We start from the raw sequence: 144,179 nt of genomic DNA, 5'->3' as shown, positions 1-144,179 counted from the left end.
ATACACACTTAAAGCTGAAAGCCCAAGCTATTACCGTGAATAGCCTGTAGACACTGCAACACAAGTGGAAAAGTGTGTTTGTGTACGCACCTCTGTGCTTTGTGTGTGTGTGTGTGTGTGTGTGTGTGTGTGAGTGTGAGTGTGTGTGTGTGTGTGACTTGACTGTACTGTAAGCGTATGCTTGCATTTGTTTGTGCCTTTGTGTGTCTCTGGGCAAGAGTGTGTGAAACACAGGGGCAGTGAGGGTGAAGGCATGCATACTGAATGCTAAGTGATTATGCTGCCCATCTCATTGGCATTGGAGAGCTTGTACAGCTCTGATAAGTGCATTTATGGAAAAGTCAGCACAGCTTTATCTCGTCATTGCAGGTTAGATCACACAGATAAAAAAGGATTGGACTGCAAAAAGTAAATAAAAAAAATTCAAACCTGAGATAAGACTCAGGCTTCTAAGCTATAGCAGCCAGTTCCAGACTCACGCTGCTTTGTGACTGCTCATCAGTATAGTGCCTATCACTAACCTAGGGCTGTGTATGGGGCCTCACTAAGACCTCCGGGGATAGCTCAGATAACGTTCCCCTGAAGAAACTACTGATGTTAGATTGTGCTGCTTATAGTTGTCTTGGGCTGATTTCTGGCGTCTCGTGCTGATGAGTTTTCCACCCAAGGCTACAGCAGAGCAATCATCCCGGGTAACTTTTGATGTATGTAAATTTAGACAGCTTTACCTTCAAAGCATTTAATCACAGCTGATTTTTATTCTTACTGTTTCCGTTCTCTCGGGTCTCTATTTACCATCCTCGCCAAGCTCTATATCTGCCTTCTTTATCTTTTTAATACTCTGCTTCTCATTCACCTAACACATCCCCCTGAAAACCTAATTTTTTCCCCTAATATCACCATCCCTTTGTATGTCCTCAAACCTTTCCGTACCTTCTCTTCTCTATGTGTCGAAATAAGGCTCCAACAGTGAACCCTTAGGGTGATGGTGATGGAATGCATTTGGGGGGCCAGCAGCTTTCTCTCTCCAACCTGCATGCAAAATCATCCCAATGGGGAATCACTGGCTCCTGTTTACAACACAGAGAGGGGTGCGAGTACCATGGTAACACCATTGCTCTCCCCAGAACCCTTGGCAGATAGGTCTGCACAATCACTCCCAGTTAAAATGTTTCACTGTTGGATAAAGAAAAAGAAAAAAAAAAAAAAGCTGAGGAGAAGAAAATTGGCTGAAAGTATGCTGGCTCACATCCAGTCACAGTGGAAGTCTTTTTTTTAATTCCTTTTTCATGTTTCTTGACTTAGAAATTAAATTTATGAGCATGACAGAATGAAAGATGCCTTTATAGTCGCGTAAACACGTACTGTATACATAAATCCTACTCAGAACAAGTCATGCACTGTAAACACAGGCAGCCCAAAAAGTCCAATCAGTACTGCAAAATGCACACCAACTTGCTCACAACAACAACAACTACAAAAATCAAGAATACACACATTCAACCATGCATAAAAAGAAAAGTCTCTCACACACACTCAGTGCTGGCAGAAATTGCTATTTTTTTCACTCTGGCAGAGTGCTCAAGAGATTAAGCTCAGGGTAATTTATAGTATTTTTGGTGAAAATAAATGCTTTAGCCAGGTTTCCATTTAAAAAAACAATTTATTGATTTCCACTGTGGATTTTTGCTAAGTGACCCTGGCAGTTAAATATTCATAAGCCATTAAAAATAAAAGATGCACATTTTGTACATTTGACCTGCTGTTATGTACAGCACAGCCTATAATCTGTTCAATCCGGTATACTGTCCCACTCAGAGGTGAAGCGAGCACTGTTTTGCAAACAGAAAAACACCATTAGTTTCCCACATGTTCAGCGTTGATTAGAACTGGATGAAAGAGACTGCAATCTCCTCATTTGGTAGACAGAGAGGCCCACAAATATCTCCATAACATTATTCTGTTGCTGTTGTTGTTCCAAAAAATGCTGCTTTTCTTTTTCTTAAGATTTTGAAAAGTGCCCGCCGTTGCAGCATTTAGACTGAAAAACTGAAGGGAAACAATGAAAAGAAACTTGGAAAACCCATAAAACCTTTAATATGTTTGAGAAGAGAGTGCATTCATGTGAATCCCTTTATGTAAAATGAGGGTGATGGTGAGGGGAGAAGGATGTACAACAAATGAGGGATAGAAAAGCCCCAGCTCTTTAGCCAATAATACACAATAACTTAAAAACGTGTTCCATCTGAGTGTAAGAGGAAAAAGGTCAAATTTTTTTCTTCTTCTTCTCATCTGCTCAATATTGTCTTATTTAGCTCTTCAATAAGCTTCTCACATGTCTGCCATTGCAGGATTGGGATTCACTTGCTCAGTGTGAGTCCCCCCATCTTGAGAAATTATGCATTGGCTGCGATGCTCCCTGCTGAATCCCTGCTGGGGCTGAGCGGTGTTCTGGGATGCAACCCAAGTCTAATCATCCGCTACAAGTTTAAAAGTAGCCATGGGTAGTTTTTCAGTGGCGGGGAGGAGGGACCACCGTGAGGGGACCCTGCAGAGATGCTCTGCAGAGGCCGCGGCTCTATCCAACTGTCCTCAGATGAAGCAGGCCAGGTAATGAAAAGCAGAGAGAGAGACAGACGAGGGAACTGAGTGAGGTATTTGTTTCCGCAGTTAATAAAAGCTCTCATTCCACATCACATTCATCGCATTTTCTCAGAATGTCCCTATCCTGTGTCCATTTAGAAACACTTTGTCCATGTCAAGTGTCTCCTACGCAGGATGTGACCACTTGTGCATCCTGTGTGACCATGCAAATGTGTACACGTTTGCATATCCAGGAAACTGCTTTGGATCTTCTTTGAATCAAGCCTCTCTCCACCATTTACAATGTCATTTTAAGTAGGGTTTGCATACTTATTCCTTTAAACATCCATTCGTCCATTTTCTTAACCACTTAGGTCTAATTCAGGGTTGCTGGATTGGGGTAGGGGGTTTTGTGGGAGTGGTTGTTTTCCCAACTGTCATAAAGTGAGGAGGTGTGGTACAAGTCTTTCTTCTTGTTATTGTAGCTGTTTGCCATGTTTTGTACTATGTTGTCTTCCTAATGCTGCTTTGATGGCAGATTAATGAGCTTGAAATGTGTTGCTAAACCCTGAGAAAGGTTTGACACCAGGGTCAACTCTGATTGCTTTAGATGTTCGGAGCTCACCCAACTGCTACACTTCATAGTGGTGATTCTGCCCCTATCCACGGTCCAGTGTTTATACTAGCGGTTTCATGCATTCCTGTGCGCGAAGGTCAGGGTTTCACTCAGAGAAAATAAGTATTCTAAAATCTACGCCCTCAAGATCTTTCAAGGCTCTTTGCCATCAAAACATCCAACTAGCCCCTGCACTGCCTGCAGTAAAGCAAGACAAGAAGACAACACCCTTCCCCATTACTCCCCAATCTCCTATCCCTTTATCCTCTTGTCATTTACGCCTGATCCCTGATTTCTTCTGTAAGCCGACTTCAGCTGGATAACCCCGTAAATGCTTTGAAATTCAATGAGGTTATCACTTCAGAATATGCTTAATTACAGTAACAGTTGTGGCTAACATGTAGGTGTTTACATGAAATTGGCAGATGAAAAAACACAAAAGAATAGAGGAAGAAGGAAGTTACAGAGCACGACTTGATGAGAGATCCCTCACACGTTTTTAGCAGATCTAATAAATGAAGAGAACTTTGGACAAAACCCTTTCTTGACCACGAATGCAAATGATTCTATACAACTGTGAAGTAATAACCTTAGTACTGATGCTAGGTTGTGTTTGTTGGGAAATACAGCCTGTGTTTTGGGGTTGCTGTGATTAGAAACTGGAGATGACTGCTTATTCCCTCCGAGCTGGAAATTCAGTTGTAATAAAGCAACACGCAGCACTGCTTCCTTCTGCTGTCCACTCACCTCTAAGCTGCAAACACAAGCTTTTAAGGCTGAAGGATGTTTTAGCATTGAGGTGTTGGGGTACCCACATCCTGTTGTGTGCACTTCCTCAGAAATGCAATTATAGCACACATCAGGGCGAGAGGAATATGTTTGTGGGGCCGAAAGAATTGTGACTGACCTTCGTGAACACTTTTCCTCTACAGGTTTGCAGTGCTGCTGGTATTAGTTGATAGGTTGGACAACACAAAGCAGGTGAAGGAAGGGTAAGTAATTTTCTCCTTTGCTGTAACGCTAGACAGATTCCTATTTTCTTATTTAGCTAAGCTATTTCGAGCTCTAACCTTCTTTGTGCTGCATTTGTCATTCTCCATCGAGTGAGTGAGTGACAGTAAACACGATTACTTCAGGTGCATAAGAAGCTCAAAAGCAGGCAGATAATGCACAACATATCAACAATGTTGTGGTGGCACATTCATAACTCTATGCCTCTGAATGCATACGTATAGCTTGGATATTTACACTGTGGCTATTACAACAGCACTGCATAACTTAGCCTTTAGTTTGTTCATGCTGGGGAGGCAGCTGCTCAGTAGAAGTGGGCATGTTAACCCGACAAGTTATTTTGCTGTTTTAGTGACTTTGGTTTCTTTTTCACAGCAGCAGCCCTGACATATGGAGCTTTACTAGGGAGAACTAACAGAAAGTTAATCTGCCCCTGATTCCCATGGCTTGGCCAAACTACCCCCCCCCCCCCCCCCTTTTTTTTTTTATAAACTAGGTCACAACTAAGCACAGCCAATCTAGGAGAAGAAAAAGCCCCACCAACTAAAAATAAACAGCATGGTACAAAGAGGAAAGAAAAAAAAACAACAACAGCATTAAGAAATCAAAATTGGATCTCTTTGTTCTGAATTTGGCTCATTCAAATTTTTTTTTTCTTTTTTCCACTACGCTACAGAGAGGCGGAAGCTGCTCGCAGGCCAACACAATTGTCTTTGGACTAGACAATAAAAAAAGAAGAAAACCCAGCACAGCCTACAAGCACAAGCCAACCCAGAGCCTTACACGTGAACACCGAGCTGGTGTAATCCACTATAGACATAAGCTGCAGAATGTAATTGAAACAGTGCTGACAGCAGTGCAAAAGATGAAAAACAGGCACAACGGAGGGAGGGTGAAAATGGCAGACGGCACTTTTCCTGTGGCTTGTGATGCAGTGAGAAGCTTGTGTTTAGTTTAGGTAATCCTCTGAGCTGGAAATACAGCCTAACTAGTTAGCTCTCATCTCTGATAACGCAATAGTTAGGCTAGAGCCTCTCAGACTGCTGACCACCTCTCTTCTCCACGTCTATCCTTTCCCTCTCCTCTCCCGGGTCTTTTCTGCACTTTGTCGTGGCAACCCTGCAGGCATGTTGTCTCCCCTCCTGAGCTCAAAGATTCTGCAGCACCTAGGATGTGCCTCTCGTGGGAGAGCAGACTAAAAGAGGCCCTAAGAGCAAGAGGAAAAACTGAGTGCAGGAGATGCAGAAGATGGGATAGATAAGGGGAGAATGAGTTATGTTTTCATGTTCACAGCCTGTCCTTTTGATGTGCGCACCAAAACAACCTGAGGCCCACAGCAACCAGTCCCAGTGGCTAACATGACAGTCAGCTTGGCAGCCAGTCCGCACGCTGGAGACTGTACTCCGCCTTTATTCCCGCCCTGTCCTGCCGCGCACACTGCCATCCGCTCCCCATCTTCATGGCGTCCCCCACTTCCCACTTCCCACTTCCCAACCCTCCATCTCACATGCCAACGCACATTTGGCACCCCATAACCAAGCCTCCCATTTCTGCCAACCAGTCTCGCTGTTATGCCAATGATTTTGGAAGCGACCGTGCACCATGAAAATAGCACACCATATGCAACAGGAAATGTTGCCCACTAACACTAAACTTTCTAAATAAAAACGATAGGCGGGCAGAAGCCTGTGTGTGTGTGTGTGTGTCTGTGTGTGTATGTGTGAGATATCACGATTGGACGGATCCCAAAATGAGAAAAGAGAGAATGAGGAACCACGCTGGTGCAGACCCACATTCAGTGTGTAGTGTTGCTTTAGCACCTCTGCACACAACACACACATATAACACACTTTAAGCATTATTCATTTTCATTACAATGATAAGGCCAGTGCCACATAAAAATAATTACAACAAAGGAAGGAATACTAATGAAGATATGGATAATCATTATATGCATACATGGCCAGCAGTGCTGTGATCATGACTGTTGTTGTTTTTTATTGTCTTTCATCTCGCTTAAGAGGCGATGAAAATCAATGGCAGGCTCTCCCTGCGGCTTGGCAACCATCTACAACCCACTGTAGAGGATGGAGATGACTCTCTGTTATAGCTCCCTTCTTTAACCCACACTCACAAAATGTGCGCACACACACACACACATACACACAGAGTCAGGCGCATCCGCATGTGTACACATTATTGTACACACATACACATAGACACGCACAAACTCCCCTCATAGGCTGCAGAAGGAGATTGCTATCGGGGTGAGGCAGGGTTTTAATTGATCTTGGTCACAGTTTAATGTGAGGCAAGGATTAGCTGTTATCGGTGGAAGGGAAGAGGGAGAGGGAAGGGCTTGGGGAGGAGATATCACAGTCCCTGACGTTAAAACCCGCCGCCCTTGATGACAGGAATTCTGTGATGTGACCCACAAAGATGCGAGTGTGCTGCTGGGAAAGTGCTTGTGGAAAGCTGGGCAGAGGAGAGACAGGCGACATCAAGCTGAACTTAATCCAAATTTCCCTGTGACGTTTTGGGCCAGATCTCGGCTATTTCTAGCCCCGTGCGGAACGAGGGATAGAGACGGTGCCAGAGTTGGGCCTGTGCTATTTAGATCCACAACTTGTTCTTAAGCCTTATTGAAGCATACAAGACATGAAAGTGAGCCACGTTTGATTATTGGCAGATGAATCATCAGAGAGCTAAAGGGCATAAGAGAACGGGCCGGCAAGAGGTATGGGACTCCCTTTGCATCATACTCGCACAGTATTGGCATCCAGAGTCAGAGTTTCTGCAGTCCTTGCGATTCCCTATGGTTCAATAAAACAGGAGATAAATAAGGCAAAGGGCAGAAAGGGTCAACATTAATCACCAAATTACACAGGTTCAAAACATAGCGGTGTGTCTTGTGGCCACCACATATCAGCAGGGATGGATATAACTTTTTTTTTTAAGCCACAGATTTCAAAGTGTGCTTTCACTGCAGCTTAAATGCCAGGGCAACATGAAAAAAAGCAGTACAGTGTGCCAGTTGGTGAAGCTTCAAACTGAATGAGGGAGAAAAACATCACAGCTCAATGGCTGCTTCGTTGTTTCTCTGTACAGTTTTTTTTTCTACCAAAGAGAACATTGTAAAATTCCTAATCAGAAAAAAAAAACAGACAACTTAGGAACAGAGCACAAAAAACAGAGAGCATAAAAGCTGCACAAAGCAGCTTCAGCACTCCAATCTCATGACTCTGTGCATGGAAAGGAGCTATGATTGGTTTTGTTCAAGTGTATTTCATTGATAGTGGAGGCTTGTGGCTTCGGGCGGTATAGACAAGCAAAACAAATCATCCTAGCCATGAATCTGTTGCTTCTTGTGCTTCTCTTTTCTTCTCTTTTGGACAGTTTTCTCATTCAGCGCTCTTCACTGACAGTAGACTATAGTTCAAGAGCCTCTTAACAGTCTCCCTCACCCCACTCCACCCCCAGCCGCCTGCTTTTCTCCGAGTTCCCAAGACAACACTTAACCCAAAGGATGGATGAAAAATCAGAGGCAGCAGAATGTCCAATTTCTCCACAGAGGATCCGGTAAATGAGACGAGGTTTGATTTGAGAGTGTTGTCTCGCATCAGAGCCATTTGTAACTTTGTTGTATAAATGGTCAGTTCAGTGTATAGTATTGCCATCCTATGGAAAACAAACTGAGGAATGATATATCATCAGCAATCAACGCCTTTTCTTACACTGAGCTCCTGATTTATGGTGTATAGCATGCTGAACATGATTGACATAATGCTTATTTTTACGTTGTATAAACTAATTAAATTAGCAGTGTTTTATAACCTCAGGTTTAAAGCTTCATACTGTAAGGTCTAACAAACACACACACACACACACACACACACACACACACACACACACACACACACACACACACACACACACACACACACCTTTATGAGCCCCAAACATCTCTGTGCCCCCACTCATTCAGGACCATAAAAACATATTTATGAGAGCATCAGGCCATTGAGCCACAGCAATGTTTGCCATTTTCTCTGCGCTCTATGATTCCATCCAAGCGTCAAGATTGATTCTTAGAGCTCCTACTGTGTCACCCTCCATAAGGAATATGTATAATTCAACAGCCTGTTTTTTTCCCCTTCTGTTTTTTTTTTTTCTTTTTTTATAAACATACACTCATACTATTACCAATCCTCAGCGACGAAGCCGTCCAAGGAAAAAAGAGGATTGTCTGCTTGGGGGACAGAGCGGAGGGGTGGCGGAGGAGTTGCTGGTGGATTGGTGCTGCTTTTTATTCCCCTCAATGCCCAGAGATGCTGCTAACACAAGTCCCATGTTGTTCTTCGTGCAGAGACACTAACAGACTGTCACATGGTAGGACACTGCCAGCTGAACACTCACCAACACCAATCCTGCCTGGCAATTGTCAGCCTGTCTTTCTAATGGCCACAGTGGGCCAGGTGCTCGCAGCCGAGGCAAGGCAGTCAAACACACGCAGCAGCCCGAGCTTTGTACCTGAGCCTAGAAGGGAAGTTACTGTTGTGTCTATGTGGCTCAGTGTGGAGGCACTGGTGTGTACTCTACTCTTTAGGGGAAACAACTAAGTGTGTACAGTACAAGTCGTGTTTCTTTGTTTCTTTTGTATGTGCGTGTGTGCATGCATGGATGTGCATGGGCTCTGTGTGTGTGTTTGTGTGTGTGTTTGCATGACTTTGTGGACTCCAGTATGTGTGCATTTCTGTCAAGCATTTTTTCCCGGCGACGGAGGGCTCGCTGGGCTAGGCAGGACTACAGTCATTACATCCACACTCTCGCACAAGCAGATGGCAAAACAGATGATCCTCGCTCATCTCACTCATGACCATCCATATTTATTTCATGGTTGCTGGCCCACAGACTCCCCATGCCTATCACTTCTCCATGAGTGCCTTGGCAGGGAGAGGGTTGCCGACGCACACAAGTGTTTGGATAACAAAATAGGCATGAAAAAGTAAGCGAGTGAGAGCGAACGCAAGAAAAAGCTGTGAAAACCAGGAAGGAAAACAATGGTACTTGCCAGGGGTTGCCCATCAAAGCCGTTAAATAACTTCACATTGATCAAAGATAGCAGCAAATCCATGTGTTGTTGTGAGCTACTGTTCATGACTAAGACTCTGGTCGATGCTGGTTGACGTGATTTATACCGCTTCTTGGAGTGCCAATAAATGAAAGGTCTGATTGGCTCAGTGTAGAACTGGACAGAATAGCTCTTCACTCACAGCCTTTGATCTTCTGCTACTTACTGGGGAAATGGGGAACCTTGCCTAAGACGAACTCTCAGAAAGCTACATACATTACCATCCTATCCCCTGGAGCTAGGCCAGAGCTAAAAAGCCCAAATTGGTCCGCACCAACGTTGTTTAATGGAACCTAGTCTGATGAGAGGCCATTTTTAAATCCACTTGACCAGCTCAATACAGGCTCTGTGACATCAATGCAGTATAGCTTTTGCTGAGACAGTAAAGTTGGGCCTTTTACCAGGTATCCTAATTATCTCCATTCTCTCCTCTCTGTTTTATCTATAGACGCAAGTATTAATGGGTGGATTTATTCCGGCGTAATCGCCACATCTTACCTTAGCCTCCTCCTCACCCCTTTTCTTTTCCTCTCCTTGCTCATTTATTGTTGATGTCTCAGCGCATACTTCATGGCCTTACCAGATCTGGCAGCAGTCCTGGACGATAGTTGAAATGTAGGTTAATCATAGGAAGTGACACAGAGGTGTCCCCCAGGGCCAGTGGCTGAGTGAGCAACTCAATTAAGAGTAAACAGCCTCAGACAGGGCCACCCATATAGGCTGGATCTCTGTGAGCTTCAGGGGAAAGGGAAGGGAGATCTCAGCGAAAGTCTTTTGCCTTCTCTTTGCTCTCCCTGGGCAGGCCATGGATTCTGCGCTGGCACTGGGAAGGCAGAGCCAAGGGGCACAGTGGCCGTGTGCTCCAGTTGCTCCGTCGCAGATTATTCACCATAACTGCGGGGGGGCTTCGAGCGGGACATGTGACACACAGAGATGAGTGGAGAGCAGCTTTGTTCCATTATCAGTCAGGCATGGGATTCTGAGAATGACGGCTGTAAAGAAGGAAAGGGCAGCAAGAGTGGGAATCATAAACATCATCCAAACCACCGTTTTCCATTTTCCCTCCCCTCCCTTATCCTTGAGCCAGACTCAGAGATGGGGCCATGGTGGGGATAGTGATAAGGACAGATTGTGGCCATACTGTTAGCAGGGGTATAGAAAGAGCCAAGAGGCTCAGAATAGATACCTAGGTCTATCAAGGCTAAGGAAGGGCCCTTGAGTCTAAGTGCTGTCATTTCCAATAGCAACAAGCAGATAAAACAGCTGGTGCCCATGGAAAAGTTCTGCTGCTGATTTGTTTAACCTCAGGACAGGAGACAGGTGAAATACCAAAAAGTTGTGTTGCCAGAGTAACCGGAAATATGTAAAATTTTCATCACTAAAGATGCATTTTTTTATGCTTTGGTGTAATAATGTAGCAAATTTGAGCTTGTGTTAGAAAAAAAATCACGTGTCTCATGAAGCTTTAAAAAATCCTGCTCATGGTTGTATTATTTAAAGTATAAGAATCAAGGAGTTGATTGGGCAGGTAAAGTCCAAGTTACAGGTAAAGTTAGCAACAGTCGTAATTAGTTTACTTGGAAATGCTGATGAGTTTTCTCATCATGACACATAGCATGAAGTGTTTCCAGCGGAGAGAATGAACTCTGACTGCATTGCACAGGAGGCACGTGAACAAAGAGTGCAGGGTGCCCGGGATGAAGGCGCAGCAGGGGGTTTCTCCAGTAGAGGAGGTGCTGTGCTCGCCTGGGCTGATTGTGAAAGCCAGACCTGGAAAGTGCTTTGGCATGTATATTATAGTTTTTGCAGCTGCTTCATTGCATCCTTTTTCATCATCTGTATGGGAATAATATTATATTCTCCAATGCAACACCCTCTGGAGCACAATCAGGCATCTCACATCTATTACAGTAATAAACACACACAGAAGATCTCCAAATGAGCAAGAACTGTGAAGTAAGCTGGGTCCTGTTAGTCTTGGTTTGGGTCCTTTTATGTGCCTCTTGTAAGATATTTGTTTGGGTTCTTTCCTACATACCAAGAGCTTCGGTTATATGAGCTTAGGTTATTGCCCATGCTCCGCCCAGCCGCTAAGTTTCTGAAAGCTTTTGCTTAATCTTGCTGACAAGCAGATGAAACCAGCAAACAAACAGACAAATCATCACGTACATCCAGCTCACCTCGGAGGATGAAAAATAGTGTGACTCTCTGAAGCAATTTCTAATGGTATTTCAGGCATTCTTTGCACTGTCATCCACGTTAAAAATATGAGGAGCAAAAATCCTGGCTTTTGTTTTCCTTCGCATTAATTTCACTGTTGTTACAAAGGATTTTGAAGTCAATAACAATAACAAATCTGTGATACAATGAAAAGGAAATAAGTAAACAAACAATGATAGCAGGTTCCACTGTGGGCTCTTTCAAATAAAATGACTAAATATTGCCTGAGCCGGGCCTTTTATCAGCTCAGTTGTACCTGTCTCAGGCTGAGGCCCACCCAGCCACCTTAAACTTTGGAGTATTGCTGAGTATTTATAATTACAGACACACACAAATAAATTAAATTAATGTCAAATTGCAGTGGAATAAGTTTCCTGTGCTAGTCCCTGTAACCGGGACATTGAACCAAATCAGGACCAAGGGCAAAATCTTTAAAAACAGTAAGAGCGAAGGTGCGGATGACTTCATTACCACCATCAATCACCCACGCTCACAGTGACTGTCAGATGTCACCTATTCTCATCTCATTCTTGTCATCTCCTCCCTGCTTGTCGGCTGACTAGCAAATAAGATAACTGGGAGAAAAAAAAGTAATGTGCCATCTAACGTCACCTTTGAGTTCTGTGGGACGTGTTTTTGTGGCAGTTGTAGAGGGCAGGTTGTGGCGCCCTGACCCGTAGTCTCTCCAAAAGGATAATGAGCCCCATGGCTGCCCAAATGAATGGCGTGGGTGGCCAAGGTTCAGCCTGTTTCCCTATAATGAGCTTCCGTCCTTTCAACAATAAGCCACAAGCCTTTTTTTTCCTGCGCTTTTTAATTCCTTCCATAAGAAATATAGACAAAAAGCAGAGTTCAAATATGTAAATAGCCTTGAGCATGATCATGCACACCATTGCGTGGAAAAGTGAGAGTAAACAATAAGAAATGCAACACCAGCTGACATTTTGAGGTCAGCGTCATTCCTCTCTTCATCTCTGGCTCCTCGGCATTCCTGATTAGTTGTAGTGGCTTTGAGGGGGTACAGTCTCACTGTTTGTCCGTGGAGCTAATTAAGAGCGACGCACAAAGCAACAAACAAAACAACATATCAGCTACATTAAATCTCTTCTGAAGGCGCTGAGCAGTACAAACATGCCACTCGCTCAACCTCCCACCCCCCACTCTCAGGTCGTGGTGTGCTTGGCGCTGAGGAGACAGAGAAAGTAGACAGTGCAATGATTTTGGCCATCAAACACATGTCATCTTCCCCGAGTGGGCAGGGAACAGAGGTGGCCGAGGGAGACAGTTTGTCAGCACACTATTGTGTGATGGGTGAATAAACGTAGTGTGTTTGCGTGCACGTGTGCGCTTGTGTGTGTGGCAGGGGCTGAGGGGACCAGATAAGCAGGAGACAGGAGGGAGAGGACAGTCACTCACAGTACAGGGACTTTTCAAGTGCAAGCCTGTCAAGCATGGATTCCTGTGACAGCCACACTGAACTCCTGGTGAGCTACTATTTCCCCTTCCATGGTCAAGATTACAATGATTGTCCTGACTGCAAAGGCCACCCATAAAGTCACCGAACACAGATGTTTGGCAGTCTGGCTCAAATATCTCTGTCTCTGATGGTATAAGATAAATGTGACCTGAGATCAACACATAGAGCTGCGTGAAGCTCACCTGGCTGTCCTGTGGTAAATTATGCAAGCATGCATTTGTGAAGTAAGAAAGTAACAAATGCTGAATTGGTTAATAGTACAAAGACAGAGAGATATTTCACCTGGTGTATTCTATGTCAGTAAAAGCTACTTCTGTTACTCTACAAGTTTGCACTTCGAGATGCAGCCGCAAAGGGATTTGGGTCCTGCTTTAAATGAACAGCTGACCTTTCAACTTGCCAAGCAAATGTGCAAATCGCTACACTATAGAGCCTCACGCATTTTCCCCACGTGTCTTCCGTGTGAGTAAATGAACAACTAGCAGATTTATTGGAAACGTAGATTTCACTTGTCTTATGTGAGAGAAAATCATTATCAACCACAGAGGAGAGGACATAAAAGTGCTGAAGGCAGTTCCATTTTTGGGACATGAAGACGCATGTAGAACAGTGATTTTCATACCCTCGTGAATTTAAAACACCTCCCGGTTTCACTTTATTGTTCATTAATTAGCAGCAGAAGCAGGTGTGAACTTTGTCCAGTGGAATGAATAGCGAGTGGCGTTTGCTGCTGATGCAGAGGCATCGGTTTCCACCAAGCACTGCGGGGTCGAGGGAAGGTTTGGAACTTGGCCCTGCAGAGTCTCAAACAGCCCTATAATGACAGCTCTCAGCAAGAGTCTAATTTCATTGAGTCTTTGATGCGACCTAATGGCTGCTGATAGAAGCCCCTTTCAGACCTGTACTCGTTTCTGTTAATCCGATGGCATCTCAGTGTGTTGGCTCTCTGAGCACCACGGTGACTTTTTTTTCTGCAAAAGTTGCGATGGTGCTCTTAGTAGGTCGGCCTTGGCCTTGGTAACTTTTTGCATAAAACTTTCAACACGATGTAAGTCTAAACTGACTGCACGAGACTGGCATGGCACACGTCATCTGTTTAACTGTTAACACTTTACAATACAGCCTGCAACTAAGGGCATAATACAGATATTTAAAGGTACTAGAATAAGGGGGTAAAAAGTTGGGTTTTTATAGGAAACAAGGAAATAATTATACTCTAAGTAAATTTAAGAAATACATAAGTACTTCTGTAAGTAAGTTGTGCATAATTTCTCGGTAATTTAACAGAAAAACAAAAAATATTTCCCAATCTTAGATTGTAAGTACATTGTACTTTTCAGGGCACAAGCAGGCTGGAGTCGCCTATCCATCTCCAAGGAGAAATGCACGATACTGTAAGTAATTTTAAGTATAGTGTAAGTAAACAACTGCAGTTGAATAACAGAAAATCAATCATGCACATTAACAGAGTGTACTACCTTGAAATATTTGTAGGAAAAATATAATCACATTGCAATTTGAAATGATGTAATTGTATTTTTCACATTGAAATAGAAGTTATATTTAATTCCAGGGGAATTAAGTCTTTAGTTGCAGGCCATATTATAAAGTGTTACTTTGACCATTTCCGTCTGACGTATTTTGTTATTACTGTATTTTTGCTGTTACTAATCCAGGAGACAGAGCTCTCCGTTTGAGCTGCTACAGAGTGCTACAAACACAGTGACATATACAAACACCCACAGACACTGCCCTTAGTGGCAATGGCACAGCAAACTAAATTTTCAAAATTGTTGCAATGCACTGGAGCTGGTGCAGACATAAATGCAGCAAAAATTTTGCACGTACGGCTGAAATTGGACATTTAACGTCTCTGTTGTGGGAATGTCTGAATGAAGCCTGGACTAACATTAATATAATTGACCTGTGTCTGAATCAGAGGAAAAGAAAAGCTCACACCTGGCTTATGTCGCTTCTTAATCCTTTTACAAACACAGGATATGTGGCTTCATAAGTCTGTTTAAATAATGCTGTTATTCTATTCATTCATTTCATAGGTTAGTTATTATTTAATGTTCCTCTCATCTTCATTGAGTTGGTTTGGAAAAAGCAACGTTTGCGTTATGAGATTGACCCTGTCGAGCGCACAAATTATAATGCAGACAAACTTGAGTGCGTTCCAGGAGAAATTCTTGTTGCTGTTTAGGGCATTCTCCAAAACAAGCTGACTTTGGTGAGTTGCAACTGAATACTTACACAGTCTTGAAAGTGATAAGCAACTATCACTACTTCATAAGATGATCCGGAAAGTGACCAGATTTCTCATCTGGACTTAAATCCAGTCAGATGTAGTCATAATTTCAGGCAGGAGTATTTCCCCATACTTGGCTCTTTCTGTATTAAGAATAAATGTAATCTGACTTCTGATAATTTACTTAGTTCCCGTTAACGTGACTGAAGAAACAGAGCTTATTTGTCAGTGATCCAACAAAGATGACTCAAGCTAACAAAAGTTTTTATGTCACCATGTACTGTCATTGTTTCTTTGCCTTCAAGGTATCCAAAAGATACAGGGCTGTCTGACTTTGTGCTAGACATCTATGTTGTTTAAAAGTTGTGGCATCTGACACATCATGCTGCACGTCAGCCACAGAAAACACAATCCATGTTGGATTGCCTGGATCCATAAAAATGCAAACAGCCACGTGTTTGCATATTCAGACAAATATGGTAGTGGAGTGTTGCACACACCCTGATTCTCAGAGCAGGATGTTTGCTTATATCTTGCCTAGCCTACTTGAGCTGTGACCTGGTCAGCCAAACATAATATTTGCCATGTGGCAGTCAAAACAGGTTTGACTCTTCATTCGGGCCGTTCCATGCACATTGAGTTAACAGGTTTCAGATGTAGTGAGGGCATGTCAACTGAAGAATGCAGTAATCAGTCATATTTCACTCCAGGCACGCTTGGGCTAAACCACAACCTACCGTCATCTTCCCTCTCCTCTACATTTCCTCTTTGCTTTGTCTGTGTCTCTTGAGCACATAGTGCGGGAAACGCTTAATGAATCAGACAAGCTGTTCACATGGACAATAATGAGCAGGTTTTGGTTGAGGGGAACCACAATTTCTGCTTTCCACTAAAGTGCTTGAGTTAGTGTTACAACAATAATGAATGGTACCATGGGGATCTCTGTTTAATATACTCTTATTAATAAGGCAGTACTGCACCAGACTTGCATACTGTACATTGGCAAATACAATCGCTATCTTGCTAAGATTTCCAGGAATACAAAGCTAAATCACTGTTTAGGAATTCCTCCTGACAGCCTAAATTAGATTATTCAATGTAAACAATGAAAAAGAATATATGTAGCAATAAGCCACTTTAGAAGGCTTTGATGTATTCATGGATAATTTGCCATATCCCCCACCCCCCTGCAGTGGCCCTCAGGACAACGTTTAACTGATATAAATCAGCTTTACTGCAACTGGTCAAAATTTCCTTATTCACATCACAGAGCTTTCAAGTGATCATCTATCAGCAAAACTAATCTATTTTCCTCTCAAAAGGGGCCCTTTTTCATTTCAATTCATGGATCCACTTAATTTGAGCACGACCTTTTTTTAATACAACACATATTATGTGGAACAGTTGTACCCTTGAGCAATGTACTTTACCTGCATTTCACTGGTTCAAAGCTGCGCTTTGCAAATGGGTTCCAGAATTTGTGAGTCACTTGGGATGAAAGCCTCTGCCAAGCCATGAAATAATAACACTAATATTTACATAAGGTCTCAATTGCTGCTAATTCTTTTATTTCCCGCCACGTGTAACAATATGTGATTGACAATTCCTCACACTATTCCTTAGCTTTTGACAGACAGTAGAGTACAACCTTTGCCTGTAACCCCCTGCCACCCACCCACTATTGTAAAGTATAGTGTAATTAAGTCGCATTGGTAATTGGGGTGTGTCTTGACTAAGGCCTGGGTGGCAAGGGCATGATAAACTTCCTCTAAGGCCCTTATTTTCTAAAAACAGCTCTAATCATGGTGAGGATGTGGCCTTACGCACAGACTAACAGTGAAAGTACAGAGCACACAAGAGCAGAGGATGTGTTTAAGACAAGGATGAAAAATGCAATCAGGAAATACTGGAAGGAAGGCAACTGCAGAGAGCAAGTGGCCAGCTAATAATAGAGCTGATAAGAGAGCAGTGTAACCCAAACAGTATGCAGACTAACTCCTTTAAATCTGGTCTTGCAGGAAAATGAGTTAATGATTTGCACGACTCTGGCAATCCCCATTAGCTGAAAATGCAGACGCAATGAAATATAACCAATATTTCATACATCTTAGGGGCCGACACCACCACTGCCACCACCCCCACCCCTGCTTTTAAATATGTAGCTTACAACAAGATTAGACGATTCGAATAACAGCTAATTCAGTTTTATATTGTAAAATGATCAAACACATTAAAGTTGTGTGATTTCAACGTGCGCAAATACATTTAGCATTTTGCTGTTTTCTAACCCCAGCAGTCTTCCAATGCAGCCTCCACTGAAAATCATCATTTGTTATTTCCTGCGCTAGGCGAGATCAGGGGACTAACAGGAAGGCTTTGTGGTAAATCAAACCTCCTTTTTTTTTTGTATCAAAACAACCTTTTCTTCATTCTCAAAAACAATCTGCTAGGCTGCTCTATCTCCCAAGCTGTCCCCAGTAACAGATGCTTATTCTTAGCCTATCGAGAAGAAACGAGGGGATCAGGCGAAAGAAACCAGTTCTCCCAGATGTGTCAAATCAAAACAAGGGCCGTGTTTGTAATGGCAGGGGTCTGGTTCTCTTCTTATGTAGTCTTTTCTGAGCGATCCATTCTCTTATTCAATCAGGAAACAAGCAAATTTGATGTGCAGCTATATAGTTAACGTTGCAGTAGACAATCTCACGGAGATGTAGCTGAAATGTGTTTATTTACATGCCATATTTCATCAAGTTGATTTGCAAGTACTGACCTGTCTGTTGAAAACAGTGGGGGTGGTAGGCTCCTTTAGTCAGATGGAAAAGATCTATCGACCCTCAAGGCAGCTGAGGTGCACTGGTAGATCTTTAGCTCCCTTTCTTGGCCAGTCTTTAGGCCTGAACACAAGGGACCTTTGTGTTTCTCTCTCCTTTCGCTGGCAGCTGTGGGCTAAGCACTCATCCATAGATCTACACATTTGCAATTTTGAAGAAGTAGAAGCAACACCCATCATTTTCCCTCTCTTCTTCCTTTTTTCTTACCCTTAATTCTAGAAATGTTGGAACGGTGAGCATAAATGGGGGGGAAGTTAATTACTTTACTGTGTTTTTACTTCTGACACACTGCTTCTCCTTTCCAAGAACAAGGAAAAAGAAATAGAAGAATAGAAACAGTCAAGCAATGATGGACAGTGAGAGTTAATCAAATAATATGCTGAAATCCAATGGATTCACTTTACATTATATCTACTGCGGATGTGAGTGGTTTTTACAATCCAGGGAAACTAAGATACACATTTTTGCTTACAGTGAGCAGAATTTGGTATTGATTTAGAGCATGTGGGCATTAACTTAAAGGCTTTTCAGGCTTAAGTGGAGGATGTATGGATGCCGTGGTATACTTTGTTTATATCTTCCCCATATTTATACCGGACCATGAAAGTACGTTGAACAAGTATGCCAAACCATTCCAGATGTTGTATTTGAAATCCTGTCATCTCTACTTAGTGTAAAAGTTCAGGGACTCCATTTAGAGTAAAAGCCCCCTTAAACAAGGCGGTTTTGCAGAGCATTTGGTGGGATCAGCAGTCTTTGATCCGCTCTTCCTCCTCCCTAGCTGTTGGCTCCCCTGACCTTTTTGCAAACCTGATGTGACGTTCATCTTTTTTGAGCGAAGACAATTTGACAAATAAGTGATGACCATCCACATTTTTAATTTAGGAGTATGATGAAAAATTAACCGTGGCCAACTCAAGACCTTGATTTTTAAACAGGTCCACCTGTCTTTCCTGCATTACCTTTTCCTCCCTCTTCACGAGACCTTCACCAGTCAGACATTTTGGGCCTGATCTGCATTGGACTTATGGAGAATCCATCTGAGTAGACCGAGGATGAATCAGCCCTAACTGCAACGCACTTGATCTAAACAGAGTGACAAGCTGCAGTGTCATCTGTTATTAATTAATTCAATCAATGAAATCAAATAGAATGCTGTTTTAAATGGAAGATACACACTAAGGTGCATATCACATGGCTTCAGGAAGTATTGATACTTAAAGCCCAGGCATGCTGCAATAAAATGAGTCACTACCTGGCTTAAGACATTTTGGATCCAGTCTGACTCAAGCACTGCATTGAGTTCCTCAGTGGCAACGGGACCTCTAGTGAGCTCTGTTCTCTGCCATCAATCTATTTCGCCTTGTCTCAGCTCTTCCTTTGCACCCCGCTTTTGCTCATCTTTTCCTCCAGTATCATTACCCCCACCCCGTCCCCTCCCCCTGCCCCATAACTAATCCTTAAAATGCCTCTCACATAAAATGTGGGTCTGGCATAAGGCTGCTAGGAACGGGGTGAGAGAGAGGAGATTGGAGGAAGATTCTTAAGTTGTAACAACCTCAGTGGCAAAAAGGATGCTCCGCAGACCCTGTTTCCTTTCCTCATTTGGGACTTATTCCATTATATTCCTTTGTCATCCCCTACTCAGCATAATAACTCCTGAAAGGTAGATAACTATTAATAGAGTTCGCACAGCACTGCAGTCATATGGATTGCCCCGCAGCACTGTGACTAAGTAGAACTGATGTCTCCTGTGACAAGCGCTCATGTTGCTGTCATCCAGGACGTGCAGGCACTCTGCATACATTACTGACTGCTGGCTTCCCCCTCTCTGTCCCCCCTTTTTGGATGGCACCACAGCTGTCCCAAAGTGAATCCCAAATGAGAGGATCTGTCAGGGTTTGTTTGCTGCAGGCCCTGATTTGATGCTATTACTCTGCAGATGGAGAGGCTGGCTCGGTCTGCGGGAGCCGAGAGCTGCTGGTGGACACCACTTGCCTCGGGCTTGGCCTGGTGGCACCGAAGCACATTTTGAACAAACAGAGCTGAAACTGATATGGAGAGTAAAACAGTTTTTAAGTCCCCCTAAAATAACAACCTCCTCTGATTCTACAACACACCCTCGTGTTTGTGTTCCATAGGCCAAATGACTAAATCTTTCTCTTATCTTTCTCTCATATTCCCCCTTCAGCCAGATGTTCCTCATTCATTTTTCTCAGACGCAGCTGCATGTGTAAATAATCCATGATTTCTCCTGTTGGATGAGTGGACTGCGGCGTATTGTGTGTCTGGTTAAGTAAGCAGTCTCTTCTTTTTGTACCCAGTGTGTGTGCTTGTTTTTTGACTTTAAAGCAACATTCTTAGCTTTTCATGGGGTCTGAGAGCGACAGACAGTCTGTGTCAAGACGATGAGGTCAATCTCAAGCCCTGGCAGACCTTTAGCTGAAAGTGCTTTGCTACCTGTTCAAGGCAGATTTCCCACTGCCAGACCAGCGGAGGCTTGCCATATCACCCGTTTTTGTATAAGGCCCCCGGAGAATGTTTTTCTTCTCTGTGGCTACCATCAACTGAGAGAAAGACTGACAGCCGACCCGCCGAGGAGGTGTGCAGGCAAGTCGACCAGAACAATAACAAAACTGGAGTCAGAGGCAGAAAGGGGGAGAGGACAGACCCTAATAATGGCCAGGCCGTGGCTTGACATGCTATGAAAAGTGACAGTGGACGAGTCATCCATTATTTATAGCAGTGCAGAGCTTGGTTATTTATTTTTTTTCAGCAGCATGAGCAGCAAGGGATCATGGCACAAAACAAGCAGCCAGTCGTGGCCTATTGATGTGATTGTCAGCAGACAGCGAGGCAAGCCCAGTGGTGAGGGAACTGTGACTGCAGCCGTGGCCTCGTATGGACGGTGCGTCTAGGACGGGATTCACCTTGACTAATGCCAACTCTGTTTCCATCCCTCACGTTGTCATAGATACGTGGAGTCAGTGTCAACAGTAGGCTGCTCAAAACAATCCGGCTGCTTACGTTAAACTTGACATTTTAATTGCGTAACGCAATGTTAAGTGCAGCATTAGAACATAAATGTATATGTTAGATTTTTATTGAGCTAAGTGCATTAATGCTTTGACAGCTTACGATGTATTTACTCCTCCGACCCACTGCACAGCAACTCATTGTGGAATGGTCTCCAAATCATCGTGGGCTGTTGATAGGGCCAACAATCAACTGACACATTTATCAGTGAATGGCAGAATTGCTGATGTCAGTGTGAGACCGGAGTGACTAAATCTATGTGTATGGATTAGCAGACGTGTTCAATAGTTCTGTCCAGGCGACTGAGTCACTATCGTTGTCTCAGCTATTTATCGGAGCTGAGCGGAGAGGAGTGTGCCTGGACTTGGCTTACGACAGTAGAAATGAGGAGAGATGCCACGGACACCATCAGGGCTTTTCTGGCACACAAGAACGCGCCATGACATCAGGAACAGATGTTGCACATGGTGAGGCCCATCAAGGGACAACAACTCTGCATCAGTCTATGAATATTTTAGACAGCTTACTGCTGTACTTATCAGCGAAAACACACTCATGCCGGGCAAGGACCCAGCCGGTCTGATCTTAAATTTGGGCGATGCTGCAACGACTTTAGTGAAGAAGTGGGGGAAAAATGCGCGATAGGTTGACGAAGTGCTGGCTTGCGAAAAGAGGACGAAGAAATTGTGCAAGCACGCATGAGATGGAAACAAAGCCCTCTTCATCCCGGGTCAAACAATGGCGATTTTGTCAAAGCTTTGCTGCTTATTTATCTAGTGTAATGTCAGACCGTAGATCTTTTCAATATATGTGTAGACACTGAGGTCAACATCCACATTCCTGTAATCCACACCCTTTTCTAAGCACAGCATGGGCCAGAAGCCTCAACCTCTCCTTGACCCCTGAGGAAAAGAATCCCTCAACCTGATCCCCGGAGAGACTTTCATTACAGACAAAAACAGAATCCATGGGTGGCCAGAGTCATATTCTGATATTAGGGCAGAGGACATGGATTTGATATGAGCCTGGAAATAGTCCTGTAGACTTCAGAGTGAGCCCCGGGTTACATGTTGAGCTTTAATGGACCTCCTCCTGCTCATCAATCACGCGGAAGGAAAATGCTTAATTGCAGATTTCAGACCGATGCAGTAGCCTGACATCATCCTAGCGGAATGGGAGAGAGGAGACAGGTTTTGAATTGCTTGTGAGCCGTGCAGATGGATACCACTTCCTAGTAAAGGTAAATGTCCTTATGAATTATGAGCTTGTAGCGGCATTTAGAGTTATGGTTGACACAGATCAGCTCAACATTCAATATCACAATTACAGTAAGAGCTGGTGTAATGTTTCTCATATGGATAGTAGCATAAACCTTAGACCAGGAACTGAATCACTGCAATATGGACATACAGCACAGTATATAGAGCAAGATGTTAATCACTCTGTATTTCATGACTCAGGTAGGGGAAAATGATTAGTTTGTGTTTGAACTTTTCATATTTTTATAGAAAACGTTTTTATAGCACCAGCACAATATGTGTTTTCATTGAAAACCACGCAGAGTTTTTCCAGAAGAATAGAAGATTTTGAAACAAAACACAACTCGCATTCCTCGGCTTTCAGCTCGAGCCGCTCAGAGTTCAGTTTTGATAGAGAAATGTCTTCTTTTCCTCTGGTAGCAATGATGAGGATGATTTTTATTCTCCTTAATATTCATTCGAGATAAACAAATGTTTTGTGTCAGTATGAATGCATTTTCCCCCCACTTGAGCGTTAGCCACTCTCCAGCCAGACAAAAGAGAACGCAAGGGATTGTAATTTTAAAGCGCAACTCCATTCGCCATGACTGACATCTCTCTCTCTCTTTTTTTTAATTGACCCCAGGTCAAATAGGGACTGGGATAATATTTTGTTAAATTATTCTCATTTCCCTGTGAATCACATTTCCATATATCTCTACTTCATGCCTTATTTATTACCTCCCTACAATTACCATGCAAACGATGTCTTAACTGTCACCCCTTTCTCCCTCTGAACAGTTTAGTAAATATCAAACCATATTTATTATTAATAAACCCACAGCTGAAAACCCCCTTTTTATTTATAAATTATTCACAGGCTCAAAAGCTCGGGGAGCAAGGGCGCCCTCCATTTGATGCCACGGAGGCCAATATAATTAAGACTATTGGCTCGAACTGATGCTGATGCAAGTATCATCTGTTTTGCCCTCATCTATCTGTCCATCTGTGCGAGCCATAGGAAATCATACATTTCAATCACAGCAGCATGCCTGGTGACAGACTTTGCACAATGGATGTTGATTTTATTATCACAGCACAACTGGTGGAGACACCCTGCTGTTTTACAGCTCACCCTAACCCTGCCTTCAGTCACTCCTTGACGGTTTAACACATGCTCACTATGGCCCGGCAAACACACACTATGTGTTGTGTGTGTGTGTGATTGATGAAGGATTTCCTTTGATTATCCTTCCTATACTCAACATGATTTGCACACTGACACAAGTACAATAAGCAAGTATCTGTCACACACACGCTCATTTACCCATGTGCTCAGTCACTCTAACCTGGGTTGGCTTCCCAGCTGTGCAAGCTGTTTTTTCCATCAACATGTGTTTACTGGCAGGGGACCCTTATGTTTGCATTACAGGGAGGCAATAAACAGGAAGGCCAGCCCCAGGGTTTTAAAACTACTGTTTGGGGAGGGGGGCACCCTCATGAGGCGTGAGCCCTAATCACCACGTGGTTCACTGTTTAATTAAATGCAATGCTAAATGTCAAAAAGAGAGATTCTTATTTTTGCTGTTGATGCTTTTTTATTTCATTATTTATTTTATTTGTTTATTTATTTAGGAACACATCAACACATGCTGAAGTCCTCTGTGTCCAAGTCTACACACTTTGATGAATTTTTCACAGTGTTATGGTGCTTCAACCACCTGGATGTGCTAACAGGGCACATGTATTTGTGTGCGTGTGTGTGTGTGTGTGTGTGTGTGTGTGTGTGTGTGTGTGTGTGTGTGTGTGTGTGTGTGTGTGTGTGTGTGTGCACTCACACATGTGTGTGTCTCTAAAGGGTGGATGTGTTAACATTAAATTCATTCTTTGCATGTGTGAAAGACTGATTAACCAGATGACTCCGAGGCCTATTATTTTGGTTAATCAATAGATCCTTGAATAACTAATGAACAACATCAAAGAACAAGCCTACAAACAGCCACAGGCAAGTGATAGACTGCAGTGTTTTCATCTCTTTATAGAAGCCTTAGCTTTTGTTGAAATATGATAATGATTCTGTTCTCTTTGGTGCCCACTACATGATGCTGAACAATAACTAACTGAAAAAACTTCCATGAACTTATGCTACCTGACTAACTAAAAATCCAGTTATCATTTTAACTGAAATAATAGTGACACATGGCTGGGGTAAAAGTCATCAGTTGTGTGGGAGAAAGTGAGTACATAAAAGACAAAAGGCTCATCAACTAAACTAGTTTACTTTTCTGAAACAGCAGCTGATGGTTTCTGCTATTATTTCATCTGTGTTGGGGTTTATGTGTCAAGTGATCATTATACAGATTGTCCAAACATCTTTAACTGATTCTGTACTTCATACCCATTCTCATTAACTTCTAAATATGTTTCATAATGGAAGGCAGGGATTGATTTGGGTGCTAAATTTGGCCCTTGTCTGACCAAAATAGGAGAGTTGCTGTGTAACTTCACTGAGAGGAAGGAAGATTTTGTGCATATTTAAAATGAAGCCAGTCTTTGGATTTTCCTTCTCACATTGAAATGTTGTCTGTGGCATGTAAAGCATTACCATAGCTAATGAATAAATGACGAAGATACAGTTATTGTTTGAAGAAAAATTACATAAATTTGAGTTTAAATTCATTTACTGTAATTAACCACATTTTTTGGAAAGTTGAGTTCACTTTCACCAGCCAGGTTCGATTACTGCTAGACCTGCTGAATTAAGAAAACCCATAAATAGATCCTGTCTGGCGAGGTGAAGTGGCCAAAAGATGTCAGAAAGCAACACATGATGGCCAGTGAATGATTGTGAGAGTCGTTATCCATAAATGGAGAAAACCTGGAATGGTGGTGAACCTTCCCAGGAGTGACCAACCTACACAAATTACTCAAAGAAGGCCACAACAGAATCTAGAACAACATTTACAGAACTGCAGGCTTCATCTGCCTCAGGTCAGAGTTCATGATTCACCAACAAGAAAGAGACTGAGCAAAAATGGCATCCATGGGAGAGTCCAAGGAGAAAATCACTGCTGACCAAAAAGAGCATAAAGACTCATCTCGTATTTGCAAAACAACATCTTGATCATCCACAAGGCCTTTGGGGAAATATTGTGTGGACTGACGAGACAAAAACTGAACTTTTTGAAAGGTTTGAGTCCCGTTACATCTGGCATAAAATTAAGACAGCATTTCATAAATTTCATACCAACAGTCAAACATGGTGGTGGTAGTGTGATGGTCAGAGACTGCTGAACAACTTGTTATAATTGATGAAACCATGAATTCTGCTCTAAACCAGAAAACCCTGAAGCAGAATGTTTGGCCAGTTTGTACCCTAAGGCTTGAGTTATGGAGCAGGACAATGATCCAAAACACACCAGCAAGCTCACCTTTGAACGGCTCAAACAAAACAAATGAAGGTTTTGGAGTGGCCTAGTCAAAGTCCAGACTTGCATCCAATGGAAATGATTTGGCATGACCTTAAACAGGCTGTTCATGCTTGAAAATCCTCCAACGGGCTGAATAAAAACAATTCTGCAAAGAAGAGTGGGCCAAAATTCCTCCACAGCGGTGTGAAAGACTCATTGCCAGCTTACACGAACACTTGATTGAGGTTCTTGTTGCCAAGTGTGGCAACACCAGTTATTAGGCTTAGGGGGCAATTACATTTTCACACAGAGCCAGGTGGGTTTTAATATTTCTTTTGCTTATGTCATGTAAGCATCATGTTAAAACTGCAGTTTGAATTTGCTAAGATTCGCTTTGTCTAATATCAAAATTTCTTTAACGATCTGAAACATTCAAACGTGACAAATATACAAAAAAACACACACACACACACAAAAACTTTGAAATGAGGAAGGGGCAAGTGCTTTTGTGCTGTGTATGATTTGGAAAAAGAAACTAATGGCAACAGCAAGAATCTGCATTTTCCCCTACAGGACAGGGAGCACATTGTTTTTCCAGCATCCTATTCTGTGGATTCATATTATTCAAGCGTTTTTTCACCCAAAGCTGTTAGAGCAGTCATTTAACTGTGAATAAGTTTTTTAAATGCCCTCCTCGTGATGCCTGCTCAGCCAATCCCAGTCCCCTAGGGGCGGGGGTCCCCCCCCCCCAGCAAGCATCTGAGGAAGAAGGGGCTCCTCAGGCTCAGCTTCTGCCAGATTTGGCTACCCAGTACCACCACCAGATGACTGTCAGTGCGCATTTCCAATTGGCAGGAGGGAGAGTAAACCGAGGAGACCGATCGGGGAAGAGTGTGTATGAGAGAGAGAGAGAGAAGCGGGAGTGAGTGTGTTATAGAGGGAACAGAGTGAGAGACTCCAGCGGAGGGGCGAGAGGTAACTTCACCGAGGTTATCACTGCGCACTGTCGAGGAGGAGTGATCGCTTTTTTTCGCGCAGCATGCTGAAGCAGGTTACAAAGTGGACTCTGGATGAACCTTCTGATTGAAACGCCCGATTCTCTAATGGACTGTTGGAGAGCACAGTGAGGCGAGAGCTGTGCCACAGTGGCAAGGAACGGAGACTGGGAAAGAAGCTGATGCAGAGGGGAAAGTTACCAACTGTGGAGATGTATTGCTAACTGCGAGTTTACTGACTGCTCGGACCATTCTGAGTCATTTCTTTAAACTGGATGCTATTGTAGACGAATCTCCGGTGATCCCGAGCCCGGTGCCGCGGTGGACCATAACCAGCTCAGTCGCATAGACGGAGCGAGACTCTTTCCATAGAATACAATCAGCGGCAAGAGCAACTAAAATGTCTTCGTTATACCTCATATTTTGCGTGATGGTCACAGGTAAGATACTCTTTTGTTTGCTATCATTTAACCACCCGGGTCCTTATTAACGGGGAAGGATGGACCGCGCTCCGTGCTGGCGCGCTGCGTCAAGCCATTCAGTGCGCTGCTGTAGTAGTGTGGGCATCTGATCTGCTGCAATGCTACATTTCACTGCTGTTAATTGCCGGTAAATGTTTAATTAGTTCTGAAAGAGTGATTACATCAGGAGGTTTCTCTGTCTGCGAGCAGTCCTTGATGAGAAATGGCACTGCGTAAGTGAGATTTGCAGTGATTTTTGCCCCCCTGATCTTATTCAAACATTGGAAGCCTGAGCGAAGTGAGCTTTCTTGTTTTGAATGGAAAGGCTCCGAATCATTGTACGAGGGTGCACAGACGGAAAGTTTCACTTATTTGATTTCTTAAATCTGGGGACCGGTTGCGCCTGACCGCAGTGTTTCTCCACACGCGAGTGTCTTTTAAATAAAATGCTTTTTTGTTGTTGTTTTTTTTAACGAGGCTCGTCAAGAATGCGCATTTAAGCAGGTGATAACAGAACAATTAAAGCTGGGTATGAGACAGCTCATTGCAGCTCCCTGCATCTTTTTTTTTTTGCCCTGAAGTTGGCCGGTGTTGCACACGCTGCATTCCCTTAAACAAAAAGAAAAAGAATGGGAAAAACACAAAAGCCAGAGGGGGTTTCTGCTGAGCTGACAGGATTGCGTCTAAAGTTTCTTTTCCTTTCATGTGGTGCGTAAACGGGCAAAAACGGACACGGTGTATCTTCCAACGGGGACTGCACGGTCTCCCGAGGACACGCATTTGAGATGGTAAGAGTGAGAGCGGGGAAGAGGGGGAGGCAGCGAGAAAGCAAAGGGGCAGAGAATGAGGGAGACACAAACTAGAGAGGGAGAGCATTTGTTTTTCTTGAGACGGGCAGACATAATGCACCTGTTTCCCCCCCACCCTCTCTCTCCTACACAAACACCACCACCACCCCCTGTTGCTTTTTTATTGGCAGAACAGAGTTTATGAGTGATTATAACAAAGTCTGCTCATTCTGCCCCAGACCTTCCAGCATCGAGATTTCAAAATGCTTTAATTTTGAAGGAATTGTGAGGAGAAAGAATGTTTTGATGCACGTCTTGTTTTGAAAATGCGACTTGTCAGCTTTTGTTTTACCTCCATACTTCAACGTTGTAACTTATTATTAGTTATCCTGTAATAGAATTAACAGAACGATGCCGAAAACAGATGTGTTTTTAGGCTTAAATGCAATTATTACGAAACAAAAACAAAAAAAAAGCAAGCAGGCTTTCTGAACAGCTGCTACAATTTATTTGACTCGTTTTGTGCTGCTCTTGTTGCAGAAAAGACGCTTTCGGCAATTAACACTGAGCAACTGTTGACTTATCAGCATTTTTCAGCGTCGATAAACTAGAGCGCGGTATTAACACTTTGGGATGAGGAAAAATAATAATTAAATTTGAATGCAAGAGAATAGACAACAACCTCGCACTAAACACAGATGTTCTCCGGGGTGAGTGGAGGAAGAGGATCGTGGGGAGGCAGAAAAGATAGCATAATGAAATTGAAATCCTTTAGGCTTTATTGTATTTTCACCTCAGACAGACTTTCACCAAAAGCCCAAGCATGCCCAATGACCATGTGTTGTGCGTACATCTTTACCTTCAGCGTGGTTTTGTCATCATTCAAGGCTCCGGGGAGGAATGTGAAACGAGTAAACCTCCACTCCCTGATAGACTAGCAACAGCTGGATGAGAAGGAGCAGTAGCCAGACAGTGGCATATTTTCCGGACCCCAACACGCACACACTCACTCTCCCCCCTTTCACACTCAAGCACACAAATAATGAAAATGGTAACAGCTGCCCTAATTAGAACCTAAGAGACCCTAGACCTCATTTATTGTGTCAGTCTTATAAAGAGTCACAGATGCTCAAAATTCTTTGCACTCATAAATGTATTTTGTGGTATCCAAATTTGGCTCCAACACATGGCCTCACTTTGAAATTTATGTATGGCATATTGCATACATTTTGTAAGTATGTAGTCTGTACTACAACACAGATAATTTACTTTCCCGGATAGTCCCCTGGGCTCCCACAGGAATTGGATTCCACACTGAATCAGTATTCCGAGTAATCTTCAGTGAGCTCTTCTTTGGAACCTTTTGCTTTGGGTCGCTTGCATCTCATCGGGCCAAGTTCAAAGGCTGTGAGCTGAGATTACAAGTTTCTCTCCATTCCTCTTAAGTCGTGTCGCCACTCATGTTTCACTATAGTGTGGCAGTGTGGAAATTTTCCACCTTGCTTCTTCTCACAGCATTTTTTTTATTTTTTACTTTTTGCCCGGTCGCAGAATGTGTGACTGTGGAACACGGGGACAGGAGAGCGTATCTGCTTAATGGGCCGCAGGCAGATGAGAGACTTTCACCGACGGTTGAAAGCCTGTTCGCATTCATACCTCATACAGACACAAACATAGAAATAAACTCAAGCAGAGAAAGTGATAAATGCAGCCCCAGCTCCCTCCTCCCCGCATTACCACCCTGGGTTTTCCCATTACCAGATTTGTCTTTAAAATATAGAGTACAACGATGCTTGAGGATGCAGTGACAACATGGCCTGGGAGGTTTTGTTTTAGGGAGCTGCGCATATTTTATGAACTGCTGTTTTGCTGCTCTTTGAATTCTTTCGGAGGGGAGTCAGACTGAAGACAAAGTTGGGGGTGGAAGATGGAAGGAGAGTCTTAAAGGAGGGGTAAGACTTGGATGTGTCACCAGTGTCTTGATGATTAAGCGGACAAGCAGCGGGTAAACACAGAAGAAGACCGCTGAGCATTGTTAACCTTTTCCCTGTCTTGTTAGTCTTGTCTCTGTCGCACAAACACACACACAAACAAACCAATGCGCTCTCTTTCTGCCTCCGTTTTACCTCCTCTCCTTGTTTCATGCGCCTTTCTTTTCTTTTCCTCTGTGATAAAAAAGATCGGAGATAAAGTAAGAGAGACTAAGTGCCAGAAAGTTTGGGGGTAAGAACTGTAGCCAGCCAGGGAGGAGTGTAAGATATGAGGTTCACCAAGTGCAGACACAGCAGAATCTGAATGCAGCTGACTCTTGAACAGAAGTGCCTTGCAAAATTTAGGAGACAAAGTCAGGGCAAAGATAGATAACATGTGGTCAACTCAATGTTCAGTCCGTGTTGCTCGTTTTTAACGCTGTATCTGAAATTTCTAGAAACTAAACACAAAACGAAAGATTCACATATGCTTTTTTTATATTTTAAACTTTATCCCAACATGTGCATTTTAAGAGTTTTGTCAAGATTACTGTAGGTGACTGGACTGGATGAATATTTTTAGAGCAAGGCATCCAGATTTTCTTTTTTACAAATGATGTGGTCATGCAAACACACACACGCACAGGCACACCCGAGCCGGCAGTAATGAATGTCCAAAATCTGCAAGAAAGACCTGTTATTTCCTTTCATCCTGAAGACCCGTCATGCACACGAGGCATTGTCTTTCTGCTCTTCTTCATATCCTCTGAGCCCCCCTTCCTGCACACGCACTTGCAGCATTTTTACGGAAGGAGAAACTGGAATGAGAAAGGAAACAATGGGGCTTCATAATGTTGCTCATCTCTAATCAGCTTTGCCATGTGGGTAAATACAGATAAAGAACTTGGCAGTGTGTCCCGAGGCTTTGTTATCAGCTGTTAGCAACTTAAGTGGATGTGCGCACTGGTATGGCTCAACACAGGAAGCCCAAGAAGCCAGGTAGCAAACTGTTGATGACATTTGGCTTCTTTGTTATTATTTTTACCTCGTCCCACCCATCCTCCTTTTGTCTTCACTCTCTCCTTGTGTCTGTCTCTGCACATCCTCAGCGTGTCTTCCTCTGAGGTGGTTTGAGGAGCCGGAAAGGATATGACAGGGAACAGGACAATGGGAGCTTCCTGCCATTTTCCTAGAGTCTTCTTCCCCAGTTGTGACTCTTCGGGGCTGTGTTGTGAGCATACACACGGGCGGGGGACGGCACAAATTTGTTGACTCTTTCATTCTTCTGTACAAACACAGTAATGGAAAGAATAGAGAGAGGAAGAAAGTGGGATTAATTCTGTGCATGTCATTAGAACAGGCCCCCAAGGGAAAGAGTTGAATTTATACAGTAGCAGCTATTTTAAGAAAGACTTGTATTGCATTTATCTCCTCCCTAAAATGCAAGTGTCACTTCCTTTTGCAGAGATATATCGCCATTTCAAAAGACCTTAAGCCCAGAAACCAGCATACAACAGATGCACTAGACCACCCATTCATTTTTATTTTCCAATCAATTCTTGCCCTGCAAGACAAGAATTTCATATCTCCTGCCGAGACGCAGAAACCAACAGCAAATTGAAATTTATCTTCTGCGTTGCAGCAATATCTGTTCCTGTGTTATCTTCACCAGCCGCTTTCCTTAACCTTGTATTAAAGATAGCTTTATTGGAGTAGAATTCTGGCAGCTGGGAAGAGTTTCAGGAAAAAGAAAAAAGTTCAGTTGGGAATCCCATCAGACAACATTTATTTAGCACTAGATGCAGATTTATTTTACTTCTATTTTTACTCTCTTTGCATAAACTATGATTGGCAGGGGCACTTGATTAGAAGGAGATGTGAAATATTCAGCAGAGTGCACTAGGGCTTATATGGCGTGTGCACATCATCCAGAAATGAATCACAAGGAGCTCACGGAAGCAACACCCTGAACACACTCGCGCACCCACAGAGGTCAAGGGCGCACGCTGGGGCTGTGGATGATGAGCCGAGATGAGTGTTTGGCATCTTCAGGGCTGTGTGCTCTTTCTGGAGCGATTAGTCAAAGTCCAACTGTCTAATTAATGATGCTCCAGCTCTCAGGACATGTCACCTCCTTAACCAGCTAAGGGTGAAAAACACATTCAAGGAAACAAGAAACTGTCTGCCTGCTGCTCATTTTATTAGATATGGAAAGAGTGTGTACCCTTGTGGGAATAAATATTCCTACTACTTGTTCCTTGAAGAAGTCCACGCTCACTCCTTATTCTCCTTTTCATCTCTCCACCCTGTCAGTTGAAACTGCCTGGAACGCCGTGGCTAATATTGTGTTGGTGACTCAACCATTAACCAAAATAGTGGGTTGGTTGTGGCTTGCCCTTGTCTTCCTCTGCACAATGAAAGATTGTCCTGTGCTGCTGCTGCTGTTGTTCTTCCTATTGTTGGAAGAGACTGTGTGAAGGATTGGAGAAAGTGTAGCCATGTCTTTTATTTACATTTCTTCTGCAGAGAATTTCAGACAGGGCTGAGAAACTCTCGCTGGGAGGTCTGCGAGAGAAGGCAACCAATTTGCTATCAACTGAGGGATGTCAGTCAAAGCGTATTGATCAAGCCTTTAACTGCAGCTCCCTCAATGGCAAAACATGTTAATGTTATCGAGCTGTGTTGAGACGTGAGTAGCAGCGAAGTGTGTGTGTGGGTGGGTGGGTGGGAGGGAGGGAGGGTGTTTGGTAGAGGTGGGTGGCAGTTAACTGGTTGAGGGGTGTGTCTCTCCCTTTCTCTCTCCTGAAGTCTGCTTTTGGCGTAAGAAAGCTGATGCAAAAACAACAATGGGCTCAGCATGAGAATAGGGGGAGGAAGAGAAAGGGAGAGGAGGGAGGCAGAGGGGGTCAAAGGGATTTACTGCCAGGAGCCTAGAATTTCAGGTAATGGATATGCTTGTTTCAGTGGAAACCAAACCTGCTGTTTTTCTTTGAGCATGGCAGAGGTGAAAAAACAAAAAAAGAAAAGTTGTAACTGACTGCAAGTCCGAGGGGGATTAATAGCACCTCAGGCTAAACATTAGATCTCAAGTGTACACTTGAATGCAAAGAAAGTGATTGTGTGCATACCTGTGTTTGGGTGTGTGTGTGTGTGTGAGAGAGAGAGCTGGAGGTGGGCTGGGTGGGGGGAAGCAGGTGTGCGAGAGAGAAGTAAGGGAGGCGTATGCTGGAAAGAAGCTTTTCTGCCACATTCCTGCGAAGCAGCATCAGCGAGGAGGGCAAGAACACATGGCTAAGTGCTTCCCAAGCTGGCTGAGGTAAACCTAACACCCCTCCTGGAGGAAGCAGCCCAACCATTGTTCCAGCACATTGCACCCGTCTGACTGAGGCATCCTAGTGCTTTGCAGATCCCAGGGGGCTGGAAAGAGAACGAAGCAGAGGAGGAGGAGGAGAGGGACTGATTGTTCCCTGCTCAGACTATCCACAGATGGGGCTATGGCACAGGATGCTTGCTGTTTGCTTTAGAGTCCCAAGCGTTTGCTTTGCAGTCATGGTGTACAGAATGCTCTTGGGGATAGAGGAGAAGAGAGTTCTTGCGGAGACAACAGCAGGGGAAGGGAAAGAGACGAGGCAAGAGGGAGAGAAAGAAAGGAAGGTACAGGGGAAAAAAGGGAGCCTGCTTAATATGATGTCAGTGTGAATATAGTGTCATTGCCAAGAAGGGAAGACGGATGATACAGCCATACAGTGATCGGGTAGTTGGGCAAAAGAGTGCTCAAGTCCTCCCCTGTATCCAAACAGAGACATATAGAGCCGAAGATAATGGAGAAGGGAGGGAGAGTAAAGGGAGTGATTGAGGAAGAGGAAAAAAGGAAGGGATGAGATGCAGGGAACCCAGGCTGCATCCATCATGTGGTTTGGTGCAGAAGCCATTTGTACCTATTGTTCTCTATAATTTGTTTTCTCAGAGCCTGCAATGGGAGGGGTGAAGGGGAGACACAAAGCTATGGCAGCCATTTATTTTTGCACTAATTGCATAAGTGAGACAGCATAATTAGACATATAGCTAAACAGACAATAGGCCGAGATATTCGCAGACGGAGATAGACAGGGAGGTGTAGATAGATCCGAATAGATGAGAGGCCTGGCCCTCTCCATTTCAAATTCAAGAGTACGAGAGAACATGTTAAACGCAGTAAAGGGGATGGAGAGGGATAAAGGGAAAGGAAAAGGGAGAGTAAAGGAGATCGGCATATAGAAGGGATGAAAGATAAGAGGGAGGGAGGGAGAGAAAAGCCCTCTTCACAGACTGCACTTTGAGGTGCGGCCCAGTGCCGCCGGAATAGTCACCTCATTTAATACACCTGCTCAGCGGGGAGGGGAGGGAAAAGTATAAGGAGATGTTGTAAAGGAAAAGAGAGAAAGGGCACAAGAGAAGAGAGGGAAGAGGAAACAGATCTCATCTCAGATTCTTCAGATCAAAGGCAGAGAGTGGCTACAGAAGGCTGTTTGTTGTGGCTTGTTTGGGAGGGTCTCTGTGGGGTCATGGGTTCACCTGGTCTGCTATTTTGTTCAGGCGGCATTACGCTGCAGCACAGCCACACACCGAACGCCTTGCAGGCTACTTCATCACCTGAACGATTGTTTTTAAGAGACTTTTTTCTGTTCTTTTTTTCACGAAGCGATCAAGCAGGAGGAACACTGATTAGCAGATGGAGGCTGTCGGCTTCAGAGGACAGAGTAGTTAAAAATTTGTTAAAACTATCACAGTTTAGGAAGAAAAATAAAAGTAGCAATGTTTTCAGCTGACTGGATCGTGATTCCAGCAGATTTCACTATGTTAGATTCTCTTTGTGTGCTAATGGAGTCGTGCATCTGCCAGGTCCTTATGTAGGCGGTGCATGGGTGTGCTGAACATGTCATGTAGCCTTTTAGGACTGTAGTACAGGGAAAGATAAATAGGCCCTTAATGAAGCCGCACAATCACAGGCAAGTTTAAAAAGCTAAGCGAAGATTGAGGGGCAGTCAGGCCTGATTGGAGGGCTATTGAAGCCGGTCAAGAGAAGCTCTTGCGTCGTCACACTATAGATTAGCCACTCACTCCACTATAGACCTCAGCCTAACTACCCTTCTTTCTCTAAAGCAGTCCTCTGACACTCTATAGTGGCTCAAGTCAACTCCATGATTGTTCTGGGGGAGTTCTTTAAAAGCCAATTTAAACTCAGTTCTTTGTTTAACTCCCCAGGAACTCAAGCTGGGACATATTGTATTGGCCGTGTGTGTTTGTGTGCGACTGAGTGTGTCTGTGCCCTTTTGTGGCTTAGATTTGGTGGTGTTTTTCTGTTTTTTGTGTGTCTGTGTGCGTGTGTGTGTGTGTGAGCCATCTTTGAGCATGTGATGTTTAGTTAAAAAAGAAATGGGTGTATCTCGGAACTGGCAGAGACTAGTTTTGTGGGTGAAAGAGAGGGTGCATGAGAGAAATCAATGGCCCAATTCAAGCTATTACAGCCATGACTGTTGCTGTAATGGTGTGGAAATGGACAGTAGTCATGTGGATCCCTTTTATATCTCCGGGCTTAGATCACAAGTGAAGCTGTGATTCATTTCCTCCCAGCTTTGATTTAAAAAAAAAAAGTACTCTGAGTATTTCAAAGAGTCCCTCACATGATGGTGAGAAGGAAAAAGAAATATCCCTTCGTTTTTGTGAAATGGTGGAAACCTCTTTTTCTGCCAGGTTTGCCAAAGGACAAACACAACACTGGGCTGCAATTTTTTTCCTCAACAAATAATGGCTCTTCCAAACTTCTCTCCTTCCAGCTGTTGCCTCTTTGATCCCAGGTAGCATGTTAACAAGCAATGCCTTCATGGAGTACCCTTAACATTAGTATGTGTATTCACATTAAGGTGTGAGAGTGTGTGCATGCGTTTGCACATGTATGGCTTCAAAGTTTGTGTGCGGATTTTCACACCAATTAACAAATTGCTTTATATGTTTGCTGAGGTGACGATAGCCTGTCTCCTGTGGGGCGCTGGATTTTTTTTTTTTTTGCCCACTTCAGTGTTAACTCGAGGTGGGCTGAACCTTCTTTCACACTAACTCATTAATGATACCGGTCTAATTAGTGCCTGTGGCTCCAGACAGGGGGCCCCTGGAGGACACATCACCATTGTGAGCTGGCCTAATCAGGAGACCACTCAAAAGACCGAGGACCCACTGCACCAGTGAGAAAGTTCACACATATAGAGAGACCTGCCTGGACTCACACTCAAATTAATGCGCTGGTTCACTGGGGTAGGAGAGTATAAAAAAAAAAAAAAGGTTATATTTTCAGATTTCTGACCATTGAGGATAGGCTATTTGCTCATTCCCATTTAGCGCTCTCTCTCCCTCTGGTAGTGCTCCTCCCGAGGGCGATGCAGAAATATGATTTAGCTCTCCTTCATCTCTTCATCCCTCTTTTTCACTCCAGATAATTCAATCTGTTTAATATCAAATAATCTCTCACAATTTTTCACCTTTTTTTTTTTTCACGTTTTAACCTTATCGCTCAAACAGCTACCTCAGGGAGCTGGGCCTCGTTCCACCGTGTTAAAAAAAAGGGGGGGGGGGGGGGGGGGGTGAGGATGGGGAGCAGAGAGGAAGAGGTAGCCCAGGAAAAGAAGGATGGCAAATAGCTCTCCAAGGAGTGCTTTTAAATGCCTCTGTTTGCCATTCTCATGGGCCATATGTGAAAGATGGGCAAATAGATTCAAAGATAGGAGAATACTAAAAAGGAGACAGCGATACCGGGAACGATAAAGGGAAAGACAGAAACAATCTACAAGAATTTAGTGGAGAGTAGGTGATGTGAGTTGTGGAACTTGAGGTTTGGGTCCCTAACTTGTGTCCCACAGCACTTAACATGCCCCTGGCCATCTCTCCTGGCAGTTAATTAGAATCCAATAAGGTTGCCGCCTGTTGGTCATTGTTCCTCCACTGTGTTTACCCTTTCCAGAGGCTCCATTCGCTGCTTAATCTGCCGAGAAGCTGAATGTCAATAGGTGAGGCCAAGACTCCAGAGCCCTGCGAGAGAGGGAGAGATGAAGCTAAAAGGAGGGGAAGGAGTGAGAATCAGGGGGAGTGAAAGGAAGAGGTCATTATTCTCGTTCCCCTCAATATTGTTCTCTGACGTTCCATTTCTGTTGAAACCCCATCCAGCCTCCCCCCATCTCTCTCTCTTGCATCTCCTCTCTTCTTCTTTTCTTCTCACTTCTAATCCGTCCTCTTGATTGTTCTAAGCTGCTTTCAGCCCCTGGGAGGGTGGGGGGCTTTGGAGTCTGTTTTAATTAAGATTTAAAAGACGACTCCCTCAAGAAGGGAGATTTAAGAGCAGGATGGACTAAGCAAAGTAAATAAGCGAAGGTAGGACAGATTGTAGAGATGTCTCAGCAAATATCAGAAATCAGTAAAAGGAGAATGTGAAAAAGCTATTATTTAACACGCGGGACACGCCCATACATTAATGCAAAAACAGGCAGACACTGAGGCATTTGGATGGATAAGCCAAATTGGATTTTTTATTTTTTGTAATCACACGGCACAATCTATATAGATTGAGCTAAACTTCCTGTGATTCATACCATATCCTGTGAGGGTGATATGGGATCAGTGGTAACCAGCAGGCAAGCCGAGAGAGTTATCTCCACACTCTGTCCAATGATCGATCATCTCACACGATGGGCTTAAGAGCCTGTAACACCTCACTTGTTTATCAGAACCCCGAACTAGAATGTTTTCCATAGATACAATGCATGAAAGGGAGGAGAGAGCTCAGGGGGGCACGTTTTAAAAGCTAAAACTTTTTATTTGCAGCATAATCAGATATGGTTAGAAGCCAAAATAATTTTTCTTTGCATTACATTTGGGTATTAGTGTTGCACCTTGCAAACATAAGAGATACTCCAGATTAGCTTACTGGGTGCAGCCTGCAGGAGGCAGGAGACGAGACACTCGCTTGCCTGCTGTGCGTTCTTCTGACTGTTAACCGCACTATACTCACATCAGCTCAACTGGCCATCAAACAGACTTTACACCATCGATCTGGCGGGACCGTATAATGCTTCAACTTCACAGGACAATTGCGTCCCTCGGATGCAGCGTCATCATCAGTGTCTAGAAAAGTTCTGAGGTGCAGCTGGATGCGTGAAAAGGCCGGGCACTTAACAGTCACATCACACCGTGACAAAAGGAGATTTCTCTCCAGAAGCCTGGCCACCAGAGATACCAGCTTTGCTTTACTTTTACCATGCAAACAGCGTGTTACAAAGTGTTATGCTGAGGAGCGGTGCGTGTCACTGCAGCCCAAGAGCAGGCATGCGTTACATGTTTGGTAAAACAGTCACATAACAGCGCATCTGCCTCAACTGCAAACTGCGCATTCTTAAGGGCGAGTAAAAGCCGCTAAGAAAACACACCCCAAGACAAAACACACAATGAAGTGTTTAACTTCATCAAACCACAGACTTCGGTGCAGCCGGTAAGGTGTTAAAGGCCAGGCTAGGGTCGAGAGCCCGACCCATGGCATTCTCTGCTGTGATACATCCCAACACACAGCCACCATATGTCCGGGTTTCACAGTCAATGAGCCAACCCACCCACTGTGACAAAGGCCCATTCACACCCAGTTGACTCTAAGGAAATCTACAATGCCATGGTATGATTAGGACAGAATGCAGCACTGGTGCAGACCTCGGCCGTTAGAGAAAAACAATAGACTAGAACAAACGCAGAAATAAAAGGACTGTTAGGGAAGAAGGGGTACCTAGACAAAGAACTTTAAAAAGTACTTTGAGCAGATAAACGTAAGTATGATCTTGCCCTCAGCCTGCTACAGCTCCATCGCTTGCCTCCATCAAAGCCCCCTGAGACTCTCCCCGGCACACTCTGCCTCCGTCACTCACAACTCTCTTAATAAGGCCAGCAGTAAACGGCAAGAAAAATATGCAGGGATGAAAGATCCTTCTCTCATGTTCTCGCTTTGAGGATGTGTTTCCGGGTGTCAGGGGAAGGTGGAGAAATGCAGCTTTAGAGTAATGCTGCATTTTAATAGAAACAATAAACTGCTTATAAAATATTATTTTGTGTCCCATATCCTGTTGTGTGTAGCAACAGCTCTGGGAACTTTTTTTTTTTTTGGGGGGGGGGGGTAGACATGAAAAACCCACCTAGGAGAAAACCTCATGCCAAAGAATAAAGAGTGCAGAGCTCCTGGGGGAGAGATATATCTCACATATATTCTTTCACCGCAGCGATTAATATCTAGGAAAAAAAGGTCAAACCCGACTTGAAACGGTCCAGTATATCACAGTTACATTTGGAGGCAGCATTTCATACATCAATCCCTGCTGTGATGTCTCATCAGCCTGGTCACACTGGGGAGACCCACGCTGCAGATTATCAAAGATTGATGGGGTGTCCTAGTTAAAGATAGGGGAGGAGAGATGACTGGTTAGTGGCAGGAACTATACCGTGATCTTTTTCAGAGGTGATAATTGGAGGGCTCGCATGTCAATGCCCAGTGCAAACATCATCACTGCATCTGACTTGTGTAGGGCTTTACCGCCGTAACCCAGAGACCTGACCACGGGGGAAACTTGCAGAGGTAGCAGTTTGGAGGAAGGAGGGGAGGGGGTCGCTGCTCCTATGCGAGGCATTGCTGTCTGACTCGGGAAGCTCAAATGAAGCTCTAAACTTTGCATTTCCTCCCTTCCACTTCCATTCTCATCATCATCCTCCTCTTTATCAGAAGACAAAACAAACTGACAGAACAAACAGGCAGATTATCCCAAATCCTTTTTCTCTCTCTCACTAACACACAGCCTCAAAATCTCTTATCCACTGTTCACTGTCATCCTACCCATTTCTTGTTCCGAGTGCTTGCTTAATAATTAATTGATTAATTAGTTCGCTCATTAATCATTTATTCATTAATCATGGCCTGATTTTTCTAGAGGAAGTGGTGCAATCTGAAAAAAAAAAAACCCCTGACTTCACATTTCACTCTAATTATGCTCCTTTTACTAATCAACGCTTAAGAAATGGAGTTTCAGGAAATTAGTTTTCCCCTTCCCTTCTTTTTCTCAGCACAAAGCAGAATGTATTGAGGTCGGCAGGTAACATCCCCCCCCCCCCGCCACCCTCTCACTTTCTCGTGTTCTGGAAGCTCTTAGTCATCAGGAATTTTAAAGGAATGTTTCAAGTAACGGGCAATCTGATGAACAGAATATAAAATTGATGTTAAATTAAAACTCGCACTTTCATCTCCTCTGGATGAGGAAGAAAAAAAAAAAAAAGAGTAGGAATTCTGGTCGCGGACTATCCTGAGACAGTGATTAATACGCGGCAATTTGAAGGCTGTTTGTAAGAACAGAGAGGTGGCAGCATTGTGAATCACACACTTATTCTCTTCACCGGATCCACGGGTCTCCCGGGAGAGGAGGTAATTTGTTTAATCGCTAAGAGTTATGTTCTCCGGACAGAGAGATGGGAAGATAGGATCGTTCAGAAATATGCTCCGCAACGTGGCGTGAGCGCGAGAGGGAGAGCGCAGAGAAATATTGTGAACAGGTTTAATTAGGAGTGTTTGTGTGCCTTTGTGTTCCTGTTGGATGCAGAGTTCACTACAGAGCTCAGCTGCTTTCTCTGAAGAGGCTCTTGTCAGCTGCTGACAAAAAAGAATTATGCATCAAATTAAAGAGAGCTCCACTGAAATGGAGGCAAGTCGGGCATTAACCTCTAAGCTTTAAAAAGCACACATATTAAGCAACACTAATGAGACTCTCATTGAGCTGCCTGTGTTTTATATTCAAACACACACAAAAGCGCGGCTTTGACTTGCAGTGTGCCATTGCAGCTTCTCAATGAGGTTGCCTTTTTTATTTATCTCACCAGCAGCAAACACTGCGTAAGTGAACAATAGCGTAGATGGCCCCTTTACCGTAATAAGATGCATACATTTACAACATTACCACCCTCATTAAAAAATAATAATAATAAAGGGGAAAAAAAGTATTAATTATGAAACGCACTACTTCCTATCTCGAAGAGCCGAGGGGGTTTCCACTGGGCTCAATTAGGAAGAGCAGGCCGCAAATCCCTTGACTAAATTAATTGATACCCCAGAGCATTAGAGCCAGAGTCCCAGTACCGAATCTGTGCAGAGAATCCCTTTGTTTTCATTTCCACTGCATGTTTTTAAAGCAAGATATCGTGGCAATTTTCACATTATCTCTTCATTGTTTTATGGATTTTAATGTGTCATTTATTGATAGATTTGTTTTGTTTGCTTGTTTTATGGCGGCAGCTGAGATTGAAAAGATTTGCAATTTTTTTTCTACCCCCCCCGACTCCTGTCTCATCTTTGAGCTGCCTCACTGCCACATGTTGTGAACCACTGCTATTTTATCCACCATGTCAGCTGTTATGCACACACTAAACCGCGGCTTTTGCAAGCAGCGCAAGAAGTTAATGATGTAAAAGCACAGTGAATTATATTGAAAGCCCTTCCATCCAAACACTGGCGAAAATTGTGGGTGGGGGGGGAGGCCGGGGGGGTAGACAGAGAGAGAAATTGGGATATAGAGACAGAAAGAGAGAGAGAGCAAAGACCAAAGAGGGAGTTGGTGACGTGGGGGGGGGCGCGGAAGAGGGCTGGAACTGTGACACAGTTCCCGCCAGCAGCTGTCTTGTGTTGGAAACACCAGGGGGTAAGCAGGAGCGCAATGACAAGACTAGCTCAATCAACATCTTGTCAACATTGCTGGCTGATGTGTACAGACAATTTCATACCACTGCCACTGACTCCCTCCCCTTTTTCTCTCCTTTTTATATGCCTTTTTTATTTCCTGTCCTCCTGCCAGCCAGCCAGTCACTTACTATCTGTCTGCATGGAGTCAGCTCTCAGCTCCCCTAGCTCTCGGCTTCAGTGTAGGGGAGCTGTTTAAAAAAGCCGTGTTGGAATTATACTCAGAGAGATGCTTTTGCCCACTAGAAACCCTAAAGATATGGGCCTCTGACACTGAGTGCGCATCAATGTGCTCATGTGAGTGGCAAGTGTGAGAAGACAGTATAAGAATGAGTGTATTTATGGCACATTGTCGGGCACTGCAGCACACTGACTGTGCGAACCATTCACGTGCATTCACACGCTGACTATGTCACATCAGCACTCTTGGGTTCTTACCCAGCCTCCCCTTTTCTTCCCTCACTCCTTCCTCTCCCCGTATGCATACCACTCTATTACACTATCCACTGCATCTGTTAGCAGCTACCCAGGGAGAACCTCGGCTGCTGCTCACCCATGCGATCAGCCTCACTGCTGCCCTGATGTGTGCAGCGCCCTATTCCAGCAGGGGAAAAAACCTCATGGTGACAGCCTCGGAGACAGACTGATTACAGCATTCCATCAATCCCCTATCAGGCTCCCTCCTTTGCAATTGGAAGCTGACAGGAGCCCACTTTTTCCATTTTTACCTTACCTCGGTTTTTTCTGATCTTTCTAAAATATAGTACCTCTTTTTTTTGCTCTTGTTCCCCCCCTACTCTGCTTTCTTGAGTGTTGTGTTGACAAGCTGACACAAACCCCTGTGATTTTCACACCAGGGATGCAGAGAGTGAGAGAAAAGGGACAGGGGAAGGGGATACAGGATAGAGTAGAGGAAGGGATGGGGAGGGAAAGTGCAAGGGAGAGTCTGGTAAGAGATGACAGCTGACACAGAGTCTGGAAAAGCAGAGTGATGGCAGGAAGAGCGACAGAGAAAGCAAATCAACAATTAGTAGCACCTTATAGAACTCGCAAGGTTGGGGGGCTGGTAAGTATTGATTTCAGGTATCATGGTTCACTGAGTGTGGTCGTAAAGGTGATGAGCAGAGGAATGAGGGGATTGGGCTGGATTGTGAATGGATGCAGGAATGGGAGAGAATGCCCGCGGTTGGGGTTTCGGCAGAACACCAGGAGGGGGTTGGGTGGATGAGCGGGTCCACTCTCTAAAAAGGGGCCTAGGTCTGAGCCAAGATTTTCACAATGGAATAAAGGCTGAAAGGGGAGGCTAGGAGGATTAAACTCCAGCAAAACAGCTCTTAAAAAGCTGTTAGGCTGCAATTTGGGCACAAAAAAAGCAAAATGGGAGAGAAGATAGTGAGAGTGGGCGGTTGGGAGTGCAGATGAAATGCAATGTGGGAAAGAAAAGAAGGAAGAGATGCTCGGTTGCATTAAGGTACGCTAGATGCAGACATCTGCAGAGGCACAGGGTGAAGCTGTTTGCAACAGTTAAAGAAAAATACAGAGGTGCTCACCCATATAGTGTGTGTGATGGGGCGGGTGGCCATACTGCCATGGGCTGGTGGGTGGTATCTGTTGTTAGCGTGTTTTAAGCCCCTTAGAAGTTCTGTGAGAGTCACGGAAATGAGCTTAGTAGCCAGATCAAACATAAGATGGGTGCCGTGTCCCCTTTGGGACATACTGTTTGGTTCAGCTACTACTCAGCATTACTCTCTGTTTATATGCACACACACACACACACACACACACACACACACACACACACACACACACACACACACACACACACACACAGGAAAAGGAAGACAAAAGAGGCTGACTCAAAACAAAGGGATAATAATTCCATACAGAGAGAAATGGAGCTCCCATTTTCCAGCCCGATTTAGAAGCCTTATCTAGACAAGGCACAATGGATGGCATTTGGAGAAAGTGGTTGTTTATTCCAAGCTTGACACTTTTTTGCCAATTGCCTTGTTTTGTAATGTTTTTTGTCTGCTTTGCCTCCTCATTTTCTCATCTCTGGCTCTTATTGTGGGAAAACTCACACCAGCTGGGCTGGGGAGTCTTTGCCGTTAGCATAGGGCTGAAATGCAAGTAGATATCGGGTGCCATTTCTTTTTTTCTTTTTTTTTAGCATTTTGAATTATTACTGCACAGAGCAAATTGTCCAGTCAAGTTGAGAGCACTTACATTTATAGACCCCACAGACTGGATGTTGTACTCTTCGTACTGGATGGGAATGAGGACATGGCATAAAATCGGAACTAAAATAGGAACTCTTTGCAAACACTGCCATCAGCAGCTGAGTGTCATCGTAAAACATAGGAAAATGAACAGAGTGGAGTAGCTGATGTTATTTTATTTTTCATTTGAAGGTTCCGACTTATGCACTTAAATTGACTTTTGTGCCCTCAGATGCTCAGATCATTTATTTATTATTAAAGTTTTTTTTATTTTTAAAAAAAATCTTGCTTCTGTAGCCCAGAGGGACTCCCTCATTGATAATGCATTTCTTATCCCCTTGCCTTCACCTTATCCATCACAATAAATGAATGCCTAATCCTAATGGCAGCGTTATACTTTCCACTTTACCAAGTACGTGAGAGTTAGCTTGGGTCCTACTGGTGCAAATTCTGTCATGAGGGCTGAACGCAAGACTCCACAGGGGGTGTCCGAGCGTCCTTGAGTTTGTTGTGACCGCAGCGTGTCCACACAGAAGCTACAGTACAGCAGCAACAACAACGCTTTCGGACCATGACATTGAACGACTACTCGTCTGGGTATTCGCAGTTATCCACGTAACCTTAACTAATGCTATCCCTGACCCTAAAACCAAGTATTAAGCCTCAAAAAGCAGTCCATACCTCTGGGGACCTTGATTTTTGTTCCCACAGGTTTGTGTGCAGTCAGGTTAAAGTCCCCACCGGGATAAATGCACACGAGACACACTCACATACATATGCACGCGCGCTCGCACACGCAGAATGACTGCTTCAATCTATTTCTATCAAGGCAGATGTCCAGTGGAGGACGGATCATTGCCGACATCTGTCCATCCCTTCCTGATCCTTCCTGATGCGAGCGCATCCCCTATCAGTTCAGATGAAGGAGAGAGAGCAAGCAGTTCCAGGGTCAACGCAAAGCTCTTTAATAGGTTTCGCCCAAGTCGGGGAGGCTGTTTTGCACTTAACACCAACCATGTGACAGAAACAGCAAAGTCACTGTGTCAAAGTAACTGCTAAATGTGCCCTCCAGTGCCTGACAAGATGCTTACCCTATTAACGCTGCCCCAACCTCCACACTCATTCACACACTGAGATGAAACGGCAGACATAAACATACATAGCCCATTTTCAGATAGGCAAACACACGCTCAGCGTCAGGCGGAAATGCACGCACACACAGACACACATAAACTTAGCCCCATGTGCATCCAGCAGTGTGAAATGATATTCCATTTTGAGAAATCCGGATTAAAATGTATCTGGCCAAATGTGTTTTTGACCTTGTTACTAGGGGACGGAAAAGCAGTCACGCGCATACATATACGCACAGCAAGGTGAGAAAGAGCGAATATTGCATTTTTGGTGTCAGTGTAACATTTAAGCACGCAACGTGTTGTATAACTAATCTACTCTGCACATATTTACCTGCGTAGCAATCGAGACAACACGATAAATAAACTCACATCCTCTGCAGAAATGTTGGAATTTCAAGGGGATTCAAGTCTTTCTTTGCGAATGCGATTCAACTGCAGCCAATAGACGAGCTCCCCATTTTTAGTCTGCTGAAAATCACCGAAAACTATTTGTGTGTTTTCGTTTGTGTACATGCATGTGTGTACGTGACACTGCAGCACACCAAGAACAAGCCTCCTCACACCCACAGCTCCCTACTTCTTCTGACTGCTTCTCCTCCACTACTTCTTTGTCTGGTTCCGTTCCTCCCGCTCTCCCCGTCAGAAATGTATTCATGTAATTAAGCTGCTAATACACCGTCAAAGAATTGTCTAATTCAGCAAGGAGGAATTAAAGGAATCTGGCATGAGTCATTAGCCAGTCGAGATGTTCTGTTGAGCATTTTCAATAAGGGATCTGGAGAGCAATGAATCACTCATATGGCGTGAAGACATTCTCTACAGCACATGCTCCGTACTCTATGTTTGTACGGCTGCATACGCGTGAGTGTGTGTGCGTATGGTGTTAATTGCCATTTGTGAGCATGAGAAATTGTACGTGGGCGAGGTAAAGAGAAGCAATTCAATGCATGTAATCCATCTAAACAATCAACCAATGCAGTGAACTATTACCCATTGTAAACATTTAGATACTCTGGGCAAGATACTTAATTACAATCAATGTTTGTACTGTTGCAAGTACAAAGAGGAAAATCCCCCAACTCGCTTTGCAATGGGAGGAAAATGAAAACGCTCAATAGCTCATGACGGCAGAATGTAAGGGACAGGCGGGCAGACTGTTAAAACAGCATTTTTTTGAAGGTATGACTGGAAAAAGCCAGCCTTCGGTAAATGCCTAATGGCCTTCACTCGAAGACGTTTCACTTCTTATTGACGCTCTCAAATTGGCCTCTTTTGATCCCCAGTGCGTGACACACATACAGCAGTCTACCTGTTTGCACCCACAGCTCAATCGGCTTTTAAAGCTCTTTCATAAAAATTATGTACAGGGAGACAATACTGGCGAGCCGACATGCATTGTTCTCTGATCTTTCTTTTTTCTTCTTTTTTTACATCTCGACTCGATCTATTAAGACCTCGTTTGGCCCAGATGGAGAGTAACAGACAATGGGAGCATGTGAAAATGGGTTTCGAGGCAGTTGTCGAGAGCCACAACGGTCTAAAGTGTTGAGTGCTCATGTTCCTGATGAGCTCACTGTTTGGCGGCTTTAATCGTGCTGTTGGATGACAGAGGCAGGAGGGTGCAAAGGGGTGAGGGAGGCAAAGGGTAGGGTGCAGTCCTGAGATGAAGTGGTTAATTGAGTGCAGGATAAACAGTGCCAACAACCACGGAAGCCCCTCAACACACCACCCCTTCAGAAATGAAAAACTAGAAAGAATGGGTAAAAGAAGGGGAGGATAACGGGGGGGGGGGGTAGAGAAAATCCCAGCTACCCTCTGGGGGGAAAAGCTGCTATTGAAAAGCTATTAAACTTGCATTTAGCAGGATTGATTAGAAATGAAGAGGCCTATTAAAAGAAAGGGACAAGAGGACAATAGCGTGTCTCTGGCCGCCGTATGTTGCCCTCCTTTCAGTGGCTTTCTTCATGTTGGGAGGGAGGGGGGATCCTGTCTGTTTAAGCGTTCCCACCAAGAGAAGCAGTTCGGGGTGGGGGGAGTGGGGGCTTAGCACTGCCTGAATAGAACCCTCTTTATCTTCCACTGTCCCCCTTCCCTTCCATTCTCCACCGAGCAACAAAGAGAGGAGAATGAGGGAAGGTTTTTTTAAGTCCTCTTCCCAGCTCATACAGACATCCTACTTAGATAACCAACCAACTGCCTTTCTCCCTCTCACCTCCTGCCTTCCCTTACGAATTAGTTCCCTCTGGAGTGCTGCCGTCTTCCCCCCCTGCCAGTGGGGTTTGTAATACACAATCTTAAGCATAGTGGCACAAACTGTAGGAGCTGCGAATCCGTATTCACGGTGTGTTTCTGCATGCGTGTGAAGGCAAGCCAGCCAATCCGGGGAGACTTTGACTTAAACACAGCAGCGAAACGGCGACAGCGGCGGCGGCAGTTGTCTCCGCTGACTTTCAGCAAGCTCGAATGAACGGGTCCCCAGGGAACTTTAATGGAGTTTTGATTGTTTAACATCCATTTTTACAAAAAGCACATTGAAGGAGTGGCTGCGTTTTCTCTCCACAAGAGTGTTTGCTTCATGTCAGTGAGCATGTAACCATATGGTCTTGGGAAAGAGTTAAATAAGTTATGAGTAACAGCTGACTCTTCCTCTTAGAAGACACATTTGTAGTGGGGGAACAAATAATATTTTCACGCATGTCCATTTCTCCCACCAAGTGCTGTGGTAACAGGAAAGTAAGCTGAGCAGTTCGTGTCAGTCTGTTTTTTTTTTTTTTTAAATAGTTGCATTATTTTGTCAAAGCCCTTACAGAGAAAGTTTCACTTTCCTCATCATGCGTCTCTGCTGGCACTGCAGAAATCTACTGTGATTACATTTTCTGAATTTAATACATCGAGATTTTATAGCCATATTGTGACTCCGTATGAATTTGCAGTTTGCCATCAAGGAAAAGGTCAATTTAAAGATTTTAGTTGTTCACGTTGTCTCCTTTTTATTTTTTCTTCCAGCAGCCACCCAAGCAGCCTACTTCTCCCAGCAGCCCCAGGACCAGGTGGTTGTATCCGGTCAGTCGGTGACTTTGCCTTGTGTCATCGTGGGTTACCGTGGAATGGTACAGTGGACCAAAGATGGCCTGGCACTGGGAGGAGAGAGAGATCTACCAGGTATTATCACTGACTTCTTCTCTCCAGCCCCCTCCTTTTTCTTCTCCTGCCCTCTCTGTGTTTAGTGCTCTCTCTGTCTCTGTCTGTCCTGCTGCAATTAATGCCAGGCCTCATTAGAAATCAAGTCTCTCTCTGTCAACCTTTGGGGTTTTACACAAATGAATGGTGAGTGAACAATGTACTGCAGACAGGTCAGCTACTGCTGCACACACCGAACTTTAATTTGTTGTTTAGCATTTTAACTCTTGTAAGAAGGTGGATAATCAATTGGCTTTTGCCACACATTGACATTTAAATGTGTGGCTGACTAGCATAAAGGCGAAGAAGCTTCCTCTTGACCTTAGCCACCCCATCTTCATTGTGCCTGTATTTAAAGGACAGTCTTCCCATGCAGCAGCCTTCTCACGTGTTGCATCTCTAGGCTCACGCTGCTCTGCTAACACAACGGCTCAACGCCTGGCCCTGTGAGGTGCTGCTTGCTTTCATTTGTGTCTTAAAGAGCCTTGCCACATTTCTTTTGGCTTTGTTCGGGGCACAAGTCTGTTCATTTTATAGTCCTTTCATTATGTGTTTGTTGTTGGTTGGTTTGTTTGTCTCTGACTCTATTCTCTGTGCTGGCTTCATGCAGGCTGGACACGCTATTCCTTAATGGGCGACCCGCTATCAGGCGAACACAGCTTGCAGATCGATTCAGCAGAGTTGGCGGATGACGCGGTGTATGAGTGTCAGGCTACACAGGCAGCGCTTCGCTCCCACCGTGCCAAGCTCACTGTACTAGGTAAGATACACAGCTCACGCATGATCCTCACAGTCGGCCCTTGCGCCAAGGCCTGCAGGCTGGCAGTGCATGGGAAAAATCAGGGGAGTGTCTTCATCGCAGAGCATAAAAGCTTGCAGACAACTACCCTAATAATACATGTTCATCCCCTGAAATGAATCACTTTCAAAACACAACATTAAATGTCTTAAACTTCATAGTTTGTTTGTTTGGGGTTTTTTTTTTTTTTTCAATCAGCGCTTATAGATAACGTTATCTGTACAGTTTCCAAGTGGAAAACATGCCTTGAAAGCATAATTCAAACCAAATAAGACTCAACCATGAGAAGAAGAAGAAAAAAAAAAGAAACACCAGCACTCTTAGTCGCGATAATCAAGACTCTCGACATCTAGGGTAATGTGATTGCTGCAGTCACAAATGACTTGCGTAGTCGCTTGAAAGTCTGCATAGTTAGCACATTTTACAGTGAGCCACAACATTTGTCAACCGCACGGCGGTTTTTACATTAACGTGATGTGAGTGATCTACTTCTTCACACAGACCTTCAGAGGTGGGGTGAGGTGGAGCGGAGTGGGGTAGGGATGGGGGAGTACGGGGAGGAGGAGGAGGGGGGCCGGATCTTTTGGGAATTGGAGTTGACATAGTACTGCTGGCATCTGGTGGCATGAAAAGGAATATCACTCTATAAATTAGCCCTGTCAATTGCCCATAAATGGACCTGCAAGGCAAGCATTTTTCATCAAGAAAGGAAAACTCAAAGGGAACAATTATAGAGATCTGTTGCTGCAGCTTATGTGAACATTTCTCCACAAAGACCCTGCTGTCACTGAATCCATCCGTTGCGTGGAGGTGTCTGTTCAAAGTCACTGAGGCAGAGTGACAAGAGGTGCAGATAGCACAACAATGGGAGGGCAAATTGAGTGGTAGGTAGAAACATTTCAGCTAAATGAACAGAATCTGAGGACTCACCCGAGCTCATCTGCCCACCTTTATCTGTCTCGTGTCACTGTCAAAAGCTGCGCAGCGTAGCACGAAGCAGTGCGGTCGCCACATGCCCACACACAACCAGAGAGTGTGTGGAGGCAGTCATGAAAACTTGATAAAACTGCCTCTTCAACATTAAATGCACTCTCGAAAGACCAAGGCCGACACCGTGGCTGGTGCTTCATGAACATTATGTGCATTTCATAAACACATAAATGAAATCAGATGCATTGCTCGTGTTTTTGTGTGGACATGAGGAGGGAGCGTGCGCCTAACTTGTGAGTGTATGTGTGTGTCTGTGTGTGCGTAAATCAATGTGGCCAGATGAGACCAAAGCAATCCTGCACAGTCAAAGGAGTCAACGGTGGGAGTGCAGTCAGGGGAATCGGCATGGAAATTAAAATCACCTAGCACTCGGATTCCATTAGTGTCCGTGCCGCGGCAGCGGAAGGACCTCTGACAATTCAGATACACACAGTGAAATTGGTTCGGTAGAGGGTGCAAGAAAGGCCAGCACAAACCCCATGTTTACGCCTTCCCTTATTGGTTGGGGAGATAGACGCCTTCATCAGGGGTGGCACGCTTGGCTTGACAGTGGTGCGTGCGAAACCATGCAAATAAATGAACAAATAAGCAATTCAGTTGAAACATCACTCTGCAACAGTAAGAGCAAATAGAGCAATAATGCTAGCCCCAAGAAAGGAAATAAATAAGTTTGAGTGTGTGTGTGCTTTTTTTTTCTTTCACCAAATGACAACAGCTCTCGGCCTTTTCTCCTGTCTGAAACTACACCTTGTTAAATAGACACTTGGCAATAAGAAGGTATTGTTATATATTGACGATGGGCTAAGAGCAACAGCAAGCGCAATATCAGTAATGCGTCTTTGCGGTTCTGCGCTCGCCCGGAGCTGCAATGAGTCTTTTTGTTTTGAGCTGTATGTTTGTTTCTACATTACAGTTCCTCCCTCTGACCCTGTGGTGGAAGGCGGCCCCGTTGTACGTCTCAAGGCCCACACACCGCACAACCTCACCTGCAGAGCCTCGGGAGCCAAACCTGCTGCTGAAATCACCTGGTACAGAGATGGAGAAGTCATGGAAACTGCAATTTATTCCAAGGTACAGTGAGAACAGATCCGCGTTTTGCATTATCATTCAATCACCACACACCTACACAATATTACAAACTGTAACAGCGGGCATAAATAAATGCAAAGCTATTCAAAAACAGAAATATTTTCTCTCGGGGTATAATACTATCTTTTTCCTCATTTCTGTTTGGATGCTTTTTTTCTCCATCTATCTTTCACGGTATCTCACACTTTCTTTTTCCATCGCCACCCTTTCCTCACAAGATTTGTTCGCTTACTCTCTGCAGTCCCCCTTCCGCATCCACTCATTCCTGACCCCCCCTACCCACCCCACCCCTTTCACCCTAGCTTCTCTCCCCTCCCCACACCACCTCACCCCACACCACCTCAGCCCTCTTCACTCTCTACTCCCTCCCCTTTTTTGCTCACTAATGCAGCCACACTACAGCATAACTGGAGCATGCCAAAGCTCAGACAGGCATGAGTGTTTCATACAGTAGAGTTTCTGCAAAGAAGAAATCACCCACAACAATTGTAAAAACACAATGGGGATGCGCCAGAGCGTAAGCCAGTCGCGGCTGGGAAAGTGTCACATTTTTCATGCTCTCTGACCACGCTAAACGATGCTAAACGCCACATTTAAGGAGGCGAGAGCCCACAGTGAGGAGGGAAGGAAGCGGGCTACAGGGGGAGAGAGAGGAGATGAGATGAGATGAGATGTGAGGAATGTGGAGGAGAGGAATAGAAAGGGGTGGAGGGGAGTGAAGACAGAGCAAAGTGTTGTTAATAGCTTTGTGAAAATAAAAAAAAGAAAGAACAAGAGAATTTCCAGCGTTTAGGAGTGAAACTGGGGGTAGGCAGTGCTCTGTCCAAGTGAGGGCTGGCGACAGGGAGGGATGTGATTTGATCTAGCATAAAAATGCTTTTTGTGTGTCTGGCTTAGAAAATGGAAGACCTGTTCCATTGATCTGGCTGTCCAGGGAAAAGGTTCGGCTCGCCCCTGCTCTTTTCCAATGATGTGTGACACCCCTCCCTCGCTGTCACCAACCAAAAAAAAAGGACACGCAGGCAGCTCAGCTTTCACTTTCTTTTTTTTGTTGTTTTTTTCTCATGTATGAGGAAGAGAGGAAGAAAGTGAGAGAGCAGTGAGCCATATCCTCAGAATCTACACCTTTCCTCACTTAGGCGTATTGATTTCTGTGAGCAGTAAATAGATTTAAAAGATGATGACAAACAAGGAGCGCTGACTGGGAACACTCTCAGAAATGTGGGAACAGCACAATATCCCCTGCTGCATCATAAAATATATGATTTAAGTGACATGCCAAGGAACAGGATGGCGATTTTTAATGCTTCACACATGAAAAAAAAAAATAATAATACTGGCAGTGTGTAAATGGTGAAGTCGCTAATGACATGCAACTTTGTTGTGTGACGCTGAGCTGATTTTTACTCACCTCTTTGTTTTTGTCCTTCTTCATAGTCCCTAATGGAGGATAGGAAGAGGGAAACAGCTGTCAGTATGCTTCCAATCATTCCAGAGGACAGTGACTCCGGACGCACCTACACCTGCAGGGTTCTTAACCCAGCTGCCCCTGCTGGACGACAGACATCAGTCACTATCAATGTCCAGCGTGAGTCCAGCATCCACCTGCCTACAAACACTCTGAAATTATCAACGTGCAGCATGCAGTCACCAGTGTTCTGTGGAGACGAATGAATGCTTTTGCAAAATCATGCATGTCAGTGACATGAATGTTTCTGCTTCTCACAGACCCCCCTTCAGTGACTCTGTCAGTCCAGCCTCAGACTGTAACAGAAGGAGCCAAGGTTCTCTTCATCTGCTCTGCCTCAGCCAATCCTGAAATCACTGGATACAGGTATCTGTCTTTTCTGTGTCCACTCTAAGCCTCTGCGTTGCACTGAGACATAAAAGCCTAATAAAATGAATTTTATAAGCTGCAAAAATGTTATAAACTGACACAAAAAGATGCCAAGTAGACTCCGTGGATTAAATGGGCTGTTTGATTGGCACAAGCCACAAATCGGCTAACAGCCACTTTGATACGCATCGCACCGTTCCTTACCAGAACTAATGGAGCTGTGATCATTCATTTGTTCCAGGTGGTCGAAAGGAGGAGTCCCCATCTCCGAAGCAAATGGGGATAGCCTTGAGGTGACAGTGGACTACTCCTACTTCACAGACCCCGTCTCCTGTGAGGTGTCCAACTCTGTGGGCAGCACCAATGTCAGCACTCTGGTTGATGTCCAGTGTAAGTTTAACTGAAGGCAAACACTGTACGCAGTGTGGTTTGTGTTTTCAGATATTGAAGGTAGAGCAGCTTTTTAAAAAAAGTCTCTTACTGATTTTAACTGGCCGCCTGCATTGCTTCCCTTCTAGTTGGCCCCAGACTGCTGTCGGAGCCGAAGCCCATGACAGTGGATACAGGCATGGATGCAGCCTTCACTTGTGCGTGGACTGGAAACCCTCCTCTGACCCTGGCTTGGACCAAGCAAGGCTCCAGTGTGGTAAGGCAACAACAACAAAAAAAAAGCCAGTCACCAGCATATTTTCTTGATGCTAAAGCTTCAGCACCACACCTCAGCACCATTCCTCCGGAGAGAAACATTCACACATGGCCTTGAGGCATGAATCCCTCACACTTTTTCCCACACTTCCTTTTTTCAGGCAGAAACTTCAACACCTCCTCTCACCACTCTCCCTGAGGGCTAAAGCCTCTGGCAGAAAACTGCCTGTCCTAATGACAGATTCATAGAGCACCATCAGAGCACACGACACGTTGTCACAATCCCGACTTAATCAATCGGTCAATCAATCACTCATTCAAGGGGAGAATCACTACTTGTACTTGTAACTTTTAGAGCAGCATCTCCCGCCTCTCGACAGCACAAAGGCCCAGCTACGCTTGCGTATCTATCTCCTTAAAGTCAATTTTGCAGGTGGAACAAATGGGACACTTCCACCTTCACGTTACATCATGCTGGTAAAAGTGTTCTAGCGTGCACACCATTAGTGGGGGAGTCCCATAGGAGATCTCTCTTGGCAACTAATGTAATTTCTGAAGCTATGCTGGAAAAAGCACCCCCGGTCAAGAATGCTGTGGGATGGCATAAGCAATGCTGTCATCTTAAAGAGAGAATGCTTTCAGCCACACTCAGGGAATGGTGCAGACATTTTTTCTAATCCACCCACTGCCACTGTCCCTCACACAGCCATGAGTATTAGATTAATTGGGTTACTCCATAAGCGTGGTGAAATTAAAAAAAATGTAGAGTGAGAGGGAGATGTGAAGATGGAGGGAGGGAGGAGGGAGGAGGATGGAGCGGGGGTAAATGGATTAATCACAGCTTGATGGAATGACAGGATCAATGAGCTAAGGAGTGAGTGAGTGTAGCAGCTCCAAAGGCTAGGGCCCACTCACACATGCTTCGTTCTGTCCCCACTGTTTAATTGCAACAATCTCCACAGCAGCACGGTCACTCAGCGGTGGCTGGAGTGCTTAATGCTGTGATTAAAGCTCTTCACAATGAAATTAAACTCAAACCACCAGCATTTGTTACAATGGTCAGCCCACCTCTGTGCTGCCTGCACAGTGAGTGGGCCACTGATAAAGGTCCCACTTTGCTTTCGCCTGCCTCTTCTGCTCACCACGTTGTTCTTTCTGTCTCTTTCTGTCTCTAACATACTTCTCACTTGTCTCCCTGGATTTCTCACTAGGTGCTCAGTAATGGTAACACCTTGCAGCTGAAGGCTGTTACTCAGGAGGATGCTGGCACATACACCTGCAAGGCCATTGTACCCCGTATTGGAGTTGCAGAGAGAGATGTCACTCTAACTGTAAATGGTAAGAAGTTTCTTAAAGAACAAAAGAAAATAATAAATCGCTTAAGTATATGTTTTTTATGTTAAATTTACTCCTCATTACTTTAAAAACCTATATATTTTTTTTTCTTTTTACTCATTCAGTTGACAACTGCTGTGTCTAGTTACTTGTTTAGTTAAAACATTTTTTTTTAGAATTTTCAGTAGTTTCAAACACCAAAGCAGAGTTTTCTCATGAAACATTTCACAAAAAGAGCAAAGATTACAGAAAAGTCATGAGATTAATACATACCAGATTTATCCTTTGTGCCATTGGATGGGCCTGATATAGGAAATGGTTACTTAGTTATTCATCTATAGATATATATTTCTATTTCTAACACCACTTTACTGTCTAGTTTTTTTGTATGCTTGCACTTGTACGTCTTTCTTAAAACTCTCTTTCTTTCCTTCACTTTCTTTCATCTGCCCACAGGTCCACCTATCATCACAGCAGAGGCCACACAGCACGCTGTCAAACACTCCAAGGGCAAGTTGGAGTGCCGGGTGGGAAGCAGCCCCCCACCTGATAAGATTGTAAGTGATCCTCTTATTTGTGTTGTGTGTTGTCATTCACTAATGCTTATTAGCTTACACACTCAGTTTGTACATACTCCCCATTCCTTACCCCGCCCACATAAGCAGCATCACTAACATGAGCTTTACCCCTAACCTCACCTCTACACCTTTGCACCAGCACATCTCCACCTCGCTTGCTAAAACAAAACATATACACAGACACTGACCGGAATGATTGTGGAGTTATCGGAGCTGCTGAAAGAATGGCTTCCTGCAGGTTTCAGCCAGACCACATTCAATTAGCGGCCCAAGAGGCATCAGTCGTCTGACCCTGTTGAACTGCTGAATGTACGTTGGGCTGAGAGAGGATAATTAGGGTGCGAGGAGAAGTGAGAGACAGGTGCCCTGCTGGCCCTGTGCTAGACACGGCAAAAAGTAGCCTTATTTCCCAGTGTAGCTACCTAACCCTCCTTAGGCTTCACCTGCAGGGCAAACGTGGGAGGCAGCTTAAACATGAGTCCGTGAGTTGTGTCAGACACCGAGCACCTCAGAGGTCAGCAGGGAAAAAGCACAAGAGAGAGAGAGAGAGAGAGAGCCGGCGTTCACACAGCAGCAGGCAGGGATCTAAGGATAAACAGCCGTGCCGGCTTCTGCTTTGCTCACAGGTGAAGGATTCTTTATAGAACAATGACTTACCCCCTGTTGTCTATTCTCTCACTCTTCTCCACAGGTGTGGACCTTTGGGGACATGAGCCTGTCCTCCGGCTCCTCCGGTCGTTACTCAGTGCAGACAGTAACCAGTGACCACGGAGTCATGTCGTCTCTGGTGCTATCTGAGACTCTTTCACAAGATTTCCAGCTGCGCTACAACTGCACTGCTTGGAACCGCTTTGGCACAGGCACTGCCCTGGTCACACTGAAGGAGCAAGGTACACACGGGCCAGAGTAATACTCCTGCACAGGAGTTATAGCGATAGTCTCGGTTCTTGCTGTGAATTGGGTAAAAGTAGTGCCTCCGTCTCGTGCTTATCTTAATTATGCTCTTCTAATCGATATGATTTAATCAGCAGATGGCTTCTTTAATGAATATATTTGCCCCATAACATAGATATTGATTAGGGACAAAAGTCAATTAGAGGAAGCCACATGTGTTTGCAGCTGGGATCATAGTCTCTATCACTGTCTTATAGCCAAGCTCAGCATCAGGCTGCAGGCCCCTTAAGTGGTTTTAAAATTAAACAGCGGTGGTACGACTCCACTGATGCTAGGGGAAACCTTTGTTGCAGTAGACACCAAAAATGAGGTCCTCGCCAGTAATTTACATCAACGTAGCAGAGCAGGGTCTCCAGAGAAATGGGCAGCGCTATCTCCTGGAATCTCTAATTAGATTACTGTCTATTGCTTCATTGCATGTCAGGCCTTGTTACCCTTCTTTCAGAGAGATTAGAGACAATAGCCAGGCTGTGAGATGCTGGATTGCCCACATGAGCATATGTTACAGTCACTGTGAGAAGATCAGGGCTTACTGCAGATCAATTTATGGGCACTAGAGCGTTTTTCAGATTAGCTAGGCAAGAAAAAAAAGAGAACAGAATCTCTTCTGTTTCTTTCATTTGCTCCAATATGCACTTTCTTAGACACTTATGTTCTGCTGTCTCTCATTTCATCCCTTCCCCATCTCTTGACAAACCATCGACCCTCACCCTCTTTGCCACGCATTTCTTCTGTTACCATTGTTCTTGCAGAAGCACTGCCGATGTTGATAATTGTAGGTGGGGCAGTAGGTGGCGGCTGTGTCCTGCTCATCTGTGTCATCACTCTGGTCTCCCTCTGCTGCAGGCACACAGGCAAAGGTGAGCTCAACGGTTAGTATGGGCAGGAGGGTCAACAGCCAATTCTTCAAATCGAACATAATAAAGTGCCTGCGAGCTGAAAATTGAAAAGATTATGTTCAATTTTGTGCCGTTTCACCTTGAGTTTGAATAGAAAGCTTCGTGTAAATTGGATTTACAAATCTTCCCGGCAATGTTGAGTGAATCGGTTCTCATTTCCCATAGGCAAAAGATGCACTCGTCTTTCCAAGAGTGACATCAGAGTTCAGATTGTTCACAGCGATCACAATGCTACACGCGGCAACGACGACGAGGAAGATGTCAAAGAACCCATGGTAGGTCTATTTAGTTCAGCTTCTCTGTATGTCAAACATCTCCATGGACTGTGAGAGAGAAATCAGTACTATTATAACATAATGTTCAGGCTTTCTTTTGTTCTTATTCTAGTAAGGTCTTGTTCATCCTAATAATTCTTGGTCTTCCCTCAGGCTCCAAACAGCAGCGAGTCTCCCGGGACATCGCGCACAGAACACAGCGACCTCCTGGAAGAGGAGGAGGACGAAAGATCGGACATCAAGGTAAAACTGAATAACACTTCCTTGAAGAAACTCTCAAAATAGCAAGCATGCTTTTTTTTCACATGATACTGAACTAAAGTCAAATTGATGTTTTTTTCCCTCTGTTTTTTTCAAAGGATCCTACCAATGGTTACTACAATGTTCGTGGCCACGACGACCGTCATATTCGCAGCAGCGGATTTTCTGAATACGTTCCCAATTCTCGGCCGGTCTACACTCCATCGCAGCTGCCCTCCCCCAGCCCCGTGTACGGTCAGCACGGCACCCAACCCCGTGCCTATGACTTCTCCCACCGATACGCAACCACCACAGTGAGCAGAACCTCATACGAACAGCAGCAAGCTGCCCAGCAGCAGCCTGCCCAGCAAGGGGCAGTTTATCCCACTGACCCCCTCTACAGTGGCACTGCTTACCTACCTGCTACTTATGGCCACGCCTTCACCAGTTATGTTAAGCCTGCTTCCTATGAGAAGGTGGATGCGTACGACCAATCAGATCAGGCCAGCAAGGTCTCGAGCTCATCTCGCTTCTCTTACGCCTCGTCACAAGTGTCCTCCCAGCAGTCCGACTATGGCCGGCCCTCGCAACGTATGCAGACTCATGTCTGATAGGGCCAAAAAAAAGAAAAAAAAAAAGAGTAAAGAAGCAGTGAGTAGATAACTATTTGTCACCACATGTGTGGGCGGACTAACATGAACTTTCTTTACTCGGACAGTCCTGCAAGGATTTGTTAGGACAGTATAAGAAGGGAGGCATGATTTCGGTTATGAATAACCAACCTGCGATGGACGGCAGCATCTACAATAATGTGAACTTGTAGAGCTAGAAAATTAAGCAGATTGTGATGTTCAAGTCAAGCATATGATGAACATTACAGTGCGATACCTCACTAGGTTGTCTCTACATGATGACCACCCAAACTTGTGGAGATGTTCTGCGAGTTCGTGGGCCAACCAGAAAATAAATCAAATGCATCCCTTAAATTTGGGTGGCCAAAACGACTGGGGTAGCTGTTTACCTGCATTCCAGAGTTTACTTTGTGTCAACATTAATTGTAAACATGACCTCGTAAATACTTTGAAAGAAGATAGTACGAGCTAACACGTACAGTATTTGAGGGGGAGGGGGGGGGTAAAAAGGTGTGAAGAACCTTTGTTGTCTGTCATTTTGATGTTTTCGTTGGCATGCGAAAGGAATTGTAAGCACATTTGTGTCTCTATCATCTACAAATGACTGAGCTATCCACAGAGACAGACATGAACTATTCTGCACAACAGGCTAGCTGCACTAACCAACAAGTGCTACAGGCACTCTATTGTAAGTGGAATACATCTGGACTGAACTGTGTTTCTGGAGCCTCTCGTGATAACCTTAACACGTTGGACACAAAGTGTTGTCTGCCAGTGGGGAGAGAAGAATGTGCATATTGCCTTCGTTTTAATGGAGGACTCTATGTTGTACTGAAACGGACGAGTTAAGGCAGTGAAAACCCAAAGATGGTAACAAATTGTATAGGTAATAAAAATAGGGGCTGATGTTGAAAACTGTTGATCTACCCCTGCATCGTTTCCTGCTGTACTTTCTGATTGTAAAATCAAGAGTAGGAACTTACCAGAACAATCAAAAGTGGTCTTTTTTTTTTTTTTGGAAAATGGTGGCAATCTTGAACTTGAAATAAACTTGAACGCAGCGTCAACTTCGGCAGGCTTAGGTGGGGTAAGACGTGGAAGGCGGTCCTGACGGGGGACCACCCGCTCTCAAGTTTTACAACTCAACTCAATCAAATCGTCTCGCTATGTTTACAAGAAACAGTACTACCCTGAAACTGAGTATCTGTACAAATGGCTAAGTCCATACTTTCTCTCTGTTGCATGCAAATGATGTGTCTAGTGAAACTCTTCAGCGTTTATATTCATGTCCATTTCATGTTCGAGACATCGGTTACTGCACCTGACCCGGCCGCATTCCACTTCCTGGGCGTTTTTGGTGTGGACGCTTGTACTGCCATTTGTCTAAAAATATAAAGAAAGAAATGAAACGTTCCCAGGCAGCCTAATGAGAGAACAAATGTCACTTAAAGTGAGGAGGCAAACATCATCGCTTGTCTTTATTTTTCTATTTTGTATACGCCTTAAAGTACAGCGTGTAAGCTGCTCTACTGTAAAGTATCTTTATATACATATGTATCTATTTCAGTTTATTTTATTTGGTATTCACACATTTTCTTGTCTGAGTTGTTCATCATTCCTCTGAATGCAGTTACCATGCTTTGGAACACAACTAATTGCCATTTTGTTTGTTCATTCTTTTAATATTGTATTAAGAATTTTATTTGCTAAAAAAAATGAGCTATTGTTGCTTGTACCTTTGTACACATATTTATATTTAAATAAAACCATTTCCGATAAAGAACACGGCTCGTGTGAATCCTCAGAGTTAATCAGCCTGGTGAGCTGCTTCATTGGGCATGGGGAACAGTGAAAAACAAAGCCTCCCATGTAGCAAAAATGATGAATACATAAATTAGCAGCACTGTCTATGTTGATTTTCCTATTCCCCCAGTGGTGTGCTGCTTTTAATGAAGACAGATGAGATAGTAGAACCCCCACTGTATGTGTATCCACCTCCTGAAGCCAACGCGCCTATCTCGAAGGGTAACAGGATAGAGCTGCGACAAAGGTAGGTATTATTTGACAATATGAGTTCGCCCTGTCACCTTTGTTCCCCAGGTAAGCCCGCTGCTCACGACAGGGAGGAGAAGAACACGCTCATTACAATTCTACTGTGAGAAGGGACAAAGTCTCACAAGGCCTGCATTCATTATGCACAACATAATACAAAACAAGGCCCCATCAAAGACAAATGATACAGGTAATGTAATTAGGTGCAGAGGAATCAGATAAAAGATGTTTATTATCATGACTCGTATAAAAATAGATACAAACGCACACACACACAGAGAATAAAAGGTCCATAATCCAAGTCAGTTTGTATACAATGCTTATGAAAATATCTTCTAAAATTTGTAGCCTCTCCCAACTTTCTACATACATATTTTGAAAAAATTATACACATTTACATATGTATATAACCCTGCCAATTGTTCATTCTAATATTTCCTCCCCTTCAATAAATAATCCTTGGAAAATTCTAGTTCTTATTCTGAGTGTAACTGTTGCATTAGAATAAACCATCGGGTCAGATATGTTGCTTAAGGTGAAGTTGGGTCGTGATCAAACAGAGGAAGCTCTCACGGTGAAGAATGGATTGCATTGCTCTTGCAACTAGTGAAAACCGCACTGATTTACACTCAGGCTGTGTGATTGAAGACCCCAGTCGCCCTGAGCTTAACTGCAGACATGTGCAAAAGCCAGCAAGACCTAAACACCACCCTCTGCCCTTCTCTTGAGTATGAAATTTTGCCTAATCATTCACTGGCAGGGCCCTCTATAAATAACAAATAAACTGATCTGGGTTGCTACAACTTTTTATGAAATCACTCCAGTCTAACTCTTCAATGCTCATGCTAGTGTTTTTCCTATTTTCAGACTGCTGACTACAAACCGGTGTACTTTATTGCTGGCCATTTTCCAAAGCAAACTGTGGGCTTTTAGATTGATTACTGCATTTTCTACCTTCAAGGCAGTTTTTGGTTTTCATTCATTTTTAGTAGGATATGAAAATTCCCCTACCTGGATTTTTGTTCTTGTGTTATTTGTTTTTATTGTAGCTATTGTTTTTTTGTTTTTTGTTTTTAAAGAAACTTCTGTCATTACATAAAACCATAAATTTATAGCCACTTACCGCATGAGCTTACTGGCAATATTTACTGCAGCAAGAGGATGAAAGCATCTCACAAAAGAGAAAAAAAAAAAAAAAAAGAAAAAAAAAAAATCACATTAAAAACTTTAAAATACAACCACTTTCCAGAGTATGATACTGTACTCAGAAACACTGTGAATCCCTTAAAACAGTCACACTGGACAAAAAGAGCAAAAAAAATAATTCACAAACTATACATTTCATATTTCTCTGTGTATTTACCGCTTAAAGAGGTCATGAATTGATGGGGGTAACTATGCTCATTGTGCTAAAGATCGTCTTTAAAAATTACATAAAATACCATGCCTGAAGTCAAGTAGCTGATGCGAGTAGCTTTGTTCTGATCAGAATAACATGTTCAGTCTGATGTTTTTTTTTTAAAGCACTGATGACCTTGAGCAACAGGATGGGTTAACTCTGCAACCCAGTCTGTTCCCCACACCAACATCAAATATTTGTCTCCTGTTTAATCCATTCTCTGAGCTTGGTGACGCGCGTGTAGACACCAGGCTTGTTCCGACGAGCGCAGCCCTCTCCCCAGCTCACAATGCCCGCCTGGAACCACTTCCCGCTCTCTTCGAAGCACACCAGGGGGCCTCCAGAGTCACCCTGGTGATCACGGTTGGAGGAGAATGGTTGTTAGACTGCATTTGGATGCGATCTGCCCACATCAACAAATTGTTTTTTTTCCATGCCTTTAGGAAATGTGCACACAATCTCACCTGGCATGCGTCAACTCCTCCAGACAAGTATCCACTGCATAGCATCCTGGAGGTGACTTGGCCTTCTGTGACCACGTCACACACGGAGTCATTGATGATTTTCACTAATGCTTTCTGTAAAATCTGTGCAGCTTGACCTGCTAGAGTATGACAAAGGGATCAGTACTGTGCCACATGACCTCGCCTTCCAGTGCTGTCATAAAAAAGGTATAAACCAATGACTGTTTTCTACAGTCACTGGTTAACGGGGTAGATTAATGTTAGCTAATGAAGGTTTAAGAGGTGACACAGGAGAGCCGATGTCTGTGTTAATATATGTATAGGGAATAAAGTAGATTAGAGAAAGGGATACAGGAAGAAGTGCAAGAGGAGTATGTTGTGATTGGAGAGATTAGGAAACGGTATGGACAGTGAATGGAATGTAAAGAACAGAGTGGGTCACCAAAAAATAAATACATAAATGATTTTTTTTTTTTAAATTAAATTTAAAATGACTAGTTGTTCAGAGAATCACCATTACACTTATAATACCTCCTTCTCGGAGAGCGCCCCAGCCTGTGACCCAGCAGGACATGCCTGCTGGGAAAACATGGGAGGAATCGGGTAGGCAGATGGGTTGTATGGTATTGGCAAATTGCAGAGGTTCACTGAGCTCCAGCAGAGCAATGTCATAGTCAGATGTCATTTGATTGTAAAGCGGGTGGGGGATGATTCTCTTCAATTTGCGGGACTGCACGTTGTCATGGCTGAATTGGTTCTGCATGCCACTGTAGGACTGCCAGCTGGATGGATTGTTGTTCCTACGGTAGTACAGTATCATGGAGGAAAGTTTGACATTTTTATATATTTAGGTATAAAATTGGGAAGAAATATGAGTAAGCATGGCATAATCTAATGTAATCCATTACAACAGCCCTGCAACAACATTTAAGACTTTAATCACTGCTGTTGGTTCCGTCAGCTCGACCAAAATAAATAAATTAAAAAAAATAGTTTTGAACTGAAAGCAAAAAACATCTCACATTTTTTGGTGTCACACAAAAATGACCAGACCTGTCTTACACGCTAAACAAAAACCTTTTATTTAAAACTTCACAAATGCAGCTCCTGCTACACTCATTATTAGTTTTGCATTTAACTTTTAGATTGGATTAAGAAATTATTCAAAAAATAAAATGTGTAGAACTGTTAGGAATACTAAATGCTTTGTATGGCAAATATGTGAAAATAAACCCATCTCAAGCTCAGTCATAATTCAATTGTCTCAGTCTGAACAGTATGCTTAGTGCACCACCTATAGGGCACTCTGATGAAAACATTCCCAGGATACCACCACCACCAAGATTCCTTCTGCAATGTTTTGCCGAACTCTGTTTTTTTTTCTGCACAGTTTGTATGTTACACAGAGAGAACTACAGGCGTGTATGAGTGCTACGGATCTGTGACTTACTCTGGGTTGCTGGTGACAAAACAGTGAGCGGCCGAAAGAAGCCACGTGTTAGAGATGATTGAGGCACCACAAGTCGGCCCGTAGGTTGAAAAGTGAAGGCTAACCTGCCAAGGCCACTCCCCTAGCTCAGCATTCTGCCCTCCTACGATGCGATTCAGCTTGTAAGGCCTGGTGCCACAATCTGTAATTTGACAGAAAATATAACAGAGGCAGAGAGGAAGCAAGAGAGAAAAATCAGAAACTGAGATTAAGTTAAAGCCATCATGATGCCAAACCTGGCTTCAAATATAATAATGACTCTTTGGAATCTTAATAAGGCATACATGCGTATTAGCCGATCCAAAAAACAAAACAAAAAAGAAAAGAAATTAAATTAATAAATACAGACAAAGCCTGAGGCTGAAATGTAGGTAAAAAAAAACCAAAAAAGTTCAGAGATAACAAGAGCTGCTTTCAAAGAAGAATGAAATAAAAGCAGTCGAGGCCTGGGGCTCTTTTCTAACAGACAACCAACATGCAGCTCAGCCCAGCCTCTCCAATCTAACCTGAATGGCAGTGAAGAGATTAGGACCACTTGCAGCAATTTTTAAAAACCCAAATCTCGCAAGGGGTGAAGCAATTAAAGCACGTCTTACCACAAATGGTCTCATCCGAGTTATCAGAGCAGTCCTGGACGCGGTCACATTCGGCATTCACCTTGTTGATACAAACTCCGCTCTTACACTTGAAGCTATAGTCAGTGCATATACGCGTATCTGTAGTGGGGTGGAGACATGTCCCAAAATGAAAACACGCTTTAACCAGTAAAACAGTATGCAATCAGAGAGGCTTCAAAGTGACGCTTGAATACACAATGCAGAGTGATTGAGGAGCTGATTGCATTGATTGGACATATTGATTGGGGTTCAGGTCTAATATCCCTCTTTATTCACAGAAGTGAAAATCAAAAGGAAACGCAAGGGTGCCCCCTGTGTGTGTCTGAGTGAGCGAAAGGGAAGCTGATAAAGAGCGAAGTACAGAGTAGGAGGGAATGAAACAAAAAGAAACACAAAGCTAACATAAAATGTTTCGGGTTAAGAATCAGGTCTTCAGAGAAACGTCTTTGTTAAACTGCTATAGCTGCTGAGCTGTGGATGAAGGTTCATTATTTAATGGTTTGTGTAAGATGCTTAAAAACAAACAACCCAAATAAATCATTAATGTTGGCGGGATTTTTAAGGGAAGAGAATAACAGAAGACACTCACCAGTTTTACAACCAACCTCATCGCTCCCATCTTTGCAGTCTTGCTTATCATCACAGTGAACACTCTGTGGCAGACAAACCCCATTCCCACACTGGAACTCATTTTGGGCACAACCTTGAGGCAATAGAACACAAGATGAAGAAATTGCAATAAAATTTTAAAATAAATAAATAAAAACTTGAACAAAAGACAATCCAATGAGTTCTAGAAGGACATTAGCGGTGCAGCCACAGGAGCCATTAAAATCTGCCTCCAGAGTTCTTGCATGTATTGTGTATGATTAAGCATCTGACAGGACGCTGAGCAGACTGGGCAAGGCTTCGAACAAACTCCATTCTAGATAGAATAATGAGCGTACACAGCCAAGTCGTCACTGGCCGTAGTAGTAGTGGTGATGGACTTTTAATGTTAACACAATTAGCACAGCAAATAGGCTAAATAGGGTTTTTGCATTTCCTGAAGAGTCCTCTAAGAGGTGGGAATACTTACCGCACTTTTTCTCATCACTTCCATCCCCACAGTCGTTGATATGATCACACTCCCAGAGCTTCGGTTTACACATACCATTACTGCAAACGAACTGGTCCTTATCGCAACCTGAAACAACAGAAATTTCAACAATTCATCTTAAGAAGATGTATATATGAATGATTGGGAAATTCACAAATAAGGATGCCAAAAGAAGTAGTTCTGAGGAATAAAGGTAGGAAAAGCGGGGCAGGGATAAAGGCGAACTTACTGCACTGCCTCTCATCGCTCATGTCACCACAGTCGTTCCACCCATCACACTTCAATTTCTGGTCGATGCACAGGCCATTGGTGCAGGCAAACCGGTCAGGGCAAGCTTATCCCATAACACATAGAAAACATGGGTGGGTGGGGGTATAGTGACAAATTGAGCAAAACAGAGTTATGCATGTTCACACGACGAGTCATGCTGCCAATGCTTGCCCCTGTTGATCAGAGCAATTATAAATTCATTTTAGTCAAACTTGGAGACAACAAAGAGTGGAGAGTATTGAAAGTGACGTGCTCCTGACTGACAGTGACAAATAAAAGGGAGTCAGTAAATAAGCTCTTCAGTGATTAGACTCGCTCTTGAGTTTCCCTGCCACAGATGAGAAAGCATCAACAATGAACAGCTCCGTTTGACTACCAGTCAGTTACCATCTAACAACATGGTTACTGTGCAGTCTCACAGCCGTCACCGTCACATTGTGACAGACATTTCACTCATAACACAACATGTTGTGTAAATTTAGTTGAGAGACAAGACTTACGGTTTGAAGGATCATAGGAACTGTACTCTGCACTGAAGCCTTTGTCAGTGTGAGACCTATCCGAGTGGAAATTAACCACTAGAACGTTGGTGTCAGAGGTCAAAGACAGTGATGCAACTTCTCCACAATACCTGGAACACAAAAGCAAAATTCAGTTTAAGTTTTGGACAGGGTTATGGTAGCTTTGGTGAAAAAGTAATTGCTCAGATTCTGAAGAGGCAGCACAAGACAGAAAAGTTGTAAACAAACCAGTTTACTGTAAATAAACAAGGAAAATAAACAAGGCAGTCAAAGCAGACAAGGAAGTAAGGAAACAGAGTTTTGTTAACAGATATATACATATGCGTGATATAGTACATATATCAGCCAAGATTAGTATTAACCTGACTGGTATTGGCCTATTAGCAAATAAAATTACTTCTCCACGACCATCACTGTTAGGTTTGAAATTACGGGAACAAAACAGCACATGGGACAAATTCACCTTCTATATGCCATAAAGGAATCCCAGAAAGGCTTTTTTGAAAAACATATTTATCTGATATTTTTAGATGAAAATACTGCCAATAATTACAACTCCTGCAACTAAAAATGAAAAATACCACATTTCATATGTGGATGAAAGTCGCATGTTGGATCCCATCCTCCAATACAACCTCATCTTTATTAGGTTCTTATCTCTCCTCACGTGATAAAGCTATAAAAACCACATGATTCTAACTGGTCAGAGGTAATTATGCTATTGGTGCATCATGATGTCACAGGTTGATAGGATACACACCAAATGTGCACCTGTTAATGCCACATTTTAGTTTTCACATTCTAATAATATTTCGCTGTGGCCTTGGCACAGTGAGGAAAAGAAAGAAACAAAAAAGGTATCAGAATCAACTTTGTGTTATTTTGGACATCAATATGAAGAACTGAATATCTTACTTGTTTCCCATAATTTCCACATAGTCTTTGTGACATAAACGCGTGTCCACTCCAGGCTCTTTCATGCGAAACATGGTGAACCTCAGCCGTACTTTGCTCCCAGGAGCGACCTGTAATACAAAAGAATAGCTGATTGTCTTTTTTTTTTTCTCCCTTCACACACAGAACTAAGATACACACCAAGCCACAGCTATCGTGGAACTGAGCGCGCGCACACACACACACACACACACACACACACACTACATGCATACCAACAAACTCAACAGAACACACAAAACACTGCAGCCCAGCTAGAACTGCAGTAGAAACAGCAGTCTGACAGATGAAGATAGAAGAGGTACTGAGCAGTAGTGCTGCCTCAGCATCTCTCTCATGGCAGGCTAAGCATGGTGAAGGAGGAGGAGGAGCAGGGGGTGTGTGGGGGTAAAGGTTCAAGCAGAGGAGGGGCTGGGGAAAGGCAGAGTGGTACATACCGTGATGGTCCACTTGCAGTCTTTAGCAGGAGGATAAAAGCTTGGGTAAAGTGGGGAGGTGAAGTTTCCCTGTTTTTGAGAAAGGCTGCCACCACACGTAACTGAAATGAACATGTCATACATTTACATTCTTACAGAACATACTAGAGTTTGTCATGGATTTACGTGTAAAGGTAACATCTTGGCACATCTAGATGCATGTCTGCTTTTTTACCATCAGCCTTGGGGATCACACTGTACGCGGCTTGGAAGCCAGGCTTCTGAGCATCAGTCTCAGCTATAAAGTTAATCAGCATGATGTTGTTAGATGACACAACCTCCAGAGGGTTAGAAGGAGGCCTCTGACCACACTTCCTGTGAACCAAGGAGAAGCGGTAAAGCCGCAAGGTAAACAAAATTGATTATGATTATGGAATCCAAAAAAACAGTCTGAAAACAGGAAAGAAAACCATGAAGCCAAGTCATGTGTCTGATGCATTTACTGACTGGAGATTGCGTGCTCCAACTAAGAGAGGGCAAACGTAACTGTATGCATTTTTAGCCAGAAGCACTAAAACACCGATACAGCAAACAGATTTAAAATGCTTCATAGAAAAAAATAATAATAATTTGAGAAGAAATCAATAGATAAGCAGAGGGAAGTGGAGAAAGAGAAAATGAAGCAGAGAGATGGACAGAAATTGCTTAGGCCGACTTTCAAAGTCAAACAATGGGAACATTAGCAAAAAAGCTTTAGCATGGCTCTGCTGGCAGCAGAGCCACGGAGGTGTGAATGACGCTGCAAGAGCAGCAATACATCTACCCTCAGTAGAATAATGTCATTACAAAGTATTATATTATGGCTCTCATAAACCTCATGTCACCTTGGATAAAGCTGATCACTCAATAGTATTATAAAAATTGTATGCATCACTTGGTAACACGCATTTGTTTGGCAGTGGTTTCTGGGTTTGAAATTGCCTGCAGCTACAACTGATGTTGCATTCAGGAGCTTGTAGTTTCAGAATCATATCCATCCCACTGATCACAAAGTGCAATTACAGACAGTGCTGTAGCAGGATTCAGGGTGGCACCTTTCACACGTTTGAAAGGAGAGGTCCCTTTTGGGCCAACTCAATCTCACCAAGGTCTCAGAAGTTGACAATAAACGGGACATACAGCACTAAAGGCTTTCAGAGCCCCCCAAAAATGTAATCAAAAATCCAGTGAAAGGATTGGAGTGGAACATGTTCCACCTACATCAAGAAAATATTTGTTCAGATATCCTTTTGCAACCTTTAAGTCAAACATAAAGTAACCAGTTCTCTTCTGTGAATCTCTTTGATCATCGGGACTAAAAAGACAAATGTTGGTAGAAATCCTCCTACCAAGGTTTACAGCAATACTACAGTTTATCTGATGTACTGTAGAAACAAAAACTCAATTAACTGGTTTACTTTTTGTCACCTTATCTGTATTAGTCATGACATAATGTGGTCCCGAAGATTTTGGTAGTTTAGCAGGCAAACACACAGGTGTGTCTGTGGAAAAATGCACAGCAGAAAAGTGCACAACTGACCACCATTTATACTAATGGGCTGAACAGCCAACATGTTGATGGGTATTATGGCTTATTTGATATCATACTCAATATTTGATCACAATTTTTGTATTTTTTTAAATACTGGAATTTCTTTCACAGGGAATACGGCAGTAACAACAAAAAGACATTTAGCTAGTAAATGGCATAGTGGTATTATCCTTTAATTTCCTTTAATAAAGAATCATTATTCATACTCCTACCACAAACCTTCTGGATATTTACACCACTACTTACTTTGTAATGGCCTGAGAATCGTCTGGACTCAAAGAGTCATAGATGTAGACAAAGTCGTCTGAGCAGTCATCCTCAATGTAGAAATAAAGGAAATTGACAACTATAACGTTTTCCTCCGAGGCTCGGATTTGCCACTGACACCGTGACTTGGGGGGGTAGCCCGTGGGGTACCCTGGAGATGAAAAATTCTGGGGATTTGTGTCAGCTTCCAGACGGTAGAAACAATCATCTGTGAATGAGAATACTGGTTAAATCAGAGTGTGCAGGGACATGTGGTACTAGGAAACAGCCAAAAGAAAACATAATCATCATCATGGCGTGTAGTGACTTTGTAAAACACATTTACACAAATATTGTAAATAAATGAATAGACTTTTTCCTGAAGAAATAACTCATCTGTAGTTAGTTCTATAGCGTCACTTGATGTTAATGTGAGGACGGCAATTACGGTAACGCAAAATAATACATCTGAAGGTTAGAACCCATCAGACGGAGTCAAAGAAAAGTGGCTCACTCTTGCCTGATACTTAGTTCTCAATCTCTGACTATAGCAGCAGCACATGTACAGTACAGGATAGACCAGTCATTCGTTACAGACTGGCAGGAGCGTGAGCATCAAGCCAGCTGGAAAATTACAACTGCGAGTGATTGAAATGGGACATGCAGTACTCACTGGCTCTTGGGTCCCTGGCCATACGAGAATCCGTGACTAGAGACAGAGAGAGGGGGTGGGTGACAGAGAAACAGAAGGAAAGGTAAGAATGGGTCACTAAAGTTGGGAGGCTGATAGAATTTGATGCATGAGCCTAAAATATTTGGGTTGCACATTTTCTGTTCCATTTCCCTGCGGTTAAGGGAACCGGTGATGGTGTGTAGCTCTTTCTGCTCCATCTCACCTTGCCCTACAGCAGCAACTCATACATCTCTGTCTAACTATCTGGGACAGCAACATCAAATCATACCCACAGAAATCATTTTAAAAGGAGGACCGAAACCACTGAGTCACAGGGCCAACACTTGGCTGGTGGCCAGGATGTGGACAAATGCAACGTGAATGCTGAGAAGACAGAAGGAAGAAAAATGGCTGTCTCGAGTGAGGCCAGGCCCCAGCTAATATCATTAGAGGATCCAAACAGCATAAAATGTGCAATCTCAGATGCAGCACAAGCTGAGAGGTCTGGCTTATCAGTTATCATCTTATCAGCACAACTCAAAGCAAGCCCCTGTAATATAAATACAAAGCACACAGAATACCAATTTGGAAAGCATACAACAATAACACTATTCTGATCTGTATTCACAAAGCTTTATCTTTCTTGATTTTAAAAATCAAATACTAAAACCAACTAGGGCAACACGTTATGTGACCCCCCCACCCCCCCCCCACCCCCCCCCACCAGACCCTGGTGTTACATACGTGAGGCAGTGACTTGACTGATCTTGATATCAGGGGCACTTGCCGAGCGGCTTTGCTTAATGCCACTCTCCAGTGCATCCAAGATCCGCTCCTCTGAAACTTCCGGTATCATCTCCAGGTCGCTGTGTGGAATGTTGAACTGAGACCAGTAGTAGGCTTTCACGCCCTCGCTGGTGTAAGCAGACAAATGGAAATGGAATCAAAGAAACAGACTTGAGCATTCAAGAGGTCACAAAAACCTAAACAGCTAAATAACAAAAGCTAAAATAGCTAATATTATTAGTTACTGCTACTAGCCACTGATTCATATATTACTACTGTGGAATACTACAAGCATAGCTCCAGGCGGTATTAACCAATTAGACCACATTGAATCCTGTAATGCTAGCAAAAACAAAAACCTCTGTGCAAAACAATCATTTTCTTCCTTCAAGATTTAGTGCATCTTTTTTTTTCTTTTTTGGACATCAAACCAAAACAAGCACTGTAGCGGACTGTTCACTACTACTAAAAAAAAATAGAAGAACTCAGGATCACAACAGTACCTGAATGCAGTGACTACAGATTTGGTGTAGTATTTTTCAAGGATTGGATCTCTCTTTAAATAGTTCCCCAGCTGTGGAGAGACAATGTATTCCACTTAATATTTATAAGATCTCTGCATGTGTTCATACTCAACATATAAATAGCATAGTAGTTAGTATAATAGTTAGTGATAAGAGCTGAAACAAAAGCTTAATTTGCTTTCTTTTTATATATTATATGTGACTGAAAGCAGCACAAAGACAGACCAGAAATATTTTGGTCTTTCTGAAAACTACATAGTCATTTTTTAAAAACTAATCAGAAGGTTTTTGGTTCAATCCCTGGCTGCTCCCAGTCTGCGTGCCAAATAACCTAGGGTGAGATACTTTTCCCAAGTTTCTCTCCGATCCACCCATCGGCGTATGAATGTATGTGATGTTAGACAGAAAGCACTTACTCAGGAAAAAGCATAGAAAAAAAGTGCTTGTATGAATTGGTGTGGATGGCTGAATGAGGCAAGTTGTGTAAAGCGCTTTGAGTGCTCAGGTAGAGTAGAAAAGTGCTATATAAGTATAGGTCCATTTACCGTTTTGAATTACATACTGAAAAAAAAAAAACATGCTAGAAAGTTAGGCTGAAAAAATGTCTAGTGGAGGATTTCACATCTATTAGAGCTTAATCATTATTTATTTATCTATTTTAAGAGCAGATTGGAGTCTTTTAGAAGCAAGAATGGGGAGAAAAATTAGTTCAACAAAACCAAAAAACCAGACTTGATTAAGTAGCAAAAATGACTTGGGTCAGAAAAACGCTGCATTCTCCAAGTCAGAGCTCATTTAAGATGGACTGAAGGGAAGTGGGATTGCACAGACAAATCAAAATTGGGGAATTTTTCTTGAAGTACCTGTACACCACATCATGTAATATTTTTCAGTAGACTGAAACTAAAACAAAGGGAGGCTCTGAACAGCTGGAATCCAATATCAAGCAAGAATTAGCAAACACTTGCTTTCTAAACTACAGCATCCTCAGGACATTCGGTGTGCTGGTGAAAAGAGAGATGATGCAATACAGTGGTAAATATGATTGGATATCTTTAAAAAACAAAAACAAAACATGTTGCTTGCATCAAATTCAAAATGTGTGTAGATTTTCTTAAATATTCTTAGTTACAGCATGCAATGCTGTCTTTGTTCTATTTTAGATTAAATATAAGGGTTCAGTGATATGGAAATGAGTGCATTGTATATTGTCTAGATTTTACTCGGCATCCTTTCCAACTTTTTTTGGAAGCAGGGTTGCGCATCGCAAAGCTTTCATCCAATTGTCTAGTCATCTAATATTCTTGTCCAGCACTTCCACTCTAATTCTCATCTAACACCCTCACTTATGTAGCTTTCAGTGAGAAAGTGTGCGCTTGATGGGTTTGAGGGAGGGCTTTTTGTTATCAACATTCTCCTAAGTGGTGCTACAAACATCTCCACTGCCTCCAATAATAGGAGATGCTGTTGAGGGAATTACTCAGGGAATGCACAGAGTTTTATTCCACCCACACAAATGTGCCCTTTAGCGCTTTCTGTGCACTGGGACGGACATATTTAAAAAAAGCATTTCCTCAATGGCAAACAACATTCAGTGCTAATCCTTAACAAGAGCACTCAAAACTCTGCTCTAAATAGTTAACAGTAACAATGCACATGACAGAAAGGGAACAAAACAGGGTGTCAGACTTACAACTGTCTCCAATTTTTCTGCCAGAGCCTGGAATTCTGGGCTGTTGGTGCCCTCCAGGTTTTGGTCATAAGGTTGATTAACCAGCGTCATACGCCCGCTAAAAACCGGTACTGATTGACGGAGCTGCTTACTGAGGGCGGCATCTGAATCAGCATCTTTAACTTGGAAGAGAAGCAGATGAGAGTTAAGTGTTTGATCAACAAAATGGGATGAGATGGTTGCTTCTGATGAAAGGGGAAAGTTTTCAACAGGCCTTCAAGCACTAGCTGAGACTGTACAGTGCAATCTTATGCTGTGACGACAGTTTGCTTCTCAGGGCAATTAAAACAGTCAGTTAAATCAAGACTGTGTTTATCAAGACTTCAGAAGCCTTTTTATCAGGCTCCGTATGTGTAAATGACAAGAAAGCTGCGCCATGGTCTCTGTGACATTTTTCTCCTTTGCGTTATTAAAAAGAACGTCAGAGCTGTCAAACAGGCTAACACTAATGGGAAATTACAAAACCCAAACAAGCCACTCTTGCACTCACATTCAAAGAGCTGTGCTTTCACAGCAAGTGTAAATGATCTACTTCTCTGTTTATCATGCTCTAAAAGGTTTGGCAGTAAGCAATGTTAACAACGCAACTATCCATTTACATTCTGTCAAAGACAACTCTGATTTTCGGACAGATCGTCTGCGCACAATGTCCAGCAATTGTCTTCATCTTGAATTTATCAAGCATTTCAAAGCACGCACGCCAAGCACCCACCCTGGACAGCATATTCAAAGAAAGCTTTTAATACTCACAGACAAAAAACCAAATGAGGAAAGCTGCGACGGCTGAAAGGATGAGAAGTGCCACAACAACACCAATCACGATGCCAGTCTTGGTCTTTGGTGGTGCCTTCTCTTTTTGGGTTAAAAAGTCGATCCGCTCATGTTTGCTGTGACCCTGATGCAGAAAGAGAACAAAAAAGAGCAAACAGAAAGGAAGCCACATTGTCAGTGCAGACAACATTTACACCGCGAGCTACAGAGAAATATTTAGTTTTTCCTAAACCTTAAAATAGTGACCAAAATTCACCGGTAAGAAGTGGGTCTTTAAAACAGACTGTAGAGAAGATGGGCATAGCCTCTGGGTCTGAAAAATGAAGCCAATGTATCCTAATGGCCAGCTAGTTCTCTCTGGTCAGCAGTATAGAAGTCTATTAGAGAATTAGTGTACTGCTCATTTGATTGATACTTTAATAAAGGTTTTCCTAATTAGCTTATGGTCTTCATTGTTAGTTAGTTTCATAAAAACTACTTGTTGACATTATAAATAATGGTGCCCTTTAGAGGATGATGTCATTTAGGGTGTGGCACTGCATGTAGTGCCTATAGTGTTTAATAGTAGATTTTTGTCTGCACAAGTCAAATCTCTGTATGTAATGTACAGACTACCATGATCAATACATGTTTTTGACTTTTGCATGGAGTGGTATTGTGGTGGGGCATGGCCTGCAGTGCCGTGCAGGGAAGGCGGACGCACCTGCACGGAACTGGATCCTGCAGTATTGTTGTTGTCGTCCGTGTGTGCGGCTGGCAGCGAGAGAGCTGCAGCCAACTGTGTGTATACAGCAAATAAACGATGCTGCAAAGCATGAAGGTGCACCCAGGTCTGCTGTGGGTTTGTTATGGGTATAAATTATTTTTGCCTCTCGCTATTATCTTCTCCATCTATGGTTCAAACCTACCATTTCTATCAAATTTTGAAATGTAGATTCAAAGTGATTTTTATACTTTTAATTACAGAAACAACTTTGCAAACTCATTAATCCCACAACAGAAGTGAAAAGCACATCTGTGAGTTCTTCAAGCTTTACTTTTTAAACTTCATATGTTTCATTGGCTGTCATGAAGAAATGAGCTCCCTGTTTACAAGGTAGATAAAACTGTTTTATTCCAAGTAATATGTTGCTGCAGTGCAACAGTTACATGTGTTGTGAAACACTTTGGACTACTTTCCAGGAGTGACAAATTCAGACAGGTGACTTGTTTTTACACAAGACTGACAAAACCAGTTTAGTAACTGTGCCTTTTTTATTCACGCAGCAGCACACACGCTTACATTCAGAAATTCAGCATGATAACCAAGATAAAAAATCATAATATGGACATGTGCTTCAGGGTGTGTGTGCCGATACTGTATGAAAGTCTGTTACCAATCTCGCTCAAGTGGGTGGACAGAGAGAAAGGTTTTAGGCCTGTTAGTAATCAACACACAATGAATTCAGTGCCAGTAGCCCCTGAGTGAAGAAGCCAGAGTGCCATTAGGGATGGAGAATCACTTTGGTATTAAATCAATTTGTCAGATGTGCTGCCCCTTAAGATGGGGGCTCAATTACATGAGTCTAGATGATAACTCATGGCAATTAAGGCCTATTCTTGCCCAGCTAGGGCTTCCACACATGCTTTCTAATTGGAATCTGGAACAGCAATCATGGGCTAAAATGAGGGGAATCATTAGATATGGGGTCAGCAAGTGCTCCAGGGTCTCTCTTTATTAGTCACCCTGATCATAGCCTAATAAAACTATTACATACTTTTCACCATATTCTATTCTTCGCTAGAAGAAGGAAATACTCTCTCATTCTGAATATGCAGCATTTTTTTTAAATACCAACTCAGTGAGCTATGCCACCCTAAATGACTGTAGGTCATCAGTCAACACTGAACTATGAAGATGTTGGCAGAAACTAATGTAGCCTAGTTGATGTGCAGGTTTACAGCGTATACCTGCTCAGAAAGCTCTGGCATTTAAATATGCCTGCTTAAAAATGCACAAGCATACTTAACAACACAGCCTTGCAATAGAACTTCAACCTTCAAAGACACAAGCACTGAAGCTTCTGTGTGAGCATACCACACAAGAGTGAGAGCGCAACCGTTACAGGGCTCGTTATTGTTGGCATCTGGTGGTAACCAACTACGGCAGCACCTCAAGGCTGTGGATATAAACAGAAAAGAAAAGAAAAAGACAAACAAAATAAGACAGACGCAAGTGTAGAAGTATTGAAGGAAGTTACCTGTTTCCACAGCAACAGGAGATGACTCATAGTAACAAAATGGATCTTTAGCTAGCTAGCGTAGCTCAATGGTTCTCAAATGTTGCCATCTGGAACATGTAACAGGGCTTTAGAGACCCGTACTTCCAGTTTTACAAACAGTTTTTAATCCAGCAGCCATAACTAAAGTCAATTCTCAATTTTCTAGCATCATTCCAGCTGCTCCAAGGCACAGTAACAGCCCCTCTACAATGTTTTATTTTTCATTTTTAAGGCATTTAAGTGGGTTTTTGTGGCATGTATGGTTTTAAAGTACTTTAAACTCTTGCACGATTTTTACCTCTCAAGCACATTGAAATCTTTATACATTGCCTTTTTTATATCATTACATAGAAGTTTTTATTTATTGGACAAACTCCATTACACTACTGGCTTCAAACTTAAAAAGCTGCTAACGGTTAACAAGAAAACAACTTTCTATTATTAAAAAGAGACAACAAATTTCATTGTATGTGCTATATGCAATGACAATAAAGGTATCTGATTATATCACAAGGCAAAACCCTTATAAAAACAAACTCACAAACAGAACTAATTAAAAAGCTGCCCATCTAGTAAACAGCATTTTATCTCTTGATGGTTTGTATTTAGATAATCTGGTATCGGTTGACGTGTTTCAATTATCGGTTAAATATGTATAACCTAAACAGAACAACAATATGTGTTTATGATTATGATCTATTCATCATCAGTAGAAAAAAAAAAAGAAAAGAAGAGAGAGATTTAGGAGGAGATTTGAGTGGTATGTACCAATTGCTCCATCTTTACAACCAAGGAGGAGCGCAAAACACACACACACACACACACAAAAAAAAAAAAACCCACTACAGTATGAATAAGAACAAGAGGAGGGGTTATCAGACAGATGCATCATCTTGTCGCAGTTCAAAAGGAGCACTTGCCAAACAATTGAAGAAGCAAACACCTTTTAGCAAAGCGCAGAGTCCTTTTTTTTTTTTCTTTAGCCCCAAATTAACTTTAAAGCAGTGCAGTCATCTAATGAAGATCTAAACCATTGCCCCCAGTGTTTCAAGTTTCATGACTTTGGAGCTGCATATGGTGTGTTGCTCAAGGACAGGTTGTCTACACCTACACCAAACTCCATTACACCACTGGCTTCAAACTTAAAAAGTTGTTAATGGTTAACAAGAAAACAATCTGGTTCACCACATGGGTGCAGTTGTCACTGAGCGCGTCTTTGTCGTCTAACCAGTCTTACAAGCAGGAAAGTTCAACCATGAGGTGTGGCTTCAAAGCTTACTTGTGAGCTTTTACTGTGTTTTTTTTAGTATATTCAAAAGCAGTTTCTTATACTACTGAGATCTATATACTACTGAGATACTACCATTTCACTTGATTGTTTTTTAAAGGACTCTATACATCTTCATTTTTGACATAATCATTTATCTAATGACTATTATAATAAATTGCTAAGAAAGGCAAAGACAAATGTTACGCAATTTGCGGTAGTCAACCACCACTAGTGAAGAAGGAACACACAGAACTGACACAGTTGACATTTAAGCCACAGCCAAAGGGAACTGCTAAGTGGTTACAGATGGTAAGTGTCGTTTAAATGATGACATGCAAAGCCATATATATATATATATATATATATATATATATATATATATATATATATATATATATATATATATATATATATATATAAAACTTGTGGTACCATAACAAATCCAAATGTCTGACATTAAAAACATTTTTTTTTAAGTACTACGCGTTTCCAGATACACACTTATACACACCCACTGATCCTTTAAGACTCTTAGACGGGTGTGAACAAAATTTGAGCAACATGCAAGCTGCCATGTTTCTACACCAGTAGTCAAAGGAGCTTGCAAAGAAAAGCGTCTGGACTTCTTTAAGTTACTTGAAGACGTTTCACCGCTCATCCGAGAAGCTTCTTCAGTTCTAAGGTCAAATGGTGGAGAGTCCCAGATATAAACCTAGTGGGAGTATCCCCCCACAGAGGGACAAAAGGACCCCCTGATGATCCTCTAATCGCCTGAGCCAAGGTGTGAAACTGGGTGTGGGTCCCAATCAGCCAGAGTTTCGGGTGTGTTCATTCACAATGAATGAACACAAGGTCAAATGGTGGAGAGTCCCAGATATAAACCTAGTGGGAGTATCCCCCCACAGAGGGACAAAAGGACCCCCTGATGATCCTCTAATCGCCTGAGCCAAGGTGTGAAACTGGGTGTGGGTCCCAATCAGCCAGAGTTTCGGGTGTGTTCATTGTGCCAGAGTTTCGGGTGTGTTCATTGTGCCAGAGTTTCGGGTGTGTTCATTGTGAATGAACACACCCGAAACTCTGGCTGATTGGGACCCACACCCAGTGAATGAACACACCCGAAACTCTGGCTGATTGGGACCCACACCCAGTGAATGAACACACCCGAAACTCTGGCTGATTGGGACCCACACCCAGTTTCACACCTTGGCTCAGGCGATTAGAGGATCATCAGGGGGTCCTTTTGTCCCTCTGTGGGGGGATACTCCCACTAGGTTTATATCTGGGACTCTCCACCATTTGACCTTAGAACTGAAGAAGCTTCTCGGATGAGAGGTGAAACGTCTTCAAGTAACTTAAAGAAGTCCAGACGCTTTTCTTTGCAAGCTCCTTTGACTACGATGACCTGGATGACTGAGAACCTTCACAGACTTTCTACACCAGTGTTTGCTCACATAGGTGCCACCTGGTATTCTGTGCAATTCTATCAGATATTAAAAAAAAAAAAAAACAAGGACAGCGACGACTTTGTTCTGTTCTTTTAACTCAAGTGTAGCCCTGTGCATTTCTTAGACGTGGACTTTCTGAAGTTTTCTGGGGGCTGCACAGTCACGGCTCCACAGTGATACAAAGCTCACAAGAGGCCAAGCATTAAGTATTGTACTGCCATACCATTGTTAGAATACTGAGGGACAATTTATATATCAAAATCAATAGACTAAAATCCAGAAATTTTTCTTCTGTATTTTTCCCTTGCGCAGCCCTAGAGGCTACATTACACGCACAATGCAGATCCATTGCGTTATGATAGCAGCAGCTAATACAGCCTCTAGCTGATCGCCTCGGGCAGAGACGAGGACAGACTGGCCACTTGTTTTTAACTCCAGACACCCAGACTTTTCTCTGTAAAACTAGTGTGCATTCTCACTAGATGGTGACCTAAGTGACATCAATTAATGCAGATTTTTACCGAGCTCCCTCTGCAGCCACAGCAGGCTTTATGCAGCTTGTTAAACATATGCAGTAGTTAACCTTAAAATCCATAAACACACTTCTGTCTAAAAATGATGGCTTTACCTTATATGCCTTTGGTACGGCAACCACTAGAGCCAATCAGCACAATACAGACTGCAGCGATGTCATTAAGTTTTAGTGAGCAGACGCCTACACACATTTCTCACCTGACAATAGCTCCAAGCATACAGTGGGAAAAATGTTGAACCAGGCAGAAGGTTGGGAACAGATAATTCAACAAATCATCCCTTACTGCATCTTACCCAGTACTGAAGGAAGAACAATACATCAGGTCGTGCCCACTGGCACATTCTGTACCCAAAGATGCAGACGCTGGCTAAAGCTGAATTATGCAATAAAGTCTGTCAGGCTGAACATTACTGACCGCATTTAAGACAGTGTAAGATTTAAGCCGTCTCCAGTTTTGTCAGCGTTAACAGGGATGTACCCCTCGGTGAAGTCAACATAAGATTTGACATCATCACCGCGTTCCCGTCACGTTTGTTGCTAAGTTTTAACATGGCTGATTTGAAATGTAGGCCGAAACAGAGAGGAAAAGGCAGCACGGCCTTGCTTGAAGAATTATTTACCAACTCTGCTGAGTCACCACACAAACAGCGGGCAGAGTGCATTAATCACAGTATTCCCATTTGATCCAGTATCTAAGATCGACTTCATTGTGAGTAATCAAATCTTTAAAAAAAGAAAAAAGAACTTGGGGAAACTATGCAACCATAGTTTCGTTCAAGCAACAGTCTGTCATAGCTTTAAGATTAAAAAGGTAAGGTGTGGCAGTCAGCTCTGTGGCTCTGCATTTAAAAGATTTCTTCTTGGGTTTAATGCATCCATCCATCCATCCATCCATCCCCAACTCTGTCCTTGAGCATGTATACATGTCAGAGAGGTTCTGAGTTACTTGAGTATGGTTTTACACCACATCGGAAAAGGAAATAGGTCAGGCAGTGAGGTGGTGGTAAATATAGTAACAATAAGAGGCCTACATGTGACAATGTAGTAATTCTGCAGTTGCAAATGAACTACAAGCACACATTTACAATAACTGATTTTGTTTTATCACATTTCAATATACACACTTTTAAATTTAGAAACATTAAAAGCTTTTGCAGATTTCAAATATTGCCACAACTTTAAGAAACCCTAAAGGACTGGATGCATTTTTTACCATCTTTATGATCAAGGCTGGACAACTACTGAATGTGTTCATACAGATGTGCGCAGGTTTACTATCTACAACAACTTCTTGTGCTATAGCATTTGATTTTGAGTCTTGTAGATATGCGTAACATTTCAGAATTCATATAAAAGGTAGTATCTTTCTGTGTCTTAGTAGAATTCAGAGATTGAGTCAGAAAACACTCTTCCACTTACTTGGGTCAAATGCTATGTATTGAGAGCATCCTCAACCTACAAGATGGTACTGGAGATATTTCAACACATTATTAGTTGGCTCTTTCTTAATGTCTTTCAATATATAGTTCCTGTTATTTATTCACACTACACCACACAGTGAACTTGCCCGGGAGTTTGAACATTTCTCACTAAGCTGAGAAGTTGAAGTACTAGTAGTTTTAAGCAGCACTGACCAAAGCCTTGAAACCATTAATGAATCCCTTTGCTAAGAGAAATTCACCTTTGGCTGTATGTCACTTTTCTTTCCACCCACATGATGTACTGCTAATGCACAGAGTCTTAAACAAGACTGAATTACCGTATGAAATAAGTAGAATGGTATGGACATTTAAATAATGTATACATGTTCCTGGAAAATTTGACCTGTAGGTTGGGCAAAGAACGCTCTCGGCAGTTTTCTCATCCTACTAGCACTGAACATGCAAGCCTGAGTAAATATTGTTCAGTAAAAAGCTTTTAATGCCAACAATAATAACTTTATTGTCAAAACTGAAGTCCTGCTCATCCACCAGCCTCCATTCTCCAAAAGCCACACCACACCTTTTTGCTGGGAAATCACTGGAAATGTGACGCTGCTCTGGATATTAGAATAGTTTCTTAGAAATGTGTGTGCTTCTAAGAGAAAATCTCAGGGCCTCTCTGCCAGCACAGGCTACCCAGGTTTCTGGATTGGGGCAATCTACAGTTTAGATTTTTTAATTCAAAGATGTAAATGACATTCAGTCAAACTTCTAGTAACAGACTGTCTGAGTCCGTCTCAGTTTCACTTCCTCTTACTGCAGGAACAGAAAACAACTCTTCTCAGGTGGTAACCAGAAATAGCTCACAGGCTTAATAATTAATCATTAATAGTTGATCTGATATTACACTAAACCTGCCTAAAAGATGCAACTTTGATTTGTAAAAAGCTGAAAAGCTGTTTGTTTGTCTTAATAACATGTCAAACACAAACTTTTGGACACTTTGTCCAAAATGAAAAACGGAGAAGGACCCATTTTTCTACTCAAGAAGTCTCAGTTTATCCATTCATTATGATGAGGGGACATCACGTCGCAAGGTGGGCGAGGCTTAGAAACAAGAGTCATTTAAGACTAGATTTAGCAGAAACGCTGTCAGGTGCTAAATATACGAGGATCAAGGGTTACATTTTGCAGAGATGTATTAGTGCCTCTTCTTGTCGTGGACACGGCCCACAAAGAGCCTGTCAGCAGCAGGTCTAACTTCAGAAGATCTGTGCGACTGTGAGCGTGTCCAAACAGGAAACACCCAGGTAATGCTGATACCCAAGACTTAATAAATAAATAAATAAATAAATAAAGACTCGCATATCAAGTTGTACAAAACTTACATCTTTGTCATATCTGGCGGAATGCATCTTCAAAGAAGGATCCAAGAGAAGTCCCACGGGATCGAGACAACCCTTTTTGTTTTCTGTAGCTTGTTAGTTTGTTCTCCTTCACAAAAATTCAGCAGAGGTTCGGACCTTGAAGCTGTAGTGTTCAGTAAATAAGTAAACCTTGTAGCTTTTTGACGACGAATCAAAGCTTCAGCACTCACTTCCTGAGTCGTCGAGGGCTGGGAATGCTGAAACACCTGAAACCGACTTTTTTTTTCCTCACACGCCTATAACACAAGCCACGCCCCCAAACACCTGTAGGTCCTGTCCCCACCCAAAAAAGAAAGCCCACCTGATGTAGAGCAATTTAACTTATAACTGCTCCTATATGCTGTCCGGGAGTGCATACTAACATTTTGTTAAACCAGCTGCTTTTCTGTTTGGGGACTTACTGTAAGAGGAAGCTTTTATTTCTTTATTTTCAAGACATGTGTTCCCCCTGCTGACCATTTAGGGAGGTTGCTGCCAAGTATTAAAAAAATCTAAAGATTTTTCATAAAAAGCTTGTAATAATAGCAAGTACAAAAATTCAAGACTTTTACTACGACCTTTGCAGTAACAACATGGACGTGAATGGCTGAATAGGTCTGGCAATCCTCCAAAGATCCTTTAGTGTTGTCAGGAATGCTTTGCTTACATAAATGATCAGTGAGGTTCAGGTCAGGTAAATGATTAGGAAAGACCACAGGAGCCAGCACTGCTTACTCTTCTTTGGTCTTAAGGTAGCTTGAGCTCACTATCCTGCACGAGGCATTTCTCTGAATGGAGGAGAGCGTGTAAACCCCTACCAGATTTTATAATAATAAAATCCCACCACAAACTTTTGGTGTGCCACATCATTATTTGGCAAATAAATTTGGCATTATTTGACAAATTAATTTGTCTCAGACAATTTATTGTAATCCAGCCATCTTAAAAAACCCCAAAACAACTTTTTTTCTCACTGGCCTGCTAATAATATTGTGTTGTTAATTGCTGGTACATACACGTGGTTTTTAGATTTGTACTTCCTTCCTGAGGAAGAAAATACAAATACATATTAGGTGATGATCTTTTGATAAGACCTTTGCTGCTTTAACTCTTGAGCGTGAGGTTGCTTCTTTGTTTCACAGTGGACTGATCTTCTGATGGTGCTCTCACTCTTGGTCAACCTTTGGATACTACTGTTTGCTTTTCACAAACCAGGGTGTTTACACCCTTAAGGGTATTGCAGCAAGAAAGTCCTGGGTTTGAATCCACCAGCTGGGGCCTTTCTGTGTGGGCTTTGTATGTGCCTGCCTACCTGGCCTCAAGGTACTCCAGTTTTCTCTTAAGACATACACATTAGATTAAGTGGTGATTGTAAAGTGGCCCTAGATGTGAATGTGAGTGTCAGTGGTTGTCTGGGTGGATGGATGGTGGGAGGGAGGGAGGGAGGGATGCTTCCTGTCATGGTGTGATGGTGAGAAAGACCTTCTTTACTCAGGCCAGGGGCGATTCTAGAATCAGAGCTTTGGGGGTGCTGAGCACCCAGAGAGCTGCCCAGCCAAGCAAGATAAACTTTACACGTCACGATGAGACTTCTTCCCTGTCTCTGTCAGTCCCTGCATCCTTAAATGTCTCCAGTTGTCCCGAGTTCTCTATGACTGTCTCCTTGGTGCATTTAAACCCCTGTTCCTCCCTGTCCTCATCATCTGTTGTCTTCATCTCTGTTATCGGTCATCAAAATTTTACCATCTCTCTGCAAGTCTGCAAATTTCTTTATTAAATCATAAGATTCCTAAATTCATCAAGTCTCTCTGTGCCTGGGTCCTCGTCACAAAACATGACATCATTGTTTTGTACATTTTCACACAATTTAATCCCCACATTCGTGAAAGAAAACCAGAACACTTTTTTGAAAAGTCTGGAACAAAACCATCAAATCTGATAAAGTTTATTTAAATGCTGCAAAAGAAGAATGGATTGGAATAATAAAAAAAAAAATACATATCCTAACCTTAATTACTGCGGGGGACAATGAATGATGCCAATAGTGAGTAAAAAGTAAACAGTATAATACAGATACATTAAAAAAACACTCCCAAAACAGAATAAATTATTACAAAATATTAATAAAAAACTATAAAAATGGAGGCAACTTTGCCTGTGGTAGAATGTATACAATGTATGAAAAAAATCTTTACTGCAGATACAAATTTTACTAATTTGTAATTTGTGTTGTAAGATTTATGAGTTTCATGCTTTCATAGTGGTACTTGGGAGAGCTTGACCTTTTTATCAGGTGGTACACACTGTAAAAAGTTTGAGAAACACTGATAAGTGTATGTGTGCTTTTGGAAAACATTTAAAGCTGCTGTACAGAATTTTTGAAACAAGCTTAAAACATTTTAGAATATAAACAGAGCACTCTGCTTCTCTTTACAGCTCCTCACTCCACCAGGGCTGTTTGGCACTTTCTGATAGTGTGCAAATGTGATGTATGTACTGCGGCAGTCATACAGACAACTGGACAGTCCAAAAGTTGGCCTACCTATTACTGGCTGAGGTTTTAGTAGAGTTGTGGCTGAACCACATAAAAATATATCATTAATTTTAATCTCCCCAATCCATTATAATGTTATGTTGGAATGTTGTTAAAGAGGGTCAAAAATGTTTCAACCCAGTTTGTTTTGCAGATTCTGTATAGCAGCTTTAATATAGGGAGAACACAACTTCCAGACTGTGTGAGTAAAATCAGGTTTTTTCTCTTTGTCAGTTTAACAGTTTCTGTTGTGCCTGTCACTGTTCCCTGTCTGTTTTCTTACCTGGTTCTTCCTGACCTTGTACTTTCTCCTCACATTCTCCTCTTTCCTCTCTCCCTCTTTGGACTGACAATCATACACAAATAGATTCAATTAGATGAAAAATTACATTAATATGAAAAAAATACTATTAAGATCGCTAACAAAAAGTCCTCTCTCTGTGTACTTTCAACCAAAAGGCAAATAACCAAACCACATGAACATCCAGTAAAAGATATAAACATTGAAACACTGATCCAACATTTTTCTTGATTGATGGATCATTTGATTTTACACTTTTACCTGAATGTGGCTCCTTTTTTTTTTTTTTTTGAAAAAACTTCCTTATATCCATTATGAACCTGGCTGTCTCTCTGTACACAAACACACACACACACACACACCGGGAGTTATAAGGTTAATGGGCATTCAGTCAGCTAGTTAGTATCTATTTCAAACAGGACAGTGGTAACAACAGCAGGCTAGGACAATTTTAAGTTTTAGATTTTAAATAGGCTGTATAAATTTCAATGGGAGCAACAGGACGGCCAAATGTCGCTGATTTTACTACAGAGCAGGACGGATTGTAGGGTAGCAAACATCGACGGAAAAGTTTTCAACACTGCAGGTTACCTGGTGTAATGTTTTTCAGCTAAAAGGAAACATGGCCTGACGCCTACCTAACCATATAAAGAGTAACTGAAGGTTAAATGCAGCTAATATGTCCTGTTTTAAGCCAGGCACTAACACCTCCGCTCCGCTGCGTCTCAGCCACCATCGTTCTGGCAGCAACGGCGCTACAGCAATTATTGTCAAAAAAAAGTAAGAAATCTTTGGGGGTGCTTTGATTCATTTTGGGGGTGCTGAAGCACCCCCAAAAATGGGCTAAAATCGCCCCTGACTCAGGCTAACAATATGACTTCTGAAATTGACATTTCCCACTGTCACAGTGCTACTTAGCAACAATGTGTTGCTGAGGCAGACTTATAGCAGTGGAACAATAGCTGCAAATGTATTATCAAGAGTGCTCATATCCACTTAAATGTCCTCCAAAAGTATGTTTCCGTTGAAGGAATGTGATTTAAAGAAAAGTGACAGTTAGCTCAAGATCAGTGAATGTATATTTGCTTGTAAATTACTGGTAACATATGAATGCAATAACTAATAAATACATTTTTAAAAATCATTGTAAATAAATTTGCATGCAGTTGAATCAGTTAACCAGGCGCCTTAAGAGTTATTCAGTGAATCACCTGCAAGATGATTCTCTACATGACAAGTCAGCTTGCTTTGTCTTCAACTGAAACAGCAGTAGGACCACAGGTTAAGACATGAACTACGTGAATCCCCCCCAACTCTCTCACTCACACATACTTTAAATGTGACACAGAAAGTGAGCGGTTGCATTTTCAGCTCATCCCCACCAGATGTCTCTCTGCACAAAGCCACAGCGAGGACGCCAGGAGTAGCCTGTGTGATAAATACCCGCAGAAACAGGGCTTGGTTCTGTCAGACTTCATCCACATAAAAGCCCAGGCTGCCATTGGAGAACCCGTTGGCAAGACGAGCGAACAGGAGGAAGACGCAGGAGATATATAGGAAAGGCAGTGTCCATCACTTCAGCCGATGTAACCAGACAGCTTATGCTGGACTCAGTTATTATATAGCAGCAACTTCGTCATAAAAAAAGAGGCAGAGGAAGGCGAGAAAATGGGACATACTGCAATACCTATATTGATGGCTGTATTGTCATTATGCGTGCGGAAAAACGTCGAGGTAAGAGCAAAACAGTCTGAGTCTTTTATCTCTGCCAGCTGAATTTTTGTTTGTTTGTTTCGTTCACTGAATGGCGAAGCGGACAAAATGTATTTTTAATATTATTATTATTCGCTCTCTCATTCAGCTGCTGTTCTCTCCGGGATTGCTCATAATCATCTGGGGCAGGTTTAATTTGTAAATGCACCGTCCTGTGTCAACAAGAGTAATGACACGCGTCGCCCACGAAAATGCAGTGATAGTGAAAACGTTTGAGATGCAAATACTGATATATGATGTAAATGAAAGCCCACACTCAGGAGAGTCTCCGTGAACATGGTTTACAGTATATTTGGCTCGCTGCGTCAAGCCTGGGCCTGCACTGACATGATGAATGTTACAGGCCTTTTTTTCTTCTTCTTCTTTTTTTTTTTTTGCTTCTGTGGAAGGATGGAGATTAAATCCCATCTCATTTCACCCCATCTGGCGCTGTCAGAGAAGCAAATCAGCTCGCATCCGTCCTTTAGAGAAGTGGTGCAGCTCTTGAGCAGGATGGAGCCATCATGCATATTCAATTGGTGTTCTGTTGTACATTTGGTCTTCATGGAAGAACACTGAATTGATTAAAAACTCCCTGCTGAAGAGTCAGGAATCAGATTTGCTGTCAGATTTGCACTGAGGCGCCTTTGTGCGGATACCTCTGGTTTCATATGGTCATTGGGAGTGTGATGCTGAGAAATCCATCTTAATGACATATATGGGGTCATTCTATTGGCATATGTACCTGCCCATAGTTAGGGGGTAGACACTGAAAGTCTCTTGTACAGAGTGAAAGATCAATGGGCCACCAGGTACTCCAACCCCCTCTCCGGCTGATCGTGACTTACAGCCGACCCTCAGCTTAATGGACTTGACCTTTATTTCTCAATAACTCCTCAGCCACCCATCACGAGGCATGAATTCAAGTTGGAGGATGTGCTCTAGGTTATTGTTGGAGGTGTGTGAGTATGGGAGGGTTATGAGGAGGAAGAGGGGGGAGGAGAAAGGGGGATGGATGAGTCATGACATCCCAGCTCGAGCTGTGGTTTAGGTGAAACACTCCTCTTCTAATAAAGAGTGATTGCATTCACCTCTAACATCTGAGGTGATACATGGAGGACCCTGAATGCAGGTTGAGACAGATCTTGAGGTAGTTTGTGAAATGTTTATTCATTAATCATCATCCTCAGTGAATCAGTAGCAGTCATAAAGCCTCTCCTTTCATTCTGAAATGATTTCACTTCTGTAAGAGCCTTAGTGGGATTACTGCTATACCGAGGAACAGGCTTTAGCTTCATACAAGGAGACCTGCTCATGAAGGTTTACAGGGAAGATTACACATTGAGAGGGTTGACTGGCTGGATTACACTGTGGTATTAGTCCTAATAAAACTGTCAGCCTCCCTTAATTCACTTAACATGAATACAGTTCAAACATGAATAGTGCAAAATTGTTTTGATCTCTCTGTTATTGCATGCCATTTAAACAGAGCATGTTAACTTGAAAATGGAAATTTCCGACTCTACTGTGTATTCATAAGGCCTTTAACTGGAACTCAAACACATATTCAGCATTATCCTGTGTTCTTGCTGTGAGTGCACAGACAATTTTATGCCAGACAGTCACATGTATCGTATGTCCAATAAGAGCTTCCCTGCTCTCTCAGCTTTAATAGCACTCACCTGTAGAAGTACTGAAAACATTAGCAAATTGACATACAAAGCAGTTTTCCCCGTGACGCAAAAGGTCAGAGAAACAACCCCTTTGTTGCACCCTGTGAACTTGTGCAATGCTGTCTGACCTTAATGAAATGCAGAAGATTTTTTTGTTTGTTAGGAGCATTTCCCATTTTAATAAGACTGGGAAATATAGATAACTTACATCACTTTTGGTCAAATGTCATTAGAACTGTAGTGATTTCTGCTTGGCACCGATATTGAATTTGAGTGAGATTTTGCACAAATATGTAGATCTTTTATTAATTTCTCACATCATTTTCCAGTTATTTTATTATACTTTTTCTAACATTCCTTTTATTATCCATTATTTTAAATGGATGTTTTCTTAATGGACTATTTATTTGGCCTTCAAAATATATCAGGAAGAAAGACGCGGGTTGTGATTTCATGTTCAGACTGCTTATCCTGTCCAAACCAGCACTTCAACACCTGAAGGTATTCTACATGAATGCAAGTGTGAGAGAACCAAAAAACATACCTATATGAAAAGCTGGAACTGATACATATTCGGATTACACAATATTATTTCTTTGGATTTGACGATAACTAGGATAGGGGTGGGATACGCTCCAGCCCACCACAGCCCTTAATTGGATAGGTGGAAGAGGATGGATGGGTGATTTTTATTCCTGAGAATAGAAACATTTCATGGCTAAAATTTCCCATTGAGAATAATTCTTGGTTACTGCATTAATTTCCATAATCTAATCATGTCAATTAAAAAACAAGAAGATTTTGTTTGATGATTTGCAGCATTACCCATAATGCTTTAAGAGGACCAGAGATGTTAATGAAACAACTGCCCTGTAGAAATGGCTGCACAAAACCTGCACAGTGGACAAATTTCTATCAATTTGCAGTTTGTTGTTACACAAAGCGCTCATACAGTGATTGTGCTCTTCTGTAGCCATATTTCATTTCTAAAGACCACTGTAGGATCTACAGGTATGCTCAGTTTTAGATAAATAACTGCAGTGCAAACCTCTGCCTGAGCTCTCCAGCACAGAGAGTCTCGAGGACAGACCCAGAAACAAATGTGCTGTTTGGAAAGATTGTGTAGGAAAGCTTTAAGCATAAAGAGGGAAAACAAGGAGAGAGTAGGGAAATATCATGATGCAGCTGCGTGCAGGCAGGAAAAGGACCCAAAAGCAGACCTCACAGAGGCGAAAATTCAAAGTCAAAAAACAGCTTTATTGCTGGAAGGGAAAACGTTACAAAGAACTACACTTGAAATCATAACTAAACATACAGAGAGGCACACAGGGAAATGCAGCCATGAATGAGGGAGATCGCCACAACAAGCACAGGAAGAGACAGACGCTAAATACAAAAGGGATAACAAGGGAAGTGAGGACACATGAGAAACACAGCTGGCACGAATAACCATAACAAGACAGGGCAAGCAAGACTGAACAGAATGAACATGAAAACACTGGACCTTCACAATAAAACAGGAAACATGATGCAGGAGTGGAGGAGAGGCTGAAGAGAGGGAGCGAAGGAACACGAGAGAGAGCAGAAGTGATGGGCTGGGGAAACATGGATAAACATGGAATAAACCACAAGAAGGGGAAAGAAGACACAAGAACACACATAAACACAAACACAGATGCAGTAAGGGAGACACAGAGGGCAAAGACACGAGGGGAGATTCAATAAACAAAACTAACAAAACTAAACAGAACAACCCAGGCACTTACAGGATACTGCTTAGAAATAACAAGGAAGACTTAACATTACACAAAATGACAAAAAACAGAGAGACTGAAACCGCTCGGTCACCGACCCAGGACTGTGACAGGAAATTATGTGGAGAAGATAAAAGGCAGGAAGATTAAAAAAATATGAATGTCAAATTAATTCAGTCAAAGTAATTCAAAAAGTTGCTGTGTAACCTGCCCACTCCACGCTGCCGCCACCACCACATCAGGAATAGCAGTTTCAGGCCATACAGATGCAACGACCTCCCACTCCCATCTGCCTTTCAGTGTAGTAACACAAGAGGATTTGTTTAAAACAACACACACAAAAAAAAAACAGAAAAAGAAAGATAAGGACAACCAGATCTCTCTCTCTCTTTCTCTCTCTCTCATCCACACACACACACACAGCCCTACACTCACTTAATTAATTTTAGAGCCAAGAGATAATCGTATTTCACTAATGGATTCCTGTGTTCTTGCTTTTCTCTGCTATATCCGTGTGCCAGTGGGCATTAAAACGTACCATTTTGTTGTATCACATGTTTTTTCCCTGTTCTCCGTATCTCGCTTCCTTTCCAAGTTTTTGAGGTGCACCACACACACTTGCGCACGCACACACACAGACACGCACACACACACATACACACACAGTTCCAGGATTAGATCTTGCAGAGTCATTGCGAAACAAAAGCTGTACTGTACCGGGGGAAAGGGACCGCTGTAAAAGTGCCTCACTAGTAGAGTCCTTACCAGAGTTGAAAAACGAATGCATGACATTAATGCACCCTTTGGGCAATTGTTGCAACCCATCTCATCGGAACGGTGCCGTATGTTTAGTACTGTTGGGAGGTTTTATTCTCGTTCTTGCTGCCAGTTGTTTTGAGTGCCTGGGTAGAAATTAAAAAAGTGTACATTTGTGTATGCCCGGGGCGTAGAGTTCATCCAGATTTCGTGCAGAAAATAAATTCACATTAATTGCACATTTGCAAAGCACCCTCCCCGATAGGTTTGGGGAACCTCTGCCAAATCCCACTCAAGATGATTCATCTTGTTTTCTGGCCTCTCTGAAAACGTTCAAATTATAGGTCTTGGTTAGAAAATGGAGTCATTCCCAAATTAAAGTTTATTAATAATTTGCTCAGTAGGCTTGTCATTTAGTGCCATCCCTTATAGCCTGTCATGATGTGCCGCATTTGATGAGTTAATTTCTCTGGATTCCCAGACTGTGCAGCCCCTTTTTTAGGCTATGTGTAATCAAAGGATAAGATTTAAAAAGAATGTAGATTAAAGCTGCTCACAGTTTCCTGAAGATTACTTTACTTTTCATCATCCACCTACTGACTGCCACATAAAACACACACACACATATACATGTATATATATAGAGAGAGGGGGGGGGGGAGCATGTGAGAGAGAGATTCATGGGGCAATTTCAAGCTTGAAGCACTTCACTTATGACTTTCTGCACCTGTGTCTGTACCAGCTGAAGCCCACATGGGACTGTGCATTTTTGATGTGTGCAGTGGAAGATTTGTGTTTGCACATCATAAGTTTGTCCAGTGTCACCTACAGGGATTGAGAGACTAGATGATGACATCCAGCTCTGCCTCCTCTCTGGAGTCTTGCAGGGCAGAGATATCGCTGCCGCCCGAGGTTTTCACATCCTTCATAACTGCCTCAGTAAGCCTAATGGGGTTGTATTTCTATGGAAAAGTTTAACGCCGGGGCAAAGCGTGCCTTGCCGCAGCCAGTGGGAGGCTTCGGCGGAGCCCCCCTGAAAAACATCTGCAGTGTAGAGATAACACTTGTCCTCCATGTTCGGGAGGAAAGACAGAGAGAGAGAGAGAGAGGGCACAGTGGAAGAGACTGAGGGCTGGTGAAGTGAGAGAGAGAGAGTGAGAGAGAGAGAGGGGATTGCCCTGGCATGGCGGATGATTTGAGAAACAGAGGAAGAGACAGAGTGGAAGTGATGTGGAGCATGTAGAGTGTTGTGTGGGTTGCAGGGTGGAGTGCATGCTGTGCTGTGGAGGAAACAATCCTTGTTCCTGCTCAGCCTCAGCAGCTGGTAGAAAAAAAACTATGTCAGGAGTGAAGCTATACGTTGTATGAAAACATGACTGCAAAGTCTAATTTAATAACGAGGCTGGATGCGCGGTGTGAGAGTTGTTGGGTCCACTATGACCAATCGAAACAGTAATAATAGTTTAAAAAAAAAGAGGAACAGAAACAGTTCTGGAGGACATTCGATGCACTTTTGTTGCTCTGTCATCTCTCTTAGAAGGACAAAAAGCTAATTTCAGACACTTTCCTCCAAGTTGATCAAAGATGGGTAGAAATCACTAACAAATAGGTCACACAGTTGTACTGACGGGAGGCTGAGAGACACAAACGTGGACGTACACACTAAAGATGGCACACTGCACAAGCTGCATCAATTATTGAAGGCCATGAAAAGGTCTGGGCTCTCGCTTGTCGACAGGGCTTTGGCAGTTGTCACGCCGCCTCTTAGCAGTCAGAAGGCAGACACCACCCCCTCTCTCTTCATGCTACCTGGTTTTTGTGTACCCTGCTACTTCCCCTCCATCCAGCTCCACTCCCCATCCACCTCTACATAATACAAAGGAAAATCCCCACGCCTGTCTCCTCCTTGGCTCTGCCCCCCTCGTCCTTCCTTTCTCTCTCTGTCCCTGCCTCCTCTGTTCTCCGCCGCCACATCCCAAGGGCACTCCTTACCCCTCCCCTACTCAGACACTGCCTCTCCATCTGCCTCGGCAGCTCTCAGTAGCCAGTGACATCTTTTCACTTTTCATGTGTGTATTTTGATTTTTCCTGAATAATTCATGCTGCTCCTCACCCCTAGCTTTATTTTCCCCTGCCCCTCCATGATTTCCGAGAATTTTTTCCAAGATCTGACGCCGCATTCCTTTTCCCACTGAACGCCTCATCTGTCGACACTGAGAACTAAATTAAAAACTACTGAAGCAATGTGACTTCCATTCCCGGTGGACACATATAACTTATAATGTCAGAATCCATCCCCTTTAAAAGTGAGGTCAAATTTCAACCGTTGTCAATAGATGGCGAATAGCCAATCAAAAATGATTACTTGTGTCCCATGTGGCGTGATGTCAGCAGCTCTCCACTGAATAGAGATGCACAGTATAGTAATTGGTCTGCCCAGCAGAAGTCTCTTTTATCTGATATCTCCAAACAAAAGGTGTAAGGGTAGAAAGTACATGGAGAGATTTGCTGCTTTCACTGCCGTCTGTGGTACATTAACAGACCAACTGCAAATGGTAGTTGCAATACTCAAAATCGCTTCAATTTAAATCAGTTTAATTTATAACAACAAAACACAACAGCTGCCCCAACATGCTTTATATTATAAGGTAAAGACCCTAAAAAAATCCCAACAATCAGATAACCCCCTATGAGCAAGAACTTTGTGAGAGTGGGAAGGAAAAACTCCCTTTTAAGAGGAAGAAACCTCCAGCACAGGTGGAGCCATCTGCCACCACCGGCTGGGGGTGAGGGGATCTACACAATGATTTGTTTTTCATGCTTTGAAATTGATACCATCAAAGTCTGATTCTTCTAACGTCTTCAGTGTCAAATGTTTTGGAGCTTTAGAATTGCAGCAAGACACAAAGGGTTATTTGTCGTCTTCATGAATTTGACATGACATCTTTTACCCCCTTTACTTCACTTTTTACATCAGATTTTAATACATTTTGCACAGGCTAAATGATCAAAGAGAGTGGCATGCAGAGCTGAAAGATTAAAACAGCTCAGCTATGTTTTAATAATGTTTCCATGACACTAAAAGAGGAATAAATTACAACACAAACAGCCTGTCAGCCAAACTGTTATTTTAAACATTGATATATGCCCAATATTTCACACTGGGTTCATCTCTGATATAATATAAACAAGTCTGGAGGCTAAGAGAGTATTTTGAGTCTCTCTTTTCATCATGAGTGTCTATTGTACTTACACTTAGTAGTAAGATACCTGGAACATTTCAAGGGCTAGTTTGTGCGAAAATGTTACACTAATGATGAAAAGAAAGACTCAAAATAGATACTTAGCCCCCAAAATGAGGATCAGCAGGCCTTTGTTTACCTTAAATTCATGTTGTGATTCATAGGATGTAAATGTGAGGATACAATTTCAGGAAACACGAAGCACCTACAATCTGTGTGAGCATGATCCCCAAGTAGCATCCATAAGTGGAGATGAGATGCATTAAATATTAGCGCGAATACCAGTAATCAGTTTGCGTGCTTGATTTAAATAGTTACCCCCCCCCTATTTTTTATGCGTAAGCAAGAAAGTCCCAGAAATACATATTGTGTGCAGTGAGTCACAAAAATATCCTCTTGTCTCTGTGCTCTCTTTGTAAATACTTCTTTTTTCTTTTTCACCAAGTAAATCTAGCTCATAATGTTCCCACTGCATTTTCCTGTGCCTGTTTTACACCGTGTACACAGATGGGTTGTGCTGGTTTTTCAGACAGCTAAAGAGGATAAAGAAAATCAGGCACTTCTTTGGCTGCAGTTAATTGTAAGATTCAGCCACATTATGTCATTCTTTTCTGAGCTCAGGGTCATTCAGTTGCCATGGCCAAGCTGTGCCAGTTAACAGCCAATACTTTTACAAGTTTAGGCTGTCAAATTGGATACTTCACACGCGTCTGAGTCTGGCTTGGGGACAAAAAAAAACCATAATGTGAGGGATCTATTTGTACAGATTGTCTCAATGATTAAATCATTTTCTCTTCAATTGGGGAGGTTGTGGAGACTTTATATCCAGAGGAAATGAGATAACACTAATATTTAATCTACTGCAGACTACACAGCCAGCACACATTATCTTACCAGAGTGGGCCACTTTAAAAACACCAGAGTCAAAGCAAGACAGGACATGCCAGCCTGACAAGATCTCACTTATCATTAATATGTTGTCATTTGATTTGAATGAAACTGTGCTTTATAGTTCAGGATTGCATAGCAGCAATCCTGAACTAATTAAACCAGCCTACAGGTGACGGTATGACAATCGGATGAGTCAGATTCATAACTCATCATTTCCTTTGAAATACTCTGGGTGAGTACAACTGAAGGAAGTCATGTAAAGACAGACAGCTGCTGATCTTGATTAAAGTAAAATGGAAAGCTCATCAGGCGTGACCCAGAAGAAGAGAAAATTACATATTCAGCTACTGATTCACCAAAAGTGAAGGATCATAAAAAAGGTGAAAACAGCGAAATAATACTAGTCCACACAGTTAACAGTTAACATGTTTTATTGTTTATTCTATTATTGTGTTGTCTGTATTTATAATAATCGATAGTCATTAACGAGTAATTATTATATACTCTTTTTACATGTTTCATTTGGGTAGCAAAAAAAGTAAAATACAAGGGAGACCTTCAGTTTATTGCTGCAGTATGTAGTGGAATCAATCAACAGGCAGTGACGAGAGAAAGCTAACTAACGATTAAGCCAACAATCATCGACCTGAGGAAGACAGAAAGTTGAAGCTAACATATGCTGACTCTTTTATGTGAGAAGGAACGTGAGATAGAGGCAGATTCTTAATGAAGAGAAGAGAGAGCGAGAGCGTGCTAGAGATGCTTGAAATTCAGTAGGGAACCAGTTGCTACGGTAACAGGGAAGGTAACTGGCTCCTGTAGGTGGTGTTACCATGACAACCACCCTTAGTGGCCAAGTGATGCTGAGAGAGAGAATGTGGAGAAGAAGACTAAAAAAAAAGTGTTTACGTGTTTGATGAGACAGATGAAGGGGACGTCAAGTGAGCGGAAGCTGATGTAAAATGTGGGAGAGCGACACCTTCCACGCTGCTGCAGGCTTTCATCAACTTCCCTTGGTTTGCTTTCTTTGTGTAAGCGGCCTGACGAGTCAGCACGAGCTGACCCAGCCTTTGCTGCTTGTCCTGCTGTTCATTAACAGAGCACCTGAACACTTTGAACAGCAGGCCAACCGTGCTGTATGAGAGACCTGGGAAGAGGAGGCTATTCCCTCAATATGCTTTTGCAGCTGCGGGGGTCCCGCTAGCCGTGCTGGGCTCTTTTATCGGCACTCGTGAGCATTCTGACCTCTTACTGGGAGTTAAAAGACCAGTTTGTCCTCACTGTGGTGATACCACATGTCTCTGAATGAAAGCACAGAATCAACATGGTGTGAAGTAGGCTGTTTTATACATACTGTTACAATTATTGTGGCATACAGTATATTATCTTTTGTGTTGGGGTGTCCACTGCTAAAAAAATATACACTTCTGCTTTCCGATGATATTGATATATACATGCAGCACATACTACTCTTCCACACTTTGGGCTCGCGTAACCTATAGCACATAACCTCAAAGCCTCATTTGCATGAGGTGCATCTGCTAGACAGGCTCTCAGGGGAGCTGGCACAGTGATGAGAATTGTGCATGTGCATAAATAAAGAGACAGAAGCAAAAAAGATGTATGAATGTTTTAACCTCTCATTTTCTAACCCTGCACCTCTTTCCCCTTCTCCTTTATGCCGCCTATTTCTCAGTGCAGGATATTATTATTGCTTTACCATTATACAGCTACACTCAGCACACTACATATAGGCGAACTGCTTCAATTCACAATTTCCTAATGATTTCTAAAAACATTCATCTTGAAACACGAATTGTGTTTTCTGCCACTGTTTAATGCTTTTCATGCAGTTTTATTCATTTTTTTGCCATGCAAGCATCAGAAAATCTGTTTACCCAAATTTTTTGCAATAAGTAAAAAACAGTTATGTGCAGCACTCACAACAAGGACAGGTGACATGCAGATCCAATGGAGAATGCAGAGGAAGAAAGAATCCAGATCTGCTGCAAAGACAACAGAGTGAAAGACACAGAGGAATAAGCAAAAAGTGCAAGTAAAAGATAAGAAGCAGGCAAGAGGAAGACTCAGATCTTACTGATCCCAGCTGCCTGCTGCTTTGGATGGCACTATGGAAAGACAGCCTGTCCTTAAGTGGATCAATTATTGCAGTCTTTTAACCTAAACATGCCCTCATTTAGGCTTCAAGATTGCCCTAATCTACTTAAAAGATGCTCAAGGGCACGATGATGTTGCTTTAAGACTTCCAGCCTTGTCTCGCCTGCACAAATACACTCTTATCTGATACCTCACTCGGCTGTAAAACTCAGCTATCGTCTACATGTATGTCATGTGTCTTAAACTGAAAACCGTCCTACCCCATAATATCCATGCTCAATTGACAATTTGGTTTCAGGGTGGATTGCCAGTTTTAGAAAGACAGTTTAAAGCGTGCCCATCGCTGTGTTTTGATCCCAGCTTATCAGTCTTGCTTATGTGCTATTAGAACTAAAATGCAGTATTTAACTACAATGGAAAAAGATGTAACAATAGCTTGTTGTAATAGAAAACAGTTGTCTTAATAAGTCTGGTGTACAATACATTTTAGCAGTGCCAATAAACAATATTCTTTAAGGCACGAAAGTGTTTACTAATAGGAATTTGAATCACTGAGTCCCAGACATTACTCAAGCCTTTTGAATGTGTTTACAGCATAAATACAGATTTGGAAAGCTGCGTTGCATTGTGTCAATCTCAATCTGCCTAAGGAAAATCCACTATTCAATGTCAATTGTGTTGACATTAGGATGATTCAGACAGACCTGCAGCGCTCAAATCTCTACTAAGCTGCTGATTCCTTCAATCCCCCGAGGTACTTCTTCAGCTTGAAATTGCATCTGCAGGCGCACAGTGTTTGGCTTTAAAATCCTGGCATTCCCCTGTTGTTTTTGCTTGACTGTGAAGGAGGTTCAGCTGTGTTACATAACATCAGAAATTCATCACCGCTAAGACAAAACCATTTCAGCTTGGCTGTGCTAGAGGAACAGAATCTTGCAGGCACATAATGTTTCCGGACTCTCTCTTGTTTTTGGCTGGATTTGTGAAACGTTATTACGCAGTTGTTTCCCTCCCACATATCTGCAGGAGGTGGTTGCATAGAAAGGCTTGTGAAAATGACCAGCGATGCTTTGTGTTTTTTGTGTTTTTTTGTCTTTTCTGAAGAAGAAAAAAACATGCACAGTGTGGCGTCATTATGGTGCGTGACTCAGATAAGGCATTTGTTGAAACGTGGGTGGAACTGAGAGGCACATTTGTATAGCTGCTCTATGCAACGCAAGTATCGCAATCACTCGTCTCAGTCTGAATATAGCTAAATACTGCCTTTCCATTGAAGTGGGGACACCACCCCAAATTTATTTTACTTCTGCGGGAGTTTCGTTTTGTGTTATATAGTCGACATTTCTTTTCACCAAGTTTTACAGAAGCCGATAAGAAGGCTATGTAGGAAAACAAGCAAAACGCTTGCTGAAAATATAGCTGCGAGATTATGCATAAATGCGTAATGGAAGGACAATAAAGGTGCCGCTTTAAGGAGGTTAAGGATATTGTAGGACATTTAGATGGGATATTCATCTTGAAAAAGTAAAGTGAGTCCTTGTTTTTCTGGCTGGGTCTCGTGCTGCTATTGTATATGTGGGAGGTCTGTATCCAGTTAAATACGTGGGCATAAAGGATGACAATGTGGCTTTTTACAGAAGACAAAATTCAAAATCTTTCCTATGGCCCAGTTGCAGAAGTCTGCAGAATGTGGGGTTTTCCCGGGGCTTTTCAGAGGGCTTAGGTGATGTCTGGGTCAGGGGTTGGTGGTTGGAATTGTATGAAGGAAATTTTAACTTACCAACACTTTTTTTTATGTTGTTTCTGACTTCGATTTGTGCCATGTTTTTGAGCTAAAGCTTGCAATATTTATTGTACTTACAAACAATATTCAATTTATTTCACTGACTAACATGCTTGAGATTTAATATTAAAAAGATGTTGAAATCCACGCCAGTTGAACAATTAAAGCAATATTAATCTGAGAAGTAAAATTGCATGGATGCTAAGAATTTCTAGCTGGCATTGGTGTAGCCTGTTATGTAACATAAACTCTTGGTATATGAAAAAAGGATGCTCTTATGCATTTGCATGGCTTATGTATATAGGCTTAGATAATATTTACAGGGCATCAGTTCAGTTTTTATGTATGTGCATAATCCTATGGACTGCCTCTGCTGGTAACCTAATTAATTTTGTGTAAGGCACTCCGTGAAACACATACGCTTTGGAAACTAACAATGGCAGGGAAGATCCTTGAGTGCTGGTTGGATATAGGCTATCGTCTTTTAGTAAACATCTTTGCTTCTAAATAACCTCAGTCATAAAATGACATGCGCTGCCAGCCTCGAGCTCTGTGGAGTCTCTTGCAGTGATGCCAGCTGACGTGTCCTGTATTTTTAAGCTATACTTGAAATTAAATCAAATATTGGGAGCTGACTTTGGCTGCTGTTCCAGACCTAGATGAACCCTGGTGATTATAGGGCCATCTGCTCCCAGTGTGCCCAGCTGGAGGCTGGACCACTGTAATCTGAACTGATGTAGCCTGTGATGTTTGCACATCTCTAAAACCAAAAGCCTCTCTCATAATTTTTTTTTCTTATATCGAAATAAAGCATTCAGTTTATTATCCCATAAGTAACATTGCAGCAATGTGTGGTTTACAGTAGGAAGCTAAAGGGAAAAAACACAATGCAATATGTTCCGCTCTGCCCATCAGTCTCCTCTGAATTGAAAATTAATGGCTTCAATTAGCCATTAGCTAGAGATGTATAATAATGAGTCAATATGCAGAGCTAACCTGCTTTATCCCCCGTTGTCCCTTTTGCATCATGAGAGTCTGGCTTACCCTCTTATAACTACATGCAACACCAGGAAGAGGCCTGATGGAGCCTATGAATAATTAAGCAACATGATTACAATGATGAATGCCCCTAAATCTATCTGGCCATTTAGCACTAGTCTAGGGAGGGAGGCCAAACAGCGGAGTGTCACGCATTGTGTGAAAGCTGTTAGGGAGGGAGAGGGGAGACAAGAGGGACATCAGGAAGAGGGAGGTGGATCAGCCTGTAGAGGAGGCAGAGGAAGAGAGGGGGAAAAAAAGGAAAATGGAGAAAGAGTGAGTGAAGGAGGGGCTCAGAAGCAGGAAGACACCCACTATTAAGCCATCTGTGCTGCAGAAAAGCACAAAGACGAGGGCCTGTGCGTGTGTGTGTGTGTGTGTGTGTGTGTGTGTGTGTGTGTGTGTGTGTGTGTGTGTGTGTGTATTTCATAAATGTATGGGTTACTCATGTAAGGCTTATTCACACGGGGTGTGGGCGAGTCCTCCACACGAGTTATTGGTTGTTGGATGGTGTTACACTAATCAAGAGTGATCCTAGCTAATCAGGCTTTTCACATAGTTTGCCTAAAGTTTGATACCTTTTATGTATCCTGACATAATCAAATCTTCAATGACTTAAAGTTGTATTGACAGCAAATATGTATTGTGCAAGTTTTGCTGCCTGGAACTTTTACAAAAGGTAAGATGATGCCAGAACTGCTAATATAGGTCCATAATCATTTACTGACTTCCTGTTAAATCATTTTTATGGCACATATTTAGCGCTTACTTTACGTGTTACATGTTTCTTTTTATTATTTACATTTTGTTATTTGTGACGTTTAAATAGATTGTCCAATGTCCCACTGATGTCATTATCAAGGTATCGTCACAAGATACTATAATAGAGATTGCTGCATAGTAGAAGAGAATTAGTAAGGACGAGCTCCTCAGGGCTCTGATGTCTGTAGTTAATTATCAGTAGTTAACTAAACTCTCAGTATATCCCAGAGAGAGTTGATTTATACATACACAACAACGCATGATAACCACACATGTACATGCACATTGTGTACCTCTAATAACTGAGAGGAGTTATTGAATAAATAAACTACAGTCACACAAAACATGGTGACATGAAAGCAATGATAAATGTAAAAGTGAGTTTTGATATCAAAGCAAAGTTCTTCCCAGCTCTTCAGCATTCGAATTACTACGACCAAATGGTTTGGTTCTTCAAACTACAGTCTAACAGCGGCTTGTAGAAAGTGATAAATGATGGGTGGGCTTCTCCCCTCTGTCTCTTCTGCTCTGGCTTGCCTGCAAAGGCCAGGGAATTGCATCATTACAGAGGATGAAGTCATCCTGCAACATAAGGGTGGAACAGGTGCTGAAAATTTAATTAGAGAAGGATGGGAGATGCTGGTGGAACATGTAAATACACTGCTCAAACTCGCCCCCGACAGACAACAGTTTATGTTTATGTTCAGCATACACCAGATCATATCTGTTATTTTGTGCTCATAACATAATTTCCTCTACTGGAAAGGCATCTACTAAAGTGTAATCACACATTATTATATCCGAGCAAAAATTTCCACTGCGTCTGGTCCAAGTGGACTGTGCACTCGTCTCTCTGGGAGCTTTTAGTTTTTCTTGTGATGCTTTTTTTTTGCTGTGGAGGTACACCCGTGATTACAAAGTGGCACAGTCAGTATGCAGTGCATATGGAGAAGGAGAGCAGAGGAATAATAATAAAATACCAAGAGAGCTAACATAGGCAAAGAATACGGGGAAAAGGCAGAAAGCCAATCGACGTTTCCTGGCTTTATATCACCAGGTTGTTATTAATGATGCAGCATCCCCTGCAGTGGGGAGCTGTCAGGTTTCTGGGCTGTCGGCCTGTTCAGCCTCATCAGCACAAGGACATGATATGTGGAGCTCAGGATGTTTGAACAGCACTTCCTCGACAACTTGTGAACCCCTCACTCTCCCCCGCATGCTTGCAGACTGTACTGTACGGAGATGCTTCAGTACACCACGGCATTTTCTCCCTGAGACATGGCGGGCGGCTCTGCAACCTGTCTGTTACTGGAGAAGTGTCACTGTTGACAGATTGTGATGCATTATTGGGAAGCCAGCTGGATCACTGCGTTCAGAGTGTTCATGGTCACAATACAACAGGGGTAGCACTCTGAAGTCTAATTGGCTTTAAAAGGGGAATAACATACCAGGAACGCACTAAAAAATCTTGTACTGCATGTTGGGAATTATAGCCATAATTTGTAGGCATAAAACATTGATGGAAATGCTTAATCAAAGCACAAGAGTGTGATTAATTAATTGTAGCGAAAGCTATGTTTAACTGAATGAAAGCCTGATCCTTCACATTGTCTATTTAAGTGATATAGCCAGTGAGTACAGCATTTTGATGAAAACACTTAGTGTTTGAATATTTGAAAACATTACTTACCTACTTCAGTTAAATTACAGTTAAAAACTCTTTAAAGCTAATTAGAATTTTTAAAAATAATGCCTTTTAATATTAAGACATGGCTGAAGTCTACCAGCTCTGTAAGCCTCTACAGAAACACAGCAGTGCTTAGTGGTGAACTCTACTCACAACTTTGATAATGGGTATGTGTGAGATCTGGACATGTTTAACTTTTAGCCCGAACATGTCAGCAGAAGAAGAGTCACGTGATCATCAAAGCCTCTTTAATCTAGAGAACGGTGCTCTCAGCAGAAGCTCTGTTGTGTGTGCGTTGGTATGCCCATGACCCTGGATTGGTTTACGTGGCTAACAAAATGGATGAATGTTAGTATGCATCTTTTTCCGCAACCTGTCAAGAAAGTGTTGTGCAACTGAAATTCACAAGGCAGATTTTGCACTTGCTTAAGTTACCAATTTCATTTTTTGGTAAGGTCAAATCAATTCAAAGTGCTTCAAGTGCTGCTGAATTTCACTCAATTTTTCCACCAGGTGACCCTATAGTAAGAATACTACATATTAAACACTAGAAACATAGTTCTGTTCTTAAATATTAAGCATAATTAGGCCAAGTATAAATATGTGGTTGATGGATGGATGAATGTGCTATGGATGGATGTTGATGGCATAAAAATAATTTCCTTTAAAACTTTACAGCTTACTGAATTTGGCCCACAATGAAGTTCCAAACAAATTCAAAACCTTTCACTATCAAATGGCCAGCCACTGCAGCTGTTCTCACGCTCAAATATAAACTTACTTCCGTATCTCACATGCTTGGTGTCATGGTTCCTGGGCCTTTGACCCAGTGTTTTCAATTTCTTCTTGTTCTGTTTATTTTCCACATGTCTATGTTTCCTGTTTTACCATGCCAGCTTTCTGTCTGTGTGCATCATGTCTAGTTCTACCTTCTATGTCTTATTAGTCAGATTATGTTCAGCTGTGTACTGACCGGTCATTAGCCTGTGTATTTAAACCCTTAGTTTCCTCCAGTTCATTGTCTTGTCATCGTCGATCCCGCATGTGTGTTCCAGTTCAGTAATTCAACCAGTCTTTCCGGTCAATCAGCTATACTTCTCATGTTGTGTTCATCCGTACATCACAATAAACACCACCCTTAACCAACCCGTGAGTGTTGCATTTGGGTCCTCTCTTCCTCACATCCACACAGCGACTACAGGCTACTGCAAGCTTCAACAGGTTCAAGCAAGCCACATCAGCTTTCAGCAGTCAGTTTCTCTATGAACTACCCATTGTAGTGTCGAGTCAGAATGCTATTTACTGAAGTGAACAACGTGCGCTCAAGTATGGCTGCATGGTAGTATATATGTCAGGATTCGTTTCTGCCATAGCAATAAAGTTGCATTATGAGCATATAAATAAAGCAAATGAACCTCCCATGTTTTCCAAATATGGACACTCAGCAGCAATATTCACTGGAGTTAAAGACTGTGTTGAACTGGGGTATGACACATAAGAGCTGCCACGATCACATTCATAGACAGCCTCTGCAAATGTATTTCTGAGATTGTTAAGTATTGAATTAAGTGATTTTCCATTTCCATTTCTTTTAAAAAAAAAAGTGGAATACCATAAAATATATTTATGCCCCCCAACTAATGGTTCTTAAAAGCATTTTTACCATTTTGGTAAGAATAAATAGATGTGATGCATGTTGATGACAGTTCCTGTTATTGCTGTAATAATACAATGGCACAAAAACAGCGAAACAAAGACATTACGTGGTATTCACGCAGCAGGGTAAAATGGGTCTCGTAGCTTATGTGATTTCAGCCGCTGATTGATGTTTATGTGATGTTGTTGATGATTATAGTGGTGAAAAGAATGTGGAGAAGAAGAATGCTTCTACTTGTCGCGTTCAACAATTAAGGCTTCTGCTTCTTTGTGGAGCAGCAGACCAGAAGTGTACACACTGTAGATTGTACAGTTGTATTGGTTATAAGGGAATGTCTAATCTAGTCCTGCATCTGACTAGAGATTGGAAGTGCAGACTTGTGAGGCTCGAGGTCAGGGCCTCAGGCTCCTGATGGACTGCTATTGATTGGGGGAACGTGGCGATACAGTTGCAGTCGCTGAGCATTGATTTTCTGCAAGTGCAGTAGTGGAGAGCAGACAGAATGAGAGAGCTGGACCAGAGGGAGCTGCCAGGTTATCTTCTCAAATATCCGGAAGTTTTTTTTTTCTTTCTTTCTTTTTCGTTGTGGCACTGACCTTCCCTGACTCAAAGAGATATATCTATTTAGACATTAGCTCAGCAGCTCCTCTAGACAGATTGTTTCAGCAACTTCAGCAGTCTTCCCCTCTGCTTATCTTACAGTACACTTAACCAATTAAATGATCCAATTCAGCTCTGTCAGTACCAAGCAACAGTTGGTTTTTAAGCAGGTATAATATTTAATAATGTTGAGCTGCAATAAAAGAGTTTTAACCTAAACATGTTATACTACTGAATATAATTCTGTTCACATAACCAACTATCCAGCTAGAATTGCAGGGGCTTGGAGCCTATCCAAGCTGCTATCAGGGGAGAGCTTTGATAGACTCCAGAGAGGCTGTCAGTCCATCGCAGGGCTCATACATTGGTGAGACAGACCATTCCCATCCACAATTACAGCAAATTTAGAATAATCAGTTACCCTAACAAGAAAGTCTTTGACATGTGGGAGTAAATCACCCAGAGACAAACCACTCATGACTTTCATGCTTAGTCCTAGCTGACCATCAGATGTAAACACAGAGCCCTGTTGCTGTTAGTTGATGGTTTAAACCCATATTTGGATGCAGATAGTACCAGTTCTCATGTGTTTAAACTGTGTGGAATTGTGTTGCCTTTCTTTTTAAATTTTGCACATATTTTAAATTCCAAAAGCTCCTGCGTTGAATCATTTCTTCTTTTAAGAGGAGTTTTCTCTTTTCTCTTGTGTGACATTGAATTTAATATGCTAAACAATTCAAGGCCTTCTTTAGTTTATTGTTTGTTTCATAGTTTTTGGTTGATAGCAGCTCTGGACTTCCGACAGGCCAACTAGTTTAGTGTTGTTGTGTTGCCATCAAACAACATACACTATATGGTCATCAATACTCTGCTGGCTCAATAACTGCAGAGTTACAATACAAACCACCTCTTGCATTAATATCAGCACAAAAACTGTGCTCTGGAGTTTTTTGTTTTGACACGATCCTTTGCGTTATGCAGTGACTTTCACCATAAAATCATTTCCGTTTCCAGTGCAGTTTAAGACAGTCGTTAAATGACAGTTTTCCACAGCATCACATCGCTTTTGGGAAATGAGGTTGTGTAAATCAAGACATTTCGAAATTTGGAACCCCTGCCTTTTAAGCAGCCATTGTTTCCATTTGTTTATCTTCACTACCGTTATTAACTGGTTGTGACTTGCAGGTACCCAAAACTTGTTTGATGGGTAAATTATCCCAATGAATATGTCAGCAAGTGCTGACAGCTAAAAACGCTAGAACGTCATTCTTTCAGAGAGTCAGTTTTGCAGCATTGAAAAAAAAAAGCTAATCAGGGAGAAAGTACTTTTATGAAATTACTATAGAAAATTACAGACTTTAAATCACAACTACCACTTATGAGCATTATGTTAACAGCCTATGACCCTGGAAGTAGTTTAGATTTTAGAAAGAGATACTTGTGCTCATTGTGTCGTCTCAGGCATATCTCTCTAAGAGATATTCATATAATGTAAATGAATAAACATAAATCAATTTCTAAAGAGGTCTATAAAGTCATTCACAAATCTTAAAAAAAAACTGCTCTGGGAAATGGGGAGCGGTAATGAAAAGTAGATGCGTAATTTGTTAGAAATCTGCTAAGACATGCAGAAACACAAACCCTGCCCAGCATAATTATAATGCACAGACTGCTCAGGGCTTATTATATTTATTGTACATTTACTCAGAGAGGTTTATATATTTATTTTACCCAGTATGAATTTTAATTAGGACTTCAAACACTTTAGCTCCATTTGGCCAAAGCAGGGCTTTCCTTTGATCAGGCGTCACTCTCCCATATTTTTTCTCCTCTATTTCTTCCCTTTGGGCAACTTCCTTCTAATTGGCTCAGCGTCGCTCATCTTGTCTGTCGTCAGTGGGCCTGTCTCTCTCTCTGTCAGCACAGATGAAAGCATATGAGCTGTTTACAGACTCTGGGGTGTGGGATCCCTTTTTTGTGGAGTTTCGTGGTTAGACAATAAATAACATTGCATGTTGTCTCTGTGAATGTTCAATTGTTACTAAGAAACCTGCATCCTTTTACTTTACATGGCCTGCAGGAGTCTTTGAATATGTTCTGTAAATGTGTCGTTTTCTCCAGCAGACATGACTCAGGGATCCAGCTGAACATGAAGCATACACTGTATTTCTTCACTTTTACTTTAGGGCTCCCTTCACTTATGTTTTCTTTAAAAGAAGTCTGTGTTTGTTCATTTTTTAGACCCTTTTCCTCTCTCCCTAAACCCTCCTCTTCTTTATTCCTCCCTGGACTCTCTCTGTGTCTGTCCTGTGTGTTAATGTAGTGAAGTGGTGCATCGGTCAATGAGCTTGTATTAACACCTGACTCCCAGCCCTAGCTGCTGTTTGTTCCTCTACTGGGGTCCCATGGGCCCTCCCCACAGGCAGAGGCAACATATCCCACAATCAATAGCAACATCCTAGAAGGCCACGGATGAGGGGAAGGAGAAGAGAGAGGGGAAGCAGTCTTTTACGTGCTCTTGTATGGGGTTTTTTTTTTTGCAACAGACCCCCCACCTTCTTCTACCAGCCGTTCGTTGTTTCTTCAGATGTCAGTGGTGTCAGCAGACAGGGAGCACAGGCCCACCAGTTCACAGTTGGGCATTTAATTTGTTCCTTCATTTATTTTGGGGCATTTCAAGAGTGACGGTTCTATGGTTCTATCTTTTCTGAATTTTAGGTTTTCTCGTAAAGCGAGCGGTGTGCAGACTTCTACATTAGTCTCTTCTCACTTCCTCCACTTTTTCCCCTTTCTCTTTCGATCTCTCGCTCACTCTGTCTTGCACTCAGGCTTACACTCTTGGTCTATAATGTCGGAGAGTGCTAGAGTGCATTTAGGAATTATCTGTGGTCTCTCCACCATGGATCGGCTTCAGACAGAATATTCTCAGCTTCTGTGTTTATATTAACTCCTCATCTGTCTTGCCCCGCCCCTCCCCTTTTGCTTTCTAGGCTTTGGCCATGGCTGAGGTGAACGGGCCAGTCCCCCAGGTGGCCGAGCCGCAGATTGCCATGTTCTGTGGCCGTCAGCTCCTGCACATGAACACACAGACCGGCCAGTGGGAACCGGATCCTCAGGGCCGCCAGAGCTGCTTCAAAGAGCCCAGCCAAATCCAGTCCTACTGTCAGGAGGTAGGAAGCAAAACTTTGCAGGGGGATTGAAATTCAGCGAATGGAAACTAAACAGCTCTGATGAAGACCAGACTAGAACAGCAGCATTATGAAATTGCTGGTTTAGGAATACTATTTCATGATCTCAGCAAAAATGAATAAATAAATAAAAAACAAACTGTATAAAACAAAGGGAGTCAAGTAAAATTTCACATTCTTTTTCTCTAATTTGATTTGTCTAACACATGTCCTATCAAACCTATATATTCACAAATATATAGTGGAGTGATGGTGGTCTGTTGGAATATTACAATATTTCACCTGGCCTACCATCTACCTTTCTGTCCTCTTGTTACCTGCTACTGTATGCGTACTCTTTAGCATCTGCTGTAAAGTTATTAGTAGTACACATGCTCTCCACACACTCCTTAGGCTGACATTATGATAGAAAAGGCAGCCAGGCACCATCTGGAGGCCAAAGCAGACGCAGCAGCTACAGACAGCAGCAGCCATGAGCTTGAATGGACAGTAATCCGATTAGCTGACATATTATGCATTTGAAATGGCTTTTACACAAAGCCCTCGTTTTCCTTGATATTTGTGAGGAAAGCATTTTAATGTGTATTCAGACTGCAGGCTACAGCTATATTTCTTTCGCTTATTAAATCTCATTATGTGCTTGTGCTTCAAATGATTGGCCTAAATTGAAAATGGAAATAGTCCAGTGTCAAATTAGAAATATTGAAAGACAAGAATGGCCATTGAAATTATTATATCTAATGTGGCTTTAGACTAATGCCCCTACACGGCTCCATGAAGTTAAAATATATATATACATATATATATATATATATATATATATATATTGCATGGCTCTCCCTTGTTAGTCTTCTCCCCACTGATACTGCTCTCCCTCCTCTTCTTCCCTGATCCTGCTGCTTCTGCTCTACCCCAAATTTACCAATTTTACCCCTATCTGCTCTTCCTTTTGTCTTAATTCCCTCTGTTTTGTCCATCTACCTATTTGTTTCTGTGTCTCCGTTATCTCTGCATGTACCTATACACTCAGATGTACCCAGGGCTCTCAATCTCCCATATAGAGGAGTCCAAAAGACCAGTCACCATCCCTGCCTGGTGTAAGAAAGGTTGGGGGCACTGCCAGACACACCTGTTCATAGTCCTGCCCTACCGCTGCCTGGGTAAGAACAACACAAATCACTCTAACACAATAACAAAAATAACCAATTTATATATTTTTTAAACAATAGAGTATATTTCACATATTCCTATGATGATTGTGCTTCATGTTTGGTTGTGTTGTTTTTTTTTCTAATTAGCTTTTAATGTGCAATTTAAAAGCTAATTGTCTAAATTAAACTGTGAAGGCTGTGATCCTGATTAGTTTTATTTTGTTTTATTCTGGGTAAAAAAATAAAAATGAATGTGTTCACACATATGTAACTAATACACAAGACAACAAGATAAACACAGCATGTTTAATTTATAGTTCAAATACCAGCATTTTCATGTCTCCCATCACTTCACATTTGTAAATGCATTACTATTAGAAGTGTAGTTAGGCAGCACTTAAAAACTGGACTGTGAGACAGAGAAGACCTCCAGACAAACAGGTCAAGCGTGCTATTGGCCACTAGGTGGCCAAATAGGCTAATGATGGATGAGTGACTAAATGAAAGTGTAATGAACAGTAAGTCAGTCTGGATTAATTAAAAACTTACATGTTCATGCATCTTACTGTGAAACCTGCTATAGCTTGTTTGATATCTACAGCAATGCCTTTCATATGGGTTTTTCCTCATGCATGAGCTTAAATGAAGAGTAATAATAACAGTAAGAGATTAAAAGGAAACAGGGATGTAGACTGTGTAAACTGTTCATTTCTGCTCAGTTTATTAAGAAAGGCAGTTAATATTCTGCATTTATGATCTCTGAAATAAATATTTTAAGCAAAGTACATTTTTTGTGTCCTTGATTTGCTACTGTAACTGCATTTTATCTGTCTAAAGTGCTCGCTCATTATACATTTATGCTCTTTCGGTTGTTACTGGTGCACCCAGTGTTCATTTAAGACTTCCAATTCACTGTCCTTCCTCTGATAAGTGTAATCTATGCAACGCACATCTGGTGTTCACGCACACAAGGCATCATGATAAGGTTCATTGGAAAATACCTGATTTAAATATAGCTGATCACAGCCTTGTGGTCATCTACTCTTGCACCTCTGGACCACTACACGCAACTCCTTGTTCTGTAGATTTGTACACCCCACCATGAAAAAAAAAATGGTGTGAGACGATGGTCCTGATTGGGCTTTTGAGCTTCTGACATAATGCACCACCTCTGGGCTTAGAAACTTAGAGACTTTTCAACTGAAAACTGTTGTTTCGTCTCTTGCTCGTAGACCAAAAGCATGCTCTCATCAACAGTGATGGCGTACATAAGTATGAGTAACTGCTCATACTTACATACATTATGTTTTGGGGTTTTTTAAAAAAAACATTTTTTTATTAGGTGGAGTCCCTAAACTTTGTGTACACTCTTGCATTTAGTGTCTGCTATAGCCTGTCCGTGTTTGATATGTATTGATAAATCTATTCAAATAAGAATCTCAACTGTTATCATAGTCCTACTGCTTGACATACCTTTTTTTCTCTCCTGCTGCAGAGGGCGAGTACGTAAGCGAGGCCTTGCTCGTGCCCGACCGATGCCGTTTTCTCCACAAGGAGCAGATGGATGTCTGCGAGAGTTTCATGTACTGGCACAACATTGCTAAGGAGGTGTGGAACAGACTACTGTAGACCAATTTAAAAATTGCACAATGAAGACATGAGAGGTCAATCATTTTAAAGAAGATGAGAAATTTTTATGTGACTGACACATTCTGTAATCATTCAGCCAGCGCACAATTAAAAACACTAATACAGCCAGCTAGCTCTGACTGTAATAACAGTCAGAGCTAGCTGGCTATTAGTGGTCTTTGTGGTGTATTGTTCTTGATGTCATACTTCGTCAGAACTCCCACTAGAGATGATTTTCTGGCAGAGAGAGGTGCCACACTCCTTCATAACATCTCATGTTAAAGTTTTGCTTTCAGAATAGAAATGAATCATTTTGTTTTTATTTCTAGAATTGTCTACTTTTAATGCAATTTCTATCATGAACGACGTATTTTTGACACTATGTTGAAACACTGTGACACTATGTATTTGCTTCTGAATACACTCGAAATTTGACTCTGTGTTAGGAGTGCACTTCAGACAATCTGGAGCTCCACAGCTACGGGTTGCTGTTGCCATGCGGGGACCATTACCGGGGTGTTGAATACGTGTGCTGCCCGGGGCGCGGAAGTTCTGGTGATAAAGGAGAGGCAGAAGAAAGAGACGTCCTTGCTGGTCCTAAGACACTTGCATTCCAGACGAGTGGAAAACTCAGCTCTGTGTAAGATGATTCAAGTTGACCACGCAGACATGTTGTAGGATGAGGCTGTGGTTTGTGTGAAATATTTATAGCCACCCATTTTTCCACGCAGAACCAAAGTGACAGCACCCACTCCGAGCCCCTTTCCTGAAATAGATCTTGATGATGATTTGGAATTTGAAGATAATGAAGTGGTAGAAGATGAAGACGAGGATGAGGAGCAGGAGGAAGAGGAGGAGGAAGAAGTTGATGAGGATGAGGCAGAAGGAGAGGAGGAAGAAGAGGAAATGGCCACGAAGGATACAGAGTATGAATACCCTATCGACTCGGGTCCCTACCAAACATCGGACTACTTGGACACCTTCTACTATGAGAAAAGCCAAAAACCCACCACCTCTTCTCCTCTGATGAAGGGAGACAGCTGTAAGTCTGCCTCACTGTTTCTGTTCATCTTTCTATTGCTGAGAGAGAGAAAAAAAATCATGCCCCGCTCATGGTTTAGTAACTGTTGTTACCAAAAATGTCAACTACGTTCTCTGCCATTTCCAGACACATACGGACTCACCAGTGCGCCTCATGCATGGATGTAGGAAATCTACACCACAGACATGCACACATGTCGGTTTCATGCTCTACTTTTCTGTAGCTCAGCTCAGTTCATGAAATGAGTGTATGTCTGTGTGTGTGTGTGTGTGTGTGTGTGTGTGTGTGTGTGTGCGTGCGTGCGTGCGTGCGTGCGTGTGTGTGTGTGTGTGTACACATCAGTCTGGTGCATAGCACAGCAAAGCCTCAGCAGGGTTCACTATGGGGCGTGCAATAAATGGAGCAATTGACCACTTCACTCTAAATTTCAGAGCAGTAAATATTGATAGTACTCATTATGTGTGGGAAACACAGTAAACAATAAAAAAACAAAACTGGTTGATCATTTTTAGTCATATTTGTGTTGGGTGATGTTATGGTGTTGTCAGTGGTTTATTTTTACTCAAAATATTTTTAACCTTCACCCCATCAGTATGTTTATCTTATACTGGACTATGAGTACTACAAACTGTGGTCTCTGGGAGTAAACAACTGCAGGAAACGTTAAAATGTAAACTGCAAAGGCAGGTTTTATACAAGATTTAAAAAATTAAAAGAAATAAATTACAGCACAAAAAGAAAATATATAATAAAAAAATGTAAATGAATTGTAATTATTATTTTATTGTATTTAAATCAAATTAATTAAATTTAACAAATAGGTTTTAAATAAGAAAAAAACTTGTCAGGTACAACAAACTAGCATAATTATGTGGTTAGGGATTAAACTGTTTACCTCTGTGACTGTATATTTACGTTTTTTTTTTTTACAGTTTTTTCTTTTACTTTCTGCTCATTTCAAGTAAAGGAAGCTATAAAAAGCATGAGAAAAAAATGAAGTTAAATCCAGTGGCTTAGTATTACCTGTTTCCACTAAAAGTATTAATCCTAACATTGTGTTAGATATACTGAATATATATTAATTTCATTAAAAGACGTGGTGTAACTTCCAGTCCAACCAAGCTGACCAATACTCAATCTGGGCCTCCGAGCTTAAAAAAAAAATGTTATCACAAGCAAATTATGAAATAGCTTGAACTCAAACATATTTACTCCAAGTTTTTTAAACATTGCTTCTTTCTTGATGGTGTTGCTCTGTGACCTGTACTGTCCTTTTTAATTGCAAGATAATTTCGCTTTTGCTCTTGCAGCCTACGTGACAGTAACAACCTGTTTCCTGTCTTTCCCATCTAGTGACTACAGCTAGGCCCACAGATGGTGTCGATGTTTATTTTGAGAAGCCAGTAGACGACACCGAGCATGCCAACTTCCTTCGTGCCAAAACAGACCTGGAGGAACGCAGAATGAAGCGCATCAATGAGGTAAATTTCACAGGGCTAAGAGCAGGCTAATGGCATCTTGGCTGGCAGGTCACACTTTTGACAGGTGATTCATTAATCTGGAATGAGATTTGCTCATCCGTTGCTCTTGTCCTCTAATCTAATTCTGAAAATGACAGTACAGTAGGCCTGTCCATGTTCCGCCTGCATTCAGGGGAGCTGATACTGAAAGACATTTCTTAAATAGCTCCCAAAAAAATGTCAATTAGGGCTGGGTTTAAGATTTTATCGTGCGATGTGGAAACCCCCTTTCATTTCATTAGTATATACTACAAAGTAAAGTGAACATCTGGGCACATAATGACAAAATTAGAAGATGTTACTCTGACGATCCTGTGACAACAAGATTTTCAAGTTGTTTTCTGACATTTCTTCACAAAACTTAGATTAAAGAAGAAAATAACTGCGGGGATATTTGACCGGCATCTTTGGTCATGATCACAAGAAAGCTGTCACACAACTTCAAGATTGTTTTTTTGATTTGGGTTTTCTTTGTGGTATTGCATAGCACCACTGCAGCGTATTCTTTGTTATAAATGCAGTCAGACCATGTTGTTGAACTGATGCCTAAACCCCAAAAAGAAACCTAGTTAGCAAATACGATAGCTGTATCTACAAGCCTATCAGTTTTGAAGTGACAAAAGATGGTATCTTTTGTGCTCCGAGTTTCATGAGAAGGCTGTCTCCGTCACACACTCTGGACACATTCTTTGTGTTTGAATCCCTCAGATCATGAAGGAATGGGCAGAGGCAGACAACCAGTCAAAAAATCTGCCAAGGTCAGAGAGACAGGACCTGAATGAGGTAAGCAGGCATTTATCAAACCCGCTTTACTGACTTACAGTTGCAGTATCCCAGATAAAATGAATAATTATGGTCTTTTCTCTACCAGCATTTCCAGTCTGTGCTGCAGACGCTGGAGGAGCAAGTTGCTGGAGAGAGACAGAGACTTGTGGAGACTCATCTTGCCCGGGTTGAGGCCATTCTCAACAACAACCGCCGCCTGGCCCTGGAGAACTATCTGACAGCTGTACAGTCTGATCCCCCTCAGGTAAAACTACCCTGGAGTACAGAGGAGGAGAGAAGACAGAGATAAACAATTGCAGATATCTTGTCGATCTCTCTATATTTATACCCGGCAGCAAATTAGAGGAGCCTTTGTCTCATTTTCTGGTATTTTACTTCTCACTCTTATCTGCTGCTGAACTGTGTCTTCCAGCCAGAGCGTGTGCTGCAGGCGCTGAAGCGCTACATGGCTGCAGAGCAGAAGGACCGCAGACACACATTGAGACATTACCAGCATATTGTGGCGGTTGACCCCCAGAAGGCCGAGCAGATGAAATTCCAGGTGTGTGTGTGAGAGCGTGTGAGGTATTTGGATGAGGTGAGCACACACCTGTGCTCTGCACATGTGAGTCTCTTGTCTGCTGACCCTGAAACACACAGAAAACAGAGAACTCAATGATGTGAGGCAGCTACAAATCCTCTTTCCATTCAACTAAAAGCAAAGCCAGTCTTTTCTGACACCAAAAGATTTACAATCTGGCAGCACTTTTTATTTTAATTTAGTAATAACATTTAAAAATGAACAGGTAATAATTATGTTATTACACACTGTTAACAGTGGGTGTATTTGGTTAAAGCTAAGACTCATATTTTCGCTACAGGGTGCTAGGGGATCAGAAACATATCCTAATAAAGAGAAAATACACTAAAGACATCAGTAGCATATTAATATTTTGGAGGCTATACAGTAACCTGCTAAAATACACAAAAACAGGGACAATATCAGTAATAATTTGGATTACAAATGTAATATTATGACATTAATCAGGTAATAAGATGACAAAGTTAAAGTAATACATTTTAAGCTAATATCGCCCCTTTGTAACTCACAGTTTAAGCTCTTTTGGTCAGAAGCATGAGCAGAATCAATTTGTATTTCCTGCAGGTGTACACACACCTTCATGTGATTGAGGAGAGAATGAACCAGAGTCTTGCCCTACTTTACAAGGATCCTACACTGGCTGAGGAACTGCACAGTGACATTCGTAAGTTATACTGCCCTGACAAAGATTTTCGCATCTATGGCTTCTGTTATGTGTTGTTGTTGTTGTTTTAATGCTTTTAAAATCTGTGTTGATGACTTTGCGTCTCATTCACAGAGGAGCTGGTCAGAGCAGAGCGAGGTGACATCAGTGAGCTGATGACCACCTCCTTCTCTGAGACCCGCACGACTGAGGAGCTTCTGCCTGCTGACAGCGAGGAGGAGAAGGATGATGAAGAAGAAGAGGAGAGAGCCTTCCAGAACAGGCCCTATCCCCCTCGCATTGGTACACAGTCCCTGTTAATCATATGCACTTAAGCAAAATTTGACATCCAGGTTGCTCTCGTTAATGATGCTTTTTTTCCCCCTGATTTTCTCCATAGAGCTGCAGCCTAACAACAAGAACGGTAAGCTAGGGTTTCCTATTGTTTTAATACTGAATTTTCCCCTTTTGTATGAATTGTAGTATGTTTTGAGTTACACTTCTCATAGCTAAACATGTTGCTGCACTTTTGTCTGCAGATGATGAATATGATTACACTACATCTGAGAGAGGGCCTACTTATGAATATGAGGTAAAGGTAAGATTGTAGCCAGTCTAAAAGGCTTTTCATATCTTTGATAGACTTATGTGTGTGTAAAGGTTCTGTTTTCTGTGACCCAAAATTTTGCTTACCCTTGCTGCTCTTAGATCAACACCTCTGCAGAGCTCAAGCAGGCGATCAGACCTAATGAGATCGCTAGAGATGAACTGGTAAGAGTATATGCATTATAATTTCCTTTAAGCCAAAAAACCTATTTCTTGCCTCGATGTGTGTCTTGTGTTTAATGGCACATATTTCTGTCTTTCCACAGCAGCCTGATGCTTTGGAGACATTCAACCGTGGTGCCATGGTGGGCCTGCTGGTCGTAGCTGTGGCTATTGCCATGGTGATGGTAATAAGCCTGCTGCTCGTGCGCAGGAAGCCATACGGCACTATCAGCCATGGCATTGTTGAGGTACGACCCCAGCTAGACCATTCATTTAAGTGAAGTTCCTATGAACATGCAATTCATACTTGACCTTAAAACACTTTACTTATACATATTAAAGGTGTTTAAACTCTTTTTAAAGACTCTTTTTAAATTTTACATTCTGATATTTAGCTGTGAAGATCATAGCAACTCACTGGAAGGATGGATGTCAATCCAAACATTTCAGGAAAGCATTATTCTTGCCAAAATGTAAAGTATGGTAACTTCCTGTGTGCTAAAATATGCAAGCGGTTGCTATTATTATTCATATTAAAAGGTTCTTGTTAACATAAAATGTATATTCAGCACATTGCACAATGTAACAACACTGCATAGATTAAGCACACTGAGAATTAGAGATTCTAACTCATAGGTGTCAAACTCTGGCCTGCGCCTAATTACATTTGGCCTGCGAAGCCATACCAAATTATTATTAGAGCTGGCTTACTGGTATTATACAGCTAATATACCGTGGCTCAGGGGGTTGGGAAGCGCATCCCCGGGCTCTCTGTCCTGGTCGTTGTGTCCTTGGGCAAGACACTTTACCCTCCCGCCTACTGGTGTTGGCCAGAGGGGCCGATGGTGCGATATGGCAGCCTCGCTTCTGTCAGTCTGCCCCAGGGCAGCTGTGGCTACAACCGTAGCTTGCCTCCACCAGTGTGTGAATGTGAGAGTGGATGAATAGTGGCATTGTAAAGCGCTTTGGGTGCCTTGAAAAGCGCTATATAAATCCAATCCATTATTATTATTATTATTATTATTATGAATATATATATTGTTTAGTATTAAGCTTTGCTTGTTCCATATTCAGTTTTTCAGCAAAACTTGTTTGAGTCCATAAGAAGAGATTCATTCTTAAATCTGGAGGAAGATTTTTTTTTCAATAAATATTAATGTTAGCCCGCGACCTTGTTCCAGTTTTGAATTTTGGCCCACTGTGTATTTGAGTTTGACACCCCTGTTCTAACTGGTGATTTGCAGCTAGCTCCACCTACATGTACAACAAGTCTTTCTATTGAGCTCGCACTAAGATCAATAACAGTACTGTTACTTTAAGATCCATATAATGATTATTATCAAGTTTTGAAATGTTTTTTAGAAGTTCAGAATCTGGGCTAGACCTCAAACAGTATCCTTCCTGTCATACAGTGCGTCACTAAATGTCTTCCTGTCCTTCTTGCCTGTGTATTCAATGTTTCTAAAGCATGTAACCTCAGCATTGGTGATTCATTTGCAAATTTAAGCTGCAAACAATGTGAAAGTTTCCAAACTTTTTTTTTTACTGACTGTAACTGCAATCTAAGATGCCATCTATCATGTTATCATAGAATCATGCTGTTCAAAGCATCCCAGGTTTACCAACTTTTCTTAAAGACCGTGCTGTATCATCAGTATTATCCAAGTAGCTCTTGTGAGTTTCCAAGTATAAAAACTGTGTTGAATCCATCATAAAAACATTAAATTATAGTGGACCTCATCCTCTCATTCTGTCATTCTGTCACATCTAGCCCACAGTTTAGTTATATCTCAGGTCATGGTGTGATCATTGCTTCTGACTTTGTCTTTAGTGTGTTATGACTCAGGGTCTTGTGTGTCTCTCAGCAGGTTGACCCGATGCTCACGCCAGAAGAACGACAGCTCAACAAAATGCAAAACCATGGCTACGAAAACCCCACCTACAAATTCTTTGAACAGATGAACTGAAGCATCGGGGCAGCCAGCAAGTCATGCCTGACCACACGTTGTGTCCCTCGACTCTTCCCAACAGTGATGTCCCAGCTACACTCCCTATGTTGGATTTATGATATGTCGCAAATGTAAAGTAACTGAATAAGTACGGGGTTACATCCCAAACCCATTGTAAATGACCCGACAACAACCAATCATCCGATTCATCACCTATAATACTCCTTTGGCTTAGAGTCTGAGGATGTTTCTTTGCATTAGCAGTGTCACAACATTTCATAATCCTAAAACCATTCACCTCCTCCCAGTGGCATGACTTGACCTACTGCTCCTCGTGAGAAGCTGAATTTGAACGGTGCATAATGCTTTATAGTATTTATTTTCAGTAGTAGTGTCTCTGTTCAGATTGTACCACAGTTAGATGTGATGTATCTGTGTAGATGAGTGTGAGTGACAGCTGAGTTTAAACATGGCATAAATCCCGATTTAAGTAAGAGTTAGTGATAAAAACAAAAAAATATCCAGCGTATTCTCAAACTAAACTTACCTCCATGAGCTACTGTTTCATCGCACAGTGCAAAGTACGACTACATTGGGCAAGAATGGGGAGGTGTTAACTTTGAATGTGTGAGACATTAGGCTTTGATTTGAAACACAGAAATAGGCCACACTAATCGATACAGAGCTATGTGCTGGTGGTACAAAAGAAAAATGTTTTTTTTTAAAAAACAACAAAAAAAACACCAAATATTTAATTTAGCTTATTTAGTCAGTGAATGAGTTTGTTTTATTTGTTCTGCTATCTAAAGAACTGTAAAACAGAATAATCAGAAGTCCGTTATTTTGATGAAAGCATGACAACTTGGTGTATGATGCTGCAGTATTTATTTGTGTTGTTCCTGTCATTGCTTTTGAAAAGTCGGAAATGTCACAGTTCAAAATGGACACTGTAAATAACGTAAGAAGTACATACTGCTAGATGTAGACATTTCTATGATTAATTTGCATTGATGTAATGGAATAATACATAAAAATAGTACATTGTGCTGTTATGAGAAGGAGAAACACTTTCCTAACATGGCTGATTGAAAACGGACTGTTGTAAAAACCAGCACAAGACAACGACACAGCAACTACTTTCTGAATGTATTTAAGGTAGATGTTGAGGCTCCATCTTCTTTTCGGTACTGCATCATTCCCTTAGAAAACCTTAGTAGGAGTAGTTAACTTCAGCACCTCCAACAGACTACATGCCTGATGCCCTTTCTCATCACCTTGTGTAGCAGCCTGTTCATCGTCACATCTTTTGGCAGGTTTGAATTAGAGCGGAGCGGCTTAACAGTTAGACGTATCGTACCGCACAGAGCAGTGAGTGGAAAGAGGGCACAGCTATAGTAATGTGAAGTGTCAGCGTGTTCAGTAACTCCCAAAAAACTGACCACACTCTGGCATGATAGTCGTACTGTTTAACACCTTTGAACACTACAACATTTGAGCATTAGTAATCTAGTATAGACGCTATACTAAAGTTCCTATCATCATCAAGAAGCTTTTTCACTAAATGATTCATGGTAGTTTGTCATATTTATGAACAACATAGTACACCATATAGGTACTACAAAAGGGACTGCCCCCCCCCCCTTTTTTTTCTGATTAATTGTTAAGTGCTTAGTGTATCGATTTGATTTCATTTAGCAACATCGTGTCAGATCGTCTAGGTTAAAAAGGTCACGTTGTGGGATGTTGCTTTTGATTCATCAGTCTTTAACTATGTGCGACATAGTACAGATAATCAGTACCAAAATCAGGTTATAGTTTATTTGTTTATTTCTGGGTGACATTTACTGTAAAAACAAAAAACAAAGACAGCAAGAAAGAAAAGCGGCTTTTGTTCACTGTAACGAACGTTACATTTGTTTTTGTGTGAAGCTTGTTTTGAAATAAGCGAGAGATTTTGACTATTGGACTCTTCTGTTCCTTCTTGTTAGGTGCGTTCATTGCAGGTTGCGGTCGTGTTATGACAGGTAAAGAGAAGTCATAGCTCCTGTATAATTTGTACAGCTACGTTAGTGAATGAAAACATTGTACGTTCGCAGTTTAAGTCAGTTGATCTTGTAATGATACTACTGAAACCATAGATGAGAATAAGCTTGCCTGTGTTTCCCAAACCACTGAAGGTTTCCTACCAGCATTTAGCAGACTTAGAATGGTGTATACTGTAGTTACTCAAATCACATTTGTACTTATGTCCTCTGTCGAATTCTAGACTTCTTTGTTGGTCTGTCCCCCTTACTTCCCAATGAACTATAAACAATGTTATTGAAATTTTAATTGCTGCATTATTGCCTTTTACAATGCTGTGTTTTGGATGTAATGATTCTGTATTTTTTATTTGTATGTAATAATCATTTGGATCAAGGGTCATGCTTTTCACGTGTAATTTTAGAAGCTTGGACAAGAAACACTGACAAGTAAATGTGAACTACAGACAGACACATTGCCTCTGCCTAATTGACAAGGGGTGGCACTAAGCACAAGATGAGCCAAATTGATCCAATTGTGTACAGATTGCTAAATGTTAGACGCCGATCCCGTCTGTCTGGTTTCAATTATACTGCAGGATTTTAGGGGTGTTGATAGTAATGTTGGTCTTCATTTTCATTAAGAGTTTTAACCAAAGACATGATCCATAAATAATGAGACAGATCATCAAATTTGGCAAAATGTTTTCCTGTGTAACTGTACTGCAAGCAATCTGACAAACTGAAACTGGTGAAGCTAATTAACAGTCTAATAAAAATGAGTGACCCATAAAATATTGTCTCTGCTTTTTAAATGTACTTACATGCGTGTTTCTCTGTCTATACAATGTACCAGGAGTGTCAAACAGATGGCCTACAGGGTTGATCTGCTCTGAAAACGGTGAAAATGTAAGAAAAAATGGTGGATTTTTCATTTTGTTTTGAACCAGGAAGCATTGTAAAGCATGACTTTAATGACAAATCACACCATGAGAGCTGTCCAAAGACATTACTTATCGCATAGCCTACCACACTGAGCTAAGATCAGTGATGATGCATTTCTTTGGTTAACTACATTAACATTTCTTTGTAATCTGGGTCTTCATCATCTTTTATCTGAAAAGATGTTACTCACACTAAAAGAGAGAGTACACACATATATATATATATATATGCATATAAGTTTTATATGCAGTGCTTGTGCTGGTCCAGCACAAAAGCACAACAGTAGTGAGTTAGACATAGACACCACTCCTCTTTACCACAATCGCATGAAAGGAAATTCACTGTCATGCTCCTCACGAAGGCAAAATGAATATTGAATTTTGATCACCTTGTAACTTGTGCAATACAACCTATGATGTAAAAGCCACAGTCAAAGGGGGGGAAATCTGGCTTACTCACACTGGAAAATTAGCTTCTTTTCTTTTTTTCTACTACAGGCTCATTTTTCTTGGGAAAGAGAAACCTAACGTAAAATTGGTTTACACTGTTTCTTTTGCTAATTAACAGTATGTTAGTTTCATTAGTGAATTGCCTGTTTTTCTTAACTTAAAGGTGCAAGTTTTCAAAGTCCTGCTCACTTGTGTGCCACGCATTGATGTAATATTTGGTAGTAAGACTTTCTGCATGATAAAAATCTTAACCAAGGTTAAGATAAGGTTTTCTCTCAGCTTTCAGTATGGAGTTTCAGTGACTCCTAAAGCCACACCGTCACTTCTGTGAAGCCAAAATTGCAGTTCACTTCCTTTGTCAGGAAAAGCTACGATGATACCATCATTTCTTTAACCTCTAAAAACAAAACTGTTTCAACAAATACACTTGAGCTCAGCTTTAGATGACTTCTGTATGGGGTGTCAGAGTGGAAAACTTTTACCTTGCATTGCAGTTCTAGACATATACAGTACATACAGTTCTAATTACCCATTCATTCTAATGGGTATTTAGTACGTTAGTAGCTTACTGGTATTTTCCTTTGAAATGAATGTCATGCAATGAGTAATGCTATACTGTAAATGCGCTGTGTGTGTTTTTCTTTTTTTTTTTATGCCTGCTTTTAAAAAAAAAATAATTTTAAAGTTGCCTTGACACAGTTCTCAAGTAGCTATTCACCTGAGAGTCACCAGCGTGGGCAGGTCTCACATTTCCTTCACCCACAAATTACAAAGAAGTGTCAAGCCCCAGCCCCTGTCTTTACACAGGTTCACTTCTTCCAAACCACAACACTGACGGGTAGTCCTGCTTACCCAGATTACTGTGAAAACTCTGTGTGGCTGTACAGTGACAGTTTGCCATTGATGCTTCCAACACACATAACTCATCTTGGTAGTGGTTCCTCTGAAGTCAACTGCTCACATACCGCTACTGTGGTAATGTACGACAACTCATATTAAACCAGACTTTAATCAAGTTGCATTCTGAGTGTGCTTTTTGTTTAGTTCAGTAACGCTTTGATTCATTCAACAAAACAACAACATGAAACTCCTTAAAATGCAGAGATTAAAAGCCTCCGTAGGTGGATCAAAGATGTTACTGCATGAAACGCGCATTTGACCAAATAAAAGATAAATGTCATTTTTATCATATGACACGTGGGCGGTGGACGCACTAATGTGGAATGTGCAGATGAGCGCAAGTACCCCACACGGTTAGACACCTCGGTGAGTCAGCACTGATGATGGGTAAAGTGTCTGATGGTGATTGTCAACTGACGGCGGGTGGGACAGCAGGTGTTGAGGAGTGGGGTGTTAGGGGGGCCTGAGAGTCTTGAGATTACTGGTAGGTGAAGCCCTTTGCATCAGTTCTGGCTTTTTCTTCCTATATAGTGCAAGGTGACATTTAAGCATTGGTATATTGCTAATTTCACTGAGAGGAATCGATGAGATCAGACTGTCCAGTGGTTTGAGCAACGTTTGACAATAACTGCACAAACAAGGGTATGAAGAATAGCCCCCAAATGTCACCGCCTTTCTTGTAAGCATGCACACAGCACGATACCTATACGTGATTAAGCTATCACGAATGGTCAGATATCGTATATTACATCGCGGAATTGTAACGTATGGCAGTAATGCACTAATAACTGCGAGAAAACCTGTTAAATAAAAAAAAGTAAGCTGAAAAAAACAAACCCACACAAAATGACAGTTTCTAGTTTTTTCCCTTCTTAATGCAACAACCTGTCAAACCTGTGATCACAGCCATTACAGGAAACCACCTTGTGGTTCACACTTTATGCATGTCCCTTTATCATATAGGTGAGAAGCATTTATGACGAATACTACTTAATCTTAAGTGCTTTATATTTGGAATTAAGTTCTATGTAAATGATGAACTCTTGAAAATTATTGGGAAAAGCAGTTTACGCACTGTATTCACCACGTAGGAAATGTTCACATATCCAAAACATGCTGCCAAAGTCAAAATGGATGAAAAAAACCAAAAAAAAAAAACCCAAAGTTAACTTAAAATTCTCTAAGATCATGCATGATCGTGCATGTGCACGTGGAGAAACAAAATCACTTTTTATGTGTCGCCTTTTTAATTCTACAACTCTGAACAGAGTCAAGTGGGGGGGGTTTTAATACGCTATTCATTTCTTTTTTGTCTTAATATGCAAACAGAAACCTTGCAGAGAAAAAATTCTTGAGCAAGATCATATCTCTGCTTAAAACAAACTACTCACCACAAACCAAAATATAGCATACGATACAACACATTAGGTGGTGTTTATTGTAATATATAAGAAGAAGTAATCATGTCAATTTATATCCCTCATGACAACTGGACATTGCAAGAACAATAAGGGCAGGAACAGTGTTCTTTATAGTAACTTAAAAGCCATGCACAACAAGGGTAAATGTACGATTTGCAATGTATTAATACAACAGAAATAGCAAATGATAGCAATCGCACTATGATTCCTCTACGAGACTTGAGTTAAAAAATCAATATCAAAACAGCTTGATTTATACAGCTCATATGAGACAATTAGGATTCTTTGGCAGGTTTTAACAATACAGTGCACAATGGGAAAAATCTGATCCATGTGTTTCTAAATAAATGTAATTGACAAGATCAGTAGTCCAGTCAGCATTTAATCAAAGATTAGTTCTGAAGGTGTTGATGTAAATACGAAATGCATGTAGTTATAATAAGCTGATAGTCAAATAAAAGTAATGGCGTTTTTACTGTGTAATATAACGTGTTAGATTTACTTTAAACAGTAGGTCGAACAAAGTGTTGTTGTTTTTTTCTGCATTTCCAAGAGCAACTTCCTGAATGTAAAGAAAATGCAGAAAAAAAAGTTTCCTGCTGAGGTTTTTACCTCAAGTGGTGCTATGGAGCTGTTTTTCAACAAATGGGCACTTCCCTTGCCTGTTTTGGGTGTGTGTATTAGTACATAAAGGCCAGTGAGGCCTTGCAAGTCCCCACCGAACATGTGGTAGAAACATACTGACATGTGCAGAAATGTGCTAAATCTGTTTTCTAGTAAACAGAGCATTAACAATTTGATTTGAAAAAGAAAGTGCACTCTAAGTTCTATAGTTTTACATGCAAGGACATAATTAAAAAAGCCTACAACCTCAGATGAACAAGACAAGAACACATGAAATAAAGCACTGTGCCATCATTTATTTAAAAAAGAAAAAATCAGAATCAGTGAATCAAAAACTGAGAACACTTTGTGATTCACTAGCGTGCAAAACCATCTTTAGCTAGTATAACCTGAAGTAACTGTTTTTTCTATGATTTTATCTCTTGCATCATAGTGGAGAAATTCTGACCACTCTTTTTTTTACAACTTTGCTTCAATTTATTGTGGTTTGGGGTAAATTGTTTGTGCACAACTACCTTAAGGTCCCACCGCAGCATTTCAGTTGGGTTGAGGCTGGGTTTTTAACTGGGCTATTGCAACACCTTGATTCTTTTCTTTTTCTGGCATCCTGTTTTAGTTTTGCTGCTGTGCTTGGGATCTTTGTCCTGTTGCATGACCCCATTTCAGCCAAGTTTTAGCTGTTGGACATACAACCTCATTTGTCTCTAGAATATATTGGTATACAGAGGAGCACAGATGGCGGTTTGCAGAGCTTAGGCTATGCTGCCATGTTCTTTTAGAGAGAAGAAGGTTTTTACCAGTTCCTGTTAATAACTTTAAAATTCAACATGCTAATTGAGGCAAGTAGAGTCTCAGATGTAGCTCTTGGGTTTTTGCAGTTTCTCTGAGAAATAGACGCTCTGATTTTTGAGTGAATTTGCCGGGCGTCCACATATCATGTCTTGAATGTTTTCCACTTATGAATAATCATTCTTACTGTAGAATAATGGACTTCAGATTGTTTGGAAACTGTCTCATAAATCTTCCCAGACTGACAGACAACAACAGTTGCTTGTGTTAGAACATACCTGATGTTTCCTTCTTGGCATTGTGTTAATGTACATCTGAATGCTCCATAACTGCCAAAAGTCTTGTTTTTGTAGAGATGCTCTAACTCACTGTTGATCAGCTAACTGGCTGCATTTGATTAGCACCAACTGGTTGCTACTTTCCCTCTTAATTTCTATGGATGTAGCACGAGTTTAGTATGAACTTTCCACATAGTTTCTGTATTGTGGCTTCTGTATTAACTATGCTGTTGTAAAAATGAGCTTCTATTTAAATTATTTTAGAATCAGGTAAGGAACAGATGATTTTATATTGCATTCTGAAATGTAAAACCGTAGCAATGAAAGTTGTACTACTTTCTTTTTTCATGACTGTATAATGCTTTAAAAATGTCTTTGCAAATGTTCTTGCACTTTGTAAACATCAGGTATATACACTACATTTTAGTAAGCATTACTCAATTAAGAACTGAAATACTTACATGAAACTTTAGTCATCCACAAATGGCTTGTTACTGGAACCGAGTCTATGTAATGCTAGCTAGCAAGTTAGCCAAAGAGAATCATTATTCTGTGTGCAATGGAGTATTAGATATGTTATTAACATTACATTTCACTGTGTGCTTGTAGTTTCAGTAAAAGTGAACATGGCAGTCATGAGTAAAAGCAAAGAAATAATTTCACTAAGCAAAGCTAAAATTAATATAATTCATGCAAAAAGGTGTTTTCAGGCTTTTGACCACACACAATAGTATTTCACCATGTTCTCTTTTAACAGTTTTTGCATGTTGACTCAAACTAAAAGCTACTTTATAGAGCTTCTACAATAAACAAGTTTAGACAACACTGGCTTACAAGTAATACTATTGACAGCCTCAGAAATATTGATACTTGCTTTCCAGTTGTAGTTTATGTGCTACCGTGCTGCTGAAATGAACACTACATAAATTCCTAGCTCTGTCTTGTACATATGTTTTGTTTCAATTTGTAACTATGATTGTTTGGTTTTTACACTTGCAGCATGTTCAATTGTGCTAAATAGTCTACTGTCTTTCTTCTGTGCCAACCATGACAGCATAGCTCATGTTGTTTTGTCACCTTGTCACTGTCACTGTGTGTGTACCTGGTGTGTGTATGTGTGTCCACACCTGCGTGTACACAAAGAAAGGTTCCATTATAGCTGGAACTATCTTGAAGGTGGTAAAAACCACTTTGTGAAGTAAATAACACTGGTCATCATATTACACTGGCATACTATATTGGTAAACCAAGGATCATTAAATTTATGTGGATATAATGGTAATACCAACCACCTAAGTAAATATTGCGGCAGACCAAGGTAACCCCCTCATGACAACTGCACTCCTGAAAAGCATCTGCCTGTCTAAACATCACACCTTCCTTCAGTTGAACAGTTTAAGGAAGTTACAAAAAGAGCCAAAGATCTTGAATCAGCCTTGAATCTCCCCAGATTTTGACCAAATGAGCATCCAGAATGCACATCATACCTGAGTGGGTCACAGCTCTTTGATTTCACTCTAATACAAATATTCGAGAACAAGCTTTAATGTCATTTTTGATCGTTCTGCCCTCCTAACAGCTCGGCAGTTACTGTTTTCACTTTGTGAGCCTTGCCTCTGTGTGTGCGCGTATCTTTGTTTGTGTAATAATGGCAAAATGTGGTCCGCCCACATTCACAGACAGACACACGCCCACATTCTCAATAATCTGTCGGGCATTTGTAACTGCAATTAAATTTGTAAATGCAAATATTTCTAATGACGAGTGTGGTTCACTCGGTGGTCTCTAATCATTTTTAGGTGGAAAATGCTCATCTGTGTTGACAAACTGCTGATTTTCTTTACACTTGTATGAAGAGCCCAAATTATACTGTATAACATGAATTCTTTAAAAAGATGGCACATCTGCATGTTTTTCCTATCACATGATGTCTCCCCCTGAGCTGAACAAAAAAATGTAAAGAAACAACCTTTAAGTTTAAAAAATGTAGCAGAAAAAAATAACTAGCTTAAAAATTAAAGCTAATTTAGGAATATGGCAAAACAAACCGTTAAATGCAAGCAAAGGCACAGAGTATACTCCACCATCACGGGCTGACAAACTGACCAGCTCGCTACAGTTGGCCTATTTTTACAGGTTGTCACGCCAACATCTGACATATCGAAAGGCCAAAGCAGATATTTCTATTTTCAGAGCGCAGCTTTTAGTAAAGCTCGGCCCTACATATCAGTACCACTGGGCTTTGGTCTGTATGTTTCCTGTCACAGATGACTGTCTTTGAAGTGGTTTTTGTCTCAGCAGAGAACAGTCTATTAATGTAGTGACCAGCAAATGAAGTAGGAGGTGAGGAAATCATGTACAACATGTACAGGTGTGCAACATTACCATTCAACCACTGTCCTCATTTTTCTCTCTCATTTTCAAAAAAGTTTTCATTGTTAATTTGGTTTGGTTTGTGTTTTGTATTCGACAACAATAGCTGTATGACACTTATACAAGAAGTAGAAATTATTCCTTATCAAAACTTCCTCCGTGGTTTGAGCAAAGCAAAATTTAACAAAGTACTGGTTTAGTTAACAGAAAGTCCCCATCTTTAATCACAAAAGGCAAGCCTTTTAGCACTGTAATCAGAGCACCAATCAGAGAGAGTTAACATGAAGAGGAGGGACTGAAGAGACAAAAGAGGAAACCACCCTGCCCCACAGTGTAACCTGTGCCCTGACAGACATGTCACTTTAGAAGTCGCTTCACAGTCATGATGCGAGGTAGCTCATCGTTCGCCTTGGAGAATATTCACTAAACATCTGGTAAGTGCCTCATTCATGCAGCTTGTTGCTTCTTAGGTTTCCAACACTTGAAACCACAAGAAGATGCACCTCAACATTTCTCATCTTTGCTCTTTTTAACTGTCTAATCTTTGATCTACTGTAAACACAACTTAGCACTGTGCTACTGATATGTTGCCCGTTGAGGGTTTTATAAATTGGGTTTCAACTCTAGTGCTTTATGTGTGAGCTCTGGAAGGGTTTACTTTAACTACTTCTCTTGTCAAATGTGTAAGGCTTTACATTGACATTGATTATACTTTTACTAAAAGGAGATCAAACACCTGCTAACTATGGCACAACTCAGGTCTACATTGATCCGAGCAGCTGCAGTGGGAACAATATCTTATACCAGGCAGTTTATGACAAATAAACAGTTAGATTAAGACAAATAGATTTAAACCAGGTAAGCGTGAACTTTGGGCACAGCATAAAATAACATTTATAGGCCAGCAGCTTCCAGGAGAGCACCTCTATATGCACTACAGTGAACAATCATAAATTATACAGTACTATTGGAATTATATAAATGTCACCAGAAAGTCAGCACAGTATTTGAAAACACATTCTAATCACAGTTAAAATGAAAGTGCATGAATTGGCACATAATGCACTCTGAAAGACATCAATAATCCTGAAAGGCCTTTGCAAGTAAGACAAGAGCATCAATATACAGATCAAAGATTTGTTCATGACACATTTCTTTTCACATCTCACCAAAATCTCCTTGGATTTAAAATAATGTTGTTAATTAAAAATTTTTTTTAATGATTATAAATACATTATGTAATGTTAGTTTGTATCTACATGCTTAATTATATTGTCGTCACGACTGTGACAACTAATACGATAATGTTTTAACAATAACATTGGTATTTTATTATCATTATTGGCGCTGTTTTAACGTAAATGCAGGTCACTTAAAATGACTATGTGGAAAATGACGAAAATTGTACTCCAGAAATTTTAATTGTTCTGAAAAGAAAGTTACTTTATATGTAGCTTTGCAAAATCAAAGCACTATATGCGCGTATACTTAATATATCTTTATATTTGAAGCCGTAAATGCCATACTGGGAAATACGGGTCAACGGACTTTATATTCATCTATGCGGACGATACGCGTCACTAAACTGACATAAGCTTGATTTGCACACTGAATTCCCTATGTGCTTTCGACACTGTTTATTTAGAATTAAACATTTAATAATTGTCTTGACTTAAAAAAAAAAAAAAAACAATAAATGCATGCTCAAATGAAACCTCAAGCTTGTCTTCAAACCCAAGTACACAGAAGCACTAAGTAACTTTGTACTTTCGATAATGGCCTTGCGCCACTGTCACTTTCACTCTCACTGCTCCATGCTGTACCACTTACACTTACATATGAGACACAGCCAAATAATTGACAAACATAAAAACTAAAAATAATTTGAAATTAATTAAAGCAAGCTAAAACGCTTTTAAAAGGCTTTAAAGGATTAAATTGCTTATGTAAAATATTTTCGTGAATATTTACGCAAGACAAAAGATTTTGATTGGTGCATCATTTATGCACATTTTTTTTTTTTTTTAATTCCAGTAATGAGACAACTAAATGTCATTTTGTTTCACATTTACTTTTCATTTACAGTCACCATCGAGGTACGGGTATGGGTTTGCAATTGCGCAAAAAAAGACAACAAAAAAACCTTCTGAAATAGCTCACAGTACTTGTGACCTCTGCTTCAGAAACCGACCGCACACTGTATAATCATAAAGGTTCATTTTAGACTTCAGACGGTGTGAAGATGACAAACTCTCAGGCATCCGGTAGTTTTAGCGTACAGCCACAACCTCTTCATCCATGTATTCTCAATATTAATGTTAAATTCCAAAAAAAATACTTACATATTTACATATTCCACCCCTGCAATATCTTGCATCTGATGTTTATTGTACTCAAATATGGTCTTATTGTTGTTGATGTTCAAACTTTTTACTCATGTTTACGCGTGTACAGTCATTAGTCATGGTTTCATATACTGTTAGGGCTTTGTGGCTTTAGAGTGTGTATGTGAACTCTGAATATCAAAGCTTTCACATAAGAGTTTTTCCACACAGCAGCCAGGCATTCAAACATGATAACAGACACAGTAGTGATTGAGGAAAGTTTTCTTGCAAATATGACTCTACAAAAAGATACAGGATTTTTTTTAAAGAATACTTTTAAAAAACTGTTTTGAGAAGTCCCTGAAAATGAAATTGAGTTACATCGGTTCTTTGTAATTACACAAATAATAAATATCTTTGTAATAATCATGTTGGGTACATTCTGCCCCCTCAGCTTTCACTATAGGTAATGCTCTTTGGAAAGGGTGGAAAAAAACAGTGCAAACCACAGAGAAGTATATCTGTTAATCACAAGCCAATCTGTGCTGCTGTTTTTCAACCTGATTTTCCAACATACAATTTAGCATTTCTGGAAATGTCACATAGCAATGCGGCAAATAGATGGAACAAACTTTCAGATAGAGTGGGCATAATCTGATGGGATATCTCTTTTGGTTTTGGTTTTCTCTTCTCAGACTTTTGATTATACATCTACACCTTCAGACATGATCAGAATCAACAACACCCAATACTTCCACTTCCTGGAGCAAGCAGATGCCTTACGCCGCTCAGGGTCACTTTGTGATGCTATAATTTCGGTAAAGAGTCAAACTTTCAGGGCTCATCGTCTAGTACTAGCCTGTGCTAGCAGAACTTTAGCACAGCAGCTAGCCCGCGGAGACATAGACAGCCCTGTACGCTGCACTCTAGAGTATTTTTCACCTCACACCTTCCAGCAAGTTCTGGATTTCACCTACACGCAAGCTCTTGAGGTCTCTGTGGATGATCTGCAACTACTGTTGAAAGCTGCACAACTGCTAGAGATGCAGCCACTGGAGGATCAGTGCAGGAAGCAGCTGGACACTCTTGACTGCAGAGCAGAAAAGCAGGAAAAAAGAGACAAAACCACTGATGTCAAAGTAGAAAAGGAGACTCCAGAGGGACAAGATCAACATCCAAACGCAAGTCCATTTCATGAGGATAAACTGCTTAAGAGGTCCTTCCCTGGGAATGAGGCAGGCACTGCCTTGGAAAACCTTTCACCCTCTACTCCTACTAAGACCCACAGCAGTCCATCACCCCCAAGAAAGAAGGCCAAACTGTCCCCTATTTCAGAACCAATTCACAGCAGAAACAGTGCTGTTGCCAAGCCTGCTAGTAGCAATTCCTCTTTCTCTTATCCGTGGACTTTCTCTACAAACATGTGGGACTCTGTGAGCACCTTGCGGCGAATAGCAGAAAACTATCCAAGCTTACTTGCAGCTCACCCTCTTCAGTCACCCAACCAGTCCTCTATACCCTACCCATACTCTCTCTCCAGTCCCCAAATGTTCCCCCTACTAAGTTCTCATTTTCAAACCCCAGGTCAGAACCCCATAATGGGCTACTCAGGCTTCCACCCCCGCTATGCACAAAACATTTACACTGGTCCGACTCGAATGGGAAACATAATCAAACAGAGCCTTTTAAAAAGAAAAAGATCTAGCCAGAAAGCATTTCCTGGGACTGTTCAACCTGGTGAACCAAGGTAAGACACAGTTCGGACATGATTTTGGAAACTTATTTTTTTTTTCTAGTCATTATCTCCAAATTTTTCCTCAAATAGAGTAATTTAGAATCCCCCGATTTGCTCAATTTTTCCTTTGTGACAGCTACCACACCTGACTCACTGCTTTTTGGGTAGATATGTGTTAACAAGCCTCCTGCATTTTCCAGCTACATCAGTTTCACCTGTTAACACTTCCTTGCCAGTCCAGGTCTGTGAAATTCTTTTTTGAGAAGTTATCATCCTAGCTTCCACTGCGCAAAAGGGCTAAAAAAGAGATATCTTTATAAATGTTTATATATCTATATATATATATATATATATATATATATATATATATATACACACACATATACATATATATATGTGTGTATATATATATATGTATATGTGTGTGTACATATATATATATATATATATATATATATATATATATATATATATATATATATATATGTATAAATATGTACTATATTATACTACATATATATATCTATATATATATATATGTCTTACTATATATCTATATATATATAGATATATAGTAAGTTTCATTTATCATCAAAGCAATAACCCACTTCACCTTGTTTTTATGTGATAATTTAGCATATACACATTGCGCAGTGTTCCTCACAGCAAAACCAAATAGAACATAACGGGGAGTCCCCTAAATTTCTCCCCTCCTTTGCAAAATTCGAGACTTTCCACACACTGAAATCTTCCTTTACTGTTTAGTCTGGTCTACCTCTTTTCAGTCTTTTCTTTAGCATTGAGCATGTACTAAACATATAAGTATATTGTGGTTGAAATTTGAGAGGAAGGAAGTTTTAAGTGTCTGAGGGACGTAATTTGTGATAACACATAAAGCAGTAAAACGTATGCAGACTGACTTTTTTCCATGTGCCATTTTGAAGGTGTGCCTTAGAAGTCGGCACACAGAAACTTTTTTATATATATACATATATATATATATATATATTTGTGGTTTGTGACTTTGGGAGACAAATGAAGGTTTACATTTTAAATTAAAGGTATAATTAGTACATTTGTTTTTTTGCAACTGTTAATTTGTGTGTCCTCAGTTACCCCGAAGTGTCCAAAGCCAGCAAAGACAGAGGTCAAGACTGCCAACATTGCAGTCTGCGCAATGATCCGGTGTTGCGGGAGTCAGTCTCCACACAGTTAGGTAATGATATGAGAAACACAAAACACACACTTTCAATAATCAAAACACGCTGAAGCTACATTATTATTGTAAAAGTGATCATCCTGTGTAGAAATGATCATTTTAACAAGATAAAAGTAAAAAGTTCTTTTCATGACCCCTAACCTCTGCAGACTCCAGCTGTAGCAACGCAATGGAAAGTGATAAAAAGAGTTGTGGTTTTTGAAAGCAGGGTGCAGCAGGAGCAGTAGTGTGGTTACTAGATACAGCTAGATACATGCAGTACAGTATGTACTGCATCGCAACAGTGGTTTGTCCCATGCCAAAAAAGTCAAACATATCGATTTATTATGTCGTTCTAATATTCATTTCATCCACACAAAAATGAGTTACACCATCTGTGCGTGTGCATGTTTGTGTGGGTGAGTGTGTGCACACGAAAGTGTACAATCAGCCTGATAAATATTTTATCAGATGTTGAATATCTTTGCTCAATGGAACATTATGATCATGCTTAAACAGATTAGACAATGGTAAAACTGTGTCTTACCAGCAGCTGCATCTTAAATAAAATTCAGAGTTTTCTTGCTGCTGCATAGAGTAAGGATAACAGTAAAACAATCTTTATTAGTATTATTATTTTGTAAAAATCAACCGAGAAACACACATATTATTTCTAGATCTTTACAAAACAGAGAGAGACGTGTTCAAACCTTATATGAGGTTAGGTATTTTTTTTAGCAAGAAGTGATATATTGGACAGGAAATGCACTAATGACAACAGGTCTCAGTAGCTTGTGTTTAGAGTGGTAAGTGTTCGATTGTTGTGGTTTATTCTTTCAATTTCCCCTACTACAGTACTCCCCCTTCTCCTTTCAGCATCCTGTCTAAAACTATGAGGCCCATGTTTTTACTTGATAGACCCTAAAAAATATAAGGTAGTGTAAAGCTTCAGTGGTGCTACCTTAACCTCAAAAATCACACCTTTATAATTTTTAGAGGTGATATGCGTGCATAGTGACAGGAAGGTAAGCTTGTACCAACTGAATTTATTGTCTCGCAACAGGATGCTTAACAAAAATAGACGTGCCTTAGAAATGCAAGTGAAATGCTGTATGTCTAATGCTGTGTGACTAAAATCGGTTTTTAAAGGTCTGGCAAAAACTGTGGTTATTTATTTTGAAACAGCTGGTTGAGTTAGCAAGTCAGAGCAAGAGACTCTGCGAGCATGACTACTAATATCAGCTAAGGCGGGATTATCACTAACAGTTATCTGACAGTTATTTATCAAGAAATCGATTAACACACAATTTTGCAGAGCCAGCTGTGAACCCGTTAGATCTTCTCTTTTTTGCAAGATACAAACATGCCAGCATTAATCAAATTATTTTCAAAATTATTTTCAGATACATTTTCTGGTGATCCACTACCTGATTGTTCAGCGTCGCAGCTCTACTATAGATTCAGCCACATTTATGCAATATCTTGTTGTTGTGTAGTTCCATTCCAGCAAGCAATGCAAGCAGCTTCTATCTGACAACATACAACTTACAACAGAAAAGGTCACCACAATATTCACACCAAGATCTGTTTTTTATATTAAAATTTGATTGTTTTCAAAGGCAAAACCTGCACAGGATGTCGGTTCTGCGGACGAGGAGACGTTACACCGCATGAATCAGAGACCAGAGGAGACCACAGAGGAGAAAAACCCTATCAGTGCCAACATTGCCCTAAGAAGTTTAGTCTGAAACATCAGCTGGACACACACCACCGAGTACACACTGGTAAGCGCATCTCTTCAACAGCAGTGCATCAGCGTATCAGATTATTTACTTTTTTTTCATACAGCAAAGACAGCTGTGAGAATTTTTGACTTATAGTGCAGCAAAGAATCCTCTGGCTTGACACTGATGGAAAATGATTACCCACAGCAATGACTAATAATTTAGAAAAAAAAAAGAAATTAAATAAAATCTATAAACATAGGTCACAAGTGTTAACCTAGTTACAAAATGACGTCCAACTCTGACTTTGAAAAGCATGTTTAAAAATAACAACAGCAATAAAGGTCTGACGTTGTCGCCTCTGTCAGTGCGCCCCAGGGCAGCTGTGGCTACAATGTAGCTTGCCATTGCCAGTGTGTGAATGGCAAGCTACAGTGTGTGAATGTGTGTGTGAATGGGTGAATGACTGAATGTAGTGTAAAGTGCTTTGGGGTCCTTAGGGACTGAGTAAAGCGCTATACAAATGCAGGCCATTTACCATTTTTACCATTTAAGTCAGTGGGACTTGGAAAATCATATCAGAGACATGGCATGGCAGGCTACAGCCAAATTAAGGAATTTATGAATAACTGTCACAGTTATACCATTTTTTAAGTATAATATAATAACTAAGAAGTTTTTGTGTTTTTCAGTACATTTAAAAAGTGTCTGCACTTTTTAAATGTACAACCGGGCCCATGTGCATTACTGCAGAACATCTTCGGAAGTAGAGAGTTTTCCACTCATTCTAATACTATGAAGCTAACCTTGCAGAATATGAAACTTGCAGACTTGAAACTTGCACGCAACAGAGAATCTAGTCAACAAAGGGCATGTCTGTATTTAACTGCAAAGCAATACTATACATTGAGAAAATACTAAATAGTAAAGAAAATACATTTCCAAAACACTCCTTAAAGCTTTATTATTAAGATTACTTTGGAGACACTGACATTAGAAATATTCACCATGATGAATGTCTAGCATTTGCTCTGCATATTGGATTTTTGGGAGTGTAGGATTCAGAAGCTTAAAGCAAAAGAAGAGAATTTAAAAATGAATTGCACTGATGGAAAGGACATGAGCTAATTTGTTTAAGTTGAGGTCTGTTTAGCTAATGAGTCGGTCTTTCAGATAGGCCAGTGTGTTCTAGGATAGATCTTCTTCATAATAACATCTTTTAAGAGCAATTTTTGATGTCTCACATATCAACGAGTATCTGAAAGACTGAAAGAAGACACTAAAAAGAAATTCCCAGGTATATTACTTCATAAATAAGTCACTTCTTTTTCAGGCGTTCACACACTTAGATGTTTAAAAGCTCTTTGGAAAGGATTTTGTTTTAGACTTTTAACACTACCTGTAGACTTTTTTTTATAAGCACAGATTTTGTCAGCACATTTTATTAATATGAAAATGTAATTTTTTTTTCTCAGAATGACTAAGCTGATATTTATCTATTTCATTTTGTGTTGCTTTGACCTACAATCAAATAGAAAAACCGACTTAGTGGAAAACAGATGCAAGTGGTGCAAAGCTGGATGATTTGCATAAAAGTGCCCCAGTTTACTCTACTCATGTTTACTCATTTAAGAAGTATATCTGTTGAGAGCGAAAGAAAAATTGACCCAATAAACAGTTTTAGGATTTAACTAAATATTAAACATTGCATGTTCACCAGAATTTATGCCAATCAGTAAATTTATATCTTCAACCAAATTAGAACCAATTCAGTATTCAAATTGTGAGATGTGTTCTCACGACCTATAGTACAGTCTCTTGGTCATGGCATTTAATAGTGATCAGGGGGAAAAAATGTTTTTACAGAAAATGATAATGGCACAGTAAAATTGACCTTTGACCTTACAGATATAAAATGTAATTTTACGCTAACAGACATTTGTACAAAATCTTTTATTTATCTGATGAATTCTTCAAGTAGGGCTAAAAAAGGTACTTTGAGAGTTCACTGTGTGAAACTGACTTTGACAATCAAATTCATCAGTGCGTTCTTGATAACAAGTGAATGTTTGTGCAAATTATGAAGAAGGAAAAAAAAATCCCTTGAGGCTTTCAAGGTCGTATGTAGCCTACATAAATACAGACAACCCAAAAAAACATAACCCCACATACTACATCTACTGGCACAGAGGCCCGTGCTAAATAGATTGTAAAACGCTGAAAATAAATATGTTTTAAACACCGTTTCTCAAGTGAGTGCTCCTCTCTTCCACCTCCTTTCTCTTCCTTCCTGTGCCCCTACCCTGCTCTTTCTTCTCTCTGCTTCAAGGCGAAAAACCATTCGAGTGTCGCCTCTGTGGTCAACGTTCACGGGACTACTCGGCCATGATCAAGCACCTGCGGACTCACGGCGGGGCTGCGCCGTACCAGTGCACAGTGTGCCTGGAGTTCTGCAGCAGCCTGGTCGCCATGCAAAGACACATCAAGAGCCACGCAGTGCAAGACTTCCCCCCTGACTGGAGCATCAACAGCACCTACCTGTACATCTCCCACATCTGAGCCATGCCTCACAATCCAACTGCCTCCATCGACGCAAAGTTCTCAAGAGTGTAGCTGTAATGTGCACCTCTCAGCTATAATCATTACATAGCCTACACACAGCTAAGCATCAATTATATTTCTAAAGGTAAAATTTAAAAAAAAAAGTATGTATGGTAATGTTTGAGAAATCTAGAGGGCCATTAAACACTTACCCCTAAGTGAAATGCAAGATTACAAACTGGAGTGTAGCAATAACTTGTATACAAACTGCAACTGTTCTGTATTCGCCGTCAAAACTACAGATCAGATCAATACAGCACTAATTTCCAGTGACATGTCAGAAAAAGATATTGAAAGTGTTTACCATGCATTAAAGCCACATCAACAGCTTATCCTCATCGAATGACGCAGGCATCTTCTCTCTGACTTTCATTATCACTTGACTGTTGTATAATCTTTGTGTGTCTGACTTAGGTTTACAGCACCCTCTTGAGGAGAACCACAGTAACATTATGACAAATTTCAACTGAAATATGCAACATAGTGTCCACATCTATCTTATTCTGGACAGAAAGAAAGGCGATTTCTCCAGAAACAGTCAAGATGAGTTTAAGCTGTAACAGTACTGGTGAGAGAACTGGCAGCAAAAATGTTAATATAAAAAAAAACAGTTTAAAGGAGGCTAAAATTTAAAAAAAGATGACACCTGTCCTCTCATTAATAGTGACTAGTTAGCTTATATTATCAGTATTATCACAGAGCTTTTGCATCTATACCAAGCTTGATAGTGAGAATAGTTGAGCGCTTTCTTTTCTTTATTGGACGTGCTGTAGTAAAAGTCACTCAGAGGTAGGCCTGCCAACTTAAATACCTCCATAAAAGCGCCATACAAGTTTCAGGATTGAAATTATTACATACATATTATGTATGTTTGCACACTGCTTCCTGGAATGAGCTTTCAGTGAAGCTCTTGGGTCTGTTTCCATCAAAATGTATTTGTTGATTTGTACAGCATTATCCTAAATGTGTATTAGCTGTGAAATAAATAAATAAACATTATTCATCTTTCACTCTAATTTTTTTTCATACATCGATACAGATGTTGATGTAAATACACGTAGATATAAACATAAAATGCAAAGTGCAAAATCTTTACATTACACATAGCAAGTACCCTTATTTTTCACCTTATTTTTTTAAAAATACATAAATACATACGTTGACGTAAATACACATAGATATGAAGAAAAAAGGCAAAGTGCATTATATATATATGTGTGTGTGTGTGTGTGTGTGTGTGTGTGTATATATATATATATATATACATATATATATATATATATATACATACGTGTGAGTGAGAGTGTACATAGCTTTGAAGTCACTATAATAAGATGAGAGGTCCCATTAACTAAACACATCAGAATCTGAGAATTTGTGTCACATTATTTTATGATATAATGTGATTATATCATAGTATAATTTAGATATAATATATCTAAATGTTCAGTTAGCCATTAGAACCTCACACAGGATGCGTCGAATTGTGATCAATGCGGTGGTAGTACATGTTATAAAGACAAGCAGTTGTTTTCCTGGTCCCCTTTTCAAGGTTTGGTTCCAGTCGGTCTGTTTGGTATTGGTTAAAGTAAATGTAATGACCTTATAAGTCACATATTGTGTGGCGGTGTGGTCCGTGTCCACTTATATTTAGTACATGTACGGTGCATCTCACAAAGGCTGTAATTCATCCAAAACAGCGGTGCAGCACCTCGCAGCAAAAAAAAAAATGATTACGTTTGTTAAAAGTCGAGCCGCTTAGTTCCGTCCTTGCACGGTTTCACAGAGGGCGTAATAGAAGACGTCTGCACGTACAAAAGTGGTCGGATTCTCGGCGCCGCTCCTGTGTCTGACTTCCTTCACTGCTCGGTGCAGCTTCACGCTGCTTCCGTTAAAAAAAAGAGAGGGGGGACTATTTTAAGCGATACGAGGCGGAGATACACTAGTACGCTTCTGAAACGCGTTGCGGCGCGTCTGGTTATTTTTTTTTGTGAGTGGGCGCTATCAGCTCCGACTGCTGCGTAGGAGCCGGAAAGTGACGCAGTCGCAAGTGGGTATTCCCGGGCAATTGGAGGGCGGTGGGGAGGGGGGGTACGAGAACCAAGTCCGTAGGTACAATACCAGTCACAGATCAGTGACATGTCGAATTTCGTTTGTGTAAATAAAACGTACCAAAATAATACAACCGCTGTGAAATTTGACATTTTGATGCACTCATTTACATTTATGCATCATATTCTTACCAAGCTCGTTTTTCCCAACCACTTTTACAAAACGATTTTTTTTTTCTTTAAAGTGAAATGGTGAACCATACTACTGAGTATTCATATGCTGCAGATTTTTGTGCCAAATTACAACAAAAGAATTTGAAACATGTTGCAAGCCCGACTCTTTCGGGCCTCTGTCGAAGCCAGTGGCTGAAACTGTGATCATGGGCCAATTGTAGCAGTAAAAGCACAAAAGTAGAAATATGTTGCATGTGTCATGTTAGCAAAGTATCTTGCCTCACTATGCACAGTACAAGAGCAGAGTTATTAGGAAGGCTGGCTAAGGCCTTATTGGCTCCCTGCTCTAATCTGCTATGTTAAAAAGCTCCATTTACTACTTGCATAGTACAGTCTGCTGTAATGTTCCCTCTAAGCTGCGCACATGCGCAATTGCGCACTGCTGGCACGGTCTCTGCGCACAGAAAATCTGGGTTGCATACAAAAAAAATCTAACCTGAATTGAAATTAAAATTAAAACTTTAACAATTCTGTTTTGTTAGTCAGTAGGTGACTGGCTGCTCCCGTATGGAATTAGAACGGTCCCATCTTATCCCACAATCCAGCCAATAATGCGATTCACATTCGTATATACGCAGCTAATCAACGTCCTTATGTGCCGACACCGGTGTTAGCTAGCAAAGTGGCGTGGCTGATGTGGAGTGAAGCCACGTTAATGACAACGCGTACAACCATTGGAGATGTGAGCAGGACAGACGGAACAATTGATGGAAAAAGTGTGGACTTTATACCAGTTTTTAAATTGTGTTGATAGGCCACATAAAACCAGAGTTATGATGAAAATATATGCAATGTTTGGTTTTCTTCCTGAATACTATTGTTGTTTATATTTACTGCGGGAAGAAATGGTAAAAACGGCGTTTTATAAGGAAAGCGCTCGAAAGCACTCTCCGCCTGTGAGCATAGCTGGAGTGGCCATCGGCCCACCGGGCAAATGGTAATTTTTCGTTTTAAATGGGACGATGTTTTTTTTGTTGTTGTCTTTTTTTCCGTAACGGTGTAAACAGTGAAAGGTGGCGGATTGGACAGATGCTGGCAGACGTGTAAAAATAACTCAATTGTTTGGTAGTGGCTATGGTGGAGCTTTCACAGATTCAGTAAAATTAGCAAGTGGTGGAGGCCAGCAGGTGGATGAGGGAAAGGGGAGGCGGAGGAGGAGAGACCCGAGGCGGCCGCCGGTCCGACTGTCAGGTGAACTGAGCTTCAGGTGATAAGTTATGACCTGCAGTCTATCTGGGTCAGATATAAACCAAGTTTAGGTGTAGTTTATTTTCGTTGTGCTAACTTTTTACAGTCAGTTACAAAAACTCGTACTGCGTGCTAGCTAGCATGACGGAGTTTCTATACAGCTGGGTGGGTGCTATGTGACTGGTGAACTTCATTTTATTCATAACCTTAGTAAAGTTGCCTACCGTCCTGTAAAAAAACGGAATCCTCTGGTATTCAGAGTCAGGGGCGATTTTAGCCCATTTTTGGGGGTGCTGAAATGAATCAAAGCACCCCCAAAGATTTCTTACTCTTTTTTTGACAATATTTGTTGTTTGTGTGACACACTACTAAAAATATAAAAAGCATTCAGTACTTGTTTGAGATGGAACATTTTAACAACAAAAGTATAGATACCCCCCTCCCAAAATGGTTTGTTCCAGCTCGCCTCTCCCCTGCTCTGACTCTAGCGTTGTTGCTGCCAGGCTGAGACGCAGCAGAGCAGAGGTGTAAGTGCCTGGTTTAAAACAGGACATATTAGCTGCGTTTAACCTTCAGTTACTCTTTATATAGTTAGGTAGGAGTCAGGCCATGTTTCTTTTTAGCTGAAAAACATTACACCAGGTAAGTTGCTGTGTTGAAAACGTGTTTCTCGAGTATGTTTGCTACCCTACAATCCGTCCTGCTCTGTAGTAAAATCAGCGATTTTTGACCGTCCTGTTGCTTCCATTGAAATGTATACAGCCTATTTAAAATATATAACATTATCCATAGCCTGCTGTTGTTACCACTGTCCTGTTTGAAATGTAATGAGAGAAACTGGTTATTTTGTAATATGTGCCGATATTGAACCCAAGGTACTAACTAGCTAACTGACTGGATGCCCATTAACCTTATAACTCCTGTTGTGTATGTGTGTGTGTGTTTGTGTACAGAGAGACAGCCAGGTTCATAATGGATATAAGGAATTTTTTTTCAAAAAAAGGAGCAACATTCAGGTAAAAGTGTAAGATCAAATGATCCATCAATAAAGGATAATGTTGGATCAGTGTTTCAATATTTATATCCTTTATTAGATGTACATGTGGTTTGGTTATTTGCCCTTTGGTTGAAAGTACACTGAGATAGGACTTTTTTATTAGTGCTCTTAATAGTATTTTTTTTTTTTTTAAATCTAATTGAATGCAATCTACTTGTGTATGATTGTCAGTCCAAAGAGGGCGAGAGGAAAGAGGGGAATATGAGGAGAAAGTACAAGATCAGGAAGAACCAGGTAAGAAAACAGACAGGGAGTACTAACAGGCAAAACAGAAACTGTTAAACTGGCAAAGAAAAAAAACCCAACAAATTTTACTCATACAATCTGGAAGTTGTGTTCTCCCTATATTAAAGCTGCTGTACAGAATCTGCAAAACAAACTGGGTTGTCAGCCCTGGCACTGCATTACCATATTGAGCTTTAGTCAGAGGAAGTCACGGTTGCCAAAAACTTTTTGAAGCTCAAGAGTGAGGCTGGTGCCATTCCAGATATGTTAGCATTGTACAATCTTCTGGATAATCAGATCGTCCCCACACTGAAAACTGTTATTCAGGTTGCCCTAACAAACCCAGTTAGCAGCTGTAGCTGTGAAAGGTCTTTTAGTGTCTTGAGTCAGCTCCATGCCTGGCTGAGAAGGACCATGGGTCAAAGCAGACTCCAGCACCTGGCTGTGAGGTCAGTTGAGAAATGCTAGAGAAACTTGAACACCAAAATGTGATAGACAGATTTACCAACCTCAAGGTGAGGCGACATAGGATAAAAGAAAAGAAAAACTCTGCAGAGCCATAGTAGTATCTGCAGTAAAGATCTTTTCATACATTGTATACATTGTACCATAGGCCAAGGTGTCTCAATTTTTCTAATTTTTTAATAATATTTTGTACATTTCAAGGACTCTTCTATTTTTGGAGTGTATTTTTATGTATCTGTATTATATTATACATACACATTAAAAGTGAATCTCTGTCCAAAAAATGCACTCAGTTTACTTTTTACTCACTGTGAGCATCATTCATTGTTTTCCCCCAGTAATTAATGTTAGAATATGTTTTTAAAAAAAAAAAAAAAAAAAAAAATCCAATCCATTCTTCTTTAGCAGCATTTAAATAACCTTTATCAGATTTGATGGTTTTGTTACAGACAGTGTTTTGCTTTTCTTTCACAAATGTAGGGATTAAATTGTGTTAAAATGTACAAAACAGTGATGTCATGTTTTTTGACGAGGACCCAGGCACAGAGAGACTTGGTGAATTTAAGAATCTCATGATTTAATAAAGAAATTTGCAGACTTGCACATAGAGGGTACAATTATGATGAGTGATAATGGAGATGAAGACAACAGACGATGAGGACAGGGAGGATGCAGGGGTTTAAATGCACCAAGGAGACAGTCAGAGGGAACTCGGGACATTTAAGGATGCAGGGACTGACAGAGACGGGGAAGAAGTCTCATTATGACGAGTAAAGTTTACCTTGCCTGGTTGGGCAGCTCTCTGGGTGCTCAGCACCCCCAAAGCTCTGATCCTAGAATTGGCCCTGTTCAGAGTTACTATTATGCGTTTCGTATTGAGCTGAAAATAACGCGATTTGTCCCGTACTTCAGCTATAATAAAAAAGACAAAAAGCTGGAGTTATTCTGCGTCTTTATGCTGTCAGTTGCCTCTTCTTCTCTCATTCTCCGCCCTCCCTCTCCTGCTGCTACTTCAATCACGAAACTGATCAATGGACTCATATATTTCTAAATTCCTTTGGAAAGATAAACCCCCGCGTATCAGCTTAAAAACGCTACAAAGAACCAAGGATAGAGGAGGATTAGATCTGCCTAATTTTCACCAATACTTCTTAGCCAACAGGCTTCAGTTCATCTCAGAATGGTTAAAACATACCTTCTTAGATGAGCCCTGGCTAGATGTTG

The 144,179-nt window shown here is 41.5% G+C and overlaps 4 protein-coding genes and 1 long non-coding RNA gene across 9 annotated transcripts; 4 read left to right on the top strand and 1 right to left on the bottom strand.

Moving 5' to 3' along the window:
• The first annotated feature begins 2,522 nt into the window (after positions 1–2,522).
• Positions 2,523–5,853, top strand: LOC146377545 (uncharacterized). Its single transcript, XR_014801747.1, has 3 exons — positions 2,523–2,610; positions 4,132–4,191; positions 4,887–5,853. It is a non-coding gene; the product is annotated as an uncharacterized LOC146377545 (long non-coding RNA).
• A 20,724-nt stretch (positions 5,854–26,577) lies between these two features.
• kirrel2 (kirre like nephrin family adhesion molecule 2) lies at positions 26,578–58,617 on the top strand. 3 transcript variants are annotated; one of them, XM_084942919.1, is made up of 15 exons: positions 26,578–27,239; positions 48,165–48,317; positions 48,946–49,095; positions 51,038–51,195; positions 52,651–52,801; positions 52,942–53,047; positions 53,292–53,440; positions 53,569–53,696; positions 54,907–55,033; positions 55,487–55,587; positions 56,300–56,498; positions 57,315–57,434; positions 57,627–57,736; positions 57,890–57,979; positions 58,096–58,617. In XM_084942919.1, the coding sequence occupies exons 1-15, from the start codon at positions 27,200–27,202 to the stop codon at positions 58,585–58,587; spliced, it is 2,274 nt and encodes a 757-aa protein (XP_084799045.1). In that variant the 5' UTR covers positions 26,578–27,199; the 3' UTR covers positions 58,588–58,617. The 3 variants fall into 3 exon arrangements, with proteins under 3 accessions (XP_084799045.1, XP_084799044.1, XP_084799046.1); XM_084942918.1 differs by having other exon boundaries at positions 26,579–27,239; positions 48,162–48,317; XM_084942920.1 differs by having other exon boundaries at positions 26,580–27,239; positions 48,162–48,317; positions 57,315–57,422.
• A 1,558-nt stretch (positions 58,618–60,175) lies between these two features.
• Positions 60,176–82,788, bottom strand: st14 (ST14 transmembrane serine protease matriptase). The gene is made up of 19 exons (XM_084942917.1): positions 82,533–82,788; positions 74,192–74,336; positions 73,403–73,563; positions 71,689–71,759; positions 71,144–71,313; positions 70,400–70,435; positions 69,727–69,955; positions 68,125–68,264; positions 67,911–68,011; positions 67,435–67,544; positions 66,499–66,629; positions 65,958–66,062; positions 65,708–65,815; positions 65,219–65,332; positions 64,609–64,728; positions 63,974–64,154; positions 63,055–63,323; positions 62,524–62,663; positions 60,176–62,410 (listed from the first exon to the last, which is right to left on the bottom strand). Exons 1-19 carry the CDS (start codon positions 82,557–82,559, stop codon positions 62,249–62,251), a joined length of 2,520 nt encoding a protein of 839 aa, XP_084799043.1. The 5' UTR covers positions 82,560–82,788; the 3' UTR covers positions 60,176–62,248.
• Positions 82,789–86,823: 4,035 nt separating this feature from the next.
• aplp1 (amyloid beta (A4) precursor-like protein 1) lies at positions 86,824–121,169 on the top strand. 3 transcript variants are annotated; one of them, XM_084942865.1, is made up of 17 exons: positions 86,824–87,118; positions 108,088–108,267; positions 109,316–109,445; positions 110,932–111,044; positions 111,512–111,705; positions 111,797–112,107; positions 113,461–113,588; positions 114,336–114,410; positions 114,499–114,657; positions 114,826–114,954; positions 115,558–115,657; positions 115,772–115,939; positions 116,037–116,060; positions 116,176–116,228; positions 116,345–116,407; positions 116,509–116,652; positions 118,270–121,169. In XM_084942865.1, exons 1-17 carry the CDS (start codon positions 87,053–87,055, stop codon positions 118,369–118,371), a joined length of 2,139 nt encoding a protein of 712 aa, XP_084798991.1. In that variant the 5' UTR covers positions 86,824–87,052; the 3' UTR covers positions 118,372–121,169. The 3 variants fall into 3 exon arrangements, with proteins under 3 accessions (XP_084798991.1, XP_084798989.1, XP_084798990.1); XM_084942863.1 differs by having other exon boundaries at positions 116,176–116,234; XM_084942864.1 differs by having other exon boundaries at positions 86,825–87,118; positions 116,176–116,234; positions 118,273–121,169.
• Positions 121,170–128,491: 7,322 nt separating this feature from the next.
• zbtb32 (zinc finger and BTB domain containing 32) lies at positions 128,492–139,237 on the top strand. The gene is made up of 5 exons (XM_084944764.1): positions 128,492–128,587; positions 131,173–132,224; positions 133,325–133,428; positions 135,030–135,194; positions 137,464–139,237. The coding sequence occupies exons 2-5, from the start codon at positions 131,203–131,205 to the stop codon at positions 137,691–137,693; spliced, it is 1,521 nt and encodes a 506-aa protein (XP_084800890.1). The 5' UTR covers positions 128,492–128,587; positions 131,173–131,202; the 3' UTR covers positions 137,694–139,237.
• Positions 139,238–144,179: the final 4,942 nt, after the last annotated feature.

This window comes from Perissodus microlepis, chromosome 11, assembly GCF_051167445.1.
Source record: "Perissodus microlepis isolate ML-2025 ecotype Zambia chromosome 11, ASM5116744v1, whole genome shotgun sequence".
Classification (NCBI taxonomy): domain Eukaryota; kingdom Metazoa; phylum Chordata; class Actinopteri; order Cichliformes; family Cichlidae; genus Perissodus; species Perissodus microlepis.
Note: the sequence above shows the minus strand (reverse complement) of the source record. Positions and strands in the feature narration are given on the sequence as shown.

Excerpts from the sequence above, each read along its gene's own strand:
- kirrel2 (XM_084942918.1), top strand. The coding sequence starts at position 27,200 with ATGTCTTCGTTATACCTCATATTTTGCGTGATGGTCACAG. Across the intron at positions 53,048-53,291 it reads CCTGAAATCACTGGATACAG|GTGGTCGAAAGGAGGAGTCC; the intron begins GTATCTGTCTTT and ends CATTTGTTCCAG. Across the intron at positions 55,588-56,299 it reads GCCCCCCACCTGATAAGATT|GTGTGGACCTTTGGGGACAT; the intron begins GTAAGTGATCCT and ends TCTTCTCCACAG.
- st14 (XM_084942917.1), bottom strand. The coding sequence starts at position 82,559 with ATGCATTCCGCCAGATATGACAAAGAT. Across the intron at positions 69,956-70,399 it reads GGCCAGGGACCCAAGAGCCA|ATGATTGTTTCTACCGTCTG; the intron begins GTGAGTACTGCA and ends TCTCATTCACAG. Across the intron at positions 62,664-63,054 it reads GGGCGCTCTCCGAGAAGGAG|CAGGTCAAGCTGCACAGATT; the intron begins GTATTATAAGTG and ends GTCATACTCTAG.
- aplp1 (XM_084942863.1), top strand. The coding sequence starts at position 87,053 with ATGGGACATACTGCAATACCTATATTGATGGCTGTATTGTCATTATGC. Across the intron at positions 113,589-114,335 it reads GAATGAAGCGCATCAATGAG|ATCATGAAGGAATGGGCAGA; the intron begins GTAAATTTCACA and ends TGAATCCCTCAG. Across the intron at positions 114,411-114,498 it reads AGAGACAGGACCTGAATGAG|CATTTCCAGTCTGTGCTGCA; the intron begins GTAAGCAGGCAT and ends TTTCTCTACCAG.
- zbtb32 (XM_084944764.1), top strand. The coding sequence starts at position 131,203 with ATGATCAGAATCAACAACACCCAATACTTCCACTTCCTGGAGCAAGCA. Across the intron at positions 132,225-133,324 it reads GTTCAACCTGGTGAACCAAG|TTACCCCGAAGTGTCCAAAG; the intron begins GTAAGACACAGT and ends GTGTGTCCTCAG. Across the intron at positions 133,429-135,029 it reads GTCAGTCTCCACACAGTTAG|GCAAAACCTGCACAGGATGT; the intron begins GTAATGATATGA and ends TTGTTTTCAAAG.